Source organism: Hesperophylax consimilis, chromosome 15, assembly GCF_061612785.1.
Source record: "Hesperophylax consimilis isolate HC1 chromosome 15, BYU_Hcon_1.0, whole genome shotgun sequence".
Classification (NCBI taxonomy): Eukaryota; Metazoa; Arthropoda; class Insecta; order Trichoptera; family Limnephilidae; genus Hesperophylax; species Hesperophylax consimilis.
Genome location: NC_142850.1, coordinates 12581758 through 12708707, shown reverse-complemented (window position 1 = coordinate 12708707; position 126950 = coordinate 12581758). Strand labels below are relative to the sequence as shown.

At 35.7% G+C, this 126950-nt stretch overlaps 5 protein-coding genes and 4 pseudogenes across 7 annotated transcripts; 4 read left to right on the top strand and 5 right to left on the bottom strand.

Moving 5' to 3' along the window:
* Positions 1–13683: 13683 nt before the first annotated feature.
* Positions 13684–15145, top strand: LOC149417316 (cuticle protein-like). Its single transcript, XM_089640204.1, has 2 exons — positions 13684–13772; positions 14465–15145. Exons 1-2 carry the CDS (start codon positions 13761–13763, stop codon positions 15077–15079), a joined length of 627 nt encoding a protein of 208 aa, XP_089496330.1. The 5' UTR covers positions 13684–13760; the 3' UTR covers positions 15080–15145.
* Positions 15146–58643: 43498 nt separating this feature from the next.
* Positions 58644–94148, top strand: LOC149417310 (uncharacterized; annotated as a pseudogene).
* LOC149417315 (larval cuticle protein A3A-like) lies at positions 61669–67441 on the bottom strand (annotated as a pseudogene).
* LOC149417314 (larval cuticle protein A3A-like) lies at positions 70002–70616 on the bottom strand. Of its 2 annotated transcripts, XM_089640208.1 has the most exons (2): positions 70464–70607; positions 70002–70406 (listed from the first exon to the last, which is right to left on the bottom strand). In XM_089640208.1, the coding sequence occupies exons 1-2, from the start codon at positions 70605–70607 to the stop codon at positions 70002–70004; spliced, it is 549 nt and encodes a 182-aa protein (XP_089496334.1). The 2 variants fall into 2 exon arrangements, with proteins under 2 accessions (XP_089496334.1, XP_089496335.1); XM_089640209.1 differs by having other exon boundaries at positions 70002–70616.
* Positions 72897–73495, bottom strand: LOC149417313 (larval cuticle protein A2B-like). Of its 2 annotated transcripts, XM_089640212.1 has the most exons (2): positions 73320–73466; positions 72897–73262 (listed from the first exon to the last, which is right to left on the bottom strand). In XM_089640212.1, exons 1-2 carry the CDS (start codon positions 73461–73463, stop codon positions 72897–72899), a joined length of 510 nt encoding a protein of 169 aa, XP_089496338.1. In that variant the 5' UTR covers positions 73464–73466. The 2 variants fall into 2 exon arrangements, with proteins under 2 accessions (XP_089496338.1, XP_089496337.1); XM_089640211.1 differs by having other exon boundaries at positions 72897–73495.
* LOC149417312 (larval cuticle protein A3A pseudogene) lies at positions 76436–77105 on the bottom strand (annotated as a pseudogene).
* On the bottom strand, positions 80426–81131 carry LOC149417311 (larval cuticle protein A3A pseudogene; annotated as a pseudogene).
* Positions 94149–97574: 3426 nt separating the features above from the next.
* LOC149417309 (uncharacterized) lies at positions 97575–108044 on the top strand. Its single transcript, XM_089640574.1, has 4 exons — positions 97575–97611; positions 98747–99796; positions 106568–106612; positions 107023–108044. The coding sequence occupies exons 1-4, from the start codon at positions 97600–97602 to the stop codon at positions 107938–107940; spliced, it is 2025 nt and encodes a 674-aa protein (XP_089496700.1). The 5' UTR covers positions 97575–97599; the 3' UTR covers positions 107941–108044.
* Positions 108045–124030: 15986 nt separating this feature from the next.
* LOC149417308 (uncharacterized) lies at positions 124031–125560 on the top strand. The gene is made up of 2 exons (XM_089640203.1): positions 124031–124120; positions 124589–125560. The coding sequence occupies exons 1-2, from the start codon at positions 124109–124111 to the stop codon at positions 125474–125476; spliced, it is 900 nt and encodes a 299-aa protein (XP_089496329.1). The 5' UTR covers positions 124031–124108; the 3' UTR covers positions 125477–125560.
* The last annotated feature ends 1390 nt before the right edge of the window (positions 125561–126950 follow it).

Genomic DNA, 126950 nt, shown 5'->3' with positions numbered 1-126950 from the left:
TTCGGCTGCATAAAGCGTTTAGCCATTTCAACTGCGCATTTTTTTATTAAAACTCCATCACTAAATGGTTTTTTTGCTCTGGCTAATTGTAATGAAACTTCATATGAGGCAGCCAAGCTTTGTTCATTCTCAGTACTTACTTTTGAAAACATACTTGTTTGCTGTATTAGTTTTTTTTTGTACTCAGCCACCATAACTTTTCTTGCTTCACCGACATGTTTTTTATACTTTTCTTCATGTAAAGAAGTATAGTGTCGCTTAACATTATATTCTTTACTTACAGATAAAACTTGCATACAAATCAAACACTGAATTTTATTGTTATTGTTGGAGATAAAGTAGTCTAACTCCCATTTCGCATTGAATGTACGATTTTCTTCACTTAACTTCCTCTTCTTTGTAGACATGATGAAAAGTTCAATATACTCAAACACAAAGCGAACAACGTAATACCAAACTTTAAAATAATGTAAAAGTCTTTAATAACCTGAGAGTAACCTTGCGCAATCAAAACTTTCATTGCGTTGAATGACAAGTGACAAACAAATGCCCAATGAACGATGCGCGGTAGGTACCTATTTTGAGTTCGGGGAATTCCCCGAATTCTCGAGTCAATAGTGATGTGAGCGACGTGATCGAACATACCCAAAACGTTTGAATTTCGTCGCGAGAAAAATAGTTTGCTCATTAATGTATTTAAAACTTCGAACAAAGAAGATAATGAACTAAAATCTGAATAATAATTGCTTTCATACAAAATGTGACAAGAAATAAATAAAGTAACTAAGTTAAAGCAATTATTAATTAAAATAAATATAGTTTAAAAAAACTAAAAAACACGCTTTTAAATAATATCGAACTAAAAACTTCAAAATAATTTTTAAAATAAGCTTAAAGCAATAATGAATGAAAAATGATAGTATTATTGTTAAAAAGCGTGGGCGCTTTGTGGCATATTTTTCGTATATCGTGCGCCCGACGCTTTTTCACAATAATACTATCATTTTTCATTCATTATTGCTTTAAGCTTATTTTAAAAATTATTTTGAAGTTTTTAGTTCGATATTATTTAAAAGCGTGTTTTTTAGTTTTTTTAAACTATATTTATTTTTCACTTTTTAGTTTCGTATGCTACAAAAGCGTGTTTTTTTAGTTTCTTTAAACTATATTTATTTAATGGTAGTTTCTTTATTACCGACTATGGTTCTAACAGGTAACTTTTATTCCGGAGAGGGAGCCTGAGAAACGGCTACCACTAGGGCCGAGGAAGGCAGCAGGAGAGTTACATACAAGCAAGCAAACAAGCAAGCAAGCAAGCAAACAAACATACAAGTGAAGTTAATATAAAAGCGTGTTAATAAAGTATTATTATATGCAGTGGGTACACCTACAGACCTCTTTGTAGTCGGTGTAACCGAACCGGACTTTTTTTTTAAGTCGGTTAAAAAAAGGTTCAATGGGCCGCAATAATCTAAACCGCGGGCCGCATGCGGCCCGCGGGCCGTGGTTTGGACAGCCCTGGACTAGATGATCATTTGTGGAAAAGTGTGTGGAAGGGTTTAGTTTTTCCTATGGGAAGATTTAACCCGGACATAAAATCGGAAATTGAAAAAAAAAATTAGAATAAGAAAACTAATAATCTATAGGCTATTCCGATGGGCACAAGAAACGTGGAATTTAAGTTAAAAAAAAGATATACACAAAAATGTGTGTAAGCAGCAGTTTATGGAGGATATTTGGACATCTCCCGTCTCCAGAGGGCCATCAGGGGGGACTCCATCCAGGAAACCATGGCAGTGATGATTGTGTTATTTGATTGGCGTAGTCTGCGCCATAAGCTTCACATGTGGTAGCGGAGAAGCGCTCTGAAAGAGAGTATTCGTTCTTCCAGGAACATTTCTCGGTAGGCGGAATAGTTGGCGATAAGCCAACTTAATTATTATTAAATAAATAAAAAAAAAATAAAAAAAGCATTATTGTTTGAATTTTAGCTTATGCCATTGGGATGCAGTGTAATCCACCCATAGTTCTGACATGTACAGTGAAGTGCAGAATGCGTTGAATTTACCCTAAGAAATTTTAACAAAAGATATACATATTTCAAATGTACAATTAAAATAAATTTCTGGTCAAATATTATACTATTTGTAGGCACTTTATCGCTTCTCTGAATTCTTGATACGATCACTTCCAATTTTGCATTTACATCAAGTGTGCAAAATTTCATCAAGAAGTATTAAAACTCTTGTAAGGGGTGGGAAAAGGGGACGGGGTGGTTTCATGAATCGTCATGTAAACAGTGACCTACATCTTGTTTTAATGTTTATGTGTGCAAAATTTCATCAAAAAGTATTAAAACTTATGCTATACGGGTTGGAAAAGAAGATGGGGTGATTTTTCGAAAACTCATATAAACATTGACCTTAATCTTATTTTGTAGGTTAAGAGTGTAAAACTTTTATCGATCCCGGAATCTAACTGAGATTTTTATAAAACCTTGGCCACCGACACCGGAATACTCTTCTTTAAATAATAAATATCACGATGAAATAGAACAAGGCTGCCCAACCCCAGGCCCGCGGGCCACATTGTGGCCCGTGAACGAATTATAAGTGGCCCGCGTGAACCATTTTCAAAATACCCGCTAATTTGAAAATTACTTGGATTGAAAAATATTTTCGTATCATTGCATCGTCCACCAGGAGGCGTTGTGTGCAACCAATACCCAGCTGGAACTCACTGAACTGCAAAATCATTTTGCACTGAAAAACCTTTTTGCAGTAAAAATATTTTCAAAGTCACAAACTTCATCAGAAGAATTTGGAGATTTCTGGAAATTGGCGCCTAAGGAAGACTGGCGTTTCAATTTTTAAGTAGTTTTGGATCGACGTATGTTTGTGAAAAGTTTTTTTCTAATCTTAATTTTGTAAATAATAAATACCGCACATCTCTAACTGAGCAACATATGTCTGATTTGTTGCTACTGTCAACATCTGAACTGACTCCTTACATAGGAGAATTATTAAAACAAAAACAATGTCAGAAATCACATTGATTGTACCAATTACTTGGATTTAGATTTTTGTTACACAAAAAGTTGTTTCGTTATTTGGCAGTAGATGCTATTTATTTTATTATTTTAATAAACAACATAAAATTTCAATATGTTTATTTGTTTGCTGTATAAAACAAGACATTAAAAAGCTTAGGTAACACAAATAGGAACCGTCAGTAGTCAGTGGCCCGCCAGTGACTTTTAAATCATTAATTTTGCCCAACTGTTAAAAAGGTTGGGCAGCCTTGATATAGAATATGTATCCGTAGAAGATATTTAGTAATTCTCTGTTCTTGTATCTTATCTCGTAAAACTATTTATAATAAGTAATTCATTCTACTCCACCATCCGAGTATCAATGCAATATCTTTCACTAAACATTTTATGCTGATGCATTATCTATTATAGCTTTGGACAGCGCAAGTTATTCGACCTTTGAAATCCTATTTATTTCATATCGCTAGCCGAAGTTTGATAAAACATCTGGTATTTAAGAACACAAATAATGGATGGTGCCTAAAAATAATATCGCTTTGATTTATGGCGTAAAGGCGGTGAATTAGCTAATTAATTTATTGTATGTGTTGAATGGATTTATTAGCGATCTTTGGAAATAATTACATTTAAGCAACAAAATATTAACATTGCAAACGGATTTCTTGTGAGAATAACAAAACTGTTTCTGTAAATTGATATTTCAAGATTGCGTTATGTTTTGTTTGTAATAACAAACCTTTGTTTATAATAAAACTACATTGATTTCCCAGTTTCACCCGGGAATTGTATTCGTCCCATCATTATTGCTGGAAATAAGTTATATCGATATCGTTGTGTAGAATCACCAAATTTTTTATCCCCTCAGGTTAATTTGTTCGGTTTTGCGAACAAACAAATATCACACATAGGGTCAATATGTTCGCTTTTAGGAACAACTCATATGGCCTCACAGAAATCGTTGTATCTCCCTCACTGTCATAGTTAGAAATAAGATACAAATGGTGTTAAAATGAAAAAATCTAGGAGTTTACCACACAATAATTAAAATGTATGCCTACACAAAATAAAAAAATTCCGAACGCATTTAAAAAAAAAACAAATTTAAATGAATTTAGTTTATTTATTTTTACATTCTTTAATAAAATATGCGAATTTTCATTACCAGTAATTTTAGTTAGTGTTTAGACGAAAAAAATAAAGGTGAGCTATTTTTAAAACTTTTTATATTTGATTTCAAAATTTTAATATTTCAAAAATTATGTGTTTATTTCTAACAATAAAATTTGTGAGCGCATTTTATCACCTTTCAAAAACAGTTTTCGGATACGTTTAGAAATATCCCATTCATTTGGATTTTATTGCAAAGCATCTTTCAAAAATATAACGGTTAATATGCCAGAGGCCTAAAGGGTAACACAGGGAACATTAAAATGTCTGGTGGCGTTGTTTTCGTTCTATTTCCTCCGTAGTGAAAAAATCAATATTATCTTAAAATTTCCACTTCAATAGAACGAAATAATTGCCTAAGGCAAAAAAATAATAATATTTGTTGCCATCGTAACACAAAAGAATTGGAGCATCAAAAAGTTAATCTAATCAATTTGATACCACAATTCATTCATTCATAAAAGATGTACGAGATGTTCCAAAAAGATTCTCATGTTAATCTGATTGTAGTTTTGAGCGGTATTCACGGTCAAGTTGCTATTACCTCACATTACATAAGAGTTATTACCGAGATCATCTCAAGTCGTGCTTTGTGCAACTTCATGAATGGGAAAGGTCAGTGAATCCCATGAACATCCGATGGGTGATTATGTAAATTTGATGTACAAAAGATACAGACATAAATGATTTGTTTTAACCGCATAATTTTCAACCTTGTATGACTCATCATTTTTGTATTTTGAGTTCGTAATCCCTATAATTTATGATTTATAAATATTATTTTTTTGTATGTATGGTAAAAATTTTCGTCTTATATTTTTTGGAATAACTTATAACCAATATAAACACGCGTTAAAAAAAAAAGAAGATAATGTTAGTAGTTCTTAGTCGAAGTTATGGATACTGAAGAAAAATTTATTTAAACTCTTTATTGGTAATTCCTATTAATAACGGGATTGCATGCCTTGCGAATGAATTAACAGCTTTCCTGATAAACTTTTAGTAAATTACGAATATATTATAATGATGTCTGAACACGTGTTCATGAAAATCCGAATATTTATACACTTCAACGAAAATTCATCGTCAAAAATATTATCAAGGAAAATCGATTCTTAAATTGTTTTTTTATTAATAAGACGTGTTAATTTATTCTGAATTATATCCGAGTAGATTGTGATTTAAATAATTAATTAAAAATAAATACTTGTTCGACAATAGTATTTTAGTACAACATACAACATCGATCAATCAAAATCGTGGGACATGACAAAAATGCAATATACAAACTTTGGCCAAAATGAACTTTGCTGTTTTTAAAATTGGGTTAATGATAATTTCATTCCTGAAAGGCATTGTATCAATCCTAAGACAGAAGTTGAATAGAACTACGCAAACCCCAAATTATGGAATATTGTGAGACTGAAGGAAATGTGGGGTGGGAAAGAGATAGGGAAGAGAAAGGTACATGATTAGTCAGAACAGAACCGGGCACTTTACAACTCCAATTTTGCAATCCTTAACCATTGGACTGCTCGCGTCAATAACTGGAAAAGTTTGAGTGATTGCCATTGGAAAAAAACATACCTCTGAATTTTAATACGGAGATATAAAAAACTGATTAAATTACTATATATTCAATGAATCCACCTATATTTAACCGTTAAGGTGATGCCATACGTAGTAATGCAAAATCACGTGTTTTTGGTTTGAAAATTTGGTCGCCTAGAAATGTTTCAGATGCTTTAATTAAATACTGCGAGTAGAATACATCTTGGCCTTTGAAATGATCGAGTATTTTTTAGATAAGTCTTTTTATAAGCCCAGAAAAAAATAATGTATAAGGCCTATGAATACTGCTTTAAAGTTCAAAATCTCCTACTTACGAACCCATTTTCGGTTATGATTTTATTGTATAATGTGGCAAATTAAGTTATTTATAAAATGATAGAAAAAAAAATATTTATGCCTGAATATCCACAAAATAAAATAAAAGGCACTTTTTGGCAATGTTTTTTTCTTGCATAAATCAAAACAGGCGGATGGAGTTAAGCGGGAATTTAAACCTTATCGCCATCTACGTAAGGGTAGTTATTGATAGCGGCTCAATTTAAAATACTACACGACGTAGTGCATCGCCTTAATCCTATATTTTAGATTTTAAAAAAAAATTATTAAAAAATCGTAAATGCCATAAGTAGAGCCACGAGTAAAAAATGGCATATTATCGCGTGCGATCACTCAAGACGTTTTGCAAACTTGGCATAATATGCCGAAAATCACTCGAGTGGTTAAGAGGAACGGTCGCGCTGCCTCTTTCTTACAAAACTGAAATTTGGATTTGAGGCTAATATACTAAACCAAACTGAATAAAATTTTTTGTAATCAAAAGGTATTGCAAATATGTTGTATGAATATGTGCTTTTTTATTTATTAGTTTTTTTTTAAATAAGAATTTTAATAGTTATTATACAATTCATGATTCAATAGAATTCATTCGATTTTTCATGATTATAGATGTTGTATCAGTATCGATCTGATGAAAGACCACCATGCAGCATCAAAACGTTGCTTGTAATATCTTTAGCTTTATTTGGTGACGAAATCTGAATAGCCAAGTACTTCCCCACTTCCTCTTCCTCATCTCCTTCCTCCTGCCGCCAACTTCAGCCTCACAATATACCCGAAATCATGAAGCAATATTAAAAAAATAAAATAATTCTGCCCCCCAAAATGTGTATTATTTGTATTTGTAATATCCTCGTCGGATTTGATCCTGAGATTTTAGGGGGCCGAGCCAAGGAACTTACCGCTCTATCAATGAGGTGCCTTAAGGAAGTGTTTGCCTATGCGAAAATATTATATTTATCAGAAAAACATTCAGTTGACTTAGTAAAAAAAAAAACTCCCAACAAGTAGACGCCTTACTTACGAAAATAATTTCAAGAGCATTATGAAAAATTGCATACAAGCATTCAATTAATGTTAACAATACAAGTTCAATGATTTTTTTCTATTTATCCATAGAAATTTAAACAATATGAATTTATGTATTACATGGTCACGTATCACTTAATTTCTTCGGTATTCATAACTCCCTAAAAAATAAAATATTAAAAAAAGCCTGAATAAAAACATGTATTGTATTGTATTGAATCGTATATCAATTATTTAGCATTGAGAATAGCGAGTACCGTGACTGGGGCAATGATTTGTTTGAGATCGTATGTATTGATTAATGAACTTTTAATCTTCTACCGACCAACACTTCTAGTTGAACCATTTTAGCAAAGTCAGGGGTGTATTAGGACAGAATAAACAACATGTTGTCAAAAAGCGAGCATTTTAAGAAAAACTTCATTATTTTCATGCAATAGTAGTTAACTGTCGATTTTACATTTAAAATACATTATTATAAGACAGAAAATGGAGTAGAATTGGTGAATAGAGCTCAAAAAATATAACTTATTTAATCTTCTTAATCACGCATCTTAATCTGAATACAAGAAAAAAGTGGAACATGCTCACAATACAAAACTAACTGCAAAAGATTGACTTGTTATTCCCAGATATCTATTAAATACGGTCAAAGAATCAATATTCCCAAAATAAACAAAAATTTTCAGAAGGAGAAAAAGAATTGTGAAAAATACTTTTTTTGTACTTTTCTGATCATATGTTCTTTTTTTTATTATTATTATTTACTAATTTATTTATTTACTGATTCAAAATAATAATGCTATGTAATATTTGTATAGCCTTACAAACTGCTTTCTAGCAGTTTAACGGGGCTTGATTTGAATTATTTTTATAATATTAATATATGAATAAAGTAAAATAAAATAAAAATGGGGACTGAAAATATCTCGAGAGTCAATAATATCAAATGCCCACTTCCCGGATGCCTATATATATTTTTTGCTGAAATTGTTACACCAAAAGTTCTTTAATAAAATAATTCAATGATTTCATCTGGAAATAAAGAAAAGGAAAATTATTAATCAAAAACATAGCAAAATTAGCATAGATAGGTAGGTGGTGAAAATTTTTTGGAATTTGAGTTGTTATTGAGTCCAACGTTGTTATTTTTAATACATTGGCTGACGAATGGCAGTTAATCTGAAACGCCAGAATAAGCCGCTAGCGCCAGTGTAGTTGGCGATTATGCCAGCAGTCAATCTTTCTTTATTCTTATACAGTGACAAGAGTTTTCGACAAAAGTTTATTAATAATTATAAATAAGATTCCTCAATGTTGCATTATGCTTTTGTGTTCCTCTATAACGTCTGTAAATAAGTTTCCAAGTGACGACCAGTTAAAAAAACAGTAAATTATGCCTCAAAAATATATAAATTTAAACTATATTTACGTAAAAAAAAATCCACTCAGACTATGTGAGTCCTGTGAAATATATTATAATCGTAACTACAGTCTAATTTCAGCAAAATGGTATTTTAACAGCAACATAAATCAACAATTGTACGCCAGTTCCGAAACTTGAGTTAATTCTCATTTTCCAACATTCTATCTCTGAGAAAATCGTCAAAAAATTGTTACTTCTGTCGTATGCCACCAATCTGAAACTAATATCTGCAAAACTTATTTCTCATCATATTATGTCAAAAGTATGTGTAGATACATACATTTATAAGAAAACAATCTGAAATATTTGCGTTTATAAACAAACCAAGCCCTTATAACCAAACCCTTGCCCAAATTACTTTTGCATTTCTATTTCCCAATTATTTTTTAATCACTCCTTGACACTTGAAACCACCATACTTGTCAACCTTTTTTAAATGCCTCCAGATACTTAAAAGAAAAACTTTTAAACCGTAATACGTAGATGTCATATCATGCAAATGACCGCCGAACACACCAGCGCCATCCGCTTTTAGCTTTCCAGATTACCCGCCATAAGCATTGCGTCGAAACTAGATTTTAGTTTTGGAATTTCAGTGTAAAGAAACATTAGAAACAATACAGAAATTTGATATCCTATATTTTTGAATATTTTTTACGACGCACAGTTCACCTCTGTTCATCTCGAGTCGATTGTTCTCGGATGAAAGTGAAAGGACAGGGACATAAGTGTATCAAACAATGCCGAAGGAGTTTATACCCAGAACATTCAACACCACACAGTACCTACCTAGTACCTACCCGAAGTTGATACACCTATAATAGTCCTCTTACAATATATACTAGTATAGGTTCTTATTGACCTACCTTTGCACACTCTAGTCCACTTCGAATATTGGCCTAATTTTTTTTGTTGATATCCGCAGAGCGAAGATCTTTATATCGTATTGTAGAAACATAACTAAGGTTTTGAATAAATAAAACGTAGTTAATGTTTCTCCTTCATACAATATCTACTTTTGAAAAAATCGTTTAAAAATAAAGTATGTATAATAAACAATAAAATTTAGATTGTAAAAAGTAAGTAGGTCATACTCACATTACAAGAATCATTACACTATCGCAGAATCAAGGGATATTATAATTGTTGGATTTGTGAACCGGAAAGAATGTTATCAGAATAAGGACAATTGCTGCAGAAAATGTACTAATTTGTAGGTTGGGTTTATAAAACAACAGTTTTTGGTATGCATATGAACCAGTTATTATTCAACTTGGCACCGTTTTACTAAAATAATGACTTCTGTGATGCAATTACTCCTGAACGTCAGACTCTGTAAAAATACAAAGAAAACGATTACCATTTCAGAATTATTCAGAATAATAAGATACGAAATTTGGGCCGTACGTACGAATCGGTTTTATGGTCCACATGTAGCTATTTTCAATTTTTATAAACGCTTAAACTTTCAGAATTTCTGCAATGCACTGATTGTTTTGACCTATTTTAAAATGATAAAAAAGTTGTTATATATGTGGCAAGATATATTAAGTTTAATGACCTAAAGTAGATTCTTAGTTTATTACATATAAGTTAATACATTAATTACCGTTTGGCGGGACCATCCTCTTTTTTCCTACCCCTGTGGGGAAACTGCGCGTTGGTTAGATAGTTGGCCTCTATATGGATATTTTTTACTACTACTACTTGAAAACTACTAGAAAATACTTTAAAAAGGCGAAACAATGATCACACCACAAATTGATAGACCAGCCAATCAGGGAAAGAGGAACAAAACAAGTCTTCCTTTCTGTGACAGTATGCAGGCAACTCGCATTGTAATATCACTATTCAGTCCTCGAAAATACAATCTGCTTACGAATAACTAGTTATTTTTATAATGTTACGCAAAATATGCCACAAATCCCAAATCGGTTGAAGAAAAGTTCGGGCTTGCTTGAAAAATAGAATATTTTGTTAAACTATTTAGTTTGATACTTTTACAAATGTGTTATAATTTGCCAGGTGGTTTGTTTAAAAACGAACATTCAGATCCTGTGTAAAAAAGTCTAACAATGTGCTGTGCTGCAAACTTTTTTCTTACTTTAGCAAACTTTACTTTTCTGCGCGGGGTCTGCTTATTTTTGTGCGCTCTTCGGCGGTCAGTGTACGACTGATTTCGTAGATATTCAAAGCATTTTCAAACTCTCTTAGTATCTAAAATATCGTCATTTGGTTTGCATTCAGCTCGTCATATTAATACCCAGATGTCACGTACATATCACACATAATAATAACTATAGGTTCCTACAAGAACTCAACAGAAATCGTATTTGGTTTAAATAATACTCCGATTTCTGGAATATTGAAAACTATTTTCAGCGCGCACTGCCATTTCCATCACGCACTGTGCAGCTTCTAAATATCCCTTTACCTGTCAAAAATAAGATCAGACCCCAAATTACTTAAGTAAAAAAAAACGTGTAATGTGTTTTAAACTCTACTGTAAATCCGAATCAAAAGGACCGATATTCTGGCCAAGGTTCGAGTTTTGATTGATCCTATATATCTTATTGAATGTCCGTATCAAGATTTACGGAGATCAATGGTTTCTTTACATCAATCAAACCAGTATCAGGAGTGGTCCAGTTTCAAGACAGAGGCTGCGGCGTTAGTCCAGCTGTTGCGAGATAATTTCTTTATATGCTGTTGGCAACTAATGTCCAAGTCATTAAACAAGAAATTTGAAAAGATGGGTGGCGTAAAGAAAATGATTTGTTCACCTACATTCGATGACTAAGAGCAAAAATATTGCATCTCCAATTTTGGTTAAAAATGAGTATTGAAATGTACCAAAGATAGACTAATTTTTTTAGGTTCAAATATTCTGAACTGACTGCCGAATTCATTCTCGATGGGACTGCCCGGCGAAAACAGTTCAGTGGTCTTGGATACGCTTTGAAGCAAGTTCATAACCAAATGCACACTTATATATTTGATTTTAGATCTTATTTTTTGTCTTTTACATTATCTCTTGTCACTGTTCTATTTTCAGATTGCGGTGTCTGTAATATTAAAATTAACTATGTCAGTACTTGCATACCGCTAGATTCGTTAAATTTCAAAAAATAAAGTGTAAACGTGTGCGGTGAAGGAGGAAACCACACGTTTCCTTATGACGCCGCTGCGCCTTTGGGAAATGGTTCAAATATTGCATCTCCTAAACCTACGAAAAGATATAAACATATTATAAAACATTGTAATTCTTCCAGGAAAAGTTTTTATGAGCACCTAAATTGTACCTCCTAAGCAATATAAATTATCTTTATGCGAAACGAAAGTCCATGCCAAAATGTAGTAGATATTTATTAGATATATGTAAAACAAAATCAAATTTTCGAAGGTTTGCAAACTTTCGAGTTTTTTCAACATAATTTTTGGAAATTCAATATTTTAATTTTAAGCCATATATAAGATGTACATACATTGTACAATATGGGGCATTTTATTTAGGCATTATGAGCAAGATTAACTGCTTAACTCCAGGGGTATACTTCGCATTTGACTTCAGCTTTGAAATCCATCTACATGCAATTTGAGTAGGCCACTAGCATCACATTTTTTCGATTCAGCCAAAAATTCTAAGACATTTTGTATCATTTTATTTTTGAAATCACGGCGATTTTATGAAAATTTCTATCCGCGAAAACGGATCATTTTTTTATGAACCGGAAAATAATTATTTAATGTGATCTTAAAAAAACAGTATTTAAAAAAATATATTAACATTGTAAGCCGCTAAGTCAGAAGTCAAAGAAACGTACGAACTTCTCATCATATTACTTGTTAACACTGACAGGGAGCAGACTCTGTGTTGTGTTTTATTGTTTAAATATGGATTCATTAATTACCGTAAGGTCAGAGATCGTACAAATACCTAATGATATTTTATAGTTTATTTGTGCAAAAGGACTCTGCTACTGTAGCTGGAAGAAATGCAATACGCCAAAATTAACGAAAATTTCAGTGTTGCTATATTTAAAAAAACAGCGTGAAATTTTATAGAAAATAAATGCATAGATCGGATATTTACTGGATCTTAACTACAGGATTTTTTCAAGTGATCATAAAATGCGTGCAACTGGCCCATTGACTAGTTTTTGTACATTACAGTGAATATTGGCTTATTGCTCTGAGGTTAGGTCGATTTGTAGTTTTTTAAGTTTTGTGAACGTTGCGAAATGTCTTCCACTGGAGTACATTATACACACGCACATACAGGTTGAGATTGACGTAAAGATGAGATTGACGTAAAGATGAGATTGACGTAAAGATGAGATTGCCGTAAAGATGAGATTGACGTAACGATGAGATTGACGTAAAGATGAGATTGACGTAAAGATGAGATTGACGTAAAGATGAGATTGACGTAAAGATGAGATTGACGGAAAGATGAGATGGACGTAAAGATAAGTTTGACGTATTCATTATAAAACAAAATTTTATCGATATTTTTACGACAAAAATCAAAAGTACCTATAAGTAAATACTGAATCAATAACTCGTTCTTTTGACGTGGTGAAAAACCATACTTTTGACCATACTTATAACAAGTGTCTGGAATACTGGTATCATCATAATATGATGTTGTTATAGCCTAGATGATGGTTCATGACAATCAGGATAATTGACCAGGGATACGATTCTCAGCACAGGAAGAAATGTCTGAACCATGATACAACACTAAAAATAAATATCTTTGCGAAACACCCCGCGGGCAAAACGTTTCGTGATATTAAAAGACACCCAAATGCTTTTATAAACCGGGTTTAAATGTGAAGGTGCGCGAAATTGCCCATAGGTGAACATTGCTCATGTATTAGTGGTCTTATACACTGGGTACAATAATCTGCAGTTGTGTGCACTAACCATCTCTCAATGTCTTGATGCGAGTTTGCTTCACTTTTTAAATGTGTAAGTGGCCGTCTCGTTTAGGAGCATTGTTTTTTGTTCGCAGTTTGCCCCGGAGTAATGTTTTGGCTTGACTGTGGTCGTAATCTGGGTTTTGGACGATAGTGTAGCTGAGAGATGATGTGGTAGTGCGCCGGGTATAAATAGTTTGAGCCGAGAACCGATAGACCATATTCTGCAAGTGCCTACTACAGTACACAATTCAAAATGGTTTTCAAGGTATAACTTTTTTAACTCTGTGAAGTGACTTATAGTGGTTATAATATGTGCAAAAAAATAATTGTGAAATCCTGAAGTATGAACCATAAGCTCCTTCAAACAATCGTATTGCCTAAATTTATTATTTAAAAAAACACGTCATAATACTCCGTATAATAAATAGTTCCGTTAATGCTCCACTTTCAAAGTTCATAGTTTATGAGTTAGTATTTTCGATATATTTTTGGAATATTATGCTTTGTTGCATTACAGTATCAATCATCAGGCAGATGGCTTTTACAGTCTCCATAATCAGAGCCCATTGTTCCGAAACGTTGGCTAAAGAAGGAGGAAGTGCAGCACGGCATAATACCCCAAAAATAAACACTTTTGGATCAAATTATGTCTATTACGTCGTTTTTAGATTCTTTGTTGAACGCCTTAATAGCATACAATAAAAACATTTAAAAACAGTAAAAAAACAGTTGCAAAACTACATTTATATATAAAACAGAAAACTTATAAGAAAAATAACATAGTATTTGGACGTAGACACATGAAAGCTCGGGAAAGGTTATCCTTATAAGGTATTCATTCACACGCTAACCTTACACTCCACAACAATGGAAACCTAACATTTTTTTGTCTGTTGTGGTAATCCGAGTTAAGTTTTTTTTTAAATTACCACTATTATAGATGTTTATGTTTTCTAGTTCGTCGTTTTTGCCGCTGTGGTAGCTGTCGCTCGCGCTGGAGTGATCGCCCAACCTGGTCTGGCCTACGCCCCCGTGGGCTATGCTGCCCCTGCCTATGCTGCTGCCCCTGGTTATGCTGCAGCCCCTGCTTACGCCGCTCCAGCATACGCAGCCCCCGCCTACGCCAAGGTAGCCGCCCCTCTGGCCTACGCCGCCCCAGTAGCCAAAATCGCCGCTCCCATCGCATACGCCGCCCCTGTAGCTAAATACGCCGCCCCTGAGGAATACGCTCACCCCGCCTACAACTTCGCTTATGATGTCCAGGACGGTCTTACCGGAGACTCTAAGAGCCAGCATGAAACTAGAGACGGAGATGTGGTTAAGGGATCATACTCCCTCATTGATGCTGATGGTTTCAAGAGGACTGTTGAATACACCGCTGATGACCACAACGGATTCAACGCAGTCGTCCACCGTGAGCCTTTGGGACACGCCGCTCCTGTAGCCAAGTACGCTGCGGCCCCCGTGGCTTACGCCGCCCCTGTTGCTAAGATCGCCGCCCCCCTGGCCTACTCCGCCCCCGTTGGCTACGCCGCTCCCGTTGCCAAGATTGCCGCCCCCTACTACCACTAAATGAACTGAACAGACGATGAATGTATTTATTGACCTACCATTTAATTAAATAAGCAATTAAAAATATTTGTTCAACTCTTTCATTTACCATTTTGGTCTTAATTTAGAACTCAACTGGTTGAGAGGTAAAAAGCCTCTCGACTTGCCATTCAAACCTTGGCGTTCTATTAATTTGTGTTATTTCACAGAGTGGAATATACTCTCAGTATAGCGTTGGTGTAAGACCACACGGAGAAAAATGAAAAATTGTTAATTTATTAAGAATCTCTTCAAATTAATCGTAATCCGGTTCAAATAGGATTGCAGGCTTTTACGAATGAATTATTAGGTTTCCTGATAAACTTTGTGTAAATGACGAATATATTATTACCAAGTCGGAACACGTGTTCATGAAAATCCTGATATTTTCGCATTTCGTCGTATATTATCAAGGGAAATTCACGCAAATGACCACGTGTTTATCAAATTGTATAAGATAATGGACTACTATCCCGTTCTTAACCCGATTACCAATAATTTGAAGAGATTCGCAATAATCATCTTTTACTGTGCAACAGAAACGTTTCTTAAAATAGCTTTAGTAGTTTTGTGTGACCAGATAACAATAGCTAGGCCCTTCCCCACCTTTCTCCTTCCCACCTCCTTCTCTTCTGCAGTATCTTCAGCCTCACGACATACCCCGATTGGGGATGCCAAAGTCTCACTGTCTCCCGACGGTTGGGAGCAGTTGGGACTCTTGTGTGGTATTCACATAAAAATAAAATGTAACGCGAGTAGAATGCGTATGCATGCACTAGTGAAATTTGAGCATGGTAATAAAAATATGTGAAGTTCACTGAATTGACAAAAAATACTATCTTTGCGAAATGTTAAATCAGCTATCACAACACTCACCTATAATTCATGACACTCACCTATAATTAATGACAAAAAAATGATGAAACACATAATAGAATCACAATGGAGAACCATAAACAAGGGTGTGCCACAAGGAAGCATTCTTGGGCTTCTCCTCTTCCTTCTGTACATAAATGAACTTCCAATAATTGCTGGCACAGAATGTTCAATGTTTGCTGATGACACTACTCTGTTATTTGAATGTACTGGAGATGTTGACGAGTTTAATAAAAGTTAACGAGACTTGTCAATCAATAGCAAACTGGCTGTTATCACAAAATCTGTCGATAAACACAAACAAATCTGAACTTCAAAAATGTTGTCCAGTACAAGCTACACCTATAAACATAAATGTTAACTTTAATAACAATCGTATCGAACCTTCCCAAACTTGTTCACTGCTGGGAATACAACTAGATGCAAATATAAAATGGAAAGAACATGTATCTAAAGTTGTTGCAAAAATCAGAATCTTTTCTTTTGTTCTAGGGACCCTCAAAAATATCTTAAACATCGAGTCAGTAATCACCGCATACTATGGATACGTATACTCAATGATAAAATATGGAATAGTTTTTTGGGGAAACTCGGTAAGCGCCAAAGATGTTTTTATCATCCAAAAGAGGTGCCTACGAAAAATTACAAACTCTGATCACCGGGATTCATGTATACCAATTTTAAAAAATCTTAATCTTCTGACAGTGTCAGACATATATATAACGGAGTTATGCCTGTAAGAACGATCATCTCCAGAAAAGTTCCCACAAAAAAACTCAACCCATAAACACGCCTCAAGGTTCACAGAAAATTTATAAATTTCTAAAGCAAACAAAACTACTTTCCAAAAAGGACTACACTACATGGCCATTAAAGTATATAACAACCTTCCACGTAGCATCTAACAAATAACCGACATACTTAAATTTAAATCAACACTAAAAACATTTCTTTTAAACAAATGTCACAACACCTTAAATGAAGACCATGGTTCTCATCACGGTTCCAAAAAATTAGCCCGTTTGGTACAATAGAACCTTAAAAAATGGCTTTTAAAGTTCGAGCCCAAGTCTCAAAATAGCACCCATAACAATGACGATTTTTCTAGAAATGCAACTTTATGCAGATTTTGTGACTGATTTCGAATCGGACCATGATTCGTATCACGATTCCGAAATTTCAGCCCGTTTGGTACCATATAGCCTAAAAATGGCTTTGAAAGTTCGAACCCAACTCTCAAATTAGCGCCCTAAAGAGTGATGATTTTCTAGAAATGCAACTTGATGCAGATTTTGTGACTGATTTCAAAATGGAGGATGATTGATAGATGATTCTTATCACGATTCCGAAAAATAAGCCCGTTTGATACCATAGAACCTGAAAAAATGGCTTTTAAAGTTCAAACCCAAGTCTCAAAATAGCGCCCATAACAGTAATGATTTTTTCCAGAAATGCAACTTAATGCATATTTTGTGACCTATTTCAGGTTGGACCATGATTCTTATTACAATTCCAAAATTTTAGCCCGTTTGGTACCATTGAACCTGAAAAAATGGCTTTTATAAACCGAACCCAAGTCTCAAAATAGCGCCCATAAAAATGATGATTTTTCCAGAAATGCAACTTGATGCAGATTTTGTGACTGATTTTTGGTTGGACCATGATTCTTAACACTATTCCGAAATATCAGCCCGTTTGGAAACATTGAACCTTAAAAATGGCTTCGAAAGTTCGAACCCAAGTTTCAAATGAGCGCCGGTATCAATGATGATTTTTCCTGAAATGAAACATTATGCAGATTTTCTGATTTTGGGTTGGACCATGATTCTTATCAAAATTCCGAAATTCCAGTCCGATTGGTACCATTGAACCTGAAAAATTATACCCATAAAAGTTCGAACCCAAGTCTCAAATTAGCGACCAAAAGAGTGATGATTTTTCTAGAAAAACAAATTTATGCAGATTTTGTGACTGATTTCGGGTTCGAATATGATTCTGATCATGATTCCGAAAAATTAGCCCGTTTGATACAATAGAACCTGAAAAATTGGCTTTTAAAGTTCGAGCCCAAGTCTCAAATAAGCGCCCTAAAGAGTGATAATTTTTCTGGAAATGCAACTCTATGCAGATTTTGTGACTGATTTCGGGTTGGACCATGATTTTGATCACGATTCCAAAAACTTTGCCCGTTTTATCGAAAAAATGGCTTTTAAAGTTCGAACCCAAGTTACAAAATAGAAACCATAACAATGATGATTTTTCCAGAAATGCAACTTTATGTAGATTTTGTGACTGATTTCGGGTTGGACCATGAATTTGATCACGATTCCAAAAATTTGCCCGTTTTATAACATAGAACCTGAAAAAATGGCTTTTAAAGTTCGAACCCAAGTCTCAAAATAGCGCCCATAACAATGATTATTTTTCCAGAAATGCAACTTGATGCAGATTTTGTGACTGATTTCGGGTTCTTTACACGATTCCAAAATTTAAGCCCGTTTGGTTCCATTGAAGCTGAAATAATGGCCTTTAAAGTTCGAACCCAAGTTGCTACGTAGTGTTTGTTGCTATGGTTACCTGCTACGTGCAACCTACAATACTCACCAGACATTTCAGGTTATAATAATGAATGTGGAATCACAAACTTTATCCAGTACTGGAAGCGCCAATTCTTGAGGGTCAGATACCCACAAGAATGTTTGTGATCCCAGGGTTCTCAGGGGGTTGGGTTCGAAACCAGAAATGTGTCAGGTTACAATGTGTAATTTAGAGTCAAGGAAAGAAGGTTTAGAGTAACATTAATGTATATTATTTCGAATACAATACTAGTCTATACACTCTACCGTGTGAGTTATAACGAAAACAATATAATAAAAGCCAGATACAAGCTTACCCCCAAGGTTCCGACCACGCTTTATCTATCTAGCTAATTAAGTAACATCCCACTCGAGCTGGAGCAGCACCTCATCAGGCTGAGCCCCAGGGGGCTCCAGACGGAGCAAGAGGAAGAGTCAGTTCCGCCTCCTGGTGACTGTCCGTGGCAGGAAACTGGCAATCTGGCGACTGAGGAAGAGGAATCTGGTGCCCGCGGTCTCATCCGTGTATCCTGGTGAGGATTCCCTTTATGCAAGGAAAAATAGGCCTCCCTACGGCCCTGGTGAAAATGCGGTCGGCGTAGTGCCAAACCGCGAGAAAGAATACCATCCTTAGGCTTCCGGTAACCGGGCACAACATTTCAAGCCACTGGCTTCTTCATCCCATAAAGGATGGGTCGGATTCAAGCAGATCACACGTCTGACTCCGTTTGCGATTCATGATGCCGCGTGGTTACAATATTCGAACTAGCCACGGAACCAATTCCACTATGGAACCTCGTATTTTACTCCATTTATACGACTCTATAAAACTAGACTTCGCCACTCCGATTAAAGGGAAACCATTCCCAAACAATTTCAATCCGGAAAACTGTGACTGTCGTCTGCCGAGAGATCAGGCCCACCCTCTCTGGTTTCTCTGCAGGCAAGCCAGTGTTTTTGTTTTTTTTCTGTTTCCGCCCGGTACAGATTTTAAATTTTAAATTATGATTCGAAATTTTACCAAAACCAATACCCGCGACAATCGCCCAGTTCCTAACTAGGTTAGAGAATCGGCGAGGATAAATGTGATGATGCAGAATAAATTAATGAATAAAATATTAAAACAAAAGGAGTCTAGCCCTGCATCATAACATTGTCTCAAATAAGCGCCCATAACAATGTTAATTTTTCCAGAAATGAAACTTTATGCAGATTTTGTGACTGATTTCGGGTTGGACCATGATTCTTATCACAGTTCCAAAATTCCAGCCCGTTTGGTACCATTGAACCTGAAAAATGGCCTTTAAAGTTCGAACCCAAGTCTCAAATTAGCGCCCTAAGGAGTGATGATTTTTCTAGAACTGCAACTTTATGCAGATTTTTTGACTGATTTCGGGTTGGACCATGATTCTTATCACAATTCCGAAAATTCAGCATATTTGGTAGCATATAGTCTGACAAAATTGGCATTGAAAGTTCGAACCCAAGTCTCAAATTAGCGATCTAAAGAGTGATGATTTTTCTGGAAAATGATTATTTTTCCAGAAATGCAACTTGATGCAGATTTTGTGACTGATTTCGGGTTGGACCATGATACACAACACGATTCCGAAATTTCAGCCCGTTTGGTACCATTGAACCTGAAAAATAGCCTTTAAAGTTCGTACCCAAGTCTCAAATTAGCGACCTAAAGAGTGATGATTTTTCTAGAAATGCAACTTTATGCAGATTTTGTGACTGATTTCGGGTTCGAACATGATTCTGAGCATGATTCCGAAAAATAAGCCCGTTTGGTACAATAGAACCTGAAAAATTGGCTTTTAAAGTTCGAGCCCAAGTCTCAAATTAGCGCCCTAAGGAGTGATGATTTTTCTAGAAATGCAACTTTATGCAGATTTTGTGACTGATTTCGGGTTGGACCATGATTCTTACAACGATTCCAAAATTTCAGCCCGTTTGGTACCATTGAACCTGAAAAATTGCCTTAAAAGTTCGAACTCAAGTCTCAAATTAGCGATCTTAAGAGTGATGATTTTTCTTGAAATGCAACTTTATGCAGATTTTGTGACTGATTTCGGGTTGGACCATGATTTTTATCACGATTCCAAAATTTCAGCCCATTTGGTAGCATAAAGCCTGAAAAAATGGTTTGAATGTTCGAACCCAAATCTCAAATTAGCACCATAAAGAGTGATGATTTTTCTAGAAATGCAACATTATTTAGAATTTGTAACTGATTTCGGGTTTGACCATGATTCTGATCACGATTCCGAAAAATAAGCCCGTTTGATACAATAGAATTTGACAAAATGGCTTTTAAAGTTCGAACCCAAGTCTCAAAATAGCGACCATAACAAAGATGATTTTTCCAGAAACGCAACTTTATGCATATTTTGTGACCTATTTCGTTATGGACCATGATTCTTATCACAAATCCGAAATTTCAGCCCTTAAAGTACCATATAGCCTGAAAAAATGGCTTTGAAAGTTCGAACCCAAGTCTTAAATTAGCGCCCATAACAATGATGATTTTTCTAGAAATGCAACTCTATGCAGATGTTGTGACTGATTTCGGGTTGGACCATGATTTTGATCACGATTCCGAAATAACAGCCCGTTTGGTACCAGAGAACATGAAAAAATGGCTTTGAAAGTTCGAACCCAAGTCTCAAATTAGCGCCCATAACAATGATGATTGTTCCAGAAATGCAACTTTATGTAGATTTTATGACTGATTTCGGGCAGGACCATGATTCTTACAACGATTCTGAAATTTCAGCCCGTTTGGTACCATTGAACCTGAAAAATTGCCTTAAAAGTTCGAACCCAAGTCTCAAATTAGCGAACTAAAAAGTGATGATTTTTCTGGAAATGCAACTTTTTGCAGATGTTATGATTGATTTCGGGTCGGACTATGATTCCGATCACGATTCCGAAATTTCAGCCAATTCGGTATCATATAGCCTGAAAAAATGGCTTTTAAAGTTCGAACCCAAGTCTCAAAATAGCGCCCATAACAATGATGATTTTTCCAGAAATGCAACTTTATGTAGATTTTGTGACTGATTTCGGGTTGGACCATGAATTTGATCACGATTCCAAAAATTTGCCCGTTTTATAACATAGAACCTGAAAAAATGGCTTTTAAAGTTCGAACCCAAGTCTCAAAATAGCGCCCATAACAATGATTATTTTTCCAGAAATGAAACTTTATGCAGATTTTGTGACTGATTTCGGGTTGGACCATGATTCTTATCACATTTCCAAAATTCCAGCCCGTTTGGTACCATTGAACCTGAAAAATGGCCTTTAAAGTTCGAACCCAAGTCTCAAATTAGCGCCCTAAGGAGTGATGATTTTTCTAGAACTGCAACTTTATGCAGATTTTTTGACTGATTTCGGGTTGGACCATGATTCTTATCACAATTCCGAAAATTCAGCCTATTTGGTAGCATATAGCCTGACAAAAATTGCTTTTAAAGTTCGAACCCAACTTACAAAATAGAAACCATAACAATGATGATTTTTCCAAAAATGCAACTTTATGTAGATTTTGTGACTGATTTCGGGTTGGACCATGAATTTGATCACGATTCCAAAAATTTGCCCGTTTTATAACATAGAACCTGAAAAAATGGCTTTTAAAGTTCGAACCCAAGTCTCAAAATAGCGCCCATAACAATGATTATTTTTCCAGAAATGCAACTTGATGCAGATTTTGTGACTGATTTCGGGTTCTTTACACGATTCCAAAATTTAAGCCCGTTTGGTTCCATTGAAGCTGAAATAATGGCCTTTAAAGTTCGAACCCAAGTCTCAAATAAGCGCCCATAACAATGTTAATTTTTCCAGAAATGAAACTTTATGCAGATTTTGTGATTGATTTCGGGTTGGACCATGATTCTTATCACAGTTCCAAAATTCCAGCCCGTTTGGTACCATTGAACCTGAAAAATGGCCTTTAAAATTCGAACCCAAGTCTCAAATTAGCGCCCTAAGGAGTGATGATTTTTCTAGAACTGCAACTTTATGCAGATTTTTTGACTGATTTCGGGTTGGACTATGATTCTTATCACAATTCCGAAAATTCAGCATATTTGGTAGCATATAGCCTGACAAAATTGTCATTGAAAGTTCGAACCCAAGTCTCAAATTAGCGATCTAAAGAGTGATGATTTTTCTGGAAATGCAACTTTATGAAGATTTTGTGAATGATTACGGTTTGGACCATGATTCTTATGACGATTCCGAAATTTCAGCCCATTTGGTAGCATAAAGCCTGAAAAAATGGTTTGAATGTTCGAACCCAAGTCTCAAATTAGCACCCGGAGTGATGATTTTTCTAGAAATGCAACATTATTTAGAATTTGTAAGTGATTTCGGGTTTGACCATGATTCTGATCACGATTCCGAAAAATAAGCCCGTTTGATACAATAGATTTTGAAAAAATGGCTTTTAAAGTTCGAACCCAAGTCTCAAAATAGCGACCATAACAAAGATGATTTTTCCAGAAACGCAACTTTATGCATATTTTGTGACCTATTTCGTTTTGGACCATGATTCTTATCACAAATCCGAAATTTCAGCCCGTAAAGTACCATATAGCCTGAAAAAATGGCTTTGAAAGTTCGAACCCAAGTCTCAAAATAGCGCCCACAACAATGATGATTTTTCCAGAAATGAAACTTCATGCAGATTTTGTGACTGATTTTGGGTTGGACCATGATTCTTTTCATAATTCCGAATTTCCAGCCCGTTTGCTACCATTGAACCTGAAAAATGGCCTTTAAAGTTCGAACCCAAGTCTCAAATTAGCGACCTAAAGAGTGATGATTTTTCTTGAAATGCAACTTTATGGACATTTTGTGACTGATTTCGAGTTCGCACATGATTCCGAAAAATTAGCCCGTTTGACACAATAGAACCTGAAAAATTTGCTTTTTAAGTACGAACCCAAGTCTCAAATTAGCGCCCTAAAGATTGATGAATTTTCTGGAAATGCAACTTTATGCAGATTTGGTGAATGATTTCGCGTAAGACCATGATTCTAATCACGATTCCGAAATTTCAGCCCGTTTGGTTGCATATAGCCTGACTAAATGGCTTTGAAAGTTCGAACCCAAGTCTCAAAATAGCGCCCATAACAATGATTATTTTTCCAGAAATGCAACTTGATGCAGATTTTGTGACTGATTTCGGGTCGGACCATGATACAGAACACGATTCCGAAATTTCAGCCCGTTTGGTACCATTGAACCTGAAAAATAGCCTTTAAAGTTCGTACCCAAGTCTCAAATTAGCGACCTAAAGAGTGATGATTTTTCTAGAAATGCAACTTTATGCAGATTTTGTGACTGATTTCGGGTTCGAACATGATTCTGAGCATGATTCCGAAAAATAAGCCCGTTTGGTACAATAGAACCTGAAAAATTGGCTTTTAAAGTTCGAGCCCAAGTCTCAAATTAGCGCCCTAAGGAGTGATGATTTTTCTAGAAATGCAACTTTATGCAGATTTTGTGACTGATTTCAGGTTGGACCATGATTCTTACAACGATTCCAAAATTTCAGCCCGTTTGGTACCATTGAACCTGAATAATTGCCTTAAAAGTTCGAACTCAAGTCTCAAATTAGCGATCTTAAGAGTGATGATTTTTCTTGAAATGCAACTTTATGCAGATTTTGTGACTGATTTCGGGTCGGACCATGAATTTTATCACGATTCCAAAATTTCAGCCCATTTGGTAGCATAAAGCCTGAAAAAATGGTTTGAATGTTCGAACCCAAATCTCAAATTAGCACCATAAAGAGTGATGATTTTTCTAGAAATGCAACATGATTTAGAATTTGTAACTGATTTCGGGTTTGACCATGATTCTGATCACGATTCCGAAAAATAAGCCCGTTTGATACAATAGAATTTGACAAAATGGCTTTTAAAGTTCGAACCCAAGTCTCAAAATAGCGACCATAACAAAGATGATTTTTCCAGAAACGCAACTTTATGCATATTTTGTGACCTATTTCGTTATGGACCATGATTCTTATCACAAATCCGAAATTTCAGCCCTTAAAGTACCATATAGCCTGAAAAAATGGCTTTGAAAGTTCGAACCCAAGTCTTAAATTAGCGCCCATAACAATGATGATTTTTCTAGAAATGCAACTCTATGCAGATGTTGTGACTGATTTCGGGTTGGACCATGATTTTGATCACGATTCCGAAATAACAGCCCGTTTGGTACCAGAGAACATGAAAAAATGGCTTTGAAAGTTCAAACCCAAGTCTCAAATTAGCGCCCATAACAATGATGATTGTTCCAGAAATGCAACTTTATGTAGATTTTATGACTGATTTCGGGCAGGACCATGATTCTTACAACGATTCTGAAATTTCAGCCCGTTTGGTACCATTGAACCTGAAAAATTGCCTTAAAAGTTCGAACCAAAGTCTCAAATTAGCGAACTAAAAAGTGATGATTTTTCTGGAAATGCAACTTTTTGCAGATGTTATGATTGATTTCGGGTTGGACTATGATTCCGATCACGATTCCGAAATTTCAGCCAATTCGGTATCATATAGCCTGAAAAAATGGCTTTTAAAGTTCGAACCCAAGTCTCAAAATAGCGCCCATAACAATGATGATTTTTCCAGAAATGCAACTTTATGTAGATTTTGTGACTGATTTCGGGTTGGACCATGAATTTGATCACGATTCCAAAAATTTGCCCGTTTTATAACATAGAACCTGAAAAAATGGCTTTTAAAGTTCCAACCCAAGTCTCAAAATATCGCCCATAACGATGATTATTTTTCCAGAAATACAACTTGATGCAGATTTTGTGACTGATTTCGGGTTCTTTAGACGATTCCAAAATTTAAGCCCGTTTGGTTCCATTGAAGCTGAAATAATGGCCTTTAAAGTTCGAACCCAAGTCTCAAATAAGCGCCCATAACAATGTTAATTTTTCCAGAAATGAAACTTTATGCAGATTTTGTGACTGATTTCGGGTTGGACCATGATTCTTATCACAGTTCCAAAATTCCAGCCCGTTTGGTACCATTGAACCTGAAAAATGGCCTTTAAAGTTCGAACCCAAGTCTCAAATTAGCGCCCTAAGGAGTGATGATTTTTCAAGAACTGCAACTTTATGCAGATTTTTTGACTGATTTCGGGTTGGACCATGATTCTTATCACAATTCCGAAAATTCAGCCTATTTGGTAGCATATAGCCTGACAAAAATTGCTTTTAAAGTTCGAATCCAAGTTACAAAATAGAAACCATAACAATGATGATTTTTCCAGAAATGCAACTTTATGTAGATTTTGTGACTGATTTCGGGTTGGACCATGAATTTGATCACGATTCCAAAAATTTGCCCGTTTTATAACATAGAACCTGAAAAAATGGCTTTTAAAGTTCGAACCCAATTCACAAAATAGCGCCCATAACAATGATTATTTTTCCAGAAATGCAACTTGATGCAGATTTTGTGACTGATTTCGGGTTCTTTACACGATTCCAAAATTTAAGCCCGTTTGGTTCCATTGAAGCTGAAATAATGGCCTTTAAAGTTCGAACCCAAGTCTCAAATAAGCGCCCATAACAATGTTAATTTTTCCAGAAATGAAACTTTATGCAGATTTTGTGATTGATTTCGGGTTGGACCATGATTCTTATCACAGTTCCAAAATTCCAGCCCGTTTGGTACCATTGAACCTGAAAAATGGCCTTTAAAATTCGAACCCAAGTCTCAAATTAGCGCCCTAAGGAGTGATGATTTTTCTAGAACTGCAACTTTATGCAGATTTTTTGACTGATTTCGGGTTGGACCATGATTCTTATCACAATTCCGAAAATTCAGCATATTTGGTAGCATATAGCCTGACAAAATTGGCATTGAAAGTTCGAACCCAAGTCTCAAATTAGCGATCTAAAGAGTGATGATTTTTCTGGAAATGCAACTTTATGAAGATTTTGTGAATGATTACGGTTTGGACCATGATTCTTATGACGATTCCGAAATTTCAGCCCATTTGGTAGCATAAAGCCTGAAAAAATGGTTTGAATGTTCGAACCCAAGTCTCAAATTAGCACCCGGAGTGATGATTTTTCTAGAAATGCAACTCTATGCAGATGTTGTGACTGATTTCGGGTTGGACCATGATTTTGATCACGATTCCGAAATAACAGCCCGTTTGGTACCAGAGAACATGAAAAAATGGCTTTGAAAGTTCGAACCCAAGTCTCAAATTAGCGCCCATAACAATGATGATTGTTCCAGAAATGCAACTTTATGTAGATTTTATGACTGATTTCGGGCAGGACCATGATTCTTACAACGATTCTGAAATTTCAGCCCGTTTGGTACCATTGAACCTGAAAAATTGCCTTAAAAGTTCGAACCAAAGTCTCAAATTAGCGAACTAAAAAGTGATGATTTTTCTGGAAATGCAACTTTTTGCAGATGTTATGATTGATTTCGGGTTGGACTATGATTCCGATCACGATTCCGAAATTTCAGCCAATTCGGTATCATATAGCCTGAAAAAAAGGCTTTTAAAGTTCGAACCCAAGTCTCAAAATAGCGCCCATAACAATGATGATTTTTCCAGAAATGCAACTTTATGTAGATTTTGTGACTGATTTCGGGTTGGACCATGAATTTGATCACGATTCCAAAAATTTGCCCGTTTTATAACATAGAACCTGAAAAAATGGCTTTTAAAGTTCCAACCCAAGTCTCAAAATAGCGCCCATAACGATGATTATTTTTCCAGAAATACAAGTTGATGCAGATTTTGTGACTGATTTCGGGTTCTTTAGACGATTCCAAAATTTAAGCCCGTTTGGTTCCATTGAAGCTGAAATAATGGCCTTTAAAGTTCGAACCCAAGTCTCAAATAAGCGCCCATAACAATGTTAATTTTTCCAGAAATGAAACTTTATGCAGATTTTGTGACTGATTTCGGGTTGGACCATGATTCTTATCACAGTTCCAAAATTCCAGCCCGTTTGGTACCATTGAACCTGAAAAATGGCCTTTAAAGTTCGAACCCAAGTCTCAAATTAGCGACCTAAAGAGTGATGATTTTTCTAGAAATGCAACTTTATGCAGATTTTGTGACTGATTTCGGGTTCGAACATGATTCTGAGCATGATTCCGAAAAATAAGCCCGTTTGGTACAATAGAACCTGAAAAATTGGCTTTTAAAGTTCGAGCCCAAGTCTCAAATTAGCGCCCTAAGGAGTGATGATTTTTCTAGAAATGCAACTTTATGCAGATTTTGTGACTGATTTCGGGTTGGACCATGATTCTTACAACGATTCCAAAATTTCAGCCCGTTTGGTACCATTGAACCTGAATAATTGCCTTAAAAGTTCGAACTCAAGTCTCAAATTAGCGATCTTAAGAGTGATGATTTTTCTTGAAATGCAACTTTATGCAGATTTTGTGACTGATTTCGGGTCGGACCATGAATTTTATCACGATTCCAAAATTTCAGCCCATTTGGTAGCATAAAGCCTGAAAAAATGGTTTGAATGTTCGAACCCAAATCTCAAATTAGCACCATAAAGAGTGATGATTTTTCTAGAAATGCAACATGATTTAGAATTTGTAACTGATTTCGGGTTTGACCATGATTCTGATCACGATTCCGAAAAATAAGCCCGTTTGATACAATAGAATTTGACAAAATGGCTTTTAAAGTTCGAACCCAAGTCTCAAAATAGCGACCATAACAAAGATGATTTTTCCAGAAACGCAACTTTATGCATATTTTGTGACCTATTTCGTTATGGACCATGATTCTTATCACAAATCCGAAATTTCAGCCCTTAAAGTACCATATAGCCTGAAAAAATGGCTTTGAAAGTTCGAACCCAAGTCTTAAATTAGCGCCCATAACAATGATGATTTTTCTAGAAATGCAACTCTATGCAGATGTTGTGACTGATTTCGGGTTGGACCATGATTTTGATCACGATTCCGAAATAACAGCCCGTTTGGTACCAGAGAACATGAAAAAATGGCTTTGAAAGTTCGAACCCAAGTCTCAAATTAGCGCCCATAACAATGATGATTGTTCCAGAAATGCAACTTTATGTAGATTTTATGACTGATTTCGGGCAGGACCATGATTCTTACAACGATTCTGAAATTTCAGCCCGTTTGGTACCATTGAACCTGAAAAATTGCCTTAAAAGTTCGAACCAAAGTCTCAAATTAGCGAACTAAAAAGTGATGATTTTTCTGGAAATGCAACTTTTTGCAGATGTTATGATTGATTTCGGGTTGGACTATGATTCCGATCACGATTCCGAAATTTCAGCCAATTCGGTATCATATAGCCTGAAAAAATGGCTTTTAAAGTTCGAACCCAAGTCTCAAAATAGCGCCCATAACAATGATGATTTTTCCAGAAATGCAACTTTATGTAGATTTTGTGACTGATTTCGGGTTGGACCATGAATTTGATCACGATTCCAAAAATTTGCCCGTTTTATAACATAGAACCTGAAAAAATGGCTTTTAAAGTTCCAACCCAAGTCTCAAAATATCGCCCATAACGATGATTATTTTTCCAGAAATACAACTTGATGCAGATTTTGTGACTGATTTCGGGTTCTTTAGACGATTCCAAAATTTAAGCCCGTTTGGTTCCATTGAAGCTGAAATAATGGCCTTTAAAGTTCGAACCCAAGTCTCAAATAAGCGCCCATAACAATGTTAATTTTTCCAGAAATGAAACTTTATGCAGATTTTGTGACTGATTTCGGGTTGGACCATGATTCTTATCACAGTTCCAAAATTCCAGCCCGTTTGGTACCATTGAACCTGAAAAATGGCCTTTAAAGTTCGAACCCAAGTCTCAAATTAGCGCCCTAAGGAGTGATGATTTTTCAAGAACTGCAACTTTATGCAGATTTTTTGACTGATTTCGGGTTGGACCATGATTCTTATCACAATTCCGAAAATTCAGCCTATTTGGTAGCATATAGCCTGACAAAAATTGCTTTTAAAGTTCGAATCCAAGTTACAAAATAGAAACCATAACAATGATGATTTTTCCAGAAATGCAACTTTATGTAGATTTTGTGACTGATTTCGGGTTGGACCATGAATTTGATCACGATTCCAAAAATTTGCCCGTTTTATAACATAGAACCTGAAAAAATGGCTTTTAAAGTTCGAACCCAATTCACAAAATAGCGCCCATAACAATGATTATTTTTCCAGAAATGCAACTTGATGCAGATTTTGTGACTGATTTCGGGTTCTTTACACGATTCCAAAATTTAAGCCCGTTTGGTTCCATTGAAGCTGAAATAATGGCCTTTAAAGTTCGAACCCAAGTCTCAAATAAGCGCCCATAACAATGTTAATTTTTCTAGAAATGAAACTTTATGCAGATTTTGTGATTGATTTCGGGTTGGACCATGATTCTTATCACAGTTCCAAAATTCCAGCCCGTTTGGTACCATTGAACCTGAAAAATGGCCTTTAAAATTCGAACCCAAGTCTCAAATTAGCGCCCTAAGGAGTGATGATTTTTCTATAACTGCAACTTTATGCAGATTTTTTGACTGATTTCGGGTTGGACCATGATTCTTATCACAATTCCGAAAATTCAGCATATTTGGTAGCATATAGCCTGACAAAATTGGCATTGAAAGTTCGAACCCAAGTCTCAAATTAGCGATCTAAAGAGTGATGATTTTTCTGGAAATGCAACTTTATGAAGATTTTGTGAATGATTACGGTTTGGACCATGATTCTTATGACGATTCCGAAATTTCAGCCCATTTGGTAGCATAAAGCCTGAAAAAATGGTTTGAATGTTCGAACCCAAGTCTCAAATTAGCACCCGGAGTGATGATTTTTCTAGAAATGCAACATTATTTAGAATTTGTAAGTGATTTCGGGTTTGACCATGATTCTGATCACGATTCCGAAAAATAAGCCCGTTTGATACAATAGATTTTGAAAAAATGGCTTTTAAAGTTCGAACCCAAGTCTCAAAATAGCGACCATAACAAAGATGATTTTTCCAGAAACGCAACTTTATGCATATTTTGTGACCTATTTCGTTTTGGACCATGATTCTTATCACAAATCCGAAATTTCAGCCCGTAAAGTACCATATAGCCTGAAAAAATGGCTTTGAAAGTTCGAACCCAAGTCTCAAAATAGCGCCCACAACAATGATGATTTTTCCAGAAATGAAACTTCATGCAGATTTTGTGACTGATTTTGGGTTGGACCAAGATTCTTTTCATAATTCCGAATTTCCAGCCCGTTTGGTACCATTGAACCTGAAAAATGGCGTTTAAAGTTCGAACCCAAGTCTCAAATTAGCGACCTAAAGAGTGATGATTTTTCTTGAAATGCAACTTTATGGACATTTTGTGACTGATTTCGAGTTCGCACATGATTCCGAAAAATTAGCCCGTTTGACACAATAGAACCTGAAAAATTTGCTTTTTAAGTACGAACCCAAGTCTCAAATTAGCGCCCTAAAGATTGACGAATTTTCTGGAAATGCAACTTTATGCAGATTTTGTGAATGATTTCGCGTAAGACCATGATTCTTATCACGATTCCGAAATTTCAGCCCGTTTGGTTGCATATAGCCTGACTAAATGGCTTTGAAAGTTCGAACCCAAGTCTCAAAATAGCGCCCATAACAATGATTATTTTTCCAGAAATGCAACTTGATGCAGATTTTGTGACTGATTTCGGGTTGGACCATGATACACAACACGATTCCGAAATTTCAGCCCGTTTGGTACCATTGAACCTGAAAAATAGCCTTTAAAGTTCGAACCCAAGTCTCAAATTAGCGACCTAAAGAGTGATGATTTTTCTAGAAATGCAACTTTATGCAGATTTTGTGACTGATTTCGGGTTCGAACATGATTCTGAGCATGATTCCGAAAAATAAGCCCGTTTGGTACAATAGAACCTGAAAAATTGGCTTTTAAAGTTCGAGCCCAAGTCTCAAATTAGCGCCCTAAGGAGTGATGATTTTTCTAGAAATGCAACTTTATGCAGATTTTGTGACTGATTTCGGGTTGGACCATGATTCTTACAACGATTCCAAAATTTCAGCCCGTTTGGTACCATTGAACCTGAAAAATTGCCTTAAAAGTTCGAACCCAAGTCTCAAATTAGCGATCTTAAGAGTGATGATTTTTCTTGAAATGCAACTTTATGCAGATTTTGTGACTGATTTCGGGTTGGACCATGATTTTTAGCATAGATTTGGTAGCATAAAGCCTGAAAAAATGGTTTGAATGTTCGAACCCAAGTCTCAAATTAGCACCAAAAGAGTGATGATTTTTCTAGAAATGCAACATTATTTAGAATTTGTAACTGATTTCGGGTTTGACCATGATTCTGATCACGATTCCGAAAAATAAGCCCATTTGATACAATAGAATATGAAAAAATGGCTTTTAAAGTTCGAACCCAAGTCTCAAAATAGCGACCATAACAAAGATGATTTTTCCAGAAACGCAACTTTATGCATATTTTGTGACCTTTTTCGTTATGGACCATGATTCTTATCACAAATCCGAAATTTCAGCCCTGAAAGTACCATATAGCCTGAAAAAATGGCTTTGAAAGTTCGAACCCAAGTCTTTAATTAGCGCCCATAACAATGATGATTTTTCTAGAAATGCAACTCTATGCAGATTTTGTGACTAATTTCGGGTTGGACCATGATTTTGATCACGATTCCGAAATAACAGCCCGTTTGGTACCAGAGAACCTGAAAAAATGGCTTTGAAAGTTCGAACCCAAGTCTCAAATTAGCGCCCATAACAATGATGATTGTTCCAGAAATGCAACTTTATGTAGATTTTGTGACTGATTTCGGGCAGGACCATGATTCTTACAACGGTTCTGAAATTTCAGCCCGTTTGGTACCATTGAACCTGAAAAATTGCCTTAAAAGTTCGAACCCAAGTCTCAAATTAGCGAACTAAAAAGTGATGATTTTTCTGGAAATGCACTTTTTTGCAGATGTTATGATTGATTTCGGGTTGGACTATGATTCCGATCACGATTCCGAAATTTCAGCCAATTCGGTATCATATAGCCTGAAAAAATGGCTTTTAAAGTTCGAACCCAAGTCTCAAAATAGCGCCCATAACAATGATGATTTTTCCAGAAATGCAACTTTATGTAGATTTTGTGACTGATTTCGGGTTGGACCATGAATTTGATCACGATTCCAAAAATTTGCCCGTTTTATAACATAGAACCTGAAAAAATGGCTTTTAAAGTTCGAACCCAAGTCTCAAAATAGCGCCCATAACAATGATTATTTTTCCAGAAATTCAACTTGATGCAGATTTTGTGACTGATTTCGGGTTCTTTAGACGATTCCAAAATTTAAGCCCGTTTGGTTCCATTGAAGCTGAAATAATGGCCTTTAAAGTTCGAACCCAAGTCTCAAATAAGCGCCCATAACAATGTTAATTTTTCCAGAAATGAAACTTTATGCAGATTTTGTGACTGATTTTGGGTTGGACCATGATTCTTATCACAGTTCCAAAATTCCAGCCCGTTCGGTACCATTGAACCTGAAAAATGGCCTTTAAAGTTCGAACCCAAGTCTCAAATTAGCGCCCTAAGGAGTGATGATTTTTCTAGAACTGCAACTTTATGCAGATTTTGTGACTGATTTCGGGTTGGACCATGATTCTTACAACGATTCCAAAATTTCAGCCCGTTTGGTACCATTGAACCTGAAAAATTGCCTTAAAAGTTCGAACCCAAGTCTAAAATTAGCGATCTTAAGAGTAATGATTTTTCTTGAAATGCAATTTTATGCAGATTTTGTGACTGATTTCGGGTTGGACCATGATTTTTATCACGATTCAAAAATTTCAGCCCATTTGGTAGCATAAAGCCTGAAAAAATGGTTTGAATGTTCGAACCCAAGTCTCAAATTAGCACCATAAAGAGTGATGATTTTTCTAGAAATGCAACATTATTTAGAATTTGTAACTGATTTCGGGTTTGACCATGATTCTGATCACGATTCCGAAAAATAAGCCCGTTTGATACAAAGGAATTTGAAAAAATGGCTTTTAAAGTTCGAACCCAAGTCTCAAAATAGCGACCATAACAAAGATGATTTTTCCAGAAACGCAACTTTATGCATATTTTGTGACCTATTTCGTTATGGACCATGATTCTTATCACAAATCCCAAATTTCAGCCCGTAAAGTACCATTTAGCCTGAAAAAATGGCTTTGAAAGTTCGAACCCAAGTCTTAAATTAGCGCCCATAACAATGATGATTTTTCTAGAAATGCAACTCTATGCAGATTTTGTGACTGATTTCGGGTTGGACCATGATTTTGATCACGATTCCGAAATAACAGCCCGTTTGGTACCAGAGAACCTGAAAAAATGGCTTTGAAAGTTCGAACCCACGTCTCAAATTAGCGCCCATAACAATGATGATTGTTCCAGAAATGCAACTTTATGTAGATTTTGTGACTGATTTCGGGCAGGACCATGATTCTTACAACGGTTCTGAAATTTCAGCCCGTTTGGTACCATTGAACCTGAAAAATTGCCTTAAAAGTTCGAACCCAAGTCTCAAATTAGCGAACTAAAAAGTGATGATTTTTCTGGAAATGCAACTTTTTGCAGATGTTATGATTGATTTCGGGTTGGACTATGATTCCGATCACGATTCCGAAATTTCAGCCAATTCGGTATCATATAGCCTGAAAAAATGGCTTTTAAAGTTCGAACCCAAGTCTCAAAATAGCGCCCATAACAATGATGATTTTTCCAGAAATGCAACTTTATGTAGATTTTGTGACTGATTTCGGGTTGGACCATAAATTTGATCACGATTCCAAAAATTTGCCCGTTTTATAACATAGAACCTGAAAAAATGGCTTTTAAAGTTCGAACCCAAGTCTCAAAATAGCGCCCATAACAATGATTATTTTTCCAGAAATTCAACTTGATGCAGATTTTGTGACTGATTTCGGGTTCTTTAGACGATTCCAAAATTTAAGCCCGTTTGGTTCCATTGAAGCTGAAATTATGGCCTTTAAAGTTCGAACCCAAGTCTCAAATAAGCGCCCATAACAATGTTAATTTTTCCAGAAATGAAACTTTATGCAGATTTTGTGACTGATTTTGGGTTGGACCATGATTCTTATCACAGTTCCAAAATTCCAGCCCGTTTGGTACCATTGAACCTGAAAAATGGCCTTTAAAGTTCGAACCCAAGTCTCAAATTAGCGCCCTAAGGAGTGATGATTTTTCTAGAACTGCAACTTTATGCAGATTTTGTGACTGATTTCGGGTTGGACCATGATTCTTACAACGATTCCAAAATTTCAGCCCGTTTGGTACCATTGAACCTGAAAAATTGCCTTAAAAGTTCGAACCCAAGTCTCAAATTAGCGATCTTAAGAGTGATGATTTTTCTTGAAATGCAATTTCTTGCAGATTTTGTGACTGATTTCGGGTTGGACCATGATTTTTATCACGATTCAAAAATTTCAGCCCATTTGGTAGCATAAAGCCTGAAAAAATGGTTTGAATGTTCGAACCCAAGTCTCAAATTAGCACCATAAAGAGTGATGATTTTTCTAGAAATGCAACATTATTTAGAATTTGTAACTGATTTCGGGTTTGACCATGATTCTGATCACGATTCCGAAAAATAAGCCCGTTTGATACAAAGGAATTTGAAAAAATGGCTTTTAAAGTTCGAACCCAAGTCTCAAAATAGCGACCATAACAAAGATGATTTTTCCAGAAACGCAACTTTATGCATATTTTGTGACCTATTTCGTTATGGACCATGATTCTTATCACAAATCCCAAATTTCAGCCCGTAAAGTACCATATAGCCTGAAAAAATGGCTTTGAAAGTTCGAACCCAAGTCTTAAATTAGCGCCCATAACAATGATGATTTTTCTAGAAATGCAACTCTATGCAGATTTTGTGACTGATTTCGGGTTGGACCATGATTTTGATCACGATTCCGAAATAACAGCCCGTTTGGTACCAGAGAACCTGAAAAAATGGCTTTGAAAGTTCGAACCCAAGTCTCAAATTAGCGATCTAAAGAGTGATGATTTTTCTGGAAAATGATTATTTTTCCAGAAATGCAACTTGATGCAGATTTTGTGACTGATTTCGGGTTGGACCATGATACTCAACACGATTCCGAAATTTCAGCCCGTTTGGTACCATTGAACCTGAAAAATAGCCTTTAAAGTTCGTACCCAAGTCTCAAATTAGCGACCTAAAGAGTGATGATTTTTCTAGAAATGCAACTTTATGCAGATTTTGTGACTGATTTCGGGTTCGAACATGATTCTGAGCATGATTCCGAAAAACAAGCCCGTTTGGTACAATAGAACCTGAAAAATTGGCTTTTAAAGTTCGAGCCCAAGTCTCAAATTAGCGCCCTAAGGAGTGATGATTTTTCTAGAAATGCAACTTTATGCAGATTTTGTGACTGATTTCGGGTTGGACCATGATTCTTACAACGATTCCAAAATTTCAGCCCGTTTGGTACCATTGAACCTGAAAAATTGCCTTAAAAGTTCGAACTCAAGTCTCAAATTAGCGATCTTAAGAGTGATGATTTTTCTTGAAATGCAACTTTATGCAGATTTTGTGACTGATTTCGGGTTGGACCATGATTTTTATCACGATTCCAAAATTTCAGCCCATTTGGTAGCATAAAGCCTGAAAAAATGGTTTGAATGTTCGAACCCAAATCTCAAATTAGCACCATAAAGAGTGATGATTTTTCTAGAAATGCAACATTATTTAGAATTTGTAACTGATTTCGGGTTTGACCATGATTCTGATCACGATTCCGAAAAATAAGCCCGTTTGATACAATAGAATTTGACAAAATGGCTTTTAAAGTTCGAACCCAAGTCTCAAAATAGCGACCATAACAAAGATGATTTTTCCAGAAACGCAACTTTATGCATATTTTGTGACCTATTTCGTTATGGACCATGATTGTTATCACAAATCCGAAATTTCAGCCCTTAAAGTACCATATAGCCTGAAAAAATGGCTTTGAAAGTTCGAACCCAAGTCTTAAATTAGCGCCCATAACAATGATGATTTTTCTAGAAATGCAACTCTATGCAGATGTTGTGACTGATTTCGGGTTGGACCATGATTTTGATCACGATTCCGAAATAACAGCCCGTTTGGTACCAGAGAACATGAAAAAATGGCTTTGAAAGTTCGAACCCAAGTCTCAAATTAGCGCCCTAAGGAGTGATGATTTTTCTAGAAATGCAACTTTATGCAGATTTTGTGACTGATTTCGGGTTGGACCATGATTCTTACAACGATTCCAAAATTTCAGCCCGTTTGGTACCATTGAACCTAAGTCTCAAATTAGCGCCCTAAGGAGTGATGATTTTTCTAGAACTGCAACTTTATGCAGATTTTTTGACTGATTTCGGGTTGGACCATGATTCTTATCACAATTCCGAAAATTCAGCCTATTTGGTAGCATATAGCCTGACAAAAATTGCTTTTAAAGTTCGAACCCAAGTTACAAAATAGAAACCATAACAATGATGATTTTTCCAAAAATGCAACTTTATGTAGATTTTGTGACTGATTTCGGGTTGGACCATGAATTTGATCACGATTCCAAAAATTTGCCCGTTTTATAACATAGAACCTGAAAAAATGGCTTTTAAAGTTCGAACCCAAGTCTCAAAATAGCGCCCATAACAATGATTATTTTTCCAGAAATGCAACTTGATGCAGATTTTGTGACTGATTTCGGGTTCTTTACACGATTCCAAAATTTAAGCCCGTTTGGTTCCATTGAAGCTGAAATAATGGCCTTTAAAGTTCGAACCCAAGTCTCAAATAAGCGCCCATAACAATGTTAATTTTTCCAGAAATGAAACTTTATGCTGATTTTGTGATTGATTTCGGGTTGGACCATGATTCTTATCACAGTTCCAAAATTCCAGCCCGTTTGGTACCATTGAACCTGAAAAATGGCCTTTAAAATTCGAACCCAAGTCTCAAATTAGCGCCCTAAGGAGTGATGATTTTTCTAGAACTGCAACTTTATGCAGATTTTTTGACTGATTTCGGGTTGGACTATGATTCTTATCACAATTCCGAAAATTCAGCATATTTGGTAGCATATAGCCTGACAAAATTGGCATTGAAAGTTCGAACCCAAGTCTCAAATTAGCGATCTAAAGAGTGATGATTTTTCTGGAAATGCAACTTTATGAAGATTTTGTGAATGATTACGGTTTGGACCATGATTCTTATGACGATTCCGAAATTTCAGCCCATTTGGTAGCATAAAGCCTGAAAAAATGGTTTGAATGTTCGAACCCAAGTCTCAAATTAGCACCCGGAGTGATGATTTTTCTAGAAATGCAACATTATTTAGAATTTGTAAGTGATTTCGGGTTTGACCATGATTCTGATCACGATTCCGAAAAATAAGCCCGTTTGATACAATAGAATTTGACAAAATGGCTTTTAAAGTTCGAACCCAAGTCTCAAAATGGCGACCATAACAAAGATGATTTTTCCAGAAACGCAACTTTATGCATATTTTGTGACCTATTTCGTTATGGACCATGATTCTTATCACAAATCCGAAATTTCAGCCCTTAAAGTACCATATAGCCTGAAAAAATGGCTTTTAAAGTTCGAGCCCAAGTCTCAAATTAGCGCCCTAAGGAGTGATGATTTTTCTAGAAATGCAACTTTATGCAGATTTTGTGACTGATTTCGGGTTGGACCATGATTCTTACAACGATTCCAAAATTTCAGCCCGTTTGGTACCATTGAACCTGAAAAATTGCCTTAAAAGTTCGAACTCAAGTCTCAAATTAGCGATCTTAAGAGTGATGATTTTTCTTGAAATGCAACTTTATGCAGATTTTGTGACTGATTTCGGGTTGGACCATGATTTTTATCACGATTCCAAAATTTCAGCCCATTTGGTAGCATAAAGCCTGAAAAAATGGTTTGAATGTTCGAACCCAAATCTCAAATTAGCACCATAAAGAGTGATGATTTTTCTAGAAATGCAACATTATTTAGAATTTGTAACTGATTTCGGGTTTGACCATGATTCTGATCACGATTCCGAAAAATAAGCCCGTTTGATACAATAGAATTTGACAAAATGGCTTTTAAAGTTCGAACCCAAGTCTCAAAATAGCGACCATAACAAAGATGATTTTTCCAGAAACGCAACTTTATGCATATTTTGTGACCTATTTCGTTATGGACCATGATTCTTATCACAAATCCGAAATTTCAGCCCTTAAAGTACCATATAGCCTGAAAAAATGGCTTTGAAAGTTCGAACCCAAGTCTTAAATTAGCGCCCATAACAATGATGATTTTTCTAGAAATGCAACTCTATGCAGATGTTGTGACTGATTTCGGGTTGGACCATGATTTTGATCACGATTCCGAAATAACAGCCCGTTTGGTACCAGAGAACATGAAAAAATGGCTTTGAAAGTTCGAACCCAAGTCTCAAATTAGCGCCCTAAGGAGTGATGATTTTTCTAGAAATGCAACTTTATGCAGATTTTGTGACTGATTTCGGGTTGGACCATGATTCTTACAACGATTCCAAAATTTCAGCCCGTTTGGTACCATTGAACCTAAGTCTCAAATTAGCGCCCTAAGGAGTGATGATTTTTCTAGAACTGCAACTTTATGCAGATTTTTTGACTGATTTCGGGTTGGACCATGATTCTTATCACAATTCCGAAAATTCAGCCTATTTGGTAGCATATAGCCTGACAAAAATTGCTTTTAAAGTTCGAACCCAAGTTACAAAATAGAAACCATAACAATGATGATTTTTCCAAAAATGCAACTTTATGTAGATTTTGTGACTGATTTCGGGTTGGACCATGAATTTGATCACGATTCCAAAAATTTGCCCGTTTTATAACATAGAACCTGAAAAAATGGCTTTTAAAGTTCGAACCCAAGTCTCAAAATAGCGCCCATAACAATGATTATTTTTCCAGAAATGCAACTTGATGCAGATTTTGTGACTGATTTCGGGTTCTTTACACGATTCCAAAATTTAAGCCCGTTTGGTTCCATTGAAGCTGAAATAATGGCCTTTAAAGTTCGAACCCAAGTCTCAAATAAGCGCCCATAACAATGTTAATTTTTCCAGAAATGAAACTTTATGCAGATTTTGTGATTGATTTCGGGTTGGACCATGATTCTTATCACAGTTCCAAAATTCCAGCCCGTTTGGTACCATTGAACCTGAAAAATGGCCTTTAAAATTCGAACCCAAGTCTCAAATTAGCGCCCTAAGGAGTGATGATTTTTCTAGAACTGCAACTTTATGCAGATTTTTTGACTGATTTCGGGTTGGACTATGATTCTTATCACAATTCCGAAAATTCAGCATATTTGGTAGCATATAGCCTGACAAAATTGGCATTGAAAGTTCGAACCCAAGTCTCAAATTAGCGATCTAAAGAGTGATGATTTTTCTGGAAATGCAACTTTATGAAGATTTTGTGAATGATTACGGTTTGGACCATGATTCTTATGACGATTCCGAAATTTCAGCCCATTTGGTAGCATAAAGCCTGAAAAAATGGTTTGAATGTTCGAACCCAAGTCTCAAATTAGCACCCGGAGTGATGATTTTTCTAGAAATGCAACATTATTTAGAATTTGTAAGTGATTTCGGGTTTGACCATGATTCTGATCACGATTCCGAAAAATAAGCCCGTTTGATACAATAGAATTTGACAAAATGGCTTTTAAAGTTCGAACCCAAGTCTCAAAATAGCGACCATAACAAAGATGATTTTTCCAGAAACGCAACTTTATGCATATTTTGTGACCTATTTCGTTATGGACCATGATTCTTATCACAAATCCGAAATTTCAGCCCTTAAAGTACCATATAGCCTGAAAAAATGGCTTTGAAAGTTCGAACCCAAGTCTTAAATTAGCGCCCATAACAATGATGATTTTTCTAGAAATGCAACTCTATGCAGATGTTGTGACTGATTTCGGGTTGGACCATGATTTTGATCACGATTCCGAAATAACAGCCCGTTTGGTACCAGAGAACATGAAAAAATGGCTTTGAAAGTTCGAACCCAAGTCTCAAATTAGCGCCCATAACAATGATGATTGTTCCAGAAATGCAACTTTATGTAGATTTTATGACTGATTTCGGGCAGGACCATGATTCTTACAACGATTCTGAAATTTCAGCCCGTTTGGTACCATTGAACCTGAAAAATTGCCTTAAAAGTTCGAACCCAAGTCTCAAATTAGCGAACTAAAAAGTGATGATTTTTCTGGAAATGCAACTTTTTGCAGATGTTATGATTGATTTCGGGTTGGACTATGATTCCGATCACGATTCCGAAATTTCAGCCAATTCGGTATCATATAGCCTGAAAAAATGGCTTTTAAAGTTCGAACCCAAGTCTCAAAATAGCGCCCATAACAATGATGATTTTTCCAGAAATGCAACTTTATGTAGATTTTGTGACTGATTTCGGGTTGGACCATGAATTTGATCACGATTCCAAAAATTTGCCCGTTTTATAACATAGAACCTGAAAAAATGGCTTTTAAAGTTCCAACCCAAGTCTCAAAATAGCGCCCATAACAATGATTATTTTTCCAGAAATTCAACTTGATGCAGATTTTGTGACTGATTTCGGGTTCTTTAGACGATTCCAAAATTTAAGCCCGTTTGGTTCCATTGAAGCTGAAATAATGGCCTTTAAAGTTCGAACCCAAGTCTCAAATTAGCGACCTAAAGAGTGATGATTTTTCTAGAAATGCAACTTTATGCAGATTTTGTGACTTATTTCGGGTTCGAACATGATTCTGAGCATGATTCCGAAAAGTAAGCCCGTTTGGTACAATAGAACCTGAAAAATTGGCTTTTAAAGTTCGAGCCCAAGTCTCAAATTAGCGCCCTAAGGAGTGATGATTTTTCTAGAAATGCAACTTTATGCAGATTTTGTGACTGATTTCGGGTTGGACCATGATTCTTACAACGATTCCAAAATTTCAGCCCGTTTGGTACCATTGAACCTGAAAAATTGCCTTAAAAGTTCGAACCCAAGTCTCAAATTAGCGATCTTAAGAGTGATGATTTTTCTTGAATTGCAACTTTATGCAGATTTTGTGACTGATTTCGGGTTGGACCATGATTTTTAGCATAGATTTGGTAGCATAAAGCCTGAAAAAATGGTTTGAATGTTCGAACCCAAGTCTCAAATTAGCACCAAAAGAGTGATGATTTTTCTAGAAATGCAACATTATTTAGAATTTGTAACTGATTTCGGGTTTGACCATGATTCTGATCACGATTCCGAAAAATAAGCCCATTTGATACAATAGAATTTGAAAAAATGGCTTTTAAAGTTCGAACCCAAGTCTCAAAATAGCGACCATAACAAAGATGATTTTTCCAGAAACGCAACTTTATGCATATTTTGTGACCTTTTTCGTTATGGACCATGATTCTTATCACAAATCCGAAATTTCAGCCCTGAAAGTACCATATAGCCTGAAAAAATGGCTTTGAAAGTTCGAACCCAAGTCTTAAATTAGCGCCCATAACAATGATGATTTTTCTAGAAATGCAACTCTATGCAGATTTTGTGACTGATTTCGGGTTGGACCATGATTTTGATCACGATTCCGAAATAACAGCCCGTTTGGTACCAGAGAACCTGAAAAAATGGCTTTGAAAGTTCGAACCCAAGTCTCAAATTAGCGCCCATAACAATGATGATTGTTCCAGAAATGCAACTTTATGTAGATTTTGTGACTGATTTCGGGCAGGACCATGATTCTTACAACGGTTCTGAAATTTCAGCCCGTTTGGTACCATTGAACCTGAAAAATTGCCTTAAAAGTTCGAACCCAAGTCTCAAATTAGCGAACTAAAAAGTGATGATTTTTCTGGAAATGCAACTTTTTGCAGATGTTATGATTGATTTCGGGTTGGACTATGATTCCGATCACGATTCCGAAATTTCAGCCAATTCGGTATCATATAGCCTGAAAAAATGGCTTTTAAAGTTCGAACCCAAGTCTCAAAATAGCGCCCAAAACAATGATGATTTTTCCAGAAATGCAACTTTATGTAGATTTTGTGACTGATTTCGGGTTGGACCATGAATTTGATCACGATTCCAAAAATTTGCCCGTTTTATAACATAGAACCTGAAAAAATGGCTTTTAAAGTTCGAACCCAAGTCTCAAAATAGCGCCCATAACAATGATTATTTTTCCAGAAATTCAACTTGATGCAGATTTTGTGACTGATTTCGGGTTCTTTAGACGATTCCAAAATTTAAGCCCGTTTGGTTCCATTGAAGCTGAAATAATGGCCTTTAAAGTTCGAACCCAAGTCTCAAATAAGCGCCCATAACAATGTTAATTTTTCCAGAAATGAAACTTTATGCAGATTTTGTTACTGATTTTGGGTTGGACCATGATTCTTATCACAGTTCCAAAATTCCAGCCCGTTTGGTACCATTGAACCTGAAAAATGGCCTTTAAAGTTCGAACCCAAGTCTCAAATTAGCGCCCTAAGGAGTGATGATTTTTCTAGAACTGCAACTTTATGCAGATTTTGTGACTGATTTCGGGTTGGACCATGATTCTTACAACGATTCCAAAATTTCAGCCCGTTTGGTACCATTGAACCTGAAAAATTGCCTTAAAAGTTCGAACCCAAGTCTCAAATTAGCGATCTTAAGAGTGATGATTTTTCTTGAAATGCAATTTTATTTAGATTTTGTGACTGATTTCGGGTTGGACCATGATTTTTATCACGATTCAAAAATTTCAGCCCATTTGGTAGCATAAAGCCTGAAAAAATGGTTTGAATGTTCGAACCCAAGTCTCAAATTAGCACCATAAAGAGTGATGATTTTTCTAGAAATGCAACATTATTTAGAATTTGTAACTGATTTCGGGTTTGACCATGATTCTGATCACGATTCCGAAAAATAAGCCCGTTTGATACAAAGGAATTTGAAAAAATGGCTTTTAAAGTTCGAACCCAAGTCTCAAAATAGCGACCATAACAAAGATGATTTTTCCAGAAACGCAACTTTATGCATATTTTGTGACCTATTTCGTTATTGACCATGATTCTTATCACAAATCCCAAATTTCAGCCCGTAAAGTACCATATAGCCTGAAAAAATGGCTTTGAAAGTTCGAACCCAAGTCTTAAATTAGCGCCCATAACAATGATGATTTTTCTAGAAATGCAACTCTATGCAGATTTTGTGACTGATTTCGGGTTGGACCATGATTTTGATCACGATTCCGAAATAACAGCCCGTTTGGTACCAGAGAACCTGAAAAAATGGCTTTGAAAGTTCGAACCCAAGTCTCAAATTAGCGCCCATAACAATGATGATTGTTCCAGAAATGCAACTTTATGTAGATTTTGTGACTGATTTCGGGCAGGACCATGATTCTTACAACGTTTCTGAAATTTCAGCCCGTTTGGTACCATTGAACCTGAAAAATTGCCTTAAAAGTTCGAACCCAAGTCTCAAATTAGCGAACTAAAAAGTGATGATTTTTCTGGAAATGCAACTTTTTCCAGATGTTATGATTGATTTCGGGTTGGACTATGATTCCGATCACGATTCCGAAATTTCAGCCAATTCGGTATCATATAGCCTGAAAAAATGGCTTTTAAAGTTCGAACCCAAGTCTCAAAATAGCGCCCATAACAATGATGATTTTCCCTGAAATGCAACTTTATGTAGATTTTGTGACTATTTTCGGGTGAGACCATGATTCTTACAACGATTCTGAAATTTCAGTCCGTTTGGTACCATTGAACCTGAAAAATTGCCATAAAAGTTCGAACCCAAGTCTCAAAATAGCGAGGATAACAATGATGATTTTTCCAGAATGCAACTTTATGTAGATTCTGTGACTGATTTCGGGTTGGACTATGATTTTTACAACGATTCCGAAATTTCGGCCCGTTTGGTACCATTAAACCTGAAAAATTGCCATAAAAGTTCGAACCCAAGTCTCAAATTAGCGCCCATAACAATGATGATTTTTCGAGAAATGTAACTTTATGCAGATTTTGTGACTGATTTCGGGTTGGAGCATGATTCTTATCACGATTCCGAAATTTCAGCCCCTTTGGTGGTACCATTGAATTAATTTTTCCAGAAATTCAACATATATCAGATTTTGTAACTTATTTCGGGTTGGACCATGATTCTTATCACGATTCCGAAATTTCAGCCCATTTAGGCCCATATAGCCAGAAAAATTGGCTTTTAAAGTTCGAGCCCAAGTCTCAAATTAGCGCCCATAACAATGATGATTTTTCCAGAAATGCAACTAAATGCATATTTTGTGACCTTTTTCGGGTTGGACCATGATTCTTATCACAATTCCGAAAATTCAGCCCGTTAAGTTCCATATAGCCTGAAAATTGGCTTTGAAAGTTCTAACCCAAGTCTCAAATTAGCGCCATAAAGAGTGATGATTTTTCTAGAAATACAATTTTATGCAGATTTGGTGACTGATTTCGGGTTGGACCAAGATTCTTATAACGATTTCGAAATTTCAGCCCATTTGGTTGGTACCATTAGTATTTGGTTGAACCTGAACAAATGTCTTCGAAAGTTCGAACCCAAGTCTCAAATTATCGACCTAAAGAGTGATGATTTTTCTTGAAATGCAATTTTATGGACATTTTGTGACTGATTTCAGGTTTGCACATGATTCTGATCATGATTCCGAAATTTCAGCCCATTTGGGCCCATATAGCCAGAAAAAATGGCTTTGAAAGTTCGAACCCAAGTCTCAAATTAGGGACCCAAAAAGTGTTTTTTTTTCTAGAAATGCATCTTTATGCAGATTTCGTGACTGATTTCGGGTTGGACCATGATTCCGATCACGATTTCGAAATTTCTGCCCGTTTGGTACCATTGAACCTGAAAAATGACCTTTAAAGTTCGAACCCAAGTCTCAAACAGTGCCCATAACAATGATGATTTTTCCAGAAATGCAACTTTATGCATATTTTGTTACTGATTTCGGGTTGGACCAGGATTCTGATCACGATTCCAAAAAATTGGCCCGTTTGGTACCATTGAACCTGAAAAATGGCCTTTAAAGTTCGAACCCAAGTCTCAAATTAGCGCCCTAAAGAGTGATGATTTTTCTAGAAATGCAACTTTATGCAGATTTTGTGACTGATTTCAGATTTGACCATGATTCTGATCACGATTCCGAAAATTTAGCCCGATTGATACAATAGAAACTGAAAAATGTTTTTTAAAGTTCGAACCCAAGTCTCAAAATAGCGCCCTAAGGAGTGATGATTTTTATAGAAATGCAACTGTATGTAGATTTTGTGACTGATTTCGGGTTGAACCATGATTCTTATCACGATTCCGAAAACTCGGCCCGTTTGGTACCATTGAACCTGAAAAATGACCTTTAAAGTTTGAACCCAACATTGAACTTGAAAAAATGGCTTTTAAATTTCGAACCCAAGCTTGAAACTAGTGCTCATAACAATGATGATTTTTGCGGATGTGCAACTTTATGCATATTTTGTGACTGATTTCGGGTTGGACCATGGTTCTTATCACGATTCCGAAAAATTAGCCCGTTTGGTGATTAAAATTATGGTCTCAAACGAAATCAGAACCAATATTTGCAAAAAATAATCATTTCTGGAAAAATTATCATTCTTACATATTGCTGGACTTGGGTTCGAGCTTTAAAAGAAGTTTTTTCAGTCTCTTTGGTGCCAAAAAGGCTGAAATTTAGGAATCGTGGTCAAATCATGGTCGTATGCGAAATCAGTAATAATATTTGCAAAAAGATGGATTTTTGGAAAAATCTTCATTCTTAAGGGCACTATTGCAAGACTTGGGTTCGAACTTAAAAGTTTTTTTTTCTGTCCCTATTCCGCTAAACGGGCTGAAAATTCGGAATCGCGATTAAAATCATGGTCTCAAACGAAATCATAACCAATATTTGCAAAATGTGGGATTTCTGAAAAAATCATCATTCTTTCCGGTAATTTTTCCAGGAATGAACTTTCTTGCAAATATTGGTTTTGATTTCGTTTGAGACCATGATTTTAAGCAACCATAAATACTTATAATTCCTTTATATTATTTGACGCTGGAAAAAAAACTATAAGATTTACGAATATTAGTCTTACGACACCAGTAAGACTAATATTCGATCTGCTTTAAAAAGGTAACTATATTTCAGACAATGGTCATCTACAGGTGGTCAAGACTTTCCATGGGTTGTAGCGCCGATCGTTAAATTGTCGTGGTAAAGGCAACCCTTTCAGCAATATCAGAATGTGTGGTGACTTTCCGCCTTTAGTAACCTTTGTAAATCAGAAAAGGAGACAGGTACACTGCATCGGAGTGAAGTGAAAATATGATAATTATTAATAAATAATAATTCTAGTAGATTAAATTCTGGATACCTTAACCCTTTCGTCCCGGAAAGAAAAAAATCACATTGGATCCGAAGCGGGGTCACTCAGTCCCCCAATTTGTTTTGCTTATTAAAAGGTGTTAATGACATAATTCGATGAAATTTGTTTTGGTTATAATTAGAGGGAAGTATATATTACATATTTCAGTAGTCATTATCAAAATCGTTTCATAAATAAAGTCATAATTAATGTTCTAATGAATTTAGACCATAACGCATATGTTTTCAAAGAAAACGGAGAAGGCGGGTACGTAGCAAGCATCGCGCCTCGTTTCCGAATCTCGACTGCCGATTGGCGATTAAGCGTCGACGTGGGTGGCTAGTTTCTTGCATAGGGTGGTCTGTAAATGATGGATATGTATTTTTTACTTTTATAGTTTATGAAAACTACTACGTACTACTAAACTAGGTACGGATGTTAAATATTTTGAAACAAATGTTGTATGTTGATATTTAATGTAGGTATTAAATTATTTTATTTCTACAATTATTCTTATTATTATTATGTATCTTTTCTCGGGAGATTTTTCAATGTGGATGAGTGTTTCAAGCTAATAATTATTGCTTATAAATAAATGTTACCCTTTGTGCTATGAAAAAAAATTCTTGTCTTAAACATTAGTTTACAAAAAAAAAAATAATTAATATCTTATTTCTGATTGTTTTTATTATAATTTCATTTAGAGTATCATCTAGCATCGTGCCGCAGTTAACCTGTAATCATAAATGATGCGTTTGCTTGAATAGGTATATATTGAGTTTATAGTTTTTCACTGATCCATTTATGTAGGTATGTTTTACATTTTTAACGGTGAATGGTTTTGTTTTGTAATGTTTTATCAAATAAAATTGTAAAAAATAAGGTATTTTTAATAACTTCAAATTGTTAAAAATAAGGTATTTTTAAAGTATTGAAATCCAATCTTGAAATAAATATTTTTTTATTGTAGCCTGAGAATTCCCCGTTTTTGATAAACAATATTTATGAGAGATCTGGAAACGGTATTTATAAACTCGTAATAGGATACATATGAGAAACCGGAGAATTTCTCTCTTTTTCTTAGTAATGACGGCCCCCATGGTCAAATGGTTGAGATTCTGGGTCGCGGGTTCAAAATCCCAGCAAGCGCAAATTAATTCAATAATTATGTGATATTTCATAAATAATTCATAAAATATAATGCATTTAATATAATATATTTTCCGCACGGCCAAGGATGGGAAATGCGTTCAGTATTGCCCTGAACAAAAACCACCATTTAGAATAGAAACGTCATCATACTAGGAGGCTATCTCTTTTATGGTGACCATTTATAGGGATTGATTAAATAAACTGAAAATTGCAAAATTATAATAGAAAATAGAAAAAGACATTCGTAATATAAAACATAATTTTAATATAATTTTAAAATATCTTACACACATAATATCGTAGTAAAATGAAGAAATTTACAAAAAGACAAAAAACACACCTCAAAATATTATATTTTTACAAAAATACACCTCAACATTTTGGAAACACATAAGGTAGGTACCTACTTTATAATAAATGAGTTTTATGAAACAAACATTAGATATTAGCAAAAATTATTACACATATAGTATAATGAACATACCTATTACTGGTAAACAAGACATGTCGATCATCCAGTTGATTAGTCAGACATCTCTAAATACAAAGTTTTGAGATAATGAGGAAAGCAATGTTCGAATGCTCGCCATAAACCAAATATTATTTACATGTGTCTGTATTTTATAAATTAAATATGCTATAAAAAAATAACACCGGGAAGTATAACGGTTCGGTACATTAGTACGACATTTTTAAATTTTCTACAAATAACCCAGAAAACATATATTTTGTTTGTTTTTTCATTTTACATATAACTGTATACTCAACTCAAATTCCGATTCTTCGGAGATGTCTGACTAATCAACTGGACGATCGTTATATTTACATATTATACACAAATCGCGTGATGAAAATCACAACTTGAAATGTAAGATATTTACTCTTTATCGTATTATTACAAAGAATTTTTTTTCTTGAGCAAGTGGAATGTAACATATACACACGGCACGAGTTCCCAAAATTGAAGATGAAATAAACGAAAATTATAACCTAGCTAGAAGACAATAACTTTTTAAATAAAAATTCACAATTTAGAAAAACACACACAACACGATGAAAGTTAAACCCAAACAACATGGAATAAAATCAGCATTATTAAATAGCGAATAATTCTGTCAGCTATTAATTTTGGTACATACATATCCCAAACTTTAATTTATTGGTAAATCGAATAAATATACTCCAGAATAAATTGTATGAAAAAATGAAATGCAAAGTGATTACCAAGAAATAATCTAATCTAAAATTGGGATCATATTTATAAAAGAAGACAAAACAAAAACAAGCTGACGTTAACAACACAATTTTTGCGTAATTTGATGGAAAAACATAAAATATAATGTTATAAGAAGGTACAGTAACTATTGGATATTATGTCCGGTTTTTGACAACATTTCACTTGTAAGATATTATAGCGTAATGACTCCTGGATATATACTTATTGCACAAGACTGCAAAAGTGAACTAGATGTTCTGGAAAACATTGTAAAATTGATATCAAGTTATCAATAAACAATCGCATAAATTAACAATTTCCAAATGACCACTATGCTTTGAGCAATTGAAACCTTTATACATAAATTTAAATGGAAAATGAGAAAAGTGCACCACGTCTAAAACAGTAGAGGGACTTCTTATAAAAAAGTGATAAACAGAGAAATGATTAAAAGCACAAAAGATATGGTCGAAAAATGTTTGTTTTCTTATAGAAAAATATGTTGTTCATTTACCAAATGTTAGTAAGTGACTACATGCACTATCATGAATGCTTTAATTATTTAAAATACACGTAATTTATTATTAAAAACTATAATATTAATATGAAATAAACAAAACGGATTTTTATGCAAAATATTTTCCAACGTGATCATTTTAAAAATGAAACAATTCGACTGAGAATACACCAAGATAACACAAACAACCAGTACACTAATTGAGTTTGTGTAATCAAATGAACGTGAACAAATTCTAAAATACTAGACAAACCTAAAATTGCAGATCATGGCACCATTAGTATAGTGATGACTTGAAAAGAAACAGCAAAAATACTAGAAAAAGTGAATAATAGAAGAAATTTCTAAAGGTCGGATATGCTTATTACAAAAATGACAGATTGTTTGTTAATTTTAAAGTTCTATGAAATTTCTATTCAAGTTCTGTTATGATATCAGTATAGGCCAGGTACTTCACAGAACTGAAATAATATCGGAACTTGAATAGAACTTTCGCAGAACCTGAAAATTAACATCAAAATTTGATGAATTGTTTAAAATCTGTCAAAAGATCCGTCCTAAGCAACTTTTATTATTTTAACAACATTCATTATTGGCATTGTCCTTGATAGTTTTACAGTTAGTACAAAAATTTTCTTGGACCCTGTGCAGAACACAAATAGATTTCCTGCAAGTATAACAACACAGCTTAGTTTTTCTATCAATGTTGCGCGGGCAAAGATAACACCGTCTTCGTATTGCCTTGGTAGGTAAAACTTGTACTTCATTTAATACAATATCGTCGCTTGTGCTCGGCATAACTTTTTCAAATAATTCGAAGCCGTATTGCTGCGCTTTGTGAAATTTTACACCGCTTTCTTTTCTACTTTTAATGTTGTTTTTCACTAAGTCCATGGCCAACTCCCTGATAAAGATTTTTCGTCTGCTTCGGTCATTTGAATGCCATTCTGGATATTTAGTGATCCAAATAACATAAGCATTCAAGGCAGCCATATCTAAAATCTCCATGAAAATACGAAATGGCCACCTTCTTGTCGACCTAACGCAGGAATATTCCCTTGTCATTTTGTCCCCGGTGTCTACAGCCCCCTTTGTTGAGTTGTAATGTAATATTATATCTGGCTTTTTTGACTCTGACGCTGATGAAATTTTGTCGTCGTGGAATTCGGTTGAAAGAAGAGCCACTGCACTCTTCTTTTTCGGCACATAAGAAACAATTGTAAGTGCATCGGTAAAACCAAAAAGGCTTGTATGTAATTCCCTTTGCGGAGAAGGTAAAAATTCTTTTGGAATTTCTCTTTTATTCGACCTCAATGTACCAGTCAGCGTCAAATTATTATCCAATAATTTATTGGCAAGAGGTATTGACGTGAAAAAGTTGTCTGTCGTAACACCTCTTCCAGAACCGTAATATGGTGCTACTAAGTCAGTTACGACTCGTAACCCCTGATTTACTTCTCGGGCATTGCCAATTTTGCCCGTGTATACTTGAGTATTTAAAATATAGGCTGTTTTGGCATCAGCTGCCACCCATATTTTAATTCCGTATCGTCCAGGTTTGCTTTTCATGTATACACGGAAAGGACATGATCCCCGGTACGTCGCCAAACGTTCGTCTACGGTGATGTGGGAATCCGGGGAGTAATTTCTAGTGCAAGCTGCGTTAAAATTTTCATAAATTGATTTTATCGCCTCCAGTTTTGTCCCACTTTGTGCGATTCTTTCGTGCCTAGTCACTCTATCATCAAATCGTAGAGTACTAAATAAGAATGCAAATCTATCTCTAGACATAGCTGCTGTATAAAAAAATTGCCTAAATAGATCATTCGTTGTCCACAACTCTTTCAACTGCATCTTTCTGCAACGGTTTCTCCCAGCAGCAAGCAATATGCCGATAAAGGATTTAATTTCATCCGTAGAAATTGATGCATCATCGGCTGTGCCCTTGTTTTCCCTCACACAAAAACGTTGGGTTTCAGTAACTATTTCTTTGAGAATATCGTCAGTAATAAACAATGAAAATGCGTCTCCAATAGATGAAATATTTTTGCTTTCATTTGTCAGGCCAGGACGAGAGTAAACAATATTGTGTTGCCTACTACGGGATTGTGTCGGAGGAACGGAACTCCACTTAAATCCAGATTTGGAAGTAAAAGATTTTTCTTCCGTTTCATCAGTAATCTTTTCGGCATCTTCGTCAGAGGTGTCGGATTCACTTTCAGAAGAACTTTCAAAAGAAACATGATCTTCAATGTCCGATGTGTTTTGAATGTTTTCAAATTCAAAATCACTGTTTGACTCATCACTACCAGAGTCTTTCTCTAATAACGCTCGCACCTGCTCAGCGTTTAAAAATTTTTTGGGCATTTTTTTAGAATTGTGTAAATTTAAAAAGTAAGTAGGTAAACTTGATATCGTAACTGAATCTGCAATCAGAGCCTGCAATCTGTAATCAGAAAAAAGTAATTATGTAGCATCAACCCACTTACTTTTCAATAATAACTAACTAAATATCTAATCATCACGTCGTTTCCCGCAGGGGTACCTAGGCAGAGAGGACAGACCGCCAAAAACTCGGTCTTGGTACACACTCTTTGCCTCATTCACATTCATATATCGTCTCATATATATATATATATATGAGACGATATATGAATATATATATACAGTCAAACTTGGTTATAGCGAGCACAAAAAACTAAATTTTCTCCTTAGAGCGATTACTCGTTTTATCCAAAATAGGTTTTCTAAAAGTCGTAAGTACCTACCTACCTGCCCCTACTATTAATATATGTGTAGTGTATTAGAAAACAACACTTTTATTCATAAAATTTATAATCAATGATTGTTTTTAATTTTTCGTTTTCCCGCTCCACAATTCCTTTCTCAAAACAATCAACACATTATAACTACCTTCACCTGGTTCGAGGCTTCCAAGAAAAATAACATTAAATTGCCAGTCGTAATATAATCAATAGCATGGGCATATTGTAATTTTACTCATTGCACTTACATCAGCCTTGCATTCTTTGCAGATTTCCACATTTCTCATACGATCAAATATGGTTTTACCACACATACTCCTCAGGGATCTCATATCAACAGCATTCAGTCTACTTTCATCATCATCATCTGCCAGTTCCATGCCTCACTGCCATACATCAGGGTAGGTACAAGCATTCCACTGTGGACTACTAGCTTCGCTTCTTTAGACAGCTTTTTGTTGGCGCCAACGGAATTCAGTCCTCCATTAATGGAGTTACCTGCATTTACCCATCTTTCAATATCTCTATCAGCCTTCCCATCTGAGATTGATATTCTCAAAATATCTCAAATCGAAAATTTATGCATCCAAAAAATAACCATGGGTGCCTTCCGTTGATTATGTGTTTACATTTTTATGTTTTTAATGATCTATCAAATAACGAAGATAAAATAAAATAAATAACAAAAACATCTTGAAATTATTATTTCACATAAAGAAAAGAATTAAATGATACCTTTTTGTTAATTATAATTAATGTAAGACTAAATTTAACGCTTCTTGAGGTGAATTTTCACAAAAACGGCGCTATTTAAATCATATGGTCATATTCTAATGCGTGAAAAACTAGTAGGTACTATTAGTACTACTAGTAGTACGATTATTCTATAAATTGTATGGTTTGAGCAATGGAATACATAATGTTTACATGAAAATAAATTTAGAATTAATATAATAATTTTTATCATAAAATAAAAGAATATGGGAACCAAATGAACATTTTGAGTAAAAGCGCAAAAACAAGCTGCAATAATATGCAGTTATAATAATAATACACCGAGAAATTTTGACACTGATACCATCAATAAAAGCAAACTATTAAAATGCAATATTTTAATATTGTGGAGAATAAATAATGTTTATGAATGTAAGTAAGTCCAAAGTCATGGTATTTGAAAGAGAGAGTATGAAAACAGTGTGCAATATAGTTGTGAATGATGAATACTTGGAGCAAGTGGATGAGTTTGTGTATTTGGGAAGTATGTTTACGAGAGATGGGAAGGCTGATAGGGATATTGAAAGAAGGGTGAATGCAGGTAACTCCATAAATGGTGGGTTAAATGCCGTAGGCGCCAACAAAAAGCTGTCCAAAGAAGCAAAGCTGGCAGTCCACAATGGAGTGCTGGTACCTACCCTGATGTATGGCAGTGAAGCATGGAACTGGCAGAGGAAGGATGAAAGTAGGCTGAATGCTGTAGAGATGAGATCCCTGAGGCGTACGTGTGGTAAAACCATGTATGATCGTGTGAGTAATGTGGATATCCGCAAAGAATGCAAGGCTGATGTGAGCGTAATGAGTAAAATTAAGAAAGGGACCCTCAGATGGTTTGGGCATGTAGAGCGAATGAATGAAGAAAGGAGCGTAAGGAGAATATATGACGCAAGTGTGAATGGTGTAAGAAGTAGGGGACGCCCGAGGAAGACATGGCACGATCAAGTGAATCAGATACTTGAGTCGGGTCATGTCAAGAGTCAGAAAAATAGAAGAGTATGTATGAGACGATGTATGAATGTGAATGAGGCAAAGAGTGTGTGCCAAGACCGAGTTGTTTGGCGGTCCGTCCTCTCTGCCTACCCCTGCGGGGAAACGGCTTGATGGTTAGTTAGTTAGTTAACACCCCTGAAACATATACTTTTATACGCCATTGCATAAGATAAATGTACTTACCAATCTGAAGACGCCCGTAGCACTGTGAAACTGGTCCGTTCCCAAAGAGAATTATTTAACACCAAAACACAAGTTAGCAATAACCGAAAACACTATTTATTCGCTGCAGTCTTCAATCATACTGTACTTTAAACTTTTGAGCAAGTTCTATCTTCCAAATTCCAACAAATTTAAAAAAATAATTGTCTCTTTCTGGTCTATTTGTATTTCATACGACAAACAGAGACGGATGCAATTTTAATTGTGTTCCTAAAATGTGTTGCTCATAGAATGTATAAGGACACCTGCGCCGGATGTTACCCAGACGAAATGGTCTGGGACCGCCAAGTGAATATCTTAGTATTTCAAAAGGACATATGAGAAGCGCTGTGTCACCGATTCGGATTAAGTCCTTTTCATTAATAACTAAGAAATTACTTACTATCCCTTAAAAATTGTCCAGTTACCGCCTCTCCCATTTCAATTCCGGTCAATCATTAGGTAAAGCAAAATGGTAAAGTGATAATAAGAATACTAGCGTGACTCAATTATAACGGTGTAGCCCTTTTTATTACAATGCAAAATTTATCTTTCGGCTACCGGCTTCGGCAGGATCTTCGTCCAGTTCGTGGAAACGTTTATAAAGTCCCGCCCCGTAAAAAATATTCTATCAGATTTAGATGTAATTTATTTAATATCTTAAAAAGTAGTAATGCGATATAAATTTTTTAAATGCAGATCGATAGCTGAATAGTTTTTCTAAGATTACCTAAATTATTTGTTATATGGTGTAAAAAACCATCTAGATACAGCTTAAAACTCTAGTTAGTGTAGAATTATAACCCCGGTCCGGGGTGGAAGTGTTAAAGGAGAAACAAGAATTTCTTAAGGTCTACAGAAAATTCAGTGATGGTTTATGTCTATCTGCTAAGGATAATTCCTAGCAACGCCAGGTACACGTCAGCTGGTCTACTTTAAAATGTCTTTAAAAACCTTAAAAATATGACTGAGGTTTGAACATTCCTATCCAGGAACTGGTGTTGACAACTCTGCCGACTTTGCCAAATGCATCGGCAAATTGGTCAGACCGACATTTATTTCGTGTATTAACTGCTGTAATGTCATCCGAAATACATATATGTCCGCGTGTGTTTACGTGATTGCCACCAAGAATGCATTGTCATCGAAAACGAATCTGTCGTGTTTGAGGTCGATCGGATGTCAGGAAATGGGGTAATTTCCGCTTCCGAGGTTTGTATTTATTCATCGCCGAAAACAAACATTTTAAACTTTCACTTGAAATTCATATGGATATATTTAAAAAAACATGTTTGTATGATCGAGACACACAACAGGTCTTCATGAATAATTAAAACAACAGGATTCCGTTAGCTAATGAAATCCCCTGTTTACGGTTATGTAAATACCTTCGTGTTTTGTATTTCCTAGAGAAAATCTAATTTCCATGTAAGATAATAATGTTTTGTTTGATTATAATTAATACAGAATACACTTTAAATCCGGCAGACCATTTATAAAAACATTGATTAGGTACTTACTATCATTCCGACCTTCTCACATTTTAGTTTGTAAAAATACCTCATTATAAAAGTTTTTGGAATGTGAAAGAAAAAAAATTTCTAAGCTTTTCAATATTTCCGATGAAAAATTGGCCTTGCCTTAAAGTTTTTATCTTTCTTATTTAGGTAGGTACATAGTATACAAAAAGTTTTGTTATAAGGATAAGTAAACGTTACCACAGTTTCATCTCTTCACGTGAAATATTTATTGAAACACGAGAAATATCTGGTTATAGAAGAGAAGCTTTTGAATTTTAGATAGCGCACAAATTTGCTTTGATTGTGGTCTCTTTTTTTAAAGGTCTTAATTGTGAAATATGATTTGGAAATTATCAATCTATTATATTTTCTTATTTATATAAAGCGACAATAATGAAAAAAACAATTTTAATTTATTTATTTTATTTAGCACGGGTAATTTTATACATTTGAGAAATGTTTTTTTCCGTCCAAATAGGGGAAATTTCCGTTTTAAGACATGCATAAATTGACATACATTTTTTGTACAACTAAAGAAAAAAAGAAAAGAAAAAAAATTGGTAACTGTTGTTTGCATTGCACACATTTTAAAATAAGAATTTTTTTTTCTTTATTCATAACAATATATTTGAATTCAGTTTTTTTTTACATGCTTTTTGGACTACCACACTAGACACATGTCCGTATTATGGTAGTCGAAATATATAATAAATATGTACATTTGCATGTACATATTTGGCAGAGGAAAATAAAAAAGAACAAAATTAGTCCCACATGCAGATACTACAGTATAGACATATAGATATATAAACTCTACAGTAGAGGTAGAGGAAGAATATTTGACATCACAATTTGAAGTTTTGTTTTGTTGGTTTTTGCTGTTTTGTTATGAAGTGGTACGCCATTACTTGATTCGAACGGAATTCTAGAAGTTTCTTCCAAACAAGCTTTTTGGATGTTCTTTTTAATTTTAGTTTGGCAATATCTACATAGCAACCAAAATGTTCGAAAAGCTTCTTCACCTTATAAAAGCGGCAGCATGAAAGAACTCGTTAGTCAGTCAGTCATCAATCCGCCGTCAGTTTACAAGGATCAACGCAAGTGATAACCCGCGCATCTTCATCGCACGAAAGACGATATTCCCGGCTCTGCTCATGGACTCCATCGGGACATCATCATAGCGCCTTGGCCCCGGCCGTCGTCCCTGGCCAGCGTTACATCGGATCTGAACGCCCTGGTTCCAGCTCCTCTGATCAGCGCTTCATCCACGCACCATGACCACCACGAGGACACGCAGCATCCTCACTGGTCCACGCAGCTCCCGCTCAACCGCCTACAAGGTCCACCGCACCTTCGGCCTTCCCGTCAGCACTGGAGTACTGATTGCCAAGATCGCCAGTGCCTGACAGTCAACGAGACCGGTCACCAGCGCCCGGCGTCGAGTCACTGACCCGCGCTTGACCAGCCATCACAGCCAGCATCCGGAGAATACAACATAAGTCCTACGTCAACTCTCATCACGGCAAACTGACTCATCGAATAAATCACGTAATCGTGCCTCCTCATCAGATCCCCAAAGTAATATAGTGCTACATACATAGTATATAAATCACACATTGAGACTTTATGGAAAATATTAAATTTAAACAATGACACAATAAAAAAACGATAATGAGCAATACATGTTCATTCGTCAGCAAATGTTGTCATAAGAGTTCGAATATATGTAGATAAATGTATCAGATACATTTAAAAATAATTCAAGTCCATGTTTCAATCACTGATTTTAGAGTTTTCCAATGAAATATCGTCTGCTGTGTCATCAAGGGCGTAAAGGTCAGGGCTACGAAGCGAGCGCCGTGAGAGCAACGCGACAATAACCGAGAATAAAGGCGGCGGTGAATCGAATTGCTTCGAACTTGTCGCTCCCGTAGCCGCTCTAGTCCGGACGCCGTTCAATCTCACGGATACAGTAAAGAGTCCTTCATTAGTTATGTAAGGAAAGCATGCTTCTGAACTAATAACAATGTATATTAAACTGCAATCCTGGCAGATAAATTGATTGAATCCATTGCACCTATATTATGATGACAATTTGCAATACAGTTTTTGTGATTTTGTAATGTTTTAATAATCATATATTTTTTATTGAAACATTTAGCTGAATACATAAAAGCTAAGATGAACGATGGAATGATGCAAAAATATTAACCATGTACAATATTTTGAGTGTTAATGAAACCCAAGGAAAATATTATGTAGTGCAGTTCCTCGATACCGGTTTTGTACTGAGCCAATATATGACTACGTGCGTAGAAAATGATTGCGTTAATCTGGTTTGCATTTTTTATCGTATGAATACGTTCCTTCGCGGATCGAGCAGCACATTCAGTCACCTACTGTCAACCAACACATAACAATGGCCTTTAAGCTTTTCTTCCTCGCTGCCGTGGTAGCAGCGGCCAACACCGGCCTCATCGCCCAGCCCGGTTATGGATACTCTCCCCTGGCTTATGCCGCCCCCGTTGCTAAAGTGGTCGCTCCCCTGGCTTACGCCTGGCGTAGTCAAATACGCTGCCGCCGAAGAGTACTCCCACCCCCAGTACAACTTTGCCTATGACGTCCAGGACGGTCTGACCGGAGACTCCAAGAGCCAACACGAATCTAGGGACGGAGATGTGGTTCAAGGATCTTACTCCCTGGTTGATGCTGATGGATACAAGAGGACCGTCGACTACACCGCTGATGACCACAATGGTTTCAACGCGGTCGTCCGTCGTGAGCCCCTGGGACATGCCCTGAAGGTGGCAACCTTCAGGGCCCCTGTCGCTTATGCCGCCCCTATCGCCAAGTACGCCGCTCCCCTGTCCTACGCCGCCCCAGTAGCCAAGTACGCCGCTCCCCTGGCTTATGCTGCCCCAGTAGCCCAATACGCCGCTCCCCTGTCCTATGCCGCCCCAGTAGCCAAGTACGCCGTTCCCCAGGCTTACAGCGCCCCTGCCTACTACCACTAAACAACAAACTACCATCCAACACCTTCCCATCCATCGTTAGTGCATAAATAAATTATTCTCGACAATTCATTTTTCTTTTCAATTTACCATCCTGCATGATATTAGACACATCAGCCTAGTACCAACCCAACAAGAAACCTCAAACAAAGAAAGCCTCTAGCACAACCATTTGCGGTTTTGAAGTGAAGTAACAATTATAATTAAATGGATTACATCGAAATACCAGACATTAAAAAAATGTTAAATAATTCAGAATACCACCCTAGGATGGGGCATTCAATCGTAGTTTTACCTATTTTTAACTTTAAGGCCCTAATGAATGTATTTTCCCTCAGGGCCTTAGTCATTTTTGAGGATGCTGTGTCAAGGGTCTTCTTCAGTAAAGGAAGGAGAGGAAATTTTTGGAAGGAAATGGTATTTTTTTATTTTATTTATTTATGTCTATTCTTGAATACACATTTTACAAATGATTACAGTGGTTTATATTGTAGTACAGGAAAAGTAGAAAAAATAATTAAAATAGGTTGATGGGGTAAAACTGTCTGTGCGTGAACACTAAACACCTCACTAGGAGAACCTGTGCTGAGGTGTTAACGTGTTTGTGATTAAGTGTGACAGGTATTTATGAGTCGTAGTAGAAAGTATGAGAGGTGTGTTTAAATCTGGGGCTCAGTTAGTCAAGAGTGACGTATACATACATCTCTCCCACTGTGGTTCAAGTTCATTGGTCGAGAGAGCTCGGTTGGAAATTTTAAAAAGTCTACTCACTCTCAAAACTCAAGTCTGCTAACTCACCAAACGTAGTGAGCATAACACATATTTGATTTTTTTCCATCTAACTTTACCTAACATGCAACCTTAAGTGCTTCCAAGGTCTTTTATTCCAAAAAGGAGAAGTCAAAGATTTCTGAAAGATACACATTTCCTGCGTATATATAACCTAAAATCGATTACATGACGAAATTACGCAGGCCTGAATAATGCCTACCAATCTGTTAGAATTTCACGTGGATATGGAAATATGAAAAGAATTGCTTACGTCAAATAATAAATATCTTTTTAGTATGAATATCATACAAGAGACCCAACTTCTCCCAAACGTCTGGAGCGTGTGGAACTATGGAATCCCGAATGTTGTTTTGAGGCTAATGAAAGTGTGGAGGTGGAAGATGAGGAAGAGGAAGGTGGTAAATTGACTGGCTCTTCGGATCTGTTTAGTAAACACGGTTAAAGCAAATTAGGTGGTAGTCACACGTCCAGAATCTTACCCAGATAAAGAGTGGATTCTTTATTTACACACGTCCTGAATCTAACCAAAATGAAGAGAAGATTCTTTATTTGCACACGTCCAGAATCTTAGACCGATTAAGAGAGGATTGTTAATTTACACGCGTCCTAAATCTTACCCAGATGAAAAGAGGACTCGTATAATTTTATTTGCACAAGTCCAGAATATTATCTAATCTTAAGGATGTACAAGAATAAATGATTTTGTTTTCATTGAATATTTAAATAATTATCTATTGATTTATGATATTTTTTTAAAGATTACTGAGACAACACAAAGGTGCAGAAAAAAACCTATACCACGTACATCTTAATACGTCGTGACATTAAATTTATCACAATAATATAATTAGCAAAATTGATTTTAACACTTTGATTTTCATCTTACTTCCGAAATAATCAGTAATTAAATACTCACCGGAAACCATTAATTGGATAATCAACACATCTTTCATATGTCAGTCCTAAGCTCCTCGCTATGTAGTGGTTCACCTTTGATTACGTGAAGAGAGGTGCCTGGGATAATGGTGTGAGGTTTTTTCTGAACTTGGTGAAGAATTTGTTTGCCCACCAGCTGCTAGCTGAACCGGAATGGGAGAGGCTGGTCAAAGGAGACTTTTTCAACTCTTTATCCGGACTCTCTCGAGCCATGACCTTGCACCGCAATGGGAGGGATGAATGTATATGTCACTCCATGACTAACTGAGCCCCAGATTTAAACACACCTCTCATACCATTTCCTTCCCAAAATTTCTTCTCCTTCCTTTACTTAAAAAGACCCTCAACACAGCATCCTAAAAAATGACTTAGGCTCTGAGGGAAAATACATTAATAAGAGCCTATCAAATTATGTTTTATGTCTGAATGCGCCATCATAAGGTGGTATTCTGAATTAGTTAACATTTAAAAAATATATATTTTGAGAAAATCAAATTGATTATAATTGTTACTTCACTTCGAACCCGTAAATTGTTGTACTACAGAGATTTCTTGTATTTGAGGTTGCTTGTTGGGTTGGTACTAGGCTGATGAGTATAACATCACAGATGCAGGACGGTAAATTGAATAGAAAGTTGGTTTGTAGAGAATAATTTATTTATGCACTAACGAAGTATCGGAAGGTGTTGGATGATTGTTTGTTGTTTAGTGGTAGTAGGCGGGGGCGCTGTAAGCCTGGGGAACTTGGTTACTGGGGCGGCATAGGAGAGGGGAGAGGCGTACTGGACTACTGGGGCGGCGTAGGACAGTGGGGCAGCGTATTTCACAACTGGGGCGGGGGCGGCATAAACCTGGGGAAATTTGATATTGTCGTCTTACTGCTTCTCTTGCGCCGCTAGAGAAGACGTAACCGGCCGTTGATGGCCCAGAAGACGTTTTTATGTCATTTTAAAACTTTGAAATTGGTGTCTCTGGGTCGAAACGTAAGTATTTAGGTAATATCTATTGTATTTATTTGGTTTCGGACTCTTATAATGACTTTGCAGACAAATGAGCATGTGCCACTTCTTATCGCTTTTTATTTGTCACCGTTGACCTTAATATTATTTGTTGTATGGTTTTAATATTGATTTAATATTGGTTCTCTTTGTATGTATAGATTATTAATGTCCACTCAATTACACAGTGAAAAAAACACATTTGTGACATAAGGATACACATCAAAAAGCTTTTCTTTTAACACAATAAATATTTCACATATGGGGCTGAAACTGTGGTAACATTTTTTTAACCTTGTAAAAACCATTTTTATTTATTTATTAACCAAGATACAAATGAGTATTTCTCAAAAAAAGTGTAGGTACATTTTGGAAAAATAAAGTGTGCCTACAAACAGTTCAAAAATTTCACATGTTTTTAATTAATCATACAAAAAAATGCACCATTTTGTAGAATATTTATTCTAATATTTATTAGGTTTTAAAATATCGAAAAATAAACATTACAATCGTATTTATTCGCAAATATTTTAATTTTAAAAAAAATATGGATTTTTATCTTCCATACAAAATAAAATTGCCACCCTACCCACCTCATTTGTTTATACTTCATAAAATGCGATAATAACGTTATAATATGTGATTTTTTGTAAGTTTTAGGGTCTTAATTAAATGTAGTTTCTGTAAAAAGGTAATTATCTATGGGGTTTCATAATAAATTAATAATTTATGCCCAAAAAAAAAAGTGAGACATCACCATTTACTTTTTAGTAACTACTCTTTAGTTACGTTTTATTAGTACTTCCACCGTAATTTTTTAACCCATTTGTAAAATTTAACATGGGCAACACTAGCCTCTTTCTGATTAATTGTTTGTCTGACTTCTCCGCCATAACATTAATTGTTAAACTCAGTAATAACGTGTTTCTTTAGTGGGACCACTATTTCGTAACAGAAAATATTTTAGCCTTTTTTCACAAAACGGTAAGGACGGGTTGTTTCGGAGAATTTGAACAATTCATCAAATTTCAACGTTCATTTTCATGTTCTGTGGAAGATTTTTTCAAGTTGTGTTTTTATTTCAGTTCTGTCAAGCAACTAGCCTATAATGATATAATAACAGAACTTGAATAGGACTTTCACAGAACCCGGAAATGAACGTTCAAATTTTATGAATTGTTCAAATTCTCCGAAACAACCCGTCCTAAGTCTTTTTCTACTCATCTTTTTGTAACATGTGCGGTACGAACATTGTTAAGCTTACATATTAACACTTTTAAATTTTATCAAACCATTGACTTTTTATAACATAAATTCTTATTACAATTTCGTAACGTTTGTTATGAATTTCGTAACGTAACGAAAAAGTTCAATGTAAAGCTGAGTGTACACAGTTACAACGTGATTAAGAAAAGTAAGTATATTGTAAGTGTGTCTAGCATTTTTATGAAAGTCTTATGTAAGTTTAGTAATAATGTAATATATTATGCACAATGCACAAATATACATATGTATTTAGATATAATAGGAAAAAATAAAATTTATTATACCATAGAGCAGATCTGTTGATGGCGCTGGAAAGTAGGTAGGTTGTAATACATAGGATGCGCTGGAAATTCCTGATGGTCAATGGCAGAGCAGGTGTCGTCGGACTTGTATGTTTTATCATCGCGATTATATGGCATTATACATAATGACAAGTACTTGAAGATCAAGCTGAGCCGTCCAATACTGGTTTTATTTTAAATAAGCTTGAGGCACTCATACACACTATCCGTTCTACAGGCGCTCTTTACAATATTTATAAGTGCCTTAAGTTTTTTATAAAAGCTTATTTAAATATAAATTTATTTTTATTTACTCTGATAAAACCATAACTACAGCATAATTTTTTTTTAGGAATGCCCCCAAAAACCAATGCCAAAAAGCAAAACGCTTACAGAGAAAGACTGAAAAAGGAAAATACAAATAAATATGAGGAAATCCGAACTAAGCATTTAACAAAAGTTATAGAAAATATCAAAAATAAAAAAATAAATTCTTACAGAAGAAGAAAAAGAATAGCTACGGGCAAAGTGGAGACAAGCCAATGATAAAAGAGCTGAAAGAAAGAAAAAGGTTAATCCTACGACACAAGACAATAATACATTTGAACGTAGAAAAAATAATAAAAAAAATCTTAAAGGAAAGACTACAAAAGCTGACTGAAGAAAATACTCGATTAAAAAGTCGAAATAAGAATTTAAGACAGTGCTGTAATCGGATGAAAAGGCAATTGAATATTCTGAAAATATTATTGCATAAACAAACTAAGACTAATAATGATGCTATTCCCATCGAAACTGGATTATATAATAAATCGGAGATGTTATAATAGGAAATAATAATGCCATAGAAAATAACACTGATATTGAAAATATGAATAGTGAAAATGAAGATTCTAACAAAATCAAAGCATAAAAATCATTGCATAAACAAACTAAGACTAATAATGATGCTATTCCCATCGAAACTGGATTATATAATAAATCGGAGATGTTATAATAGGAAATAATAATGCCATAGAAAATAACACTGATATTGAAAATATGAATAGTGAAAATGAAGATTCTAACAAAATCAAAGATAAACCATGTGGAGTGACTATCTTAAAAACGAAAAACTGGAAAATATACATACAAAAAAGAAAGTGGTTTGTAAGGGCCTTATCTCTAAATCTCTATCACTAAATGACTATATTCATGCGCCAAAGCGGAGTGATAAACCAAAGACTGAAAAACTGACCAAATGTGTCTCGGAAAGATTTCAATTATTATAAAGATGAGGAAGAAATTTATAAAACGCTAATGGATAGTGATTCAAACTAAATAATTGTATGTTATTAAATTTTTAATAGTTTAAACAGTGCCTGTTCTTTAATTTCTTAAGATTTGTTGAATATTGTGTTAGGTACTTCAATTTGGGAGCTGATAATTTGATTAAAAAACATTTATTTATACTCCCTTGTTTTTTTTTAAACCCCTTTGGTATAACAAAATACAAATATTTGGGTCGTGAGTTTATGTATGTTTGTAGTATGTACAATAAATAAAAAAGTAAAGGATAATTACTTACATTTAAAAAAGACGACAACTAATTAAATTGAATAAATAATAAAAAAAGTAAAATAGAATTTGCCATTGTGTAAACAAGCCTTATGTTTACTATTTAGTTACGTCTTATGACTATTTCGTAACTACATTTTCGTTACGTACATTTATTTTGAGAAATACTCAAATACATTTTTTATTCGTACAAACCATGTCACTAGGTTGAGCCTATTCCCAGGTGGCAGTTAAGGAAATGAGAAGAATACATATAAATAGAAATAATTAAAGAAATATAAATTAGAAAATATGAAATAAATTAAAGAAATGTGAAGAAAGGCAAAGAATACAGGCGTGGTGGGTTGTATATTGTAGAATTGAGAAAAAATTCAAATTCGCATATACCTATGTAGGAAAGATAAAAAACACATATTTTTCAATTTTTTAGACAAGCTCTTATAAAAGCTTTCTCGTCTGAAATGTTGAAATGGGTATTGAAATTTTCAATGTCACTTCATCAAACTTATATAATGTTGAGAAATTCGGAGTGTATTAGGTACCTACCTACTCCAGGTTTTATTTAAATGTTTGGTCGGTTTTATAACATATTCAAGAATATTATAGGCTTTTTTAGGTTCCTGTGATATAATCTCTAGTATAACAAAATAATTATTATCCCACATTTAAAATAAGATTAGATTTCAAATGAAATTAAATAAATAATATATAGGTATTTACATATCCGTAAACACCAGATCTCCTAACAAGAAACAGAATCCTGGCATTTGAATTATTGGTGATGTGTTGCTATGTATTTAGTTTAGATATATTGTTCCTTGAATTTTAGGTATCAAGAATTTAGTCTATTAGAAATAACCCATATTAAGCCGTTTAATGAACTTACACTATATGAATATATCATATTGAAACTAGTAGACACTATTATGTGATTATGTGATTACATAATGTGAAAAATCACAGAATATTATAATTGTAGAAATTGTGAAACTGTGAGTATTTATAAAAATTTGTTTGTCTTGTGATCATTGCATTTGAAAAAAAGATTAGATGTTTTCATTTTGAATTAACGCCGTTAGTAAACTTGAAAAATTACGACATCACATGTCAAAAATTTAAAGAAAAGAAAAACAAGGTTCAAATAATATAGGATTATTAATCAGTAAAATAATCTTGTTACCTACTTCATCGTTTGTCAGAATCGTTCCGACAATCAGTTCCAAACTAAAAATCAAAGCGAATTCCGGTTCTAAAGCTCATTGAACCCTTGTTATACGGAGACACACCACCGAAATAATTATTTTTAATACTTCACTCAAACATGGTGTACCTGTTTCGTTTACTGATTAACCAAAAAAGAAATGTTTCTGCAGGCGGAGGGTCACCATACATGCCGACATTGCCGAACCATTGGTAGGTACTATAATTAAATTGTACGTCAGAAGGGTCGCTCTGGCCCAAATAATCCTACCATCTGCAATACAAACCATTGAGAGTCATATTCGTGATAAACCGTTACCGCATAAAAAGCAGATCGCTGCCTGGTTTTTTAAGCCTTTTGCGTCATTACCGGCGTCAATAATTTGAACAAATATGTTACAGGCCATGTGAAAAATTATGGTTGCTTTTTAGGTGGATACTAGGGTCAGGTGTAAAACAGATGTAATAATAATTTGAAAAAAAAATCAGTGATTGGTTGTCGAGAATAATTTATTTATGCACTAACGATGGGTGGGAAGGTATTTGATAGTGTGTTGTTTAGTGGTAGTAGGCAGGGGCGCCGTAGGCCTGGGGCACGGCGTATTTGGCTACTGGGGCGGCGTAGGACAGGGGAGAGGCGTACTGTGCTACTGGGGCAGCGTAAGCCAGGGGAGCGGCGTACTTGGCGATAGGGGCGGCATAAGCGACAGGGGCGGCAACCTTCAGGGCATGTCCCAGGGGCTCACGACGGACGACCGCGTTGAAACCATTGTGGTCATCAGCGGTGTAGTCGACGGTCCTCTTGTATCCATCAGCATCAACCAGGGAGTAAGATCCTTGGACCACATCTCCGTCCCTAGATTCGTGCTGGCTCTTGGAGTCTCCGGTCAGACCGTCCTGGACGTCGTAGGCGAAGTTGTACTGGGGGTGGGAGTACTCCTCGGCGGCGGCGTATTTGGCTACCTTGGCGTAGGCTGGAGCAGCATAGGCGGGAGCAGCGTAGGCAGAAGCAGCATATGCGGGGGCGGCGTAAGCCAGGGGAGCGACCACTTTAGCTACGGGGGCGGCGTAGGCCAGGGGAGAGTATCCATAACCGGGCTGGGCGATGAGGCCGGCGTTGGCCGTTGCTACCACAGCGGCGAGGAAGAAAAGCTTGAATGCCATTGTTGTGTGTTGGTTGACAGTAGATGACTGAATGTACTGACTGGAATGAAATCGAACGTATTTATAATTAAACTCGATCTGATTTAAGTCCTTGGATAAATTCAATCGTTCATTGGGTTAGATGCAGAACCAGTTTGTGTAACAAAATCATGAACGCGCGAAAATGTTGCGAGAGTGGTGAATGAATCAATTCTTATCCCTAGAAATCAGTGTTCAGCTGTTTATCACGTCATGATCCTTACTTTATACAATAATCATAAAATAAAAGAAATTGACTATGCCAGACTCTTTTTTTTTACTTATTCAATGTACGCAATATTTTTTTCTTATAAAATTTAAAAAGTTTAAGTACATTTTTTGGACTGAGTTTATTAAAAGTAGGTATGATGGATTTATTCAAAAATCAATCGAAGATCAAAGACATAAATCCCAAAATGGAATCATAATCAGTGCGGTTACGCTTCCTTAATACGAATATTTTTTTAAACGAAAAACTTATTTTTTCGCTATTTCTTATTTTTTATTTTGGTTTTAATTTTTGTTAATTATTATAATATTATCGTTAAAGGGCCACCCTTCAATTCAAATTTCAAACGCACACTAAAAAGCATCGAAAAGGCCTCGTCTCGAACAATCTAGTGAAATGTGGAGGTACCGATCCGATGCCGATCTGATATGTGTGCGATAACCTTTTTGCATTCGTACAGCTCGTTGGTGAGTACGCGGTTTTACAGGTTTATTAGTTCTAAATTCGGAATTTTCGATGTGATATATTGGCGTGTAACTGTTTTATGGAGACAATGAAAAATATATAAATAATTAAAGTCCCGATAATTTAACTCACGTGCAAAACATACCATGTGCGCTCGCCTTGAGAATATGATAATATCTTTGGGAAAAATCTACCATGGGCAAGATGATCCATTCAAAGAAAGAAGTGTTATTTATTTAAAATTATTAATGACCTTTTTAGGGGTTTATACGTAGCAATAGTAAAAATGATACAGTTTTAGATAATCTTTTCGAATTCCGCTGCACGCTTAGCACGCAAAAAATTATAAACAGCGCATGGTTTCAACTTTATTACTACAAGAAATAACTATTTAAGTGGTGGGAGATGGTAAGGGATGCATTAATGTTCCATTTTTTCTCCACCAAAGATAAGTTTGAAAGTAAGGAAATAAATAACCTTCTTAACCTTAACCTTAAAAACCTATTTATAATGTTTTCTTCAACACCCGACTTAAATAGTTGTCTCCATTACATTGTAGGGTAAATTAAAGCGAGTTTACATCTCCCGAAAATAACAACAACATTATTTTTACCTACATTCTTGTGAGGCTGGTATCATTGTAAACCTGCGCGCGGTACCTCGCGCGTCAAATAATATTATTCTGTCGCCAACATTCTAGCCGTCGCGTCGGGTTAGCCCTAAATCTCCTCTAGCATACGCGATCTATTTTTTCATAAAATTATTATAAGTGAGTTTTGTTAAAATAAAAAAACTAAATTGGAATTATCCAAATTCTCATTATTTCACACTGAGAGTAATCACGCAACCTTGGATTCTGCGGATTGGAGAACCGCAGAATCATTAGGCCAGCAACCCATTTAAACTGGCGATGAAAACAATCCTCCAAATATATATATGTCAAAATCAATTGTTATTAAGAGCCTGCAGCATGCACCGGAATTCTACTAGTGTTATTCTTTCCATTTATTCATAACTGAACTGGACTAGCAACAATATTTTGTACGTATTTAGTGATAAATTTAAGAAGTTCACTGAAACACTTTACATGACTAAATACTTATAAACACATACTAGACATCTGAACATATGTAAATCTTCATTTTAAAACGTTAAAGTCCTAACCCTTACAGAGATATGTAACCTGGAATTTTGGAAACTTCTAAAAATATGAAAAAATACGTAACTACGAATTTAATGGAATTCAGATAACAATTTATTTATCATCACCTGATAAGAAAAAAATGAGACAAATGGTTCACAAAAACATGCCAGTTAAAAATTATTTCTTGTGTATCTGCCTTTTACATTTTCTACGCTCCATGTACTTTTGTCTACTTCTAAATTAAATATGTTATTTTTGTAAAGGTTTTGTGTGTTTGCAAAACTTCATAGTTATTTTTAAACATATATTTTTTTTAAATATAATTTTTTTACTGTGTTATTATTTAGTTCTTGTATTTTTAAAGCTTTTACTTTATACAACAGTATCTGCCAGTGGATCTATTAATGCGGGAAAGTAATAGCGAATTTCTAAAAGTGTGATTATATTCTAATTACCTAACCCAAGTTTTCTTAATTTTCTTATGTTTTCAAAAACCGGGGACTGCTACTTTGTGTCTCTGATAAAATCGTCAATGGTTATGCTGAAGAGATTTCTAGTATTTGAGGTTTCGTTTATGAATTATGGTGATACGAGTGACTCTACTCATATATCATAATATTCAATAAGGAGTTGAAAAGAAAAGTCAGAAATGGATTGTGGAGAATAATTTATTTATACACTAACGATGGAAGAGATGGTATTGGGTGGTGTGTTGTTTAGTGGTAGTAGGCAGGGGCGCTATAAGCCTGAGGCACGGCGTATTTGGCTACTGGGGCGGCGTAGGACAGGGGAGAGGCGTACTGTGCTACTGGGGCAGCATAAGCCAGGGGAGCGGCGTACTTGGCGATAGGGGCGGCATAAGCGACAGGGGCGGCAACCTTCAGGGCATGTCCCAGGGGCTCACGACGGACGACCGCGTTGAAGCCATTGTGGTCATCAGCGGTGTAGTCGACGGTCCTCTTGTATCCATCAGCATCAACCAGGGAGTAAGATCCTTGGACCACATCTCCATCCCTAGATTCGTGCTGGCTCTTGGAGTCTCCGGTCAGACCGTCCTGGACGTCATATGCGAAGTTGTACTGGGGGTGGGAATATTCCTCGGCGGCGGCGTATTTGGCAACCTTGGCGTAGGCGGGAACAGCATAGGCGGGAGCAGCGTAGGCGGAAGCAGCATAGGCGGGGGCGGCGTAAGCCAGGGGAGCGACCACTTTAGCTACGGGGGAGGCGTAGGCCAGGGGAGAGTATCCATAACCGGGCTGGGCGATAAGGCCAGCGTTGGCCGCTGCTACCACGGCGGCGAGGAAGAAAAGCTTGAAGGCCATTGTTGTTTGTTGGTTGACAGTAGGTGACTGAATGTACTGATTGGAACTAAATTGAACGTATTTATAGTAAAACTCGAGCTGATTTAAGTCCTTGGATAATTTCAATGGTTCATTGGGTTAGATGCAGAACCAGTTTGGGAAACTAAATCATGAACGCGCGAATATGTTGCGTAAAGTCATCAATGGTGCAAGAATAATAGAGGATTTTATTGATTATTTCAGTTTTATTAATACATTGTTTATAATTTTCTTCCCACCTTTTACACACAGTGAAATATAATTACAGTGGCATAGTTAGCATGACCGTTGTAAATATCGTAATAATGTTTTTTTAACCGGAATATGGGGAGGTTAGTGCAATCCCACACATTTCACATTAAATCGAATCATTTTACCCAGGAATCCTCCGCCGAGCAGATATCTGATGCAATTATTTGTGAATCAGCATTGATTAGAGAAGGACGATAGCTGAGTGTTTATAAATATCAATGTTCTTATATAGCTATACCCAGTTTCCGTAAACCAGTGATGCAAGCGGAAAATTGATGAAACTTTGTCATGTTGAAAAAAACAGTTTTTTTAGATCCCAGCACTTTTATTTTACTTTTTACTTTTTTTCAGCACCCAACTGTTGAAAATACTTCAGGGCCAGGGTTTACGCTTTGACGTATTTACAATAAGTAGCTTATAGTAACACCTTAGCGACCGAACATTTTTAATAGGAACAAAAATTCTTCCATCTTTAGACTCGATTTAGTCGAAAACGAATTATGAAATCAAAAAACATATGTACTACAAATTATAATGTATATTCAATAGTTTTCCGTTTGTACTACTAATTTCCAGACACCGTTTATATTTGAGCTCATCCCTTGCCCGCAGTGGGGGTTCATCACTCCTGGAGCCATTAACCCCTACCCACCCCTCATACATTTTTCTTCTACAGAACTTCCTCTCCTTCCTTTCCATATAATGTCCCTCCACACAGCCCAAAAATAAAATAGTCCCCGTGGGATGGTTTTCAATAAAGCAAAAAAAAAATGGTTGAAATTTTTTTTTTCAAATTTGAAATATTCCTGCTACCTCCTTCCTGCTCTTGCTTCCTGATAGGTGTAATATACTCTATTTTGAATTTATATCCGTCGAAAACGTAGCAAGGTTATTTACGTAGGTACGTAAAGATAAACAATGAAAACACAAAAAATGTATTTCTTCAAAAAATAGAAAAGTTTTTCGTGCAATTTTCAATTTAATTTAAGCCTTAAAAATGTATAAAACTTAACTTCATAAATTATTAAACGCCCGAAGGGCTTTTAAAAACATAATGCAACGCCATTAAAGTATTTTTTTTTACAAAAAACGGAGTTATACAAATAATCCAATTATTTAATAATGAAGTAAAAGTGTATAACTATAATAAGGTAATCGTTAGGGCCAGTTGTTTCACAGAATCAAATTTTAAAGTTAATTTTTATGTTCTGTGAAAGTTCTATTCAAGAAAGGTTATTGTATCAATTATGTGAAGCAACTTTCCCATTATGATATAATAACAGAACTTTAATAGATATTTCACAGAACTAGAAAAGTGACATCGAAATTGATGACTTGTTCAAATTCTGTGAAACAGCAACCCACTATTAGTAATAATCACCTGAAAAAAATTATATGGAAGGTTCAGAAAACACGGCAATGAAACAACATAAAACTCTGTTGAAAAATCTAATGGTCAAACAAACTATATTTTTTATTGGAAAAATGGTTAGTTATTTATTTTAGTTTGTAAATTTATGGGTACCAAATATAGGTCTATTATATAAACGACTACTTCTAATATTCAATGGGTGATTTTGAATAATGCTAATTTTACGTTTCGCTGTATTCGATTGTTTTTTTTTTAAATAAAATAATATGTACTCGTAGGTACTTGATTTTTAAAATAATGTTCTTTAGTACGGCTTACAGACAGTATTCTGGCCAACGGAACTTTTAGAGAGGAGGTGTAGTAGCAAACATATACAAATGGTTATATTATAATAACGTAGCCCAAATTTCTAAAGTTTTTATAAAAAAGTCACTGCTACTTAGCGCCTCTGATAAAACCGACAATGGTTGTTCAGGAAAGCTTTATAGTATTTAGAGTTTCGTTTAGGAGTAAGGGTTATGCGAGTAACTGTACTCCTACATAAGGAAATACAATTGCGCGTTGAAAAGAAAAGTCAGAAATGGATTGAGGAGAATAATTTATTTATGTACTAACGATGGGTGGGAAGGTATTGGATAGTTTGTTGTTTAGTGGTAGTAGGCAGGGGCGCTGTAAGCCTGGGGTACGGCGTACTTGGCTACTGGGGCGGCGTAGGACAGGGGAGCGGCGTACTTGGCGATAGGGGCGGCATAAGCGACAGGGGCGGCAACCTTCAGGGCATGTCCCAGGGGCTCACGACGGACGACCGCGTTGAAGCCATTGTGGTCATCAGCGGTGTAGTCGACGGTCCTCTTGTATCCATCAGCATCAACCAGGGAGTAAGATCCTTGGACCACATCTCCATCCCTAGATTCGTGCTGGCTCTTGGAGTCTCCGGTCAGACCGTCCTGGACGTCATATGCGAAGTTGTACTGGGGGTGGGAGTATTCCTCGGCGGCGGCGTATTTGGCTACCTTGGCGTAGGCGGGAGCAGCATAGGCGGGAGCAGCGTAGGCGGCAGAAGCATAGGCGGGGGCGGCGTAAGCCAGAGGAGCGACCACTTTAGCAACGGGGGCGGCATAAGCCAGGGGAGAGTATCCATAACCGGGCTGGGCAATGAGGCCGGCATTGGCCGCTGCTACCACGGCAGCGAGGAAGAAAAGCTTGAAGGCCATTGTTGTGTGTTGGTTGACAGTAGGTGACTGAATGTGCTGCTTGATCCTGAATTGATCGTATTTATATGAAAACTGAGGCACGCTAGATTAGCGCAATCGTGTATTGACTCTATTCAAAACCGGTATCGGAGAACTACGGTGCAAAACGTATTGACCGTGGGTTTCATTGACTCTCATACTATTGCAAATAATTGAAGTTTTACTATTTTGGCAGCTTTCAGATGTTAGTTTTCAGACGAATTTTATAGCGGATTTATGATCTAAGAGGTTCAAAATCAAAATACTTGTGGTATCAAGTATCTATATATACAATGCACGTACCATTGGTACAAAGGTGGTAATAGTAACTTATCCCTTATTTAGAAAGTTCACCTGACCGACTGACATATTTTACTAACAGAAGTAGGTTTTCTGGAGATTATTGTACCTACTTGTTTCCAGAAAAATTTCTTCTAACTAACTAACTTCTAACATCAAATGCAAATATAACAGTCTACCAAAATTGCTGAATCATCAAATATTATATTTTATAGAGCAAGGTGTTCAATATTTGGAATTACAATAAAATAACTTAATTTGGACACCATTTTATTTGAGTATAATATAAAAATCAACCGGTTTCGATTCAACCTGAACAGTGTACAGGTATCAAAGAAGAGGAAGAAATAAATACATTTTATTTATTTTATGGATTTATTAATTCAACAGTTCATTGAAATATATTTAATATTGTTACAGATTGTGCGCATCGTGTGCTTTCTTTTAAGTAATGAATATTTTTTAATTTATTTTCGGGGTAAAACTGATCAAATAAAATTTACGTAATTGTAAAAATCATTCACTTTGTGGCTCATCATAATTTACAATAAAACACATAAATTTGTTTTTGACCAATATAGTTTTATTTTCACTCAACCAGTTTCGGAAGAACCCTTTCTTCGTCAGGTGAATATTAAAAACTGATCTACTACACAAAATATTGACATACATATACACAAAAATGTTAAGTGTTTGAGGGAGGGGTGGACAAAGTGGAAAGGGTAATTACAGGAATTCCAAGAAGAACAGAGCGGTTAACTGGAAATATGTCTAGAATAGAAATGGCGTAAAATCTTATACATATCCAATTTTTCTTCACTTAGTACAAAAAATTTGCCTACCCACATTAAACCCGCGTTCTATAGGTACTGATAACAACTTGAAAATAAAAGTATAGTGGTCAAAAACAAATTTATGTGTTTTTATTGTAAATAAAATTTAAATTCGCACGCCGGGATTTGAACCCGCGAACTCCGGATTGCTAGTCGAGAGCCCTACCCTGAGGCCTAATGTGATTTCATTTAATAAATTATCAGTGTTCTTGTTTGATGATTAATAGCGTCTGACTATCACTCATATAAAATAGATCTTATATTTGGAAAGGTTAAAAACTAGAGAAAAATGATCTTAATTTCAGAAAACAAGTTTTTTTTTTTAAATAGATTAAATAAGAAATATTTTTAAACACATAAATTACATTATGTTTTTAATTAAAAAATGATTAAATCGCAGATTTTCGGGATTAATTTTTGGGTTACTATGCCGCGTCGCGCTTGACAGATGGAGTAAGTTAAAAATATTGTTGCGTTTTATCAAGGACAAACGTGTTATCAAAGATATACATTTTTTCTCGTTAAACGTTTGGTTTTTAGATTGACTGAGCGTTGCAGTCTTATTTGAACTCGACCATTTGAGATTTCTTCTGTATGTAAATTTGTTTGTTACGTTCCGATTCCGATTCAAGATGGTGGCCGTGATTGATAACTACATTTTTATACCGCCAGAAGTCGCATGTTCCTGGTTCCTACTGCGATCTTTCAAATCGGAATAATCAATATTTTGGTACCTACTGGCCTGAAGAAAGTTTGAAAAAAGAATATTCATTGATATAATGACATTTCTTTGGACAAATTGTAAAATTCCTTATTTGAAATTTTAAAATTGTTGCGTAAAATATTTGTGGTTTTATAATTAAGTAGGTAGGTATTTAAGTACGTACCTACTTACCAATTTTATGATATCGGAAGAAATTTTTGTGTTGATTTATTAAATAGGAGAAAATTAAAGACATGTTTTTTCTAAGCGAGAGCATTGCATAGAGAACTACTAATATTTCTATGCGTGTTTTGAGTTTTCAATGGTTATATGAACGTTATAAACGTGGTTAACTAAGTACTCTTCTGTTATTCCAACTCATTACACGACCTTGTCATTTGATTCACATTATCATGCCATGTCTTTAGGGGGCATTCCCTATACCTAATTTCAATAAAATCATAATAACTAAACGCATCAAAATTATTAATGTAATAGTATTTTTATGTTTTTTAACAGAAGTAAACTCATAGTCTTATAAAAGTACCTACAATTTTGTAGAATGGTTTGAAACAAACGTGAAGTTTATATTTTTACTAATAGCTTTTAAGTCTAAGAAATGAATTCCATTCGTAGGTACTAATTCAGAACTGCAGTTTTACAAGGTAGGATTTATTTATTATTTACTGGATCGCAATACCTTTAAAATGCTACTAGCAATTTATCCATGTCTGTAGTTCCTAATATTATCCCGAATATTTAGGCAAGTTCACAGGACCCATTTTCGTGTGATATTATTAAATTTATCACATGCGAACGTTCTCGTTTTTACGACTCGTTCATGAATTTAACAGCCGTGGAACGATTTACCACCATTTGTGATACCTCCCTGCTACAAGGTGGGTCTTTTCGAGCCCTATGTTCACTTCTTCAAGTGGGAAATTCTTTTCCTTAGGGCATCCTGTGTCTAGTTCATGTAAAAAGGATCTTTCTTACAAATACAACTTGTAAACCAAAACGTTTGAGAAGTTCTTATATGGAGATTTGTATTAATTGTTAGGTACTAGGGTGAAGTGTTTAATTACACCAATGCATTGTTTATTAAAAGGAAAAACATGTTTAAGGTTTGGAGAATAATTTATTTATGAATAGTGGTGATGGAAGGTTTATTTAGTGGTAGTAGGCAGGGGCGCTGTAGGCCTGGGGCACGGCGTACTTGGCTACTGGGGCGGCGTAGGACAGGGGAGAGGCGTACTGGGCTACTGGGGCAGCATAACCCAGGGGAGCGGCGTACTTGGCGATAGGGGCAGCATAACCGACAGGGGCGGCAACCTTCACAGCATGTCCCAGGGGCTCACGACGGACAACCGCGTTGAAACCATTGTGGTCATCAGCGGTGTAGTCAACGGTCCTCTTGTATCCATCAGCATCAACCAGGGAGTAAGATCCTTGGACCACATCTCCGTCCCTAGATTCGTGCTGGCTCTTGGAGTCTCCGGTCAGACCGTCCTGGACGTCGTAGGCGAAGTTGTACTGGGGGTGGGAGTACTCCTCAGCGGCGGCGTATTTTGCTACCTTGGCGTAGGCGGGAGCAGCATAGACGGGAGCAGCATAGGCGGGAGCAGCATAGGCGGGGGCGGCGTAAGCCAGAGGAGCAACTACTTTAGCCAAAGGGGAGGCATAGGCCAGGGGAGAGTATCCGTAACCGGGCTGGGCGATGAGGCCGGCGTTGGCCGCTGCTACCACGGCGGCGAGGAAGAAAAGCTTGAAGGCCATTGTTGTGTATTGGTTGACAGAAGGTGACTGAATGTGCTGCTTGATCCTGAGATTACCGTATTTATACGAAAACTAAAGCACGTCAGATTAGCGCAATCGTATATTAACTCTATTCAAAACCGGTATCGGGGAAGTGCTCTACGTATTGACCGTGGGTTTCATTAACGTGCAAAATTGTGCGTAGAGTACCTAATGTTGAATTTTTTCCACTCAAGCTGCTTTCTCATTTGTTAGGTGCTACGAGTATCTCATCAGATTGCTTTCTGATCTACCAAGTTCAAAATACTATCATAGATACATGCTAATAAGGTGACAAGTTAAATCCACTATCATTTATCTGTTATTACCAATAATTTTCCTTATTTAGAAAGGCCATCTTACAGGCTGACATTTTTATCTAATGGAAGGATGTCTATCGGTGTAGTTGTCTCCAGATAAATTTCTTCGGAAATAGGTTTAGACTAAAAATTCTAACAAAATCCAATAAAATAATCTATCGTCACGGCTGTATTGAATTTATACAACTGTAAGCGATTTAATAATTTACTGGAATCAATTAAATATTGCTACAGAGTTGTTTTTTAACTCTTTAATATATTCATTTACAAATATTTTTCTAGTTCGTAGGTGTTTTTTAAAGCTTTCTTAACGGTGGACATTATTCACAAAGGTCCTCAAACATTTAGACACAAAAAATATTCCAGTCATTCATCCATCTTGACGTTAACACAATTGTTAAGTCATGACATGTTCGTTAGGAAGTTCGAGAGGAATAGGAACCAAAGAAATAGCAAAACCTTCTTTGTCTACCTAAAGTTATTATGGTTTATTCATTCATAGTTATGATCGGAGTTCGTGATTAATCATTTCCAGTGTCTAAATTTCTCGCGTGTCTGTTCATAAGTGTACTGTGGAATAAAAAAAAAATCAATTTCTTAACTTAAATTTAATAATGAACGAATTTTTCAAATTTTAGTTTTACATTTTCTCAAATATTAACGTTTTCTATAATCTTGAAGATGCTGCGCGTTATAATTCGAATACCTTTTTACTCATCACCCGATTTTAGCACAGGGGTATGCAGTGAGTTTGGAATGTCATATAGTTCTGTCTTGACAAACTTACTTAAGAGGAAGCTACTACCCAAAAATGTGTATATCTTGGTATAGCTTCGTATATCGTAGGTAATAGGCCTTAAAATCGCTTGGCAAACGGAGTCTAGAAACGTTCGATTTCAAGCACAAAACTGGTTTTTATCTATTTTGTAAATAATTTTATAAGAAAGCAAAAGAGTTGATCAAGTGAAACTGTCACAGGTAATCTTAGCTATAATACAGTATTTTTTAAAAGTTGTTATTTTTTGCGTTCCTCCATTTCTATTGAGAAAATATTTTTAGTAGTTTACATTTATACTTTTTATTGAGTAATTTATTTTTTTATTTGTATTCTACTCAAGCGAAACGATAGGAAAACCTTTAATTTATCTAAATCATATTTTTTGGCATTCATAATGTACACCAATTCGTTATAAAGATTAATCAAAATAGTGATTGGCATTAAGCTTCGCCTTAATTAATATTCATGTTTTTTTTATGAAAATTTCGTCACAAGAAAGCCAAATTCCTTCTACTACCAAACTTTCACATTATTTGATATCATCGGAAACTTTTTTCCACGAACATCTATCTATCTGGTTCCAGGGATTCTATGAAGATTGCATTTTCAGAGGTCGTAAATTAACAAATCTTTTTTTTTGCAAACTACAGATGAATATTTTTCATCCTTGTTCTTTTTAAATTAATAACATAATATAATAGATATATTTAATTCTTCCCTTCGTCTTGGTTCTTTTTAAATTAATAGTTTATTATGTTTTTTTAAAATCCATTATCAACACATTGTCACCCTACATGTTTACTACATTATATTGTTATGAATTGGTCGGAATTAGCTAATTAGGTACCCAATATGTAAAAAACATCCATGTAAAAATATTTATTCTCTCAATATATATAATTTTTTTTAATATTTTGATATTTTGTTAAATTCTTAACCTTAACACAGGCTTGTCATAGTAAGGTTAAGAATTCTAATGTAATAATAATAATAATAATAATAAGCCTTTTATTCTGAACTTCTGATAGGTACATTAATATTAGAAATATTTTGTTTGTTATAATATATCCCGAAGCTCAGTTTGCCTCTTGGCATAGGCCTCCTCTAACAATTTCCATTGGGATCTGTCACGCGCTACTCTTCTCCATTGATGTCCAGCCGTGAGTTTTAGGTCGTCTTCCCATCTCATGTGTTGACGTCCTCTACTTCTCTTGCCATCTCTGGGATACCAGTCAGTGACATTTTTACACCATTTCTCTTGTGGGTCTCGGATCATATGACCTGTCCATCTCCATTTTTGTTGGACTATTCGGGTAACTATATCGGCAACATTAGTTATCTCCCTTATTTTCCTACATCTCACTCTGTCCCGTTTTCTTATTCCTGTCAAACTTCTCTCCATGGCTCTCTGGCAGCGTTCCAACTTTTCTCTGTGGCGTTTGGTGAGTGCCCAAGTTTCTAATGTAAACAATGATAAATTTAAAGAAAAAATACAATTTATATGGTATAGTTAATTATTTTATTTTATTACAATATGCTTTTTGCAAGAATTGTTTATTTGCGCACGTGTATACGCAACATCAATATTTCCTATTGTTCGTTTAAATATTCAATCCTCTCGAGAAGAGGCATACAAAAAAGGCAAACCGGTCGGTGGCTGAGTTGACATCGCGTTTGGTTCCTACCCAGGCGTAGTGTATTCAATTCCTCGGCGTTTGGGTAACCATCCAGGCGTGGTGTGCTTAATTCCTAGGCTGGCAAGTCCTCCATCACAACACAAGTAACATTTTCCGCTTACTGTAGTGGTAATGGGAGATTTTCAAGTATTGTCATGTTATTCGTAACAAAAGAATGTTTGTATTTCTTTTAAAAGAATAAATAATAATTAATACTTTCATTCTTGACTTGACTATTGATCTTTTCTATTCGTTATATATCTGTGGAAGGGACAACTATAAAAAGATTTGCCGTCCTTTGCGTTTCCCACCTCCTACATGTCAATTTCTTTCTCTCCCCAAAAATTCACTACACAGCGTCCCCGAAGATGACTTAGGCTGTGTGGAGTTAATATGAAAAATGACTTTTCTTACAGGCATAATTTGTAAATCTAAACATTTAGGAAGTTTTGTTATATAGATTTGTATTTAAGGTAGCTTGTTAGGTACTAGGGTAGTCGTACGGTCAATAAAAATAAAAATCAAGTATAGGTTGTCGAAAATAATTTATTTATGAATGGTGGTGGTGGTGATGGAGTTTTTGGTTAGTGGTAGTAGGCAGGGGAGCTGTAAGCCTGGGGAACGGCGTACTTGGCTACTGGGGCGGCATAGGACAGGGGAGCGGCGTACTTGGTGATAGGGGCGGCGTAGGACAGGGGAGCGGCGTACTGTGCTACTGGGGCAGCATAACCCAGGGGAGCTGCGTACTTGGCGATAGGGGCGGCATAACCGACAGGGGCGGCAACCTTCACGGCATGTCCCAGGGGCTCACGACGGACGACAGCGTTGAAACCATTGTGGTCATCAGCGGTGTAGTCGACGGTCCTCTTGTATCCATCAGCATCAACCAGGGAGTAAGATCCTTGGACCACATCTCCATCCCTAGATTCGTGCTGGCTCTTGGAGTCTCCGGTCAGACCGTCCTGAACGTCGTAGGCGAAGTTGTACTGGGGGTGGGAGTACTCCTCAGCGGCGGCGTATTTGGCTACCTTGGCGTAGGCGGGAGCAGCATAGGCGGGAGCAGCGTAGGCGGAAGCAGCATAGGCGGGGGCGGCGTAAGCCAGGGGAGAGACCACTTTAGCCACGGGGGAGGCATAAGCCAGGGGAGAGTATCCATAACCGGGCTGGGCGATGAGGCCGGCGTTGGCCGCTGCTACCACGGCGGCGAGGAAGAAAAGCTTGAAGGCCATTGTTGTGTATTGGTTGACAGAAGGTGACTGAATGTGCTGCTTGGTAGGAAATCGAATGTATTTATAGTAAAACGCGATCTAATAAAAGTCCTTGGATATTTTCATTAATTTATTAGTTAGAACAAGAACCAGTTAGTGAACGACATATCGAGTTGAACGTTCACGAACGCGTGAAAATCTATGATAGATCTATGATACTAGTTCCTCGGAGCATCTTCCACTGAAATACTAAATAAGAAATACCTAAATACTATGGGGAATTGTAATGCTACTGTCTAGTTCTTTCAATAGATATTACAAAATATATTTATGTCAATCTATTTTTATTTATTCGTGAATATTTATATTTCAACTATTTATGTTTACTTCTATTTTGTGTTTCTATTTTTCATATCATTTTAATTTTCATTAATCTTTCTTCTAAAATATTCTGGCCACCAAGCCACTGTCCATGTTCATTTGCTTCATAGACTTTAATTATCAAACATTTAATCTGTTTGACCAAATTCACCTAGAAAACATTTGACCTTAGTTCGCAAATCAATTAATATCAATTTCTCTGGCTCTTAACTACCTACTTTGCAACACCTCCAACATCCAATGTCAGCAACTAGTGCTAACGTATTGACCTAATTATTAACATATTTTTTGCATATAAAAAAATTCACAACAATTAACCAGAGGGCCTAAGAACGCTTAATATTATATTTTAATTAACATTTTCATTCAATACGAAATTTGTCATTATTTATGTTCACATATTGTTAACATCGTGTTATTTTCGACGGTCATTTGGCGAGGTTGTTGACGCAGTCTCTAGTCCCTGGGAAGGAAGGTACAATCCACAGTCAAACCATTTTTTTTAATAGTTTTTGAGAGACATTTTAAAATAAATGTATTACAGTTTTTAAATACCTTTTTTGTATTTGTTTACTTGATATAAAGATAAAATATTTACATAATGGCTATAATTAATATGAATATGCAAATGTGAATGGTAGCAGAAGTCGGGGACGCCCGAGGAAGACATGGCACGATCAAGTGAATCAGATACTTGAGTCGGGCCATGTCAAGAGTAAGAACAATAGAAGAGTATGTATGAGACGATGTATGAATGTGAATGAGGCAAGGAGTGTGTTCCAAGACCGAGTTGTTTGGCGGTCCGTCCTCCCTGCCTACCCCTGCGGGGAAACGGCGTGATAGTTAGTTAGTTAGTTATGAATATGAATATAAATTTTGAATTTGAAAGTGAATTTTTAATAGGCAAAGTTTTGATTTTATGATAATAACTTTATTGTCGTCCCATAACTTTAGCTATTCCTTTTCGTTTGTTAATACAATTATTTCTGTGTATTTTCACTGATTGAGAATGTATTTTTTATTACGAGATACCAACTGCTCCGCGTTCTCGGGAGTAAGTGGGATTATAGCATCTCCAACTGGGTTATGTTGTTAGGCTGAAGAAAGTAGAGAAAGGAAGTTGGGAAGTACTTACCTACCTGGCTATTCATTTTTTTTTAAATCTCATGTATTTTATGATGATCTATTTTAGAAGAATTCTTCAATGGGATGCTTTTTTTATTATTATTTTATGTTGATGTAATTACTTTCACACTTCTCACTAACCCCCTATGCACGGATACTGTATGTAAAAATGTAGCTTCGTTCAATATAAAAATTAGTCTTTACGTTTGAGATGAAAGAGGAGACTATATCGACGCTGGAGAGACAAAAGAGCGTAAGAGACAAATTTTGTCAAAAATTAATCAATCCTTTTTTCATTATAATTTTTGTCTGATCAAAACTGTATGTTTAAAACATTTTTGACTATATTGTCGCTTTCGCCCTTGTGTTTATGTATACGTTTCCAGATATGTTTCCTTATTACGCCATTGAGAAGTGTTAAAATATAATTTCGTGATTTATTTGGTTGCTAAAAAACAAAAACACTAATTCTAATACAAGTATATATGGTTTTAAACGAAGGTAGGTCACGTACATTAAATTACCTATGAACATTAAAATATTATTGTTCAGAAACAATAATATTTTAATGTGTAATCCGAGCAGACTCGGACAAAAATTAATATTGCTCATTTATTAGGAATCTCTTCTAATTATTCCTATTCCAGTTAAAAACGAGATTTTGACAGGTTTTTTAATATGGTTTTATTAAAAGGCGAATGAATTATCACGATATCGGAAAATGTAACAATCAAGGTAAATGCAGGTGCATGAACACATGTTCGGATATGTTATAATTTACTAAGACTTCACTATCAGGAAACGGCCTGTAACCTAGTTTTTAACCAGATTACCAATAATTTGAAGAGATTCTTAATAAATTAAAAAAACTCATTTTTCTCCTTCTGGATACCTTCATATCTACTTAAAAAAATGCCTTCATTTCACAGCTTCGTCTTATTATTGGAACTATCAATATATTTTAATTAATAAACATACTAATTTCGGTTGTCAGTGCATGGGTGCGTGATTCAAAAAGGGGATCACAAACAGACCGCACGCCCAATTTCGCTCTTCAGAAATCACCTCAATAAAACTTTTAAGATCAGTGTATTTCTCACTATGCCAGAATATATCACTATACACATAGAATACGGAATTTCAGCTTGGGGTAATACTTCTTCTAGTGCCCTCGACCCCATTATTAAAGCACAAAAATTAATCATAAAAGTAATTCTCAAACTTCCTCTTTCTACCAGCACTGATACTATCTTCAATACTATCAACGTTATGGACATAAAACAGCTCTTTGCAGGATCCACCTTGATTAATTTACACCAAAACAGCAAAACACTTTACAAACCAACTCAAACTATACACAATACCCGAGACAAAAACAAAAAACTTCTTCAAATTCCTTTTGCTAAAACCACCTTTGGGCAAAGACATTTTAAATACATACCTTGCAAACTATACAATATACTACCAGCCACTATTAGACGAACAGAGTCAATGACCAAATTCAAACATGAAATAAAGAAATGGATAACAAGTATTGGGCGTACCACTATCGCAAACACCTGTAAACCAAATTACACGTAAACAGTAACAACAAATAAAATAATAGATTCAATTATTTTATAATAGCCCCTTTGTAAGTATTATTTAAGTACCTGAATACGTTTCTTTCGACAGAGGTGTACCCTAGTGAGACAGATGTCGAAAAATTTATGTAGTAAAACTTTATATTGATAAATAAAAAAATTTAAAAAAAAATAAATTTAAAATTGTAAAAATTGGTCCTGCGTACTGCGTAAAATTATTCAAGTTCTAAATTGAAACTTGTACGTGTAAATTATATCAGACAAGCAATAAAGTAGGCATCAACATTATTTTATTAATCAATAATTATTTTTTGTGTGAATACCGCACAAGAGTCCCAACTGCTCACAACCTTCTGGAGCCAGTGGGACTATGGCATCCCCAATTAAGTCATGTTTTAAAGCTGAAGATAGTGGGGCGGGGAAGTAGGTGATGGATAGAAGGGGGGAGTATCTGATCTGGTGGCTAAACATGGCTAAAGCTGTTTCTAAATGGTGGTCTTACATCAGGGTGAAACTTGGAGTATCTTCCACTCTGGAACGTGCCGAAATTATGCTTTGTATTATTTTTAATTAATAAATTGTGAAATAACACAAATACCTCATAGAAAATTTATTTTCGCACGCCGAGATTTTAACCCACGACCTTCGAATTGCTGGCTGAGAGCCTTAACCCTTGACCACGGGTAAGACTCCAGATTCCATTTGAAACGCGTACTAATTTTGTTTAAATTTTTGATAGATTAAAGGACGTCATAATTTTTTAATTTCAAGATTCAAAGGCAATGGATCCCGATTCAAATATATTTTCAATTAAAACATTCTGCTTCACAAATACTACAATTTCAATATCTCGCGACTTTTCATGGGTCTGCGCTAATATACTATACAGAGTGTATCGGCAAGTACCCGAAAAACTTTAACCAGCTATTCCTTAGCACAGGGCTTCCCAAACTTTTTTCAACTGTGACGCCCTTGGGAAGTTGCCATATTTTTTTGCGACGCCCCCCCCCCCCCCCGGTGACTAAAAATCTAAGCTAAAATCTAAATTTATTTTTGATCTGTACTTATTCTTAATTACTGCAACTGCAGAGAAACCTGTCTCACACAAGTATGATGTCGCCAACAGTAATAAAACCCTTAACGCTGCAGTGCTGATGGAACGATATTCTCGCTATAAAGATTGCCTCACGACGCCCCTGGGACGATCCCGCGACGCCCCGGGGCGTCGCGACTCACAGTTAGGGAAGCCCTGCCTTAGCACATTTGGAGTAAAAAAATTTATGGGCGCTTTGCTGTCCTGTAACATTTTTTTTTCCATTAAAAACAAAAAATAAATAAAAAAATCCACACTCCGTCACTGTCATTGGAATTGTTTCTCGTGACAACAGCTGTTATTAGCAAGTGTGTCAAAAAGTGTCCTCGCTCTTTAGTACACACTAAATAATAATAGTTAAAAATGAGACGAATGGTGGCGTGCTATTTCGTTGTGATTGTAAAAGCGCGCCAACGTAGGTACGTACGTACATTATTCAACGAAACTCGAACAAAATATTGCCAGACGGGTTTTCAAACTTTGACAATGGATAAAACATTGGTGACATGTGGTGAAAATATGAATAGTAAATTTTTTATTAAAAAAAAATGTTACCAGACAGCAAAGTGCCCATAACATTTTTTACTCCAAATGTGCCAAGGAATAGCTGGTTAAAGTTTGTCGGGTACGTGCCGATACACCCCGTATATACATAGGTACCGCGTGAAGGAACTGGGTATCGATTCTCCAATCCAGGCCGCTCGCAATCGCCGTCAAGAGTAAATCAATTTTTTAATATTTGAAACTGTTATTTCGTGGTGGAATTCCATTATAAATATATATAAAGAACACAATTTTAAACTTTTTTCCACTTGTTTTTATTTGACCGTGACCGGTTTCAGCCTGTTAGGGCCATCTTCAGACTGGTACAATTTTTGTCTTTTAAGACAAAAATTGTACCAGTCTGAAGATGGCCCTAACAGGCTGAAACCGGTCACGGTCAAATAAAAACAAGTGGAAAAAAGTTTAAAATTGTGTTCTTTATATATATTTAGTAAATCAATTGGTTGACTTTCTTATTCTTCAGTCTCATCGCAGGTATACACTCACATACGCGGTTCGAACCACTCGTTACTCGAGTAGAATTACTTCGTCGTTCTCGAGGCTCTGTTTCAGTTTCTTCATCGACTTGAAACATGCAAATAATATGCTAATTCTTATATCAGTTAATCTGTGTAACGAACATATTGTCGTTTTCTGCTCCAAATACCTCGCTCAGTAAACTGTCACTCTGTCTGGATAACTGCCATTGTATTTACAAACGAATGATTCATGATTTAGATAGACTTGCTTCTTGGGTTGATGAACTGTGTTAAGCTTCTTTCTCTTCTTGAGTCAACATTTCGGATAGTATTGCTGTGTCCATCATCATCCGTATTTTCCAATATTAAACACGATGTGAGCAGTTCCGAAACATTCTCTCATAAAGAAAGATACCATTAACCAATAGATAACTATGTAGATATTATATTTTTTGTGTATTTAATAATAGGTACTATTAATTCTCTTAACAGTAGTGAACAGTTCGCGTCTAAAATATTTGCAAGTAGGTACTTAATTATAACCCGTGTATTTTATGTAACGTTTTTCTAAATTTTCAAATAAAGAACTATACAATTCTCTCAATTTGATTGCCTAACTATATCCACCAATGAAAAACTGTCAAAGTCTATGAAATAAACTTTCAGAGTTTTTGATTGGTGTATATTATAATGAGTAGGCTCCGAATGAGAATTTTACTGTCCATATATTGGCATATCCATGGTTTTTTTAGGTCCAATTTGTTTCATACAAAAAGCCCGAAGATATCGATCTAGTGAGTGGTTTATTTATTATCCTGTGTGTGATAAAATCATGTATGATCGTGTGAGAAATATGGAGATCCGCAAAAAATGCAAGGCTGATGTGAGCGTAATGATTAAGACTAAAAGAGGGGCGCTCAGATGGTTTCGGCATGCATAGCTAATGAACTAAGAAAAGAATATAATTATAATATATGACGCAAATGTGAATTATAGAAGAAGTCGAGGAGGCCTGATATGTAATGACCAGGTGAATTAGATTCTAGAGTCGGGCCTTGTCAAGAGTCAGAATAATAGAAGAGTATGTTATTTTTTCATGTTCTCCATAAAACGGTTATACACCAACATATCATGGAGAAGATTACAAATTAAAAAGTTTACAGAGGCAGTTTTACTATTTTGTGACATGTGTTAAAAGATAGTTACTGGATTGTCTGTAGGTGACATTGAAAATGTCGATGGCTAATGCAGAATCGTAAAGCAGTTGAGTCGCTCTGTTTATTGGCGCGTTCTGATAGGCAGAAGTCCTCGCTTTCGGAGCATATAAGAGTGCATGGGATCTCCCTCGAGTATAATTGTTAGGGACATAAAAGTTAACCTCTTTCAACATAGGCGGATTGTGTATTGTACCAGAGATTAACTTAAAAAGTGTTTGCCTAAAAATATTTTTCTGCGGGCTTCTAGTGTATTGAAATCGAGCATTCCTGTTAAGAACAAGGATGGATACAGGAATGGATAGTATGTATATTCCCTCATATGCAGGTAACGCATAGACATTTTTGTACTTTTTCTATTTCTAAGATATGGTTTTGTTCAGAAGGGGCCCAAATAATCGAGCTGCATTCCAGGATGCTGCGGACAAGTGCTTCATATGTTCTCCGTATTGCAATTCCATTAGTAAATGATCTCGCATTACGAAGAACAAATCATAGAGACAATGTCAGATATGTGGGATTTGAAAGAGAGATTTGCTTCGAAGATCACCCCAAGGTCACGAATCTCGCTTTTGCGTGTTAATATATTTTTATTAATGTGATATGTGAATAGAAATGTATCTTTGGATCTTGTAAATGTAGCTACACTGTATTTCTGGATGCTGAAGGGTGTACGATGTATGAATGTGAATGATGCAAGAAGTTTGTGCCAAGACAGAGTTGTTTAGCGGTCCGTCCTCTCTGCCTACCTACCTACCATAGGTACTTTGTAAATTTTCAGTTCAAAATTGTCAGTACCAAAAATATATTGTACATTTTTCATTCGTATATCCAGGTAAATACTCCATTGCACGCATTTAAAAGTAAGATTACCAATTACGACCACGGCTTTGGTTCATATGACTGTATCCATATACGATCTTTGATTTAAGACATTTTAAATGTCCTTAATTATACGAAAGCAGATATTTATCATTTAATATATAATAAAATATCACCATATAATAAATAATCGACAGCCTCTTAATGACTTGAAATAGCTTATGATTTTAGCAGATTGATATCAATATTATAGCTTGTTAAAATCAGCACTAAGCCTGTGAAAGACGATAAGCTATAGGGTTTTCCAATAAGAGGTGTTATTTTGATATTCAAAGAAAAATGCCATTTTTTAATATAAATGATCAAATATTTATTCCATTATAAAGAAGAAGGTATGCCGTTAATAGTGAAAAATAACATCAGTCAAATGACCACCACGGCCACGCCTACAGGACCACATCCTTTTCATAAAATTTTCCATAACCAAATCGCAAAGTGGCTGCCTGGATGACCTCGATAGCCTCACGAATTCAATATTTGAGGTCTTGAATCTACGCTGATCTGTTGGCGTAGACCTTCTCTTTCACGTGGTCCCAAAGGAAGAAGTCGCAAGGTGTTAAATCACAAGATCTCGGTGGCCATTTGTGATCACCTCTTCGAGAGATAACACGGTCCGGAAACTTTTCCCGTAAAAGATCATTGGTTTCGTTGCTTGTGTGGCACGTAGCGCCGTTTTGTTGAAAGTAAACGTTGTCCAGATCAACACCATCCAATTTCAGCCATAAAAAATCATTAATTCCTTCATTAATATTCAAAATAACACCTCTTATTGGAAAACCCTATATAAGCGGCTATATTTTCGTGACTGGGCCTATTTCAGCGTATCGCTCGCCATACATTCGCATTGGTAGTGCATCGCGAGAGATGTGCTGAAACAGACCAAGCCATAATGCTTATAGCGTAATGTGTCGCCTACCTTATACTTCCACATCATCTAACATACTAATTTCAGTTTTGGGTCCGCCTGTGGTTGATTGTAACTAAGGTTCAGTGATCTCCGATTTGTTTTGAATTTAAGTGTCTTTATCAAAATTAGAACTGAATTCAGACAAGCGATAAAATACCCAAAATATTAATTTTTTAAATTATTTATTTAAGTGATAATATTTTACAAAAATATTCACAATAAATTATTCCCGATGAGTTCAATAACACTCATTTCGAGAAAGACAACATTGACATCTAGTGAGATTTATTTTTGGGGTATTATGCCGTGTGATACCTCCTTTTTTAGCCAACGTTCCGGACAGCATTACTGTGTCCATCATCAGGGCAAATTTGTAAACATACATATCTGCCCTGATACTGTAATGTTGTCGGAAACGTTGACTAAATAATGAGGCAGCGCTATACGGCATACTTCCCCAAAAATAAATCAGTATTAAATTTTTACATAAGATTACGAATTTAGAAGGGATTTCAACGAAAAGTGTCCTTAGATTTAAACACAGGTTAGACAGACTTAACACGGTTAATTGAAAGAAGGAATATACAAAAGTTGAGAGATCCAAAAAAAGATAAATTTTAACATAAAATTATATTAATTCTCATTTTCAAATTTGTAACTGATATATGTCAAAAATTCCGAGATAATTGATCAAGAAAAATATTCAGAAGAAAATGTTTAGTTGATAAAAGAAAATCCATAACATTTTTTTTTTGATCGCGAGGTTCACTGTTCACAGAAATGCCCTAATGCCCTAATTATAACATTACCTTCTTTATATAGTGTAAACCCCACTTGAGGTGAACCTTCACAATACTGCATTATATAAATTAAATAGTGGTAGATACTCTCAGTATCACCCTGGTGAAAACGACCATTCGAAATGTAGCTTTAAATAGCTGTTACATATAAGATTTGTAACAAGGTGTGTGTTTGCATCACTTTACTTACATCGCTATTGGTCAAATTGACAGCCCTGGAATTCTGACTTGGAGAGTTGTCAAACCTGAGGGAGCAAGGATCTTTGATTTGCATTGGAAGCAATCGCCATTCTTTGATCACCAGTCCAGAGCAGCGGGCATTCCTCTTGGCTGAGGTTCGACGAACACATTCGCCAATTTTTGTGAGCATCAGCTTTGCATATGCAGCATTGACCATTGGATTGATGGAATCGGATGGCATCTGCCGATTACCATTGGTTAAGAGCGACCCTTTTGGAGACCAGCAGCGTGAGGCTGTTTTGCATTGGACTACAAGATTATTTTTAGGATAAATTATAAACTGAGAGTTGCTGCGAAGAACCGGAATCTACTTATTGGAATTTAAACGGGCTTTAAAAACCAAATTATTTAAAAAATCTTACCATTTATAAATTTTAACTTCTTTTCAATATTTTACAATAAGCCATATTCTAAAACTTCCGGTAATTGCTTGGTTTCGGTTGTCTCCTTATTGTACCTTTTTAAAGTGTCTGCTCAGAAAATTCTCATTTCTGAGCACAAACTGCCTCCTGTTTTATGTTATGTTTTAGTTTTAATATTCGTGTTTTGTCCTGTCTTTCTGTTATTGTTATTCTAAGTTTTGTCATCACTTTGTATAAACAGTGTATTTAGTGTTATAATATTAGATCTGTATTGGGTAAGGCACACTGTAGGAATAATTTTAAGAACCATTAATACTGAATTACCATTTTTTAAAAGTTTGTTAAACGAGTAGTTAAGCGCACTTGAAGTGAAATGAAACTAAACTGCGCTATATAAATGCCATGTTATTATTATTATTATTACTACTTCGCATCAAGAACGAACTGGTATCACACCTTCATTTTACCTATGCAAACCCTTTGACAGACAGATTATATAGTAGGATGCTAATTAATTTCTTTTTTATTATGTTTTTTTGTGATAATACATTTTTAGTATTCTTAAATATTTTTTTATTTCTAGATAATAAACCCATCCTTACTTTTATTTGTTGCCACTTAATCCCACGGTAACATAGCTTTAGCCATGTTTGGTGATCAGATCTAAATAACTAGATACTTCCCCACCTTCCTTTTCCACCCCATCTCCTCTCCCCGCATTCAGCAGCACAACATACCCTATAGTCACACAGGCTCCGATTAGCAGGCAACAGTTGTTACTCTTGTGCGATATTCACATTAAAATGTTTATAGGTATGCATATCAATATATTTTAAACTTGCACCAATCTTGATGACAGTGACCAGAATCCGTAACAGATCTAACACATTTGATACAATTATTATTGTTGAATGAGTAATAATGATTGGAGTTAGCGTGGTAGGGCTCTAACTGGGTTATAGAGTCAGTGGGTACTTAGAAATATAACTCATACATGTAAGAACGTATTCATAAATGTTTTAGGGCTGTAGATAAATATATATTAAAACAAGCAATTTTGCAGGGTTTTTTAAGAAACAATTTTGTCCATACCGTGAAAAACAAGACCTCTTAAGGACGGAATTTAATTAAATTTTCAAAGATCTGTGAAAGTGAAATTATGTTCTGTTATTTACAAAGTTCTGTAAACCATCCGGCCCGTTATGAAATAATAAGAGAACTTAAATAGAACTTTTACAGAACTTGAAATTCAACTTAGAAATTTGATGAACGGCCTCCGTGGTTACAATAATAAATGGAAATATTTCACAAATTGTCCATTTTAAATAATTATATAACATATCATAATTCGTGTTAAGTCTGTCTAACCTCTGTTAAAATTTAAGAACAATTTGAAATCCCTTTTAAATTCTATTAATAATAAATAAAAATAATTAATCTTGTGTAAAAATTTTAAAGTGATTAATTTTGGGGTAGTATGCCGTGTTGCGCTTCTTCTTCTCCAGAGTGGAACATATTTTCGTTATCGTCATTGTAAAATACAACTATTCAGAATGGAAACGTTGTTTGAAATGACTTTAGCCGTGATTCGTAACCATTTCTTAATAGACAGGTACTACACCTTCTACACCTTCCTCTTTCCCACCTTATTTCCTTCACTACTACATTCAGCCTCGCAACGTACAACAATTGGGGAAACCGTTGTCTCATTATCTGTAGACGGGAGTAATTGGGACTATTTTGCGGTACTTACATACAAAAAATGAAATAGCAGAGGGGCAGAGACGAGGATTAAAAAATTGAGGAATCTAGATAGACAAATAAATGATGTAAAGGTTTTATCGTAAAACAGTTGTTCAAATAATTATATTTTATAGAAATATCGCAGCCCTGTGCAGAGTCAGTTGACAGCATGTGCATTTAGTTCGTCAACAATGTCAATAATTAAGTTCATAAATAGCGGTCAAACCAAACCCAAGAGTATAAATAGCGAGATTGAACTTAAGAAAAATAGTATTAACAGGCCCTTACTCACCATACAACTTATCATTCACTCTCCTTCATCTCCAACGGCGCAGCATGGCAATCAAGGTATGAACATACTTAGTTATTCTTAAAAACTTTTAATTTATATCTACAAACCTGCTATTTTGTTAGTAAAGGGATTTGAAATCGGAGATATGATATACCGTTGCCCCAGGAACCATTTATAGGATAACCAACGCCTCCGCCATAGATCACCTCGATTGGTTCGCTACGTTTGGTGACTTGGCGGTGCCCAGGTTCATGTGGTGAGGTTTGTTCAGGTCTAGGTGGCGAATTCGTATGCACACTAACTGCGTTGTAGGTCATAGCGCGCGAGAATGGTTGAAGGACACCTTTTGACCTCTACATCAGGACTCTCTCGGAACACACACTGATCCCCAGATTCCTATCCACCCCTCATGATTTTTTCCTCCCCAGAACCTCCTCTCCTTTCTTCACTAAAATACCGACCACACAGCATTCCCAAAGATGATAAGGGCCCCAAGAGGAATTATTAGGAGGTCCTTATATGTGGAGCTAATATAAAAAATTATGTTCTTCAATAATCTCAAATTCCCTTGGCGCTATTTTAATTATGTGTAAAGGACTACATACTCTAGACTAGACACTCTTATACAGGCGTCCCGTAAGCTAGGGATCAAACGAAGTGGGGTAATAGGGTAGGACATTTGCTATCAAAATGATCCTTTGTGTAGTTATCAGATAACCCTTTCCTGGTCAGCCATCTAAAAATAATTTTTTAAAAACGTGCAGTAGTTTTACGATAAACAATATATCTATTTATAAACTCTACATCCATATTAGAATAGGGTATTAATAGAATAAATAATATTTCTCATAGCCTGCTGTTAAGCAAAAAGATACCAAATAAATGTTTCAAAATAATATTTTTTCTCCTGTAGTGCTTGATCTTCGCCTGTATCGTGGTGGTGGCTAACGCCATTGTCATCCCCCAGCCCCTAGCTCCGGCGCACCCATTAGGCTACGCAAAGGTCCTCTCCGCCCCCATCGCAGTGGACCACTTCGCCCACCCCCAGTACAACTTCGCCTACGACGTCCAAGACCCTCACACCGGAGACTCCAAGAGCCAACACGAATCTAGGGACGGAGATGTGGTCCAAGGATCTTACTCCCTCATTGACGCTGATGGTTTTAAGAGGACCGTCGACTACACCGCTGATGACCACAATGGTTTCAACGCGGTCGTCCGTCGTGAGCCCCTGGGACATGCCCTGAAGGTTGCCGCCCCTGTCGCTTATGCCGCACCTATCGCCAAGTACGCCGCTCCCCTGGCTTACGCTGCCCCAGTAGCCCAGTACGCCGCTCCCCTGGCTTATCCCGCCCCCGTGGCCAAATACGCCGCCCCTCTCGCATATAATGCCCCCTCATACTATCACTGACCAGATTTAATTACACTTAAGGCGATGCACTACATCGTGTAATATTTTAAATTGAGCCGCTATCAATAACTACCCTTACGTAGATGGCGATAAGGTTTGAATTCCCGCTTAACACCATCCGCATGTTTGGATTTATGCAAGAAAAAAACATGGCCAAAAAGTGCCTTTCATTTTATTTTGTGGATGTTCAGGCATAAATATTTTAAAATTTTTCGATTATTTTATAAATAACTTAATTTTCCACATTATACAATAAAATCAAAACCGAAAATGGGTTCGTAAGTAGGAGATTTTGAACTTCAAAGCTGTTTTCATAGGCCTTTACATTATTTTTTTCTGGGCTTATAAAAAGACTTATCTAAAAATTATTCGATTATTTAAAAGGCCAAGATGTATTCTACTCGCAGTATTTAATTAAAGCATCTGAAACCTTTCTAGGCGAAAAAATTTATGAACCAAAAACACATGATTTTGCATTACTACGTATGGCATCGCCTTAACCTTTAAATGTGTTAAAGTTCAAGAGTCGTCTAATAATATTTAATGTACATATTTCCACTTTAGTTTTCAAGGATATTAATCAAGTTCTTGTATGACGTTTGGTTTAATATTATGATTATCTTTATACATTGCCTTAATCTAATACATTTATTAAATCTTGTCGTTTTATTTTCAAGATGTTAAAAAAAATTGTTTGACAGTCGGTATTTATCCGAGGCACTCAAAAATCTATATACTCATATATGATTAATTATACTACGTTGCCTATTAAAAAAACATTACATTGTGTCTACCTACGTATTTTGTGAAATACTGCAAAAAATATATCAGTTTCATTTAAAGGTCACTTTTTTCAACCAACACGATCTGCAAAAGAACAATACCAAAAATGTCATTGTTGATTGGATAGCAAAATTACTAACTGATCTTTAAATTTTATTGGGTTAAAAAATTATCATTCATCTAAATACCGCACAAAGGTCCCAACTGCTCGTAACCGCCTGGAACCAGTGAGACAATGTCATCCCTAATTGTGAGGCTGAAGGAAGTGGAGAGGTGAAGTAGATGGCTACTCAGATCTGGTCACCAAACAAGGCTAAAACAACTATTCAATTCTAATTCGAAAAGTTAGTTGTGATTGCCGAGATTTGAACCCACGACCACTGGATTTGTAGTCAAGAGTCATACCCGTCGACCACGGAGGCCGTCAAATTATTGTCGTCGTAAATTATTTAATATCACTATTTTCTCTGTCGTTATTTACAATTAACTTCAAGCAAAAACTGTCTTGGAGCAAAAAACGGATCAGATTCATCGGAACGAATCATCTATTCTTAAATATAACTTTTTTCTTGGTATTATTTATAAAAATGGTTTTTTTCTATGCCTGTCTCAATGGGAGGAATTCCCGTCTCAAGATAGGCGAACATTACATGGAAACAACATAAAATAAAATGTTTTCAATTGAGAAGAAATAAAGTAGTCAAAGAAGGTATTCCACTAACCGCCGGGAAGTCACAGTGAGAATGAACCTGGCGATCGGCTCGACCGCTAACGATACCCAAAGTCCGCGCCTTTAAGTCGGCTTCCCGATTATTCCTCGACAAAATTTTAGTGAGGGAGACGGGAATATTAGCGAAGACCCTCAAGAAAAAAGTGAGCGTCATGTTGCCGTCAGTCGGAAAACACTCTCGTGCAGGCTGTCGCCCAGTGGCAGGGCGCGAACCTGCATTACAGATGGAGAATTTCCCTCAAGCAACTTAATAATACAAGTGTTAAAAATTCGTTAATTTGTATGCATTTTATATGCTGTATTCAGTTTTATATCTTGTAATATTTATATTATGTATGCTCTTATATGGCAGACAGACTATTGCACTCACCGCTCGGTTCGGCTGAATTAAACAAACATTGCATACATATGTGTAATAATTATGCCAAAGTATATAAAAGTTATAGCTCTTAAATGCTTCCAAAATTTTCGACAAAATCACTGAACAGCAACCTCTTCTGGTGACAACAACACTATATGTAAACGTCAACGAGCACTGGCTCCTACTGATTTAAAATCAACGACAATTACTTATTAAAAGTAAATCATATCACTAGTACCTACTTGAATCCTGTTTCTTTGAGGAAGTAAAACTAAAAATAATTCCGCCTTGCGTCAGAGCCGCCTATCACTTTAAATAAAGACAAGTAAAAAAAAACATTCCAACCATTTTGGAAGTAAAACGAGAATCGAGTACGCTGTAAAAATGATATTGTGCAGGGTTGTTACAAATAGATAATTGGAATTTAATAATTTATTATTAAAAACATACGGAATTTACCTTCTATTAGCTTCTAAGTTTATAATTATACGTTGTCTTACTTGTTCTGTGCTGATAAATTATAAAATAAAACTGAGCGACTGCTTGCACAGTTTTGATCTCATACATCATATATGCACAAAGTTAAGCCATATTGTGGTCAGTGGCTGAGCTGGTATAAAATCTGGGTCCCACTCAGGCATCGTGAGTTCAATTCCTCGGCTGGCTAAGTTTTTCATCATGACACAAGCAACACTTTTTGTTATGTGATGGTAGTGGGAGATTTTCAAATCATTTTCAGGTCAAAAAAAAGAGATAAACAGAATATCCATGCACATATTGAACATCGCTAAGTTTTGAACTGTCAAAGTGAGGTCTGTCAGATTAGTCAAATTCATTTACATTGCACCTAAAAGATTATTTAATTTTGTTGACTATTAATTTTAAAACACTATATTCATTGGCGTTGCTCGAACGCTCAATACAAAAACATATGCTATCATTATGGATATTTGATAATTTATTTATTATTGTACATTTGATAAATAAAAATTATGAGTAAAATTTTAGGCCAAATGGTTTATACATGAATATTGGATGTGTGCATGTGTGTACGTCGAGAATAAGCTGCAACACAGGTGCATTTTACATTATGGCCCAGTCAACATTAGTTTCTAACTAGGCAGTAACTGTTCTAAGAATTCATTAATTTTTGTTGAATTATACGTCTAATAAAATATTTTTTTTAATATACATTTTATTAAATTATATTCCTAAGGAAGAAAAGTGGAATTTTTTTTTGACAGACAAAAATTCAAAGATAAGATACAACTAATCCTAATAAGTTATCAGATTACATTTTTTAATAATGTTTCCGAATCTGTCCTGTCTGATTGGATCTCAAATTAATATTTCGATCTCTTCTTATTCATTGTCTTAGTTACGTTAACTTTATTTTGGCAGCCCTATTTCTATCTAATGAATCCTGCAAAAAATGTGCACACCATGAAATACTTACGAGTGCTATGAACAAGATCAAGTTCTCGGTGAAATACGTGGCTGACCAGGAACATATAAATAGGCCGACTTTAACCCGAACTCTAACAAAAGTTAATCACCTCTCCTCAACAAACAACAAAATGGCTTTCAAGGTAGGCACACACAAAGGTATTAGTCCTTATTTTATATCTATTGTCTTTTACGTGTTAAATCAAAAGGTATTGTAAAGAAGACACTATGTAGTTAAGTTTTATTTATACACAGTGACCGGAAATTCGTAGTACAACTGGATGAATCCAAATCATATTTGGAATCCATTATGAAAAAAAAACTATTTTTGGTTTTAGAATGATCGAAAAAATAAGTTTTGTTAATCCTTTCCATTAAAATTTCTTTATTTGAAAGCATATTTTTTCTATTGTCACAATTTAGGCACAGAATCCGTTAAATGATTGACGAAATTTGAATGAAGTTTCTACTAAAAGAAATTAAATTATCTATTAAGAGGAAACCACAAGCGAATAATATGTATATTCTTGGTATACCTTATATTTTAGGTAATAGGCATTAAAATCGCTTGACAAACGAAGTCTAGAAACGTTCGATTTCAAGCACAAAACTGGTTTTTATTTATTTTGTAAATAATTTTATAAGAAAACAAAAAAATCAATCAAGTGAAACTGTCACAGATAATCTTAGCTATAATAATGTTTTTTTAAGTTTTTTTCTTTTTGCGTTCATACATTTCTATTGAAAAAAAAAATATTTTTTAATATTTTACATTTATATATTTTCTGAAGTAATTTATTTTTTTTATTTGTATTCTACTCAAACGAAACGATAGGAAAACCTTCAATTTATCTAAAGCATATTTTTTATGTTTTAAAATGTACACCAATTCGTTATAAAGATTAATCAAAATAGTGATTTGACATAAAGCTTCGCCTTAAAGCTAAAATTAAGTGATCTTAATTTTAGCTTTATTGCTAAAAAATTAAATCGGAAATTAGGTGTAACAAATATAGTTTAAAAACGTTACAATCTAAAAATCATAAAAATCTTTTTATAAAATCATTTCGTAAATTAATAGGTACCACAAAAAACATTGATTTAAAATGAACATTAACATAACGTAAGGCAAAATACAGGTAAATTTTTTTTGAGGAAAAGTATTAAAACATATTAGAATCCGTCTCTTGTAACTATCGCATCGCTCCAGATTTTATGAAATGTCTTCTTTTATATCTGCTCAGATCATTGTTATAATTCACTATCGTTCCTTTTTAGGTGCTTTGCTTCGCCGCCGTGGTGGCGGTAGCCCGCGCTGGGCTCATCTCCCAGCCCGGGTTGGGGTACTCATCCCTGGGATACGCCGCTCCCCTGGCTTACGCCGCCCCCGTCTCCAACCTGGTGGCCCCTGACCCTTACGCCACGCCGGTAGCTTACGCTTCCCCCATCGATAAGGTTGCCGCACCTCTTGCCTACGCCGCCCCAGTTGCCCAGGTTGCGCAACCCCTGACTTTTGCCACCGCCGTTGTTGATAAAGATGCTGAATACGACCCAAACCCTCAGTATACTTACTCTTACGATGTTACTGACACACTTTCCGGAGATTCAAAGAGCCAGACTGAGTCTAGAATAGGAGATGTCGTGAAGGGATCTTACTCCCTTGTGGATGCTGATGGATTCAAGAGGACTGTCGATTACACCGCTGATCCCCAAAATGGATTCAACGCAGTTGTCAGCCGGGAGCCTCTTGTGAAAGTTGCCGCCCCTGTGGTTTATTCCGCCCCTGTTGCCCAGGTTGCCGCTCCCGTGGCCTATACCGCTCCCGTTCCCCAGATTGCCGCTCCCGTGGCTTACACCGTCCCTCAGGCTTTCGCTGCTCCTCAGACATACGCTATCCCAGTGCAGCAGGTTGCCGCCCCTGTGGCTTACCCTCAAGTATCGTATACTGCCCCTATCGCCAAAGTTGCCACTCCAGTAGCTTACACCGCCCCCCAAGCTTACTCCGCTCCTCAGACTTACGCCTCTCAGGCTTACTCCGCTCCCCAGGCTTACGCCGCCCAGGCATACTCCGCTCCTCAGGCTTACGCTGCCGAAACTTACTCCGCTCCCCAGGCTTACGCCGCCCCTCAAACCTACACCGTCACCGTTGCCAAGGTTGCTACTCCTCAGAACTACAACGCTCAAGCCCAGTACTACACCGCTCCAGCAGCTAATTTATCCGCCCCCGCCCACTCCGGCCCACTGACTTACGGTGCCCCCATTTCTAAGACTTATTCTTCTCCTCTATCCTACTCCGCACCAACTGCCTCCAATCTTGATGACGTCATTTACGAATAAATATTACTTCGACTAAATAATTATTCATTTAAGACAAATAAATTATGCAACTTGAAAAATCTCTTTCTTTTAATTATTTTTTATTAATATTATATCTCTAAAAAATAATTTAACTTGAAATATAACAATGTAAGATATCCTAACTATATATATTTATAGTTGACATGACTCTAGATGTGATGAATTGATTTCAAAGAATTTAGGACTATAGAAAAATAACATTGAATATTTAACATTGAAGTTTCGGAATGGGAAGCTTGTTAACTGCAAGATTGGGATAAAAACTGGTAAGGAAAAACTGTCAATAGATAGCACTTTGCGAAAATAGAAAAAAAGTTGAAATTAAACATTCTTATTATTGAAACTTTGTACAGAATGTACTAGATTCAAGATCTAGACTTTTTTCTTAACTGTATCCACCCAGACTGCTTATATTAACTATAAACTGCAACAAAAATACAATTAAATCTTAAATATGTTGCTTACAATGTTAAGCCTAATTTATAAAAAAACATGATAAGAATAAAAAGACATTATTTGCATGTCTCTTACAACCTTCAGGTTTATGTTGAAGGGTTCCATGATAAATAAACACATCGACAATTCAACACACCTTTAAAAAGTGATATGAAGTCACTAAAAACGATGAAAATTTTTTTTAAACCTAACCTAACCTACTTAACCCTGTTAATAAAGTTTTTGTGTCATCACTTTCCATGACTTTATATAACTTTTTATAGATGTGATGAATTATCATTTTAATGATTTATCCGGTCACCATGTTGAAGATATCAAGAGATATGTTGTTTAGCAGCACTGAACCCTATGTCTTAACGTCTGTTCTGCCATCTTCAATATAATACAGCGGTACAAGTATCCTCCTGTATTAAATTATAGATAAGTGAAAAAAAATACACTTTGCCAGGTTTTAAGCCTGAAACATTTGGGCCAAGAGCCAAAACTGTGACCGCTTTAAATCTTTGTTAGGTCTATTTTTAAACTAACGCATAAGGTGTGAATTCATTCGACGTGATGTTCATCGGATCGGAATGTTATATAATGGCATTCGGAAAGTAGTCGGATACTGCTCTGATTTAAATATTTGCAAAGGAAATGCCAGATTTACGTGTTCAGCATGCTTCAGTCGAGGAGTTTGTAAGACCGGCAGTGTGACCGATATTATGTGATCTAGTTTCAGCAACAACACTGAATAACATTATACAACATTTATACTGCAGAAGGTTGAAAATCTGATGAAATTTCACTCTTATATTCGACTGATTTACGAAGAACATAATTTGGAAGCTATTTCAGATTTTTTAATGACATGTTTGATGTAAATAATTTATTGTTAAGAGGTTTTGTTTAGGTTTGAATTTGATTATTATATTCTATACTTAAGAGCTATATTTTTTCTTGGTAGAATGCTGATGAAATAAAATGCTGATGCAATGGTACCTAAATTCTAATACCACATGTAAAACAACATGAAAAGTTAATTATTATTATGAACATAAGGAAAATTAGAAAAAATTACAAAAATTCCTAATTTTAGGGAAAATTATAAAGCATGTTTCAATGCTTCGAAAAGGAAGGGTAAAATTATGATGTAATAATATAAGTCACGCTAACAATCAAGCAACAATAACTCACGTATGATATTTGTTCATTTACTTTTTTCTGTTTATTTCAAATGCGCTATATACATCTTATTTTCTAATTTTCCGTAAAAAACAAATACTGTTTTAGAATGACGATAACATTATGTTTCCGGTGTGTGCATTTAAAATAAACATTACTATTTCTAAATAATAAAATTTTAATACCAATCTTGAAAAATCTTGTCAAAAACGCTAAACATATTTTTATTTAAAATTTTTTCCCATCATGGAAAAATTGTGAGAACTCGATATTATACGTTTGTTTTGTTTGGGGAATTTGTAAAAAAACTGTACATTCACTTTTATCTCGTTCAAATAATAAAAAACACGAAATAATTTTTAAAGTTAAACCAATGTGAATTTTTTATTTTGACTATTTTTAGGATTTTATTATTTTCAGTATAAATATTTGAGGCTAACTGGAAATAATTCTTAAGTATTTCTGCATGATAGAAAAAAAATATAAACACTTTTATTACATTTGGACGCCCGGTCATATTTGACCCTCACACGCTGGAGGGGTTAAGTACACGATTAAAGCATTATATATCAGGTTTAACATTTATTATACTTATATATGCATAAAATCCATTAGAATAAATACAATATGTAGAATACTCTAATCATAAATTAATATTTAGTTTTCTTTTTAAAATGCGTGTGTTAAAAAATAGCTTTTATTAATTTATGACTTTTGTGATTAATTTGTACATCTCAACAATTTTAAATAAGTCACTATTCAATAACATTTTGTTGTTTGACATTGCGTATATAGATAATTTTGTTTTTGTTTAGTAATGTCTTCACCGGACGAAATAATCCAGTTAGTCACTAGGAAGAAAACCGGTTATTTATAGAAATTTGCTGCAATTTCTTCATAAACGCCCATCCAAAAGGAAACGATATGAACAAAATATTTCACTTATATTTCGAAAACGAGTTGAAGTTTTATAGCTCTTCATAGCCCTTTGCACGACCCTGTAAATTTCAAAAAAAAAACAATGGAAATGCTTCGGGTGCAAAACAATAACGCATACCGATTGATGTTTGGACTCCCCAGGCACTGCAGTGCCTCCTCAATGTTTACAGAAGGGCGATTTCCAGGATTTAAAGCTTTATTAAGAACCAGGATTGCAGGACTGAGGGGAAGGATAAACCATTCCAGAAATATTCTCATCATAGAATCCCGTCTGACTTCAGGATCGAGCATTGAAGACCATTGGAGAAAGATACTTGCTCCCCCAATTTAGATCCGATGGATTCCTGTGCTTTGATCTCATATTAATTTTAATTTTTATTTTTAATCTTTTACTTTTTTTCTAGTTTCATATTTACAATTATTTATAAAATACCTATGTAAACATTACATGTACTTATACCCTCTATGGGATGTGTGGGATTGCACTCACCTCCCCTCATCCTGGAATAAAGAATTATTATTATTTGTAACGCTTTTAATTTACATCAAGTAATATCAAAACATAGATCTACGAGTATACCATTACTTTGAATATAAGATATGAGTTTTGTCGCATAGAATTACATCATTCTTATTCCATTTGACGCGAAGGCTAGGCGAGGGTAGAAGTTGCAAAGTCTGATGTAATGAGGCTATCACTTGAGCCACACCAAAGGAGCATTGTGCTTTTACTACAATAATTTATGCGATCGGTTAAATCTTTCGAGAGTAGTTTTATTGCCTTACTTATGTGGGTCATATTACAATGCACTATGAGTTGGATTTAGTTTTGCCAATTATGAAGGCCGTTGCTATAGGAAAAACTGATGAAATTTATATTTTACTTGCTTTTGCCAGTCGATGAGTGTGTGGGGGTTTCTTGAGTTTGTGACTGCGACAACAGGGTATTTTCACTGTTTTTTTTTATTCTGGGATGAAATTAAATTAAAAATTACAATAATAAAGGTAATTTTTAAAAATTTTATGTTTGGGATTTAATTTTCTACAACAATTTGTGCAATTTCCGGACATGTTTGTGTTAAGGCAATGCACTACGTCGTTTAATATTTTAAATTGAGCCGCTATCAATAACAACCCTTACGTAGATGGCCATAAGGTTTAAATTCCAGCTTAACACCATCCGCCTGTTTTGATTTATGCAAGAAAAAAACATGGCCAAAAAGTGCCTTTTATTTTATTTTGTGGATGTTCAGGCATAAATTTTTTTTTTCGATCATTTTATGAATAACTTAATTTGCCACATTATTCAATAAAATCATAACCAAAAATGGGTTCGTAAGTAAGAGATTTTGTACTTTAAAGCAGTTTTCATAGGCCTTTACATTATTTTTTTCTGGGCTTATAAAAAGACTTATCTAAAAAACGTTCGATTATTTTAAAGGCCATGATGTATTCTACTCGCAGTATTTAATTAAAGCATCTGAAACATTTCTAGGCGACAAAATGTTCAAACCAAAAACACATGATTTTGCATTACTACGTATGGCATCGCCTTAATTCGTAGATTCGGCGGAGTTGACGTCACGCCGAGTGACGTTGGTGACAGCCGTCTTACCAAACATAGGCGTTTTCTATGTCACAATGACGTTGTGGCCTGTAGGAACCGTTTTGGATTGTGCGGTTTTGGATCGTTTTTGAAATCAATAATTATGAATGAAAATACTAAAATTACATGTTTTTAGTATGATAATCACAATCAGAAAAATAAATTTTAAATCTTTCATACATTTTTAACAGTATTCATTGTTTGTGAAAATACCCAATTATTGATTATTTAGCTAACTACTTATATGGCTGCTTCTTTATTTATTTATTTATAAATCTATCAATTAACCATTAACAATATGAATGGATGGGACAGAGATAATATTACGCCATAAATTTCAGTCTTAACACCCAACCGCATTATTTATTATTCTTACATACTATTTTGTTATTCCAACTAATCTTTCTGGGGACACCGAATTTTTTCATCCACTTGCACTTTGTATATTCTCCTGACGCTCATGTCTCTACTCAGTGCACATCTACCACAAGGATTTCGTCATACAAAACTCAAAGAAGTCGACCAACCTTGCATGTTGCATTACTGCTGATGGTATTTAGGTATCCGAACGGTTTATTATCAATACCAGTCATTCTGTCTGAAGTAGGATTCCCGGATAATTTCACGCAAGACCGCCAACACAGGCTTCTAATTCTTCCCAGGTGCAGAACTAACGTTCCTCTGAGAAAACTTATTAGATTTATTAACTGCCTCTTAGGAAATGTGGATATTTTCCACACATGAAGTAACCTTTTTATTTACTAAACTAAATGTACCTACATGTAATTTTTATTGTCCTACATATAGCCGTATATATTTTTTAATTTTCTATATCGCATTTGCAATACACTGATATAATGTGTACTATTTTTACACAGTAAATAAATAAGTCTAATTTAAGCGTACCTTTCTTAAACTTGTTCATTACACTTGATCGGCCTTGCAATATTTTCGGAACTCCTGATTCATAGTACCGTTGTATAAATAAAACATAATACTGCTGCTCTTGTCTAGAAATCAGTAAAAATTCTTTTGATAAGTATAAACATAAAAAAACATGGCACGCCTAAGATAAGTGCCTATGCAATTGAAAAGTTCGTCAAAAATTTAAAAATAAATCTATCAATTATAATTTAAGTTGAAAGTATTACGATACAGCCCGGAAGTAAATTTGTAATAATCATAATTTCATTGTGATGTCTGCTATCGATCAAAAATCAAATAGTGCGGCTATTAGCCGAGTGGGAGGTGGGTGGTGGGAGGTGGATGGTGGGAGGTGGGTGGTGGGTGGTGGGTTGCGGGTAGCGGCTGGACCACGTGACGGCATGGTGAGTAAGACGGTAACTCCAATTCCGAAGGTCGCCCGATCGATGTGCGCGGGAGGGACCGCCTTGCAAATTCGTAATTATCTACGATTTAAAACATAGATTAAGAAACTATTCGTTAGAATGCGAGCACAGGTAGGGCTGTGCTATTTGCTTCAAAGTTTTATTTATATTTTCTAATAACTAAAAAAATATTATTGCATTTTTTTTATTTTTTATATTCGTACATAGAATTAACAGGTAAACAAATTATGAGTGCAAGTAATACAAAAAAGTTCTGATATAAAACATGGTATTGGAGTGTAAAGTAATCAGTAACTGTATGTAAATGGTTGTAGTAATGTTTTGTGAATACCTTACAAAGGAGTACTGAGGTGTTCGCATGTTTTAGATAAAGTATTATTGTGTATTAGCAACAGTAATGGCACATCATCTTATAGTATTATGATGTGTTTTAACCATACAATAAAATAAACAGTAACACTATATAAAACATGCGAACACCTCAGCTCCGATTCTTCTAGTGAGGTGTTCAAAAAACATTCCGACGCTAAACGGAGAAAACTTCATGATAAAAATACTGTTAATTTATTGAAACCTTTAAAAATTATACTAATATAAATTAATATTCTTGCATTTCGTCCTAATGTATTAATAAGAACAACGAAGGTGGATGAACACGTGTTTCGATTATTTTACGAATTTACCAATACTTTTCGCGAAGCGGCTTACAGTCCCGTTTTTAACAGGAGGACTGAAAATGTGAAGATATTTTCAATAAATAAGCACTCATTTTTCTCTGTGTAGACTTAACCATTTACGTACAGTTTTACACTCTACTATCGTGTTTTATATTCAAAACACTTTAATCATTTATTTACCTGTAAACTGTATGTACGAGCATATAAATAGTTCATTCCTAGCTCGTACTTCACAATATAAATACCATTAAATATTCTCATATGCATTATCCTTGCTTAATGTATATGAAAACTGAATAGAAAATATACCTATTACATAAATTAAAAAATATCTGGCTGCCTTGCGAATTCTCGAGTCGTTCTGCTTACGCCATAGCTTTTGCCTTATTACGTTGACATCCGCGTTACTGGTGGCAGCCCTGAACGGAACTGACCAAGGAGGCTGTACTCCTTCACGGGCAATGTCAAATATAGCGGACATAATCAACTATTGGTTGTGTAGCTGAAATTAGTATAAATACTCAGCTCAAAATCATAGCATAATCATAAGGTATTCGCCTTAGTTCGAGATATAACAAATAAAATGGCATTCAAGGTATTAATATTTCGAGTGATTTTTAGTAATAAATTGTGATATTTTCTAATCCGTTTAGTGCCAAGTTTTAAAATAGATAAATAATTTACAACCTAACACTAAATTCCATGATTTAAAGAAACGTGAATGGCCGGTGGTACAGTTTTAGTGATGAATTTTAAAATAATCAAAGACGTATCTGAAAATTTACTATATAATGCACATACGCTTGATTATTGTCAATACTATTGACAATTTTGAACTCAATAAAATACCAATAAAATTTATCCAAGTTTAATCAGAACTTCATGAATAATTTATTGTTTTTAATATTTGAGGTGTTATAATTGATCAATTACTTTAATCTTAGAGCACCTTTATTAATAGTTATGATTAAACTAACAATTAATAATATTATTTTTATTTTCAAGGTCTTCTTTTTCGCTGCTGTCGTAGCAGTAGCGCGCGCTGGTCTCATCGCTGAGCCAGCCCTGTCCTACCCTGCCCCCTTGGCCTACGCCAAGTACGCCGCCCCCCAGGTCTACGCCTCCCCCCAGGTCTACTCCGCCGCCCCCGTGGCCCAGTATGCCACTCCTCAGGTGTACGCCTCCGCTCCCGTTGCCTACGCCAAGTACGCCACCCCCCAGGTAGTGTCCTATGCCGCCCCCGTCGCTAAGTATGCCAGCCCCCAGGTTGTGTCTTACGCCGCTCCTCGGGTCTACGCTGCCGCTCCCGCTTACGCTAAGGTGTCCGCTCCCCAGGTCGTATCATACGCCACCCCTCAGGTCTACGCTAAGGTTGCCGCCCCCCAGGTCGTATCCTACGCCGCCCCTCAGGTCTACGCTAAGGTTGCCGCCCCCCAGGTCGTATCCTATGCCGCCCCTCAGGTCTACGCTAAGGTTGCTGCCCCCCAGGTCGTATCCTATGCCGCCCCCCAGGTCTACGCTAAGGTAGCCGCTCCCCAGTTGGTATCTTACGCCACTCCCGTCGCCAAGTACGCCGCTCCCCAGGTGGTATCCTATGCCGCTCCTCAGGTCTACGCCGCTGCTCCCGCCTACGCCAAGGTCGCCAAAATTGAAAGCGAATACGACTCGAACCCCCAGTACACCTACTCCTACGATGTCACCGACACTATCTCCGGAGACGCCAAGAGCCAGACAGAATCTCGTGTCGGAGATGTCGTCAAGGGATCTTACTCCCTGGTTGATGCTGATGGATACAAGAGGACCGTCGACTACACCGCTGATGACCACAATGGTTTCAACGCAGTCGTCCGTCGCGAGCCCCTCGCCCAAGCCGTCAAGGTCGCCGCCCCCGTGGCATACGCCGCCCCCGCCTACTACCACTAATTATCTAGTGGCAGATAGCACTCTTACCCAAATCATTCCAAAAAACGAAAAAAAATATTTAAATAAATATACATTAAATTAATCGAACAAAGTTTTTTCTTAATAATTACTCCTTCAAATGTTCATTTCTTCACTACCAAACTTAACCAAAGCTTTTTATATTGAACAAATGTAACAAACAAAAATATCTCATGTTATATGGATGCCTATACACCTTGCAATGGTGTCATGAGCTATTGCGTTTTCAAGTTCGTGCTTCACCTTTGTCCTGTAAGATCCATTTTCTCCCAAATAATATTTCGCAGATTTTCGAGAAGCGGGGAGCTAGCGAGACTGTCATCTTTCTGCGATTTCTTTATAAATGAAATCAAATGTATACAGGCAACTCCCACTGTAATAACACTCACTATTCAGACCTTCAAAAAAATCCCTTTTTTTTAATGATTCATTACTTTATGTGGAAGGAAGACTTTTGACTGTCCAGTCCAACTAACAGGTTTCAAATTACAATTACACAACAGTTACATTACATAATACACAATAGTAACACAATTACATAATAGTAAAGACGAATCATTTGTTTTCCACCATAAATAACCCAATATGAATACGAATAAATAGTTTTGTCCATAAAAAAACTCTATTCTATCAAAAAAGGCATAAAAATGTAATATTTTATCACTGACTCAATCGAAAATTGTATTTACATGCCTTATTTGAAAGAAGCGAGTTTTTACACGAACGAAAATACTTATCTAACTAGTTAATTATTCTAGTAATTTTAAAACCTAACTTGCAAAAAGTGTATTTTAATATATTTATTTAATTAAGCCCACCTGCGTTTAACCTTTAGTACAAATCCTAAATCGGGTAAACACAACTTCGGACTTGTTTTCCAATTGTTTGTTTAATTGAATAATTTGTTACCCTATTTAATTGCAAATGTGTTATAATGTATCCACCCCACTCATTTCCAATGTGGTTTGTTTAAAAACGAACATTCAGATCCCAAGCAGAAATATTCAACGATGGACTGGCTGCAAATCGTTGCCTTACTTTGGCGAACTTTATTTTTCTGCGCAGGGGCTAGTTATTTTACTGTGCGCCCTTCGGCGGTCTATGAACTATAGGTCTCGTAGTTTACTCGAAACATTCTCGAACCCTCCTGTTGCGGTATGGTGAGGTGGTTTACCTCCAGCTCATCGAAATGATTCCCAGATTTTATGTTATGAAAAGCCCATCAATTTGGATGTCTTAGTCCGTCCTCCATATTTGATTCCATATACTTTGCAACATAATTTGGATTTTTTTTGTGATTTTTTTATGTTTTAAACTATTTTGAACATTGCACAAAGAAGTTGGACCGTTTAAAAATTAAAAACTCAATTATAGGATATATCCTTTACCTGTTTAACCACTCATAGTAGGTACCTTCAACGCACATAGTATCTAGTAAACGTTCAAAAGACAATTTATTTATCTCAGGATATCAAATGTGAACAATCGAAGTTTGTTATTGTTCTAGTACTTTAAAATATCGTACTTAATAATAAACTATTTAAAAATCTTATTTACCTTGAGAGTCAAAACACAGAATACCTTTGGTAAACGGGTTAAATACCCATACTACCATTTTTATTTTATTGTACTACATTATTAAAGGGTTAAGAATTGGACCACCAAAAAGTCGGTAATTTTGATTGCAAATAATTTTCCCTTTTTATTGTAAAAACGTTCACCGCCTCCTAACGTTTGATAAACTTTAAACTTTAAAAAATAGTTAAAAATTAAATTATACTTCATACAATCTTAAGATTTTCATGTCGAAAATTACAATAATTTATTAGATAGTTACCAATGAGCCTTTCTGGAATTAGCGTAAATTGCAGAAGTTTTTTAGTAGTTTTTCAACTTACTATGGTACTTATTTTTTAGTAGTTTTCAACTTACTATGGTACTTATTTTTTAGTTGTTTTTCAACTTACTACGGTACTTATTTTTTAGTAGTTTTCAACTTAATATAGTATTTACTTTTTAGTAGTTTTCAACTAACCATGGTACTTATTTTTTAGTAGTTTTTCAACTTACTACGGTACTTATTTTTTAGTAGTTTTCAACTTACTATGGTACTTATTTTTTAGTAGTTTTTCAACTTACTACGGTACTTATTCTTTAGCAGTTTTCAACTAACTATGGTACTTATTTTTTAGTAGTTTTTCAACCTACGGTACTTATTTTTTAGTAGTTTTTCAACTTACTATAGTACTTACTTTTTAGTGGTTTTTCAACTTAGTATGGTAATTTTCATATGGCGTATTGAGATTATTTTAATACAAAAATTGATGTAGAGTTAAGCATTGGATTATAACATATGTGTTTATTTTTATTACAAATAACCTTCCCTGTCCACCACACTTGGTTTGATTGGCAGTTTATTGGACACCATGTATACTTGACTGACTTTAACCGATTCCTGACATTATTTGGAGTAAAAAACGTAAATTAAATTTTTGACTCTGAGGAAGAAGAGTATGCCGGTGTGGCAGTGTAGCAGCTATGTTTTTTATTCAAATCTACAGTTTTATTCATTAAAACCTGTAAAAAAGACAAAAGTCATGGTCTACCCACTGGAGCGATTTTTGTTTCCAAAACCTTTCGAGCGATCACTCGCCATAATGTGAAAAATTTATAGAATCTAAAAATATGGGATAAACGGTGAAATCTAGGTGGATTCATTGGCTTTAAACCTCAGTTAGCAATTTCATATTTTTAAATATTAATATTTTGAAGAATGGTATTAATTAAATAATATGGTAAATGTATATATATATTTGACACCAATCGCTCGAGTGGCTTTGTGAGATTTATCTCCCTGCAGCTCAGAAGAGAGGGTTATGCCATCACGCACTTATTCAGTCTGCTGAGCACTTAACTATTTTGGAGCGCGCGAGTTTCCAAAATAGCTGAACGTTCCAGATGACCATCCAAGACAGCGTCATAGATCATCGATTATTTCATATTTCTGCCTGTAGGACCAGTAGGAGTATATTGCTACTGAACCAAATTTCTTCCAATATCGATGTATTTTATTTTACCGTTAACACAGTCAAAACAAAATACAACACACAGAGTATTACACAAAGAGGTCAACCTCCTTCTAACTTGAACTTTTTTTGTATGACTGTAAACAAACATCATCCTATTGCCAATGCAAACACATCGAAAGGGTAAAACAAATAAAATACCTAGGAGTTATTATTGATACACACTTACAATGGACTGAACACATTAATTTCATCACTAATAAACTAAAACGAGTCTTGCACCTAATAAAATCCATTAAAAACATTTTTCCATTAACAATACTCCGATCAATATATTTTGCACTGTGTCAATCCATTGCCACTTATGGAATATTAGCTTGTGGAAGCGCTAAAAACACAACAATTGACCCAATTCAAAAAGTTCAAAAGGTAATAATAAAACTCATACTGTAAGTACCATTCTACACAGACTCAAATAAAATCTTCAAAACACTAGATGTCATGTCAATAAGACAACTTTACGCCAAAACTGCTCTCCTTTATCTCATCCATAATAATCTTCATATTACAAATCAACCAAAAGCCATAATAAAAACCAGGTCGTCAACAAATAAAACACTGAACATTCCGGTAACACACACCACACACGGACAAAGACACTTTCAATACTACGCAACCAAAATTTTTAGCAGTGTGCCCATTACTTTGAAACAATTAATGACTACAAATACATCTACAAACTTTCTCAAAAAACCTATCGTAGCCTGGATAAAAAATCAAGATATTCACTTTATTCAAAATATTATAATTCCAAACCAAACATAAGTAAAATTAAATATTATACACGTTCTTCAAGAATTATCCAAAAATACATACACTCACATATAAATGTGTGTTTTCATGTTTCAATATATGTCTGTGAAAAAAAAAATTAACTTTCTACTACAACACATAAATACTAATACAACAATATAAACTATGTAGGAATTCTAAATACCCGCCATGGTATAATTCGGCCCTCATTAAACTGACATCAGAAAAATACAAATACTTTAAAAAGTTTAAGATATACAAAAACCCATCTGACTACGCCACTTTCTCTTTACTAAGATCACGCCACAAAAAACTTAATTGGGAATGCCACAATATTTACTTATTAAAAATCTAACATGATATATCCTCCGACCCAAAAAAAGTTTGGAATTACATAAAATCCAACTCCAAATCCCACAGTGTTCCGAACACTATGACATTTAAAGACGAAAAAGCTGAAAATGGGTCTGACATCTGTAACTTGTTCTCTAAATATTTCATCTCTGTCTACAACAATAATGCTCGAAACATCCAGATCCTACCGGACAACCGCAAAGAGCTCTGTGTTGCTAGCATTAATAATATTGAAGTCGACCAGCATCATATACAGAAACACCTTGAAGATTTAGATCTCAAAAAAGGCGCAGGCCCAGATAAAATTCCCCCTTTCTTCATAAACAAATGTGCCCGCAGCCTATCTAAACCGCTATCCATAATTTTTAGTCGCTCCACTAAAGAGGGAATAGTCCCAAACACCTGGAAAACGGCATTTGTAACTCCCATCTTCAAAAATGGCCAAAAATCTAACGTCGAAAATTATAGGCCAATTTCAAAGCTCTGCATCTTTAGTAAGGTTTTCGAAAAAAATGTGTATGACCAGATGTTTTCGGCCTTGAGATCGTCACTCAATAATAACCAACATGAGGGGGAAATCTACAACCACTAACTTAACGGCATTCACCGAATTCTTACAAGATAATATGGATCAGCGTATACAGGTAGATGCAATATATACAGATTACAGTAAAGCTTTTGATTTAGTTATTCATGATATCTTGCTGAGAAAACTTTTACAAATCGGTGTACACGGAGACCTCCTCAGATGGCTCTCGTCCTATATTGCAAACCTTAGCCAAGCAGTAGTCGTCGGTGGCTATAAATCGAACTGGGAAACCGTGCCGTCGGGAGTACCCCAGGGGTCATTATTGGGACCATTACTCTTTAATATATATATTAATGACATTGGGAAATGTTTTCACCACTCCAGAACTTTATTATACGCAGATGACATGAAAATATTCTCCCCTGTCACGTGTATCAATGAGTGTACCCGCGTGCAAGAAGATCTAAATCGCCTAAATCTCTGTTATGAATAAGTATTTGACACAAAGTTATGATACTTACTTAGCCCATAGATGTGTTAATAGGCTGTTATTGTGTGTGGTTTTTCTAAGTACATTATTGACTGTTAATATGATAGAATAGTGGGTGGCCAAGTTTGACTTTGTTGGTCTTTGAAGGCCAACGCGCCAGAGTCCCTTCCAGTGGTTGAACTGGAAAAGAGCTCGCCAAACCGACCTACCGACGGTAGAGCATAATTCTCCATTCAGGGCGGGGAAAAATATATCCCATCTACATGATGTTTGAAAGGAAGTTGCAAGGTTGTAGAATGAAAGTAATCTGGATAAACTTTGGACTGGCCGTAACAAATTATATTTGATAAATTTCACAGAGAAATACAAAAAAGGTGAAAACTTACCCCCATCGACCAGAACGTAGAATCTATCTACCCTGTCTAAAATAATAAGAACGTATTTAGTTATGAGGAACGAACACTGAGTGCCGCGAATGGCGGAGTAGATGAATCAGCCATGTAGCTAGAGGACGACGGCTTCAGATGTGACTGGTATCGGCCCAGTGAGTACCAGCCAAGAGGAGTGGACGACAGCTTCAAGATGTGGCTGGCCAACGGCCCAGTGAGGTCCAGCCAAGAGGAGTAGACGGCAGCATCAAGATGTGGCTGGCCAACGGCCTCGTGAGGTCCGGCCATGTAGGTAGTAGACGACGGCATCAGATGTGAGGTTCAGCCATGTAGGTAGTAGACGACGGCATCAGATGTGAGGTTCAGCCATGTAGGTAGTAGACGACGGCATCAGATGTGAGGTCCGATTTAAAAATGCTCCGAATCAAAATGCACTCGGCGAAAACAGTTTATCGGCAGAAATAATCACCGATCGCTTGGATAAACTCTGATTACCCCCAAGGCCACACATGGTGAAAAACGTTATCATTATTCACGCCATTCGGGGCGAATTCCACTCGCGGGAAATATTACTAGACTTCTAAGCTTGAAGCACAAACTGAACATTTCGGTATTAATCACAAATCCATGAAATAACTTTCGATTAGATCCTCCGACCTACAGAAAAATAATTGACCCCCCGACCGGACAGCCTGTCTCTCCTGTGCCCGGCCGGGAAGTCAAGCCATCTTGAATTTTTTCTCACTTCCTGTTAAAGTTCTAAGTTGCCAGAGCATAAACAATAGACAAGATAAATCACAGATTTGACAGGTTCTTACTTAGAGTGAAAATCGTATGTTATTTTCATAACATTACCCCGGTCGCCCCCAACGTGTTTGCCCTCAAACACAAGGAGAACAAAATAAAAGCCTGAGCTAAGAGATACCCTAACTTGGTCTGATGGGTTCCTAAAACATACATGATATAATAACATAAAAAAACGAGTTATATAGCAGAAATGTACTAAAAGTAATAGTATGCTTGCAAAAGGGTGTGCCACAAAATCAGTCGCGCCCATCATGCGTAAGACATGATGGATGAGTCTGCGGCGCATCCAATTGAAGTTCAGAGTATTAGATATAACAAAATCAGAACTTAGAAATAAAGAACTTAAATTGTACACAATTAGCAGTAAGAAGATACGTGGACGGGGCCCGTAATCACCCGCAGCATGTACGACGCTGGGTGATGTATTCTGACTCTCGTCTGGGACTACCGTAGACGTAGCATCTATAACAGAATAGAACTTAAAATTAGTATACAAATATTATCACTAAAGCATGATATCAATATACATCAAAACATTAAATATGCACAAAGCATCACTGTTCAGATTCACTTTTTTAAATAAGCCAAAGTAGGCTACACTCGTAGATGGTGTACCATCTGCACTTTATCACTGATTCTAAATCAATTTTGGAAAAGAAGAGTTCCTCTATAGAAGAGTATTCCTATCTAACTCCCTAAACTGGTCTCGTGGGTTTAGTTTTTCTGACAGTTATACAATAGAAAACAATATATAAGTTTATTTTACCATTGGTATATGAAATACAGGATATAACCAACCATTGTAAATGAATGGTGTTATGAATAGTCTTACAATCATCGCAAAATGATGCCACATTATTTAGTAAACAACCATCGTTAAAAATGGTGCCAATAGAATTGTTAGCGACCATCGTAAATAAATGGTGCTATAAATAGTCTACAACCATCGTTAAAAATGGTGCCAATCAATTAAGTATTCGTCTTTTGTCCCCGAGGGTTCAATTTGTAAATTGTAGTATTAGTGTAACTAATTACCGAGGTTCTCACAGGAACCAATCAATCACTAATTTATTTTTAGGATTGATTTACATTTTTCAAATGATGAAGTTTTAATATTATATAAATTTATTAATATTAGTTCAGTAGTAACTTGTTTATAGAAACTTAACAAGAATTTTTTGTAATAGTAAAGATACTTACATAGACAAATGGGCAATGAGACCTATGCAAGCACAATATATTTAAACTCGGAACATCTTGAAATACTGGGCGAATAATTCCATATGTTTTTACTTAAAGTAATACAATATAAAGGTATATGAACACAGTTCATATGATATTAAGCTTAGAATACAAGAGGATATGCGGGTTCATATCGTCGTATAATCCAAGTTGACATAAAAATAAACTTAAAAATAAATATGAGCTAAGTTGAACTGATCGTGACCAGAAATATGTATGTATTTGTGTTTCGAAGCATCTCACATTTGTATATATATTTTATAATCTACCAAATTTTAACTTATTATTTTAATGAGAAATTATACTCGAGTAATCAACTGGAGTAAAATTAATTTTCCGTGAAGGACGAACTTAAAAATATGTATATTTATTAACAAATACTGGTCATAGCAATCCGGATGATCAGGCCGAACTGAAATGAGCAGTATTCAGAAGATTTATTTAAAGATAGCACCTGTAAAGATGGCCAGTCTCCACACGATACTTTATGGTAGAAGACTAAACTGGTATGTTATCTGATTTTACTATATCTTTTACATGAAAGTCACCAGTTTCCTTACCATTTAAATCAGCCAGTGTATAGACTAGGTCTGATTTTTTTTTAACAACAATATTTTGAACAAAACGAGGTGCCAATTTTTGTGAAAAATAGTTCAAAGCATTGGATAATACAAAGTTTCTTCTCCAGACTACGTCTCCGACCTGAAAGGTAACGTTTCTTCTCCGTAAATTGTAGTGATTAGCGCCTTTTTTAAATGCTGCAAAAAGAGCGTTTGAGACTTGTTCATAAATTGTGGACAGTCCATTTAATCTGTCAGTGTAAATTTTGAGATGAGAGGAATCTTGCGGACTGGATACTTCATCTGCTAATGGATTACGGTGGAGATCCCCATCTAATATTTGTTCTCTACCGTGCATAACAAAGAAAGGAGTAAATCCTGTGGTACAATTTACGGTATTATTCATTGCCGATTGAATTTGTGGGAGAAATTTGGACCAATTTCGATGATCTGATTCCACTAATATTGATAGTGCCGTGCCTAAGGTTTGATTATACCTTTCAACAACATTGTTCTGAGGTGTGTACAGTGAATTGTAAAATGGAGGGCTTATATTGTAACTTTGTAATAGTTCTTTAAATTCTTTTGAAATGAACTGTCTCCCATTATCACATACAATGGTACGCGGTACTCCGTGTACAAGGAAAATATTTTCCTCTAAATTTTTAATAATACTTCTCGCGGTTCCTTGGCGTAGCGGGAATAACCAGGTATATTTAGAGAAAACATCCACGCATGATAATATAACTGTAAAACCTGAATAACTTCTAGGCAGAGGGCCTACTAGATCCACTGATAACATCTGCATAGGTCTCGTAACTTTTTTATAATTTGAAGAAATTCCATTAGGCGGGGCTGTACTAATTTTGTGTGCTTTACAGACGGCACATTGATTTACGAATTGTTTCACCTCTTTGTACATATTTGGCCAGAAATAACGGAGTTGTAATTTTTTATAAGTCTTAAAGACTCCTGGGTGACAAGCACGAGAGGATTCATGTGAGTCTGACAAAATTTCCCTTCTGTTTTCCAGAGGGACTACTTTTTTCCAAGAAGTATCTTCACACAGAGGTAAACGGGTTTTTGTGTGACGAAACAATTCATTTTCACGTATCTGAAAGTTTTGAAAACGCTGAGGACATTCTTTGCAGCCTCTCCAGATATCTTTATACCACTTATCGGTGGACAAATTAGATTCAATGACTGCTATTGTAGCTTGGTCCATTCTCGAAAGTACGTCCGGGACGATGTGTTGTGTGCCTTTACGATGTATAACATCGAAGGAGAATTGAGATAAGCGAGAACTCCAACGTGCAAGACGTCCACTAGGGTTCGATAAAGATCCTAACCATTTTAAACTAGAGTGGTCAGTGATAACAGAAAAATGTGCCCCTTCTATATATGGTCTAAAATGTGTGACCGAGTCTAATACTGCTAACAGTTCACGCTCTGTGATACCGTAATTACGTTCATGTGTATTAAGGCACCTAGAATAATAAGCGATAGGGTGTTCTATCCCTTCAATTGATTGTATAAGGACGCCACCTATACCCACAGAGCTTGCGTCACAATGAATAGCAAAAGGCTTAGTAAAGTCTGGACAACTAAGGACAGGAGCAGTCGTAAGTGCTTCCTTTAATTTATTAAACGCTGTTTCAGCTTCTTTCGACCATTTAAATAAACTTATTCCTTTTTTTGATCCAGTAAGTTTTGACAGGGGAGCAGCTATACTAGAGAATCCTTTTATGAAACGTCTAAAATAACCACATAGCCCGAGAAAAGCTCTTATTCCTTTAGCATTTTTAGGAATTGGAAAATTTTTTATACTTTCTATCTTAATTGGGTCGGTGCGAAGACCTTTGGAATCCACCATATATCCCAAGTATTTAAGTTCTGACTTACAGAATTCACATTTTTTTAAATTAATCGTGAGACCCGCATCTCTTAACCGTTCAAAAACTTTAATTAACAGTTTAAAATGAGATTCTAAATCTTCAGACACTAAGATTAGGTCATCCAAATAACAAAATGCGTTCTCATCGAACTCTGGTCCAAACAGAGCGTCTGCTAGTCTTTGGAGTTCACTCGGAGCGTTTTTTACCCGAAAGGCATCCGAGTGAATTCGAACAAACCGCGACCGGGCACGACAAAAGCTGTCTTTTCACACGAATCTTTGTCTAGGGCGATCTGCCAAAAAGCCTTTGACAAATCTATTGAGCTGATATATCTGGCTCCACCAAGCTTGTCCAGTATGCGAGAGATATACGGTAATGGATAACTGTCCCTAATTGTAAGATTATTGATCCTTCTGGAATCGAGGCAAAAACGACCCGTTCCATCTTTCTTTGTGACTATTAATACTGGGCTAGACCAAGGTGAGCGTGAAGGACGGATGACTCCTAATTTGAGCATTTCATCTACTTCATTATCTAATTGTTTCTGTCTAGCAGGAGAAAGAGGGTAATATCGTTGTTTAACCGGAGGACCCGTAGTAATAATTTTATGTTTGACTAAGTGTGTTAACCCTAAACCTTTCTTTTCAAAAGAAATGGATTCAAATTTCTTAATAATTTTGGTAAGAGTTTTATTTTCCTCCTTGGATAAGGAAGAGGCTGGCTGAATAGCTCTCAACTCATTGATATGACCCGTTCGTTGAGGATTGGGTTCTTTCGGAAAGAGTTCCGGCGCGACTTGAAACACTTTCCAAAAATTTACTCCTAAAATAAAATTAGGAGATAAAGAAGGGACGACGTAGAAAAGTACATTATGTGTTATAGACTTGTACGTAACTGGCAATGTCATTGTACCTAAAACACGCTGATTTGTTCCATCAGCTGTAGAAATATTGAAATCAATATTAACTAATTTATAACCTAATTTTAAGAAAACTAAATGAATATCTCCTCCTAAACAGGAGATTGAAGAACCACTGTCAAGTAGTGCTTTATAAAAATTATTTCCAATAAAGATATCCGCAAAAGGTCGATTATCCCTTTCAAGCTCGGAATCCTTCGGCGGCGGTACCTCCACCTCAGAACTCGAGCCCGAAAGAAACTGTCTAACCAAACGGAGCCAACTCTGCCACTCGCATTTCCTCTGCGCAAAGGAAGGCGCGTGAACAGAGCGACTCACATTTAGTTTTTTGATTCTCTATATTTTAAAGAAGCAACCCTAGGTTTAGAGTTGTTGTGACTCTTCTTCCTACATTCCGATAGTAGATGCCCCCTTAATTTACAAAAAGAACAATAAATATTGTTCCCTGAGGAATTTGATTCAGTATGACACATCTCCTTTTCTCTATTGTCATTGGAAGTTGGTTTTTTCGAATGATGGTTATAAAAAACCCGAGAATTATTATTGTTATTAGAATAATTGGCATTATATTGTTTATTATTATTATTATTATTTTGTTTATAATTATAATCCGTTGAACGATTAGTGTGGGTACCACGATAAGAAGGGTTATGATTGAAACTGAAATTATTATTACCCCGTGAATTGGTATAATAATTTTTTGTATTATCTTTAAGTTGAGTATTATAAAAAGAAGAAGAAGATTTATTTTCCCATAAATTAGACGTTGAATAAGACTCCAACTTATTTGTAGCTTCGGTTAATTCTGAAAAAGAATTGAAGTCCCGAGACGCAAGAAGGTTGATATAAGTAGGTAATAATGCCGTCATACATAATTGTAATAGTTCAGAGGTAGGTAATTTGGCATCAAGCATGTTGTTATGCTTCTGCATTCTCAACGTAAATTCGAAAGCAGACATACCGGCAGGTTGTTTCATAGAGAAAAGTTGTGACTTTAATTCTATTTGTTTAATATTTGTTTCGAATTGTTTTATAAGTAATGTAGATAATTCAATCCAAGTTAATTCGGGAGTATAGATGGACCTAAACCATAATAAGGCCAAACCCTCTAAAATATCAGGAAAACATCTTACTAAGTCAACATGACTGACGTTCCTAGTTCTACATTTTTCTTCTATTTGAATTATAAAGTCCCTTACGCAACTATTTCCATCAAATTTAATCTTCCAATCATTAATAGTACTTAAGGATGAAGAAGAGGAAGGATGTGATTCGTTATATATTACTTTAGTATATTTTATGTAATTTGTCCCAAATTCGTTGTCATTGTCTGGGTTAACATTCCCCTCGTGATGCTCTAAAACTCTTGAAATCTTAATATTTTTGTTATGCCTTCTGGCCTGAGTTCGCATTTCCTCTAATGTACTGTCCGGTGTAATATTTCTGGATAAAAGGTCCGAAGACAATTCCTCCTTCGTTTTACCATTGATGTTATCTATTAAGGTCGACATCTTGAAAAGTTTAATTATAAAACCGCAAGTATTGAATACAAAATGATTATAAATTAGCTAATGACGATAGCTATGAATATATTGTACTCCCGCGAGGCAAATATATAATTAAATGCACTTATAAGCACTGTATAGTATTGGTTGCATAACATAATTATCGAAACTTTCAAAGTGTATTATTATTTTGACAGTTGTTGTCAAAATCGCGATGTTTGTTTACGCTTGACATTCCTAGCTGTCAAGTTGACACATAGTATTGTGTTGCCCGTAAAATAAAATAATATTGCCCGTAAAATAAAAATAAATTATAATAATGCGTACAAATCGTTATTTATGTTGGTTGCACTGATGGCACTTTAATAAGTTCGCACTGTTGACTGACATTTATGTACCTAATAACATTTATAGGTTATGTTTTATGTGAGACACGTCGAAACAAAACAAATACACATGATTACTAAAATGCTTGCAACTTCGACTCAAAATCAAATAATAAGAACAAATACGAACCAACCACGTTGATGCGCCATGTTATGAATAAGCCATGTTATGTTTTAATTTACATACAGGGCGGGAGAATTATATAATAGATGCATGACGTTCGAAAGGAAGTTGCAAGGTTGTAGAATGAAAGTAATCTGGATAAACTTTGGACTGGCCGTAACAAATTATATTTGATAAATTTCACAGAGAAATACAAAAAAGGTGAAAACTTACCCCCATCGACCAGAACGTAGAATCTATCTACCCTGTCTAAAATAATAAGAACGTATTTAGTTATGAGGAACGAACACTGAGTGCCGCGAATGGCGGAGTAGATGAATCAGCCATGTAGCTAGAGGACGACGGCTTCAGATGTGACTGGTATCGGCCCAGTGAGTACCAGCCAAGAGGAGTGGACGACAGCTTCAAGATGTGGCTGGCCAACGGCCCAGTGAGGTCCAGCCAAGAGGAGTAGACGGCAGCATCAAGATGTGGCTGGCCAACGGCCTCGTGAGGTCCGGCCATGTAGGTAGTAGACGACGGCATCAGATGTGAGGTTCAGCCATGTAGGTAGTAGACGACGGCATCAGATGTGAGGTTCAGCCATGTAGGTAGTAGACGACGGCATCAGATGTGAGGTCCGATTTAAAAATGCTCCGAATCAAAATGCACTCGGCGAAAACAGTTTATCGGCAGAAATAATCACCGATCGCTTGGATAAACTCTGATTACCCCCAAGGCCACACATGGTGAAAAACGTTATCATTATTCACGCCATTCGGGGCGAATTCCACTCGCGGGAAATATTACTAGACTTCTAAGCTTGAAGCACAAACTGAACATTTCGGTATTAATCACAAATCCATGAAATAACTTTCGATTAGATCCTCCGACCTACAGAAAAATAATTGACCCCCCGACCGGACAGCCTGTCTCTCCTGTGCCCGGCCGGGAAGTCAAGCCATCTTGAATTTTTTCTCACTTCCTGTTAAAGTTCTAAGTTGCCAGAGCATAAACAATAGACAAGATAAATCACAGATTTGACAGGTTCTTACTTAGAGTGAAAATCGTATGTTATTTTCATAACAATTTATTGTGCAGAACACAACCTGCAAATAAATGTTAAAAAATGTGGCACCATCAGCTTCACCCGAAATAAAAATCCCATTTCTTTTAATTACTCCCTTAACGGCACAATACTGAGCTAAATGACTAGTGAGGCTAAGGATCTGGGAGTAGTGTTAGATCCGAAATTACTTTTTGAGCGCCATATCGAATCCATGGTTGCAAAAGCATCCAAGGTACTTGGCTTTGTACTCAGAACCTGAAAAAATTTTAAAAAAGTAAATACCATAAAAATGCTGTACTTTGCGTATGTACGCAGTTCTCTGGAGTACGGCTCTCAAGTCTGGAATCCCATGTATAAGTCACACATAGAAAGGATTGAGAAAGTGCAACATCGTTTTCTACGATACCTTGATTTTCGGGCCTATCGTCCTCATCTGAGTCACGAGGAGTCAGCAGCGTTTTTCAGGATTTCGTCACTGGAAAGTCGTAGAAACTCCGCAGACGTACTATTTTTACAAAAAATTGCCACCTCTGTGATAGATTGCCCGGAATTACTAGAAAGAATTCAATTAAGAGTACCCATCAGACAAACCAGACAAAATCACACATTAAACATCCCTCAATGTAACACGAACTCAAAACAAAATGCTTTTATTCACCGTGCTTCATACAATTTTAATACTTCATACAGTGAATTAGACTTATTTAACTCAGCACCCCACAATTTCAAACCTAAAATCAATAATTAATTATATTATCATTTTTATTTTTATTACGTACATGCTACACATTACACAGACTAGATCCATCCCATACCCCTCCCTTCCCCATCCCATCCCTATAGGCTAATGTAACTTTTTTTCATACATAAATATTATATATTTACTAAATAATTAAAATACTTAAGTGAAAACCTATTATTGGTTAAATAATTAACACTTAATACACCATACTTTGTAATTATTATAACTGTTGGTTTTCCAAATAAAATAAAATTAAAAAATACCTGTCACACTTAATCACAAACACGTTAACACCTCAGCACAGGTTCTACTAGTGAGGTGTTCACGTAACATACAATATAACCCACACATAGTTTTACCTATATCAACCTATGTTCTTTATTTTTTATACCTTTTTTCTGAATTTTTTCTCTGTACTACAATATAAACCACTGTAATCATTTGTAAAATGTGTATTCAAGAATAGACATAAATAAATAAATTTTGGGCCACCGAGGAGAGATCCTATCTATCCTTGAAAGAGTCTATTCTCATTGACGCGATCTTTATCGGCAAAAATTATAATACTTAATTTCTTTTATGTAATAAATATGAATTTTTAATTGCGCAAGGAATGTATTAAAACATAGATATTATTATTCAAAAATAAGACCGCCATTCCCTTCTCCAAACCTAAAGTAGAATTCCTCTCTTCATCTCTCTTTATTGCAATTCACCGATTTCATGTGTTAGTTTGATTAATTTTTGTCAATTGTAACTGTACACTATTCGATGTGAATAGAGTACAGTTGTACTAAACTTTGCTATGGTTATTGGAATATGGGAAGGAAATGAGAAAGAGGAATGTTGGGAAGTCTCTCGCTATTATCTGGCTCACATAGAAATAACACCATATAAATAACTTTAACACGCGAACACCACAGCACAAATGACGTGAAGTATTCATGAAACACAACAATATATAATAAGCCATTAACAGTACACATTAATTCCCACCTCAACCACACAATATTATTTGTATGATCATTACCTAGTTTAAATATAAACAGAATAGAAAAAAAAAAAAAAAAACAAAATTAATATCAGACCTGTCTTCTGAAATCGCGATTCTTAAAGCCTTATTACAATGACATCCGCATTACTGGTGGCAGCCCTGAGCGGAACTGACCAAGGAGGCTGTACTCCTTCACGGGCAATGTCAAATATGGCGGGCATAATCAACTATTGGTTTTAAGTATAGCAGAAATTAGTATAAATACTCAGCCCGAAATCAGAGCACAATCATAAGGTATTCGCCTTTGTTCGAGTTATATCCAAAACCATGTCTTTCAAGGTATTAATTTTTATTTTTTATAATTTCGAGTGATTTTTAGAAATTAGTTGTGATGTGTTCCAATCCGTTTAGTGCTTCAATCAAAGTTTTAAAGGAGATAAATAATTTACGATCTATCACTAAATTCAATGATTTAAAGAAAAGTGTATGGCCGGTAGCACAGATTTATTGATGAATTTTTAAATATTCGCAAGTTCATCAAAACTTATAAGCCGAAATTTATTTGAGAGTGCGCATACGCTTAATTTTTATCAATACTACAACTATTAACAAATTTGAATTCAATAAAATGCCAACGAAATTCTTCCAAGTTTAACCAAAACTTCATAAACAAGTTGCTTTTACGACTAAAATTGTCGTGTTTTAATTTGTTATTATTTCAACAATTAATATTAATTTATTTTAAAGCCCTTTTAATAAAAATTACGATTAAACTAACAATTTTTTAATATTATTTTTCTATTTAAGGTCTTCTTTTTCGCTACCGTCGTGGCAGTAGCCCGCGCTGGTCTCATCGCAGAGCCCGCCCTGTCCTACGCTGCCCCGTTGTCCTACGCCAAGTACGCCGCCCCTCAGGTCTACGCTGCCCCCCAGGTCTACGCCTCCCCCCAGGTCTACTCCGCCGCCCCCGTGGCCCAGTATGCCACTCCTCAGGTGTACGCCTCCGCTCCCGTTGCCTACGCTAAGTACGCCACCCCTCAGGTAGTGTCTTACGCCGCTCCTCAGGTCTACGCTGCCGCTCCCGCTTACGCTAAGGTGTCCGCTCCCCAGGTCGTATCATACGCTACCCCTCAGGTCTACGCTAAGGTTGCCGCCCCCCAGGTCGTATCCTACGCCGCCCCTCAAGTCTACGCTAAGGTTGCCGCCCCCCAGGTCGTATCCTACGCCACCCCTCAGGTATACGCTAAGGTTGCCGCCCCCCAGGTCGTATCCTACGCCCCCCAGGTTTACGCTAAGGTAGCCGCTCCACAGTTGGTGTCTTACGCCACTCCCGTCACCAAGTACGCCGCCCCCCAGGTGGTATCCTATGCCGCTCCTCAGGTCTACGCCGCTGCTCCCGCCTACGCCAAGGTCGCCAAGATTGAAAGCGAATACGACTCAAACCCCCAGTACACTTACTCCTACGATGTCACCGACACCATCTCCGGAGATGCCAAGAGCCAGACCGAATCCCGCGTCGGAGATGTCGTCAAGGGATCTTACTCCCTGGTTGATGCTGATGGATACAAGAGGACCGTTGACTACACCGCTGATGACCACAATGGTTTCAACGCGGTCGTCCGTCGCGAGCCCCTCGCCCAAGCCGTCAAGGTCGCCGCCCCCGTGGCATACGCAGCCCCCGCCTACTACCACTAATTATCTAGTGGCAGATAGCACTCTAACCCAAATAATTCCAAAAAACGAAAAAACATATATTTAAATAAATATACATAAATTTAATCGAACAAAGTTTTCTTTCAACAATTACTCCTTCAAATGTTTCTTTCTTCACTACCAAACTTATCAAAGCTTTTCATATTGAACAAATGGAACAAACAAAATTTTCTCATATTTTTGGATGTCTCCAGTTAAATGGATATTTTAAATCTTCTCTACACATGATGAGAATTTATATATCGCAAAATCTTGCTACAAAAAAAAACATTTTTCCGCTTTATTAGTTCAAATATTTCTGAATTAATTGATCTTGATGATGAAATGCTTCTTGATATTTCTTTTGTTTAATCTACAGATCTCTATTGCGCATTATGTTTAGACTTTGAATATTATCATCAGAGAACTATAGATCAAAACAATGAAGTAAGCTAGATAAATTTTTGATCAATTTGTCAGGAATAAATATAATTGCTTTGCAATAAAGTTCGTTTAACTTACATTAGTAAACGTTTTTTTCCTAATCAACGAAATCCAAATACGCAAGCAATAGGATTTCCGCACTTGCCCGCCCGTTGATATCTTACGCGTGCTAAATTTGGCCTCAAGCAATTATATTTGTTATAATACCATGATCCTAAAAAAAAACTTATGAATCACGATAAAAATACGAAATAATTTATCGTAAAGTAACATACCTGTAAATGGTGAGTGGTCCTTCGCCATGGCGTCACTTTAAATATCTTGTACCGATTACTGAAACAGAGAAAATAATATTTATTTACCAGAGGACCAAGTCCAATTATTACATTACATATTACACGAAGTTAATACAAAGTGAAATATTACAATAAAAAAATCTGTGACAAAAATAGAACACAAAAACAATAGAGATGATGGCTTATCGCATATCAATATAAAATATTACTTGCGTAATGACTGACAAATATCATTAAGTTTACACCAAAAACTTCAAGGTCCTGACTTGAATTGACAAGTCTGGCCATTTTGGACATTTGTGAATGGTATCCATAATTGGTGGAGTTAAAAATCAAAATTAATTTATTTGAATCGCAGTTACAACAATTTGTGGAGTTTGTTGTAAAACTCGAAACCTGTTTATAGCATTGTTTTAATACAAAAATAATATTCATGATAAGCATATGAGATAGGAATAAACATTATTATTAGCTCCGGCCGATTTCAAAAATTACCATCATCATCATTGCTGCTAGAATAGTCCTGGCCTCTAGAACAGACCCCAAATCCCAAGCACCACTGCAGATCGCCAAAAAACAACAGTTTACTTCGACTTAATTACATATATTCAGGTCGCCTGTATTGCTGTCGTTCTCCTCCCATCTCTCTCCAAAATATTGTTGGGTAGAACACGCTTTCGGAATGAGGTACTCAAATCCTGAAATGAGGGGTTGAGGAATGAGGAGTCCCACCTCAA

Excerpts from the sequence above, each read along its gene's own strand:
- LOC149417314 (XM_089640209.1), bottom strand. The coding sequence starts at position 70,607 with ATGGCCTTCAAGCTTTTCTTCCTCGCCGCCGTGGTAGCAGCGGCCAAC.
- LOC149417313 (XM_089640211.1), bottom strand. The coding sequence starts at position 73,463 with ATGGCCTTCAAGCTTTTCTTCCTCGCTGCCGTGGTAGCAGCGGCCAAT.
- LOC149417309 (XM_089640574.1), top strand. Across the intron at positions 99,797-106,567 it reads CCAATCTTGATGACGTCATT|GTATTCGCCTTAGTTCGAGA; the intron begins TACGAATAAATA and ends CATAATCATAAG. Across the intron at positions 106,613-107,022 it reads CAAATAAAATGGCATTCAAG|GTCTTCTTTTTCGCTGCTGT; the intron begins GTATTAATATTT and ends TTTATTTTCAAG.